The 144,179-nt window shown below is 30.4% G+C and overlaps 3 protein-coding genes across 5 annotated transcripts in view; all 3 read right to left on the bottom strand.

Moving 5' to 3' along the window:
• LOC148282978 (uncharacterized) overlaps window positions 1-2,667 on the bottom strand; it is a 19,174-nt gene extending 16,507 nt beyond the window's left edge. The window contains exon 1 of the mRNA XM_088224237.1: window positions 2,304-2,667. Coding sequence (XP_088080363.1) covers window positions 2,304-2,566 — 263 coding nt within the window. The 5' untranslated portion in view covers window positions 2,567-2,667. The remainder of the gene's footprint in view (window positions 1-2,303) is intronic.
• A 33,494-nt stretch (window positions 2,668-36,161) lies between these two features.
• Window positions 36,162-97,880, bottom strand: LOC148282977 (uncharacterized). Of its 3 annotated transcripts, XM_088224234.1 has the most exons (3): window positions 96,808-97,874; window positions 45,502-45,882; window positions 36,162-37,381 (listed from the first exon to the last, which is right to left on the bottom strand). In XM_088224234.1, exons 1-3 carry the CDS (start codon window positions 97,394-97,396, stop codon window positions 37,164-37,166), a joined length of 1,188 nt encoding a protein of 395 aa, XP_088080360.1. In that variant the 5' UTR covers window positions 97,397-97,874; the 3' UTR covers window positions 36,162-37,163. The 3 variants fall into 3 exon arrangements, with proteins under 3 accessions (XP_088080360.1, XP_088080362.1, XP_088080361.1); XM_088224236.1 differs by lacking the exons at window positions 36,162-37,381; window positions 45,502-45,882 and adding an exon at window positions 72,754-73,790 and having other exon boundaries at window positions 96,808-97,880; XM_088224235.1 differs by lacking the exons at window positions 36,162-37,381; window positions 45,502-45,882 and adding an exon at window positions 81,204-81,587 and having other exon boundaries at window positions 96,808-97,880.
• A 19,600-nt stretch (window positions 97,881-117,480) lies between these two features.
• Window positions 117,481-133,535, bottom strand: Osi12 (DUF1676 domain-containing protein Osi12). The gene is made up of 3 exons (XM_088224262.1): window positions 132,798-133,535; window positions 132,140-132,267; window positions 117,481-120,313 (listed from the first exon to the last, which is right to left on the bottom strand). The coding sequence occupies exons 1-3, from the start codon at window positions 133,228-133,230 to the stop codon at window positions 120,134-120,136; spliced, it is 741 nt and encodes a 246-aa protein (XP_088080388.1). The 5' UTR covers window positions 133,231-133,535; the 3' UTR covers window positions 117,481-120,133.
• Window positions 133,536-144,179: the final 10,644 nt, after the last annotated feature.

The following is a 144,179-nucleotide window of genomic DNA, read 5'->3' as shown; positions in this document are numbered from 1 at the left end:
ACATTACCCGTAAAAAAACAAAACGTTTAATAAATTAATAGTAAAGAGAATGTTGACATTTAAAAAAATAATTAAATACGATATTTAATTTTGTAGATAAATTAATCTTATTGGATAAAAAAAAGTTTTTAACTGATGTTATTGATACGTCTTAATAATTTATTGTAACTAAACGTGGTTTGACTTTGTGATACGGATGCTTCAATCAAATCATCACGGTGAAAGTTATCAATTAATTATAAAATCATCGTCGTCATATTGAACAATAATTGCATCATCATATGTAATACAAAAATGTAGGTTACAGAAAATGTATATTTTAAAACGATGAAAGTTAAAGATATTATTTAATTGACGTTTAAAAGGCTAAATAACTTATTCCTTGAGTAAATTAAAGGTATTATACGATGGTTTAGACATGTAAAGCGAATGGACAGCGAAAAAACGATACCAATTTTGATAGATACAGAAATCGAGAAAGATAAACAAAGACATGACAGAACAAAATCCAATAAATATTATGCGTTATCAAAAGTGGTCTGTTTTTTTCTAATTTAAAAATGAGCAACAAAAGAGTGATAAGATGGCAGTGGTTATACGTTTTGTGAAAGAAAATTTTCTGTCTTACAAGATGTTGTGTTTGCTTTTACGTTAAATGCAATATTTTATTTTAATACAAGCCTTTAAAATGGAATGTCCATTAAACCAAAGTGAGGATTTTTGACATTTCTTTCTGTTCGCGTTCAATCAAGGAAACAAAGGAGATAACAAATTAGTCATTCGAATTGATTTAAATTGAATTTTTAAATGACGCATAACTCTTACCATTTTGTTTTACTTATGGTGCTTATTTTAATTAAAAAAAAAAAACGGAAACAACGAATGTTAACACATAATACTTGAAGATGGAGATGTTAGATTCAAAACCCACTCTACCCCAACTTGATTTCCATTTTTTAATAGTGAGTTATTTACAACTTGTTGAAACTGGCCATCAGGTAAATTATAAAAACGCTAATATTTTTTTTTTTTTTAAAAAGACAGAATAATCGGTTCAAGGAGAGAAAGCAAGGTCTATATACAAAGATAGAGTGATGTATTATTCTAATATCACTGCCTCTGAAATGGGATGATCGTTTTGTTCGTTTTTTGTTTTAAAATTTTTGTATGAAAAATGCATAAAACTTTTTTTTGTGTTGGCTAAGAAACATGTCATGTAAAACTATAGAGTTTGTGGAGTAAGTAACACATAAAAAAAATCTAATTAAAAATCAGTTCAATTTGTGATATAAATCTGTTGATTTTATGAACAAAATAAGGTTTTTGATGTAAACGCCAAAATCACGTTGGATATTTATGGGTGTCGGCTCAAACGACGCAACCCTCATTCTAGAAAAAAATGTAAAAATGGTGGCGTGAAAGTCACTTTTTATTGTCGGTGTTATTTTTCGTCAGCATTTTTAATTTCAATATATTTGATTCAATTAATGTATTTATATCGAAACAAAGTATTTTAAAAGGATAAATTTTATCATTTTTTAAACTAACGTTTTTGCTTTTACTCTACAATTAAAGAGCTGATACATTTTTTACAACAAAAGTATACAAAGATGTAAGTAATCGGACGGTCAAATTATCCCGTGAATAAAATTATTTATAACTGCGAATCTATAGTCAACAACATAATATGTGTAATGTTCTAAATTAACCAAATGTTAAAATTATATTGTCTAAATAATGAAATGAGATAATATATTAATATATGTTAATGCATAGGCAGAACTTTGCTACAGTGTAATAAAGACACTACTTTAAACTAACAATTAATTAAAAGTATGAATAGTGTTTGTCCTGATTTTCATATTTCTTTTTTAAAATAAAATAAAAAAATACTTATGTGTATGAAAATAACTTTAATGGTTTACTAATTTATTATTGATTTTTTTATTGAATTCTCAATGAAGGTGTCATTTGATCATTAAACTTAAATGTTTAACATATTAAGTGCTCCTTTTATTTAAATGTTTTTATGTAGAGAGTCTTAATTGTGAAAAATATTAATACGTGCTAATACAATATTATTTAACATAATAGAAAGTAAAATAAAAACAATACCAGTCTCCATAAATGATTATTTTGTCATCGGGTGCCATTAGCGGGGATTAATAAAAATGAAAACAGTACAGACATAATATTGTGTGCAAGGTTTTGATTCTTTAAAAATGAAAAACCTATTAAAAAACCACAAAAAAAAATTTCAATAAAATTTGGATTGTTATTTATAAAACATTAAATTCACTAACCTTTCAAAATGCACTCCAGAGAACAAGTTGATTTCCTGCATCCTCGCTGCTCTGTTGACGGCGGAAACTCCTTTAACAGTGAGACAAGACACCATGTCGTCCTTGGCTCCTGCACACGACGTCAACATCCTCGCGAACCTCTCCCAGGGAGCCTGAGGAAGGATCTCATTTGTCTCCAGGTTCTGGTCCAACTCGTTGCCGCTGGGTGCCGCGAAGCTCGAGGCTAAGCACAAGAGCAGGATAGCTCCGGATTTGATAAACATTTTCAAGGAGAGAGGTCCTGCTGACTTGGGGCGTGATAAGCGAATGATGCCTCTGGAAGCCAGACACCCTTTTTATATTTGGTGTGACATGCGGCGGACACCTAGAGACGGAGTAAGTAAACTAAGATACGGACATCTTACGCATTGCTGCAGTGGTCGACTACAAATGGCTCTGGTGACAGTTTAAGTAATCAGTATTTTTTTTTTTATATTGCATGTCGCAAGAGTAAAATAAGGAATCGGTTACTCGATTTAGAGTCTTTATATTAAATGGATGGAAAAAAAGTCATTAAAATGATATTATAATTATATTTTAATATAAGTTACCTTTCACTGTATTTCTTTAGTTTTTTTTTTTAAACCAACTTAACTTCTAAACACAGTTCTAAATTTTATCACTTTAAATTGTATTTTTTAAAATTTATGTTGTTTATATACTCATCTTCTTTTTTTATACTAACTTTACTTCTAAACACTGTTCTATCTTTTGTTGCTTTATATTGTATTTTTTAAATTTAATGTTGTTTAAATACTCATATTTTTTATAACTTTCATGTATGTAAAAGCCTTATGGGCGTGAAAAATTAATAAAATAAATAAATAAAGTGAAAATACTTGGTACACTTCCGATTATTTATTCGACCAATTGGCGCTTTCACCCTCTTGTGGGCATCTTCAGACTAGTAAATATTAAAAACCACAAATATCATTTATATAAAACTAAAAATTATCTTAAGTGTACGTAACAATGCATAATATTTTAATGAAACAGAGTGGGAAAACATTATTTAAAACATGTTTTGACAGTGTACTAGAAATAATTAATAATCTTATATAAATTAATGTATATTTGTATTTTTTTCAATCAATCAGATACTATAGGTAGATTTAAAGCGTTTTTGTGTTTTTTTACTTGAATTGTTATTTTGTAGACATTAACATATTCCTTTTCAACCAGAATTAATTTTAAGAAGGTAAATCTCTGCCAACTAGCTACACAAAGTTGATAGGAAGGATTTTTGTATTTATTGGTAATATTTATTTTATATTTATCTTTTGTCCGTGCTCACATATATTCCAATGGAAAATATATATTGTAATGTTATAATGAAACGTTAACCATTATAAAAGATACTGTCACTCACTTGTTCATAATTTTCATCTCTAATTTAATTTTAAAAAGTGGAAAAGAAAAAAAAAACTACTCCACTTCGTGATCAAACGGTCAGCATGTTTGCCTATAACGCAACAAGTCTGAGGCTCAATTTCCAGCAAGATTGATATGGAATACTTATTTTTACAAATTAATTTCAAAAATAAACGTAAAGTTGTATATTTTTGAAAGCGGTTACTTCAAGGATTCTGTTCATTTTATCATTAAAAAAAATTAAATCGATCTAGGCTTAGTTTGAATTATTATTTAATTTACCTCCATAAAAATAAAATCAGTATTGGCATAACACGACTTTACAAAGAAAACATCAAATAGAAGCATTTTTTAAATTATGAGGAAACGATTCTTTTTTTAAATAAGTTTTTATAAAAAAAGGATGAAAATGCAAAATTATCGAATTTAGATTTTTTTTTAAATTATTTTATAAATTAAGTATTTAAAGTTTTTAAGATACTCTTTAAATGGCGCATCAATACAGCGCCCTATCCGGATAGATAAATGATGAAAGGAACCCAAAGTTCTTTATAGAACTGTGTTGAATTATATATATATATATTACTCTAGGTTGAGAAAGCTGTGTCATCTATTCTGCTCTTTTAGAGACATTCTGGATATTGACACTCTCAGAAGTGTGTACTTTGCTCTGTTTAAATCTACGGCAACATATGGATTAGTTGGCTGGGGGGGTTGTGCGGCATCCATTTTCAAGCCGCTCATAATTTCACAGAAATTATTATTGAGAATAATGTTCCAGCGCCCTCCAACATACCCGTCAGAACAGCTATTCCAATACATGAAGGTGCTGGAAATGAGACAACTGTACCTAAAAGAAGCACTAACACACTTCTGGTCAAAAAATAAGGAGAAGTCTTAGCAGAATGTTCTTACGAGGTTTTTCTAGAGCATGAATTATGTCAAACCCAAAACCCGTATGATTTTTGCTCAGAGACATCTTTCATTTATCGCACCGAGAGTATTCAATATTTTGGAAGAACGTATTAAGCTCTCAAGGACAAAAAATATTTTCAAGAAAGGAGTTAAGAACTGGATTTTCCTTAGTGGGAGGGATTTAAGTAGGAAACTCCTTGATGATTTTCCAAATGCTTGAGTTTACTTTTTACCATATTGATGTGCCATATATACGTTTTTAAAAATAATTTTTAAAAATAATTTTTTATGTTTTTAATCATTTATTTGTGGTGATATAATCATGTGTCTGTGTCATATAATTGCTCGTCCCATCTTAACACAGGACTTTTAGTCCCATGGAGTTGGGACTTATTGTCTCAAATAATGTACAATAACCTTACGTATGTAAATAAATAAATATTTTGCTATGCATAATGTCAAAATTGTAAAAAGTAATCGTATCCATTTTGTTATGATAGGCCTCAACTGTAAAATAACTTTAAAAAAAACCAACACAATACGTCATTAACATATTATAACAGAGATGAAGAACATTTAAGAGAAGGTAATAAAGAAGTCAAGGCATCTACAGGGCTTATGACCTGTCAGTGGCAGGTTTAAGTGGCCACTTTACACACCGTGTAACATTCACCATTCTGCCTATATTTGAACATCTACATATATTCCTTCAATTCTTTCATCTGTTGATGTTTGTGAAGTTAAAGAACTGAAACCTTTGTTTATGCGGGTGAGATTCATTTAATTGAATTATTTCACCTACATACTAGGCAACGCCTGAAAATGTTATTTTTTCAATTTCCATACTTCTTCATGGACCAAGTAATTTATCAACAATATTTTGAGTCTGTCCAAGGTAATATAGAAGTCTAGGCATCTACAGGGCTTATGACCTGTCAATGGCTTCTCTTAATCTTAACCTTCTCTTAAATTTTCTTCATCTCTGTAATAATATGTTAATATAAACAGCTCCCTAGAAAGTTGAATCCAGTCATTGTCTAAAAAAAATTGGACAAACTCAAAATATTGTTGACAATACGTCATCATAAAATAAATTAACATTCATCGTAGACAAATTGTTGGCGATCTCTCTGTGTGTTTTAATGTATGCGGTCAAAAAATCGTGTATCCGTCTTAGTCAGCTGAGAGGTGGTTTGGTGTTTTGTGAAGAAAGTTTCTTGGTGATAATTATTATTATTAAATGATTGTTGTGGCCGACGGAGGAAGGCATTTTCTTCACGTGTTGTTGATTCTGTTTCGCACTTACACTTATGACATTAGGGGTTACACATCCGGAACCTCGCGCCGGAAGTCATTCGAATTTCTGAGGAAATTTAAGAAAAGGTGTCAAGTATGAGATAAATACCTTGACGAACAAAATAATGAAGTTTCTAGGGATACTAAATTGATTAATTTATTAAATACTTTATACATATAAATATACAATTAACTAGCGGACCCGACAGACGTTATCCTGCCCGAACGTTGGCTTGCCTGCTTTAGCTTGGAAATAGACTTTTCATTGATATGTAGGTACCCAGTTACTTGTTTATGATTGAATTCCAAAATTAAAAATTATGAATATTTAAATATTGAATTTAAGAAAGAACCCATCTAGGAGCCTTCTACCAAAACATGATAACATCGGCCAAAAACCAGTAACATAATTTACAATAAACATAAAAACAACACAAACAGAAAGGAATAACAATATGGATGCTTACAATAGCCAACAAAAATATTTACACATTAATAACATCAAATAAATTGTAATAATAGTTCCAAAACATAAAATAATCATTTTTTAAAATACAGAATTGTTTTTGCAAATGTCTAACTTTGCTCTTTTTACAAAAGGGGCGCAATAGTGCGCCTCTATATATTATATAGATTTGGGATTGCAATTTTCAAAAATGTATTAAATATCAGATAGTATAATTTTAGTATTACTTAAAATCCAGTTTAAAGAAATGAATAGGAAGAGATTTTACGGAATTTAAAGAAAGAATCTGACCGGAATACATACATAAAAAGCGAATGCTGTTTATAAACATTCAAAAACAAATTTTTTTAAAATACAAAAAAACAACATCCCGCCATTTTTTTTGTGTGTGCATTCTTGTCGAATGCAACCCTGGTAGGTCGATGAAAAAAAAATGTTTCCTTTTTTTATTTATTTAAAGAACACGCGCAGCGCAAAGACCTACATTTCGCTGAAAACAGCACCTAAATCTATTCAGTTGTTTAGAAGCAGTTTAGTGATATCACACGTACAGAAGAAGATATACACATAAGGGCGGGCATATTGCAATTTCTTCCTACCTACCCAAACCGTTCAGTTTGAGAAAATTACAAGTACATGGACATATTCTAGGTAATTATGCAGTCTTGTAATTTCATAAAAAAATGTAAAGCAAAAATTAACTAACAATTTAAACTGCCCTATGAAGAGAAGAAAAGAGAAGGGTTGCAAAGGAAAGAAGAAAGGGAAAGGAACAACTCAAAGATTTAGATGGTGACATTTCAATCTTGATTTAACTGTAAATAAAGAAAGGGCGTCTCTAACATTAGTGGTGGTAGATTATTTTACAATCAAGCAGCTAATACTGTGAAAGATGAAGCAAGAAGGTTAGAGCGGTGAAAGGGTATTCAAAGGGGTTTGTCTTTACGAGAGCGAAGAGATAGTCCAAGTTGTGATGGCAGTCCCAGTTATACATCTGAGATTTTATACATATTGGTGTATTTTAAATTTTAAATAAGGGGCATATCTTAATTTGTCGCAACTGAAAGGGAAAACATTTTTCAGAAGGGTATACGAGGGTCTAGGAATTTTAAGAGCTTATGACCTGTCATTGGATGTTTTAAGTGGCTACCTTACACACAGTGTAGTATTGGAAGTTTAAACAGAATGGTGAATGTTCTGTAAGTGGCAAGACTCTTATATTCTCTTTTCAAAAAGGTTTTTTCTCTCTGTTGCAACAAATTTAAACCTTCGTGGTGTAGTGGTAAAGACGCTTGACTCACGCTCGGAAGGCTCCGGGTTCAATTTTCGGTGAGAACTCTCATAGATAATGCGATTTTTCTCAAGCCGGTGTGTTATGTGCTGTAATTCACCAATGTCATTGGGCTCTCCTGGCCTGTTTTGGTCCAAAATAAAAAAAAATAAAAATACATCTGAATAACTCCTTAGAATCGGTTCGGTGAATAACTCCTTAGAGCATCAATAATTTCAGATATGTTATATCTAATATTTCTCTTATGGAAAAATCAAAGGAAACATAAGTTCGGATTCACGTAAACTTATATTCATTTTCAAAACTACTATTTTATTAGGTGTAAACATAAGTTGTGTCCGTTTTATTCCAAATTAAAAAAATGAGCACTTAAAGTAGAACTGAGTAATAAACGTTATATGGCATTTGAAAGAAAGTTTTTCGCAGTACAAGATGTTGTGTTTACTTTTACATTACACGTATTATTTTATTTTATCTCGAGTCTTTAAAAGGAGATGTCAAGTAAGCATTTTTGACACCTTGTTTTGTTTGTGTTTAATCGTAGAAACAAAACTGCCGAAGCCATTTGCTATATTTGCTAAGTGGACGATGAAGATGCTATGAATTATTGACTAATTTGTTGTATTTTTTTTTTCTGGTGTCCTCTTCGCTCCGGAAAAAAAATGAACACAATTTGTAATATTACATACTTGTCGAATAACTGGCTAAGCCTTTATTTTAGCTGTATGTCAGCTGGTGGAAAGAGAATAAATGGAAGAAAGTCATAAAAAGTATACCCCATGTGTCAGAACTAAATCAAGTTATAATAGTATTTCATAGTTTCAACTGTCTTCATAATGGTATTGTCATATTATTTAACCGTGAAAAAATTGGTGAAGTTAATGAATTTGAGTATTTGGGTGTTATTATTGATATTTTTTTATAAATGGGATAAACATATGACTAAATTATGTAAAAAAATTAAAGACAGTTATGGGCAGCATGTTTAGAATAAAATATTTTCTTCCAATAAAAAAAAAAGACTTATTTATCAATCATAAGCAGAATCAATTATTAGGTATGGTATTATCAGTTGGGACCTTTCTTGTAAAACCGACATTAAAAAAATTCAATCTTTACAAAGCTCGGCTCTTAAATCAATTAACAGATCAGCTCGAGTTGATAAAGAAGAGGTACCCGAACTTTTTAAAAAACAAGGGTGCCTGTCCGTATATGCTCTTCTCTGGCTCGAATTTGGTACTAGATATTGATTTGATAGTAACCACCAGAAAAGGTATAAACAAACAGATAATACAAGGCTAGCACAACGTAAAGGCTTGTCAGTACTGAGGTTTATAAACAAGTATGGCCAAAGATCAATTCATTATTCAATTACTAAAATTTTCAAAAAGATTCCTTAACAGATCTTAAAAGAAAATGTTGACAAAACTTTTAAGAAAAAAATAATTTAATGGCTAAAATGTAACAAGGCTTTATATTGAATATTATTTTATTGTAACAGTCATCTATTTAAATGTTTGTAAATAAATTTTGTGCAAAAAATACGCATGTTTCTAGTTTTAAATAATGTTTATATTACTTTTTAAATTTATAAAACATTTTTCTTTGTAAAGGAAAAATAAGAAACCTGCTGACAAGCCGGTTTTGCGGTTTAGTGGATTTCATTATTTTTCTTTTTAAATTATCTGTTTATGTTTACCTTCTTAAATAAAAATAAATACAAAAAAAAACACGCAGAGCAATTGAGAAATTGAACCGAACAGTAGACTGAACAGATAATGTAACTGGAAGTGAGATGCAGAAGAATAAATTAGGATTTACACGATGTTCATGTAGTGATTAGTCGTAAGGACTTGTCAAGAGAGGTAACATTATACATGATAGATTTAGTAAAGGCAATAAAAGGTATCAATGATAGCAGGACACCAAATGCTGAACACTCTTCAGATGGATTGGAAGGTCTGTTGACGAATGACAATAGTCCGTCTTCTCCTGACGAGTTTTCTGTGGGTTCCTCGTTACTAGAACCAATTCGGAGAAGCTCCTAAAACATACCAGTAGCTCAATCATAAATAACTATCGACGTGCTAAGCATTTGAGCGATCACAATGAACAATATTGAATACGCTTTATTTATCGCAGTCATAAGTCAAGTCTGTGTAATTTTTAAGTCAACGCTTGTGTTGGTTTGTTTTTTGTTTTCCTCGTAAATAAATACAGTTTTCTGGCGAAAAATCGGCGTTTACTATAAAAAATTATACAATATTTTACATTTGCAAAATAGTAAAGAGTATCTGATACAAAAAAGTGAAAATTAAATTACAATTACTATGGCGACTGCTTTTCTTGACATATGGCTTGCCAACCGCTAAATGCAATGAATAGTATTATAAAAAATAAATAAAAATAGCAGTTTTGGAATATTTTCCATATTTACACCGGTGAAATTCAAATATGTGATTGCGTAGCAGGATTATACGCCGCGAAACGTAAATATTCTGACATTCAATATTAGGTGTTCACAGATGTTCCATTGTGATCGCGATTAAGATAAACAACCATGGTGAGAAATTGTTATCACGTCGCCTATTAGCACGTTGACAGTTATTTGTGATTGAGCTACAGAAACATCCCACCCGTTCCTGACATATTGAAAACATATTATGAACTAAATAAAGTTTTTATTTGAAGTAAATTATAAGAATATAATCTTATAAAAATATAAAAAGCACGGTAAAAAATAATGCAATTTCAAAAAAAAAAAAAAGTTTTTTTTCTTTCTCGCAACTGGTGAGATCGAACGCGCGACGTCAGTTTCACAGTCAGCCGTTTAACCAACTGCACCAAGGTGCCTAATTATTAATATCTTAAGAATTATGTTTGTTATCAAACATTTCTATATACTTAATTAAATAGTTGTATTTAACCTATTACCAACTTATCTATGTCTACTGGTTACGAGACATACCCGTGTCTTAGTAATAACACCAATGAAGCTAACAAGTAATTTGATATATATTATAGTTAGATTCGCATGTAATTAGTTTCCTCATGAAGAAACTGGTACGTCTCGAAACCGGTAGACATAGACAAGAGTTTCATTAAAAATGCAGGTAAAGTTGACAAAGGCATTTTTCGGAGTTCCCTTAAGTGACCTCAAAATCAAATAACTAAAGAAAGTAACTAAAACAGGTTAACTCATCCTAATCAATGCCCAATCTTTAAGACGAGAGTCTAAATAATAAACAACGTCATAATATTATCCGACACAATTTTCTTTATTTAAAAACATTCTGTAATGCACACATATCGATGATCCCTATTAACAATGTCGGTTCTCCAAAATGACTTATGAGTTTTGCAGTTTAAAGTTAGTTTTACCAACACTGTTGCATACACAAAGTTATTACTACCGACAATATTAGCCTAGAAACTGACTCAAAAGAATCGTGTACCATGTAACTTCTTAATGTGATTATATTTATATAAATAAGTGAAAATTGGCAAAAATGTAAATCCAAAATTGTTAATAGGGAACATCGATATGCAAATATTAAAATTTGAATGGAATATTTGTATGTGTGTCTATGTGTGTATGTATTCATATATCATATTTGTATGTGTATATGTGTATGCATCTGGATGCTAGGGTGTTTGTTTCTAAATAGCAGTTTAGAGAAACGTTGATAAAACATCTGATACACGCAAGTACTGAAACAGTTTCACATCAAATAAATTAAACTGTTACTTGCAACGAAAAAAAAGCAGGATACGTGAAACTGTTTCTATACTAACAGTTTAGAGCAGTATGGGTATATCCAGATCATAGGGGTGTGGAGGGGTGGGGCGGTGAATTTCATATTTTTTTCTCTATCAACAGTTTTCATATTAAACCAAAAAAAAATATTCTTGCGTCTCTCTTTTTTTAATAATTAAATTATGTCAAAAGTCTGAATTATTAGCGTGCGTACATGAGAAGATGTACGCAAGTAGGAGCGAGTTTTGTATGCAAATACAGAGAAATATAGCGTTTAATCCTTTCTGCCAACCCCTATACGGAAACGACGTGATGATTTATTGTGCGTGTTGTTAGAATTATTTTATTTATCATAAATTTGATATTGACTGTAGTTTTGTTAGTCTCCATATAACACGGGTCAGCCCGTTTTACGAGTAAGATGGATAGATGAAAAAAGCAACAAAAAGCTTTACTCAACGACTAGTTTCTTAAATATTGACCTAGAAAGCTATCCAAGTGAGCTTAGAGAGGTCTAAAAGCTCACGGTACCTTAAATCTTGTTTATATTTAATCGACTATCATCCACGTCTGTAAATTACCCGTCTAACCGGTCTTAGGATCGTACTTACATAAGTAAAGGCAATTTATGTTACGTAATAACATACAATTTATTACAATCATTGTTAAGGTGAACATTTTATGTGATATCATAATGCTTAAGTGATAGTGATGCATTTGAGTGTATGCCATAATGACTTAATTGCAGTTTTAAAGGCCTAGATGGTGTCTAAAACATAATTGTTAACATTTTTTGTTGAGGATATAAGGCCTCAATTTTAAATGAAAATTTTTAAGAAACAATAATTAAAAATGTTTTTTTTTTTTTTATTTTTTTTAATTATTTTACATATTTATTACAGCAATATATAAGTAATTATTTATACAACAAATTAATTCAGTAGTAAAAGTAAGCATACATATTTTTTATTTTTGCTGTTGGTTCATCTAAACTGCCTAACTAGGGATAGCTACCCCGTTCTAAGGCAGTAAATTATGTATTTTATAATGATATTTAAAAGTATTTACAGTTTTATCATAACGTGTGCTTTTTCAGTCTTAAAGGTAAACAATGAATATCCAGAGAAAACATAAATAATACCAAAATCTCTATATCCTAAGTCCCAAGTCATTACTAGTAAAACAAGCAACCAGCTTACGTCCTTCTACATCGGACAACAAATTCTCTGACTCCCTCCGACCAATATGGATTAAGAATGCAGTCAACACCTTCCTCAGCCTGGCAATCCCACCACATTTCCACGAAACTGGGATAAGGTTATATACCCTCGGGCCTATATAATATTGCTGCTTTTGAGCTAAAAAAGTATTAACTCCTCTCTGTAGAATCAGATCCTTATTGGAGTGTCTAGTATTATGAACATGACAAACCCTTGCGTATTTTTCCCTGTTGAGATGTGTGACCGCTACTGACCTCAATATATACTGTTGACGAATATCCAGCACTTGAAATTCTTTGAAGAGCGAATCACTCGGGAATTTATGTAAATTATTGAATTTTTATGTTTGACTTATTTGTTTAATTCAAAAGTTCATTTTAAAAGTGATTATTTCAGGCAATAGCAACCTTTCCTAGGTCTGGGGGCAAATTATCACTCTTTCTCCGAGTCAAGGGCCGGACCAAATTATGAAACATAATACAGTAGACACTTATTTTATATAATTTATGAAAGATGGTGGACTTCTATAATTGAGGATATGTCAAAAGAGTGTTAGCAATCCTTTTTACAAATTGTTTGTATTTTATGTATCCTTGTTGAACTTCCAAATAAAATAAATAATAAAGTAACACTAAATTCAATAAAACACCTTGCTACATCTTACTTATATTTTTATTTATATAATAAACCACATAATATTAATATTATTTATTTATTGATTTGACGGACTTATGCAATCCATCCTTAGGATGGAAAATATAAATTCATATAATAAATACAGGTATTTATAAAATAAAATACAACTAAATAAAATTAAAGCTAGGACTAAAACAATAAATATTTCTACCTCAAGACAAGATCCGGTCTATTTAAGTGATTTTTTTGATTTATAAAGGCTCACACCAAAAAAGTCCATATCTTGTCTCGAGTTTACAATACGACACAATCGGGACATTGGTGCATGCAAACCATAGTTTGTACTGTATTGATCAAGGAACAGCACATTATTATTTTGCAACCGGCGGATTGGAACATTGAATGCCACTTGTTCCAATAACGATGGTATACCAATTAAGCCATTCAGTAAATTAAACATAAATATAGAGTCAATGTTATTTCTACGTTTTTAGAGACTGATATAAAATGTACTGATTACAATATTTAGGGGAAGATTGGCTTTGTACTTGAATTACGAGACTATCAATATTGGCGTTCATATTGCTTAAGGATGATCGCATAGAGTTTCCGAGATTTTCATATGTTATCCTGGTTCAAATTGATGATTTATTTTAATTCATTCTCCAGTGCTTTTCTCAATTAAATTCTTCCTGCAACCGGGATCGCATCATCCACCCATCTTTTTTGGGGTCCCTACTGGTATTTTGTTTTCCCACGGGCTCCATTTTAGAACTTTTCATCCATCTCTCATTTCCCTGTTTTGCAACATGGCCCGTCCGTTGTCATTTTAATTTAACGATACGGTCAGCTATGTCGGTGATCTTTATTTGGCGTCTGGTCTCTTCATTTTTAATTTTTTACTCAGACTAATTGCTAACAATCGCCGTTCCATAGACCGCTGTGAGTATTTTAATATACATATTGTGTCGGCAATTCATGTCATCAATTCAATGTTACCACCGGGAGGATACGTGTGTAGGGTTAGGTCGTTGAAGGTGTTAAGCTCCTACCCCTGTTAGAGATTGACAGAAGACACGATGTTGCTGTTTAATGCGTATTTATTACATAGCGCATAAATAATGAATTATGTCGCGCGAATGTTACGGCGATGAGGTGCTGAAGTAACTACACTTAAACTACATGCTCTAACTTAGTGACTGCGTTGAGCTGACTCTTTGGAATGGCTGGGTTGACTGAACTGACTGACTGACTGGGCGTTACCACGCCTTGTGGTCTCTTTACAGGCCACGTTCTTTTGTTCTTCACGTTTCCATGGTAAGAATGATGTTAATGCATAGCAGATCTTTGCTATCATCGTTATGTGCAATACTGTTAGACTTGCAAACTATGTTGAATTCGATTCAATAGAAAACGCTGACTTGCTTCACAGGTCGTCACACTAATTTTCAGGTAAAATTGTTTAACACGTGTGCGTGTCATCGATCATGGACTATAATCTCCACACATGTGTCGAAGACTTTTCTTTTTAAGTTTATCAGAACTTCCTATTGAGAAGGCGTAAAAAGGAATTTGCTTGTTGGTATCATTAGTGTCTTACAAAGAGACAGGAGACAGGCACATCTTTAAATCTGTGTAAATACAATAAGTAAAAAAATGGTATAAACAAATATTTAACGACATTATTTAAAAAAAAAATACATTTCAGATTGGTTTGGAGCAAAGATCTGCATTTCTTCTATCACTCTGTTCTGTCCTGTGTGGCCGTCTTTAGGTCTTTAAATTCCCTGCAGTTTATGACTTTGCATAAACCCTCGAGGTTTTCTCGGTAAGGGCGCTCCTTGCAGTTTGTTCCCTCAGACATCCCCTCTATTCCATCACGTAGGAAATCCTCATGATACACTATGTGTTATCCATCTAGCACGGCTTTCGGAGGTGGTTTAAGCAGGCGTCTTTTTTTCTGCCTTTTAAGCTTGATTTAGGCTTTGGTAATTTTTATTTCGTTTGGCAATGGTATTTAAAAGAGATTGAAAAAAAAATTCAATCAGACATTTTCGCAATATTGTAATTCACCTTTTGCTGGTTTTAAGAATAAGGATAATTTTTATCAATATTTTATCAAAACCGACTATTAAACAAACATCTCTAGTGGCTTTAGTTCCAAATTGATACAGGGTTCTCAGGAATGGTAAGAAAATGCATTAACCAGTAGATGCATTATGTGTAAGCAAATATCTACTTTATTTTTTTGAATTTTTAAAAATCGAGTAGAGATAAATTCGCCTCATTGTGAAGTGAATGACGCGTTAATTTACCATTCTGCAGGTCCTGGGCTTGATTCCTGGCAGTGCAAAGTGTTTTTGAAGGATACTTAAATCGCAGAATTTCATTTTCATTTTCATGAACTGGTACCTGAAGCGTAAGACTAACCATCTTACCTTTGAGATGATATAAATTAGCTGCGTTTGATTTACCAGTGAAGTGCCCTATGCATCACTAAGTGCCTGCGGAAAGAAAAAAAAATGATGATTTGAAAAAAAAAAATTGAATCGGGTTGTGGTCCCGTGGCTAGTGTTGCGGACTCACGGGCAAAAGACCCGAGGTTCAAACAACTCTTCTCGAACTTGATTTCCATTTTCTAATAGTGAGTTATTTACAACTCGTTGAAAATGGCCACGAATATTGAAATATTTGTGTAAATTATAAGAACGCTAATCTTTCTTTTTCCTTAATTTAAAAAAAAAAAAAATGATCACGACGATGTAATCGTCGATCGTTCGGATCTGGTTCATTTTCTAACAGATAAATATATAATATGTAACTATAAACACGGGTACGAAACAGATAGAAATTATCATTGAATTACAATATAACCTAATAAAAAAGAGATATTAATCGAATAATTCGGTAAAATTTTTTTTTGAAACCACTGAGGTATTTTGAATCAAAATAAATTTAAAATGGTTTAATTTATTGCGGTTAACATAATTTGAAACGAAATTGAAACCCTCCTGTGGTTTTACCTAATACAGCATTTAACTATTGTGTGGCTGGGATCTCACACTATTCTACAAAGGATATATCTCTCTTATTTTTTAAAATTATAAAATTTTATTTTTCGTGAACTTCAAACGGGCATTTTCACACCGATTTCGGAAAGTAAAACTTGTATAAATATACAAGAATTGAATGTAAAAACTATTTATCCTTGCTACTTGCTATGCGAAAAATGAACGTGACGCCTATACAGAAATAAATCTGTATTAGAGAGAGCACAAAGATACAACCCATAACAAGGAAGACAGAGACGCTGTTCTGTGCCTGGCGTTTGTGTGAAAGAGATTCAATCGGTTATTGGTAGTAAGCGGGGGTACAGGCGTGTAAGATAACCGGCGTATTTATGACTATGATTATGATGACAAAATAAAACAAACATTACTTATGTATAACATCGACTACCATTTTTGTACTAGCAAAATCGTTTTTTTTGTACTGTTTTTAAACAAATATTTAATTTTCTCGCAAACGTCTTTAATTAAAATATTTACGTTTAACTATTTTGTCAGGAGGAATTGCCATTCGACAATAAGCCCACCATCATATAAATATGTATGCGCGGAATGTTTAATTAATTAAATAAAACCAGAGGATTTTTACTAACAATATTTTGTCCTAATTGTTTTTGTCTTAAATTGAAATGTCGTAATTTTTTTTTGATAAAATTAGTATAAATTTAAATTTTTTTTGTACATATACCAATATAATAAATAAAAACGTTTCTATCTCTCTAATAAAGTAAAAACTCGTGTTTGGAGAGGAAGTTTGTTTTATATTATTTTTTATTTTTATATGTTTATTTAATATAAATATATATCGTTATGTTTTATTTACATTTCATTTTTTCTTTACAGAACACATTTCTAAAAGTTGGTTATTATATTCTAAAATAAACACTTTTTTCCACTGTCTGAAATTCAGGATATTTCACGTGTTTTTCAAATTTTAAAAAGACATTAATTTGCTAGACATTTTATTATATTTTTCCTTGAAAAGGATTGATTTCAATATGAGTTATTATTTTTAACAGATATGAAGATTTTGATATTATTTAAGTAGAGCATTTGCAGAGCTTAAGATCAGTCATCTCATACCTGAGAGTAGCCATCGAGTTAAAGGCGCACGTTAAGGCTTCTAGTTTTATTTTACATACCGAACGGTCTTTTTTCAAATCGCCCGGATAAAGACGCGGCAAAATTTATAACAGGTAGTTTTCTTTTATTTATAAAATTGTTTAACGGGTTTCGCGTTAATCAAAATTTAAACGGAATACTTTCGCGTCTGCAAAATCAACTCACTTGATGACGAATTGGTCGGTAAACAAAAAGAAATTTCTCCACATATCTCTCACGTATGTATGCATAATCTATTGAGATCTGTTTACCTATGTACTGATGTACTTGCATATCCAAGTTTGTTCAACTCTACAAGGTGGTTAGTAAACATGTTAAAATAATAATGAAAATACGAATTTAGTATAATTCCAATTTTATTTATTATTTTTTACTAATAACTGGGTTTTGTCGTGACATATCATCATATTGGTCCCGAAACCCGGTCACTGCTAAAAATTACAAATAAAAATGGAAAAGGGTCAAAGCACTAATAAATGACCGTGTAAGGTTCAGCTTCTAGTGAAATCCACATTAAAGGTATAGTGTACAAAATAAAAGAAAACAATAAAAAACACATGAATTTTTCTAAGTACTTTGATTTTTTTATTGAAATACGAGTATTACAATTATAATTAATATTACCCTAAAAAATAGCAGAATCACCAGTGAATGACCACAACAACCCCAGTAAAAATAATACTGAGATTTAGTTACATTATAACATTATAAAACACCGTAACACATTAGAATATGGATATATTCAAAAAATTCCAAAAGAAATGGCATCAAATAAAACACTTACCACACCTTTCCTTATAAAAACACTATCAATCTCAGAACAATAACGGGAAGACGCACTTTTACCTTTTAACAACTCACAGTTCAAAACTGATAGATTGTTTCTTACCAAAAGATGTGTCCGTCTACTGCTTTTGTCATAGTTTCTAGTGTTAAAAGTTTTTTGACCGGACACATTATGCAATTTTTATCATATTGTGTTTTATTCACCAATGGTCATTTACTGGTGCTTTGACCCTAGAACTAATTACGTATTTTCATTATTTTAATTAAAATGCAGTTCCACCAAGAAATGTCAAAAACTCACAATACAACGTAATAATGAAATAATAGGATAATCAAGACAGACAGAACCGAAGGACATGAATGCCAATATGCATGAATGTGGAAGAAGCTAGGAATGTATGTTAGGATAGACGTGTGTAGCGGTCCGTTCTCTTGGCCTACCTCTACGGGGAAATGGCATGATGGTAGTAGTAGTAATAGTAATAGTAAGATAATCAAGTACTTAAAATAAATATCACAAGATCATCATCATCATCATTCCCTTTCCGCACCTAATGGTGCATAGGGCATTGCATTGGTACACCAATCGCAGTGTATCATGATATATTTTGTTACATGATGGTAAAATGATCAGTCTTCGCTACAGGTCCAGGGACTATGAAATCTTCTAGTGTGATAACACCCTTTTAAATGAATATTTCATATGAACCATGTCGGTAATCGAACCCGAGATCTCTTGCATGGTAGACAAATGCTCTGACCATTACACAACGAGGCCGTTTTTACAAGTTTTACTCCATTTTGTATTTTGAAAAAAATGTTTTAAAAAAAAATATTAGGATTTTTTTTAAAGCTAACCACAAGGATTTTTTCTTTAAAATTTCGCGGTCTGGCCCTGAAAAATCATGTATATAAATATTTATGTACATATATTTTTTTTCTGATCCAATTTAATATTGATGGTGATATACTCAATGTGTGATGTTTATTGAATTGTTTATAAGTAAAGTAAATAAATAAATGAAAAAAATAAATTATTTTAAAAATATGCCATGGGCCACGCAGGTTGACGTTTCTTACCCCTTACAAATATCAAATATTTAACATACATATAAAGTTGGACATATTGCCTTAAGACAATTAATAACTACTTACCCAAAACGTTTAGTTTGAGAAAATGCCAAGTACATGGACATATTCTAGAATCTTATAATTTAATACAAAATTTGAAACAAAAAAAACAAAATTATGAAATGGATTCTCTCGTGACTAGAACAAATAAATAGTCTATGTTATGATAGAGGTTGAAAAAGTTCTCTCAAATAATTTTCAAATGTCCTGAGAATAGTTTTTTGTTCCAAGTAACGGTTTTATTTACTCTTCTGAAACTGTTTCATCAGTTGCTTACCAAATTGTTTTTCCACACTGCCACGCTGCTCTTAACAGTTATTTATAATTCACGAATCAGTTTAATTTTTGAAACGGTAGCTGTTACAGCTACCCCTTTTAAATAACCGAAAAACAGCCCCATCTGTATCACATTATCTTCCATGCAAAAAAAATGATCCATATAACTTTAAATGTAGTGCCAATGGAGTTTTTTATGAAACACTGGGCGTGGAAAGCGAAATTATAAAAATGGTTTAAAAATAAAATAGAGACTATGATTTATCAAATACATATATTTACATTAACGTTTCCCATTACGTAAAAGAAATAAACAATTCTTGTGTACATAATGGGGAGTGACGTCTTACAATAGTTTATTTTATTTTAATTATTAATTTTTTTCGGATAATATAAATAAATTTCAAAAAAGAAATAAACGATGTTTTCAATCAGTGTTACATAAAGAAGAATTAAAGATGTAATTTTTCACTTTTTTCTTAAATATATTGTATTCCTGACTGTATTTTTTATTATCTTTGTTCATTTTATTTAAAAAAAGTATTCCTCTGTAGGTATAATGATGTTGTGTAGTAGTTGTTTTTAATTTAGGAATTAAGATATTACCACCTGTTCTAGGTCGCGTATTTACGTTTTGTGACCTAGAAATACTAATATTTATTTTATATTTATGTATTCGAAGCAAACAACTCTTTTAAAATGGTAATTTTATATCTAAAACCTTTGTTTTTTTTTTTTAATAATTGAACAGTGGGAAAAGTAGACGGTTTTTTCAAAATAACTTTTAAAATTATTTTTTGTATTTTTTCAACCGGTAAAATATTTGTTTTAAAAGCACCACCCCATCCAATTATTCTGTACTGCAAAATGGATTGGGCGAATGCAAAGTAAATTGATTTCAATTTTTCGATGGTTTATATATTCCTTAATCTAATAAATACATCTATAAGTTTTCTTATTCTATTTAAAATATTATTTATTTGCTTCTTCAATTTAATATTTTTATTAATGATAATGCCTAAATATTTAATGCTTTTTTTTCAGTGATTTGAAGGCGATTATCATTAAAAAAACCAACATCCTTCATTGCATTTTGTTGTGTGGATACAAATATTTATACGAGGTATAACTTTTTCATTCAATGTAAAAGTGATGTAATATGTTTTTTCAATATTCAAAGACAAAATATTGTCATCGAACCGTTCTTTTAATTTATTAATAAAGTTTGAGAAGATAAATAGAGTTTGTGTTGACCCTGTTTTATTTCAATACACGTGGGTAACAATACAATTCGCGCATTCCTTTCCTATAATTCACACTTTACTGTTGATTAGTTAGGCACTCAATAAAAAGAGAAAATTTATTTATATGTGGGTACCAAGTTAAATCAGAATATAATATGTAAGTTACAAAAATAAGTTCAAGTAACAATGTAGCAAAAAACACGCTAGAAAATATTCATTGTAACATGACTAATTGATATGTGGGCGAAAAAAAACGAGGTTTGGAAAAAAAGCTCGCAAACGTAGACCCACAGTGTTATTTGTGTTTTATATGTAAGAGTGGGTATACGTCAATGGATAAGTCTCATGTTTCAGTTACCAGTTCAGGGACAATGAAATATTTCAAAAACATCAACGACAAAAACAAACCATCACGCCGTCTCCCCGTAGGGATAGGCAGAGAGGAAGGAACCCCAAATCACTCTGTCTTTGCATACAGACCTCGTTACCTCTACATCTATACACCTTCTTATGCACGCACGCCGATTATTCCTACACTTGACATGTCCATTTTTAAGTATTTGATGGACTTGATCGTGCCTAGTCTTTCTCGGTCTTCCTCGTTTTCTGCATCCATCAACATTCACATTATACACCCTTTTAGCCGTTCTTTCGCTGTCCATTTGCTCTACATGTCCGAACCAACGCAGCGCGTTTTTCTTGATTCTGTCGATAATGCAAGTCTCAGCCTTACACAGTTCACGGATCTCGACATTTGTGCACCTATCATACATTGTTTTACCACACATTCACCTGAGGGATCGCATTTCGACAACATTTAAACTATTTACATAATTATTTTCCCGATTCCATACTTCGCTCCTATACATTAGAGTTGGCATTAGAACTCCATTGTGAACTGCTAGTTTTGCCTCCTGCGATAAACATTTGTTTGCAAAAGTAGATTTCAGTGCACCGTTTACCCTGTTCCCGGCACTCACCCTTCTTTTAATGTCTTTCTCAGTCTTTCCACCTCTAGTAAACATACTTTGCTGATACGCAAATTCTTCTACCTTATTCAGAATATCGTCGTTCACTTTAATCTCACATTTAGTTATATTTTCATCCCTTTCAAAAACCATCACTTTCGATTTATCAAAATTCATAAGCAAATCGCTTTTCTTGCATACATTGTAAACTTTTGTCACCAAGAATTGCAGGTTTTCTTTTCCGCTAGCAAGAAGCACGGCATCATCAGCATACAGAAAACAGTTATCAGTTATACCACTCATTTTTGCTCCCATTCCTAAATCTTTCAGTTCTTTCATACAGTTATCGATGTATATGTTGAACAACCATGGTGACCTTACATATCCCTGTTTGACTCCTTAAGGAATGTTAAACCAAGATGTAAATGACCCATTCACCTTCACACATGCTGTGCAGTCCTTGTACAGTGATGCAATAGCCTTTGTCAGGCTACCATCCACTCCATACTCCGATGATACCTTCCACAATGTCTCTTTGTCCACTCTATCTAATGCCTCTTGTAGATCGATAAATGCGCAGAAAAATTTCTGGTGTGCAGCTAGAAAATTTTAAGAAATATTTCAATTATTGGAAAAAAAACACATTTAAGACAATCTTCACGTTTACTTCACGAAAATTTTAGATTGAAAAAAAAACATCCCTTTATTTGTTTATTTAATAAACATACGGCCTAGGCCAATTGTTATAGTTATATTATAAAAAAACGTGAATAAAAACCGAATAAAAATTACATAAAACTATGTATCAAAGACAAATCAGGGCAATAAAAATGGTATACAATATATTTAAAAACACGATCAACATATAAAACGTCAAGCTAACCCATGCCAATCCATTTTTACTCTACTCTGTGTTAATTGTTAAGAGATCTACGAAGAGCCAGAAGATCTATCCCAAAGAATTCTAAGTTGTGTTATGAATTGACTAATTTGGATGTTTTGGACACGGGGGAATAAAAACAACAGTTGCTTGTTGATTTGGTGTTTATTTTGTAGAACTCCATATTTAAACTTATAATATTAGAAATCAAACACTGATTTGAGTCTACTGAACATTTTATTTTAATTTTACAAATATAAAAAATATAAAAACAAAAATTTCGTGACAATTGTTTCGCTTTGTTAGGGCATTTTCAATGTCAACCGTCAATGTCAATGTCAACCATTCATTTGAAAATGCCCTAACAAGGCGAAAAAATTGTCACGAAATTTTTGGTTTTATATTTTTTATATTTGTAAAAATAAAACAAAGTGTTCAGTAGACTCAAATAAGTGTTTGATTTCTAATACAACAGTTGCTCTTAAAATATTTAATAAATAACAGAATTTGACATCTGGTAACTGGTTGGGAACATGAAAAAATTTCGATTACAATAGTGATGAAACATCACTTATAGCGTTTTGAAAATGTATATAAGGTCCATCTCAGTTCTACGTTTCTCCAATGAAGATAGATTCAGAGATTGCTCTATTTCACAAAAGGAATAATTACTCCTTTGCAAATTTATAACGGAACAAAGACATACAGTTACTGAAAATACGTAGAGAATATATCATAATATTGCAAGACCAGTCACCCTTTCTAATGGTTCACAGCATGCAATGTGTTACAAATAATAATACATAAAAAAATAAAAATGAAGTACAAAGTTTTAGAAATAAAAATTATACAAAAGAAAATTGATGAAAAAATCAATAAAAAGTCTAGCGAAAAGCGACATAATTATTTTTTATTAATTGGGCTTAATTTAACTTTTAACACGGATATAAAATTAAAATAAAATAAATAAAAAAACATTGTTTTTACCCCCTTTTTTTTCACCGAACGGTTTCAGAGCAAACAAAATTCTTCGTCGATTTAAGTAACTAATTAATTATTTCCCATTTCATGTTATCCATGTTTACTAAATAATAAGAGTTAATAAATCTTTTTTTTTATTAAGTTTTTTTTTCCTGAAAAGGGTGGTAATTTGAGATGAATACTTTTGAAACTAGACTGGAGTGGACTGAAGAAATATTGTTTATTTGGTAATTAATTATTTTTTCTTATTACTGGTTGAAAACCAAGTTGTTTATTTTTTTTTTCTTATAACGAATAACCACAAAGTAAAATAAATTCAAATTCAAATATTCAAATATAAAATAAAATAAAAATATTTTTTTATTTTATTTAAGAAAGTTTAGGGACACGTTTTATTTTTCTATCTTGATATTTTTCGGCGTCCTTTGTAAAAGTTTAATTAAAAAGGCATTATTTTATATCAATTTATAACATTTATTTTAGTTTTAATAAGAACCTAGCTGTGTAATTATATTAAGAGTAAAAATAAAACTAAATAAATAAATGAGAAAAACATTAAAATTAGAGATAGACGAAGGCGGATAAATGATCGTTAATGTTACGTACTAGGTAGAAAATTAGTAGGAGAATATCTGAATCTTAATTAATAATTTAAGTAACTGTAGATTAACAAAGATCATGTATCAGAATTTCGCTACTATTGTATGGAAATTCAGAAGTATGGTGACACAAATAACTTAGATAGATGCAATTAAATATGCGGCATCATTATCCTAAAAGTAGAATAAACTAAAAGTTATTTTTAATTCTGCGATATTTATTTATTTTATTTTATTTGGGAAATCAACAGTTCTACATACATATTTTTAGTAAACAAACAGATATAGTGTATAAACTCAGAACTAATAACAAATTTCCACATAGTAAGCAAAGTTAGTAAAGAAAATATATTACATATCAAATAAATACATACAATTTATACATATAAAAAATGTTATTTTCATGTACTCAATAATCAAAGATTTTTTAAATATTTATTTTAAGAACATTAAGTTACTGTAAATTGGGCGGGATAAGGACAAGAATGCTTGAAGAGAGGATAAGGAGGGGAGGGGAGATGTACATATTTATTATTATAATGTCTACTAAGTTACATAATACATTTTTAGTGTAAATTTTAAACCTGACAGAGTGATGTTTGTGTAATCTTTATTTAATTTATCCTGCCGGTAAAACATCTTTTTGAAGAGATATTGAGTGTAGGTCACTTGTTTTCCAAAATCATCACATCATCTTCATCGTCATTACCTTTCTGAACCTAATGGTGCATAGGGCAATTCATAAGTACACCAATTGCAGTGAATATATTAACATTTTATTAGATATAAGTAAGATGATCAGTTTTACGCTTCAGGTACCAGTCCAGGGACTGTGAAATATTATATTGTAAAAACAGTTATTGATAAAATTACTTTGGAGAAGAACATTCAATTGCAGAGAACGTTATTCCAATGTTCCAACCACAAAACGATTGTTAATGAACCGGGTTGTGGTCCCGTGGCTATTGTCGCTGGTTCACGGATCAGTGGTCCAAGGTCGCCCCCGCTCTACCACAACTTGGTTACCATTTTTTAATCATCATCATTCCCTTTCGGCACCTAATGATACATAGGGCACTGCGTTGGTACATCAATCGCAGCGTATCTTGATCATTTTTGTTACATGAAGATAAGAAAATCAGTCTTTCGTGTCAGTTGCCGGTCCAGGGACTATGAAATAATATTCTAGTGTAAAATACCCTTTTAAATGAATGTTTAATATCAGTCATGTCAGGAATCGCACCCAAGACCTCTTGCATGGCAGGCTAACGCGCTGACCATTACAGATATATATATCAAGTCTTGCGTCCTATGTAGATTAGTGTGACACGACATCACATCACATGTGAAGTCAAAGAATCTCACTCGCATAAATAAAGGTATCAGCTCTTAACTTCATAAATGCATCATTATTATCTTATCTCTTACTGAAATTAATTTATCATATATTTTTGTGTACCGTATATTATATTATTTTCACATATATACTTACTGTTAACTAATTTTCATTATTTGTTTTTAACAATAATTTGTTGATACTCGTACCATTTTTTTATACTTATTAGTATATAAAAATGTATTAATTTTTTGTTTGAATTCTTGACAAGTTATTTACAATTTGCTTTTTAATTCAATTAGTTTTCTTATATCCATTTTTTTTTCTTCTTTTTTACTATGTAAAGTGTTACTTTTTATTTTGCATGGCAGTATGCTTCTTATTGTTTCTACATGTATACAAAAAAGCGTTGTTTATCTTTTAAATTTTTACGCACTATGTTTGTACTTACCTGTATATTTTTTGTAAATGCCCCTTGGGCGTATTGTAAAATTAAATAAATGAATAAATAAAATAAAAATAAATAAATAAACATCAACAGATGAAAGAATTGAAGAAATATAGATGTTCAAATAAAGGCAGAATGGTTAATATTACACAGTAAGTAAAGTGGCCACTTAAACCAGCCATTGACAGGTCATAAGCCCTGTAGATGCCTAGACTTCTATATTACTTTCTCTTAAATGTTCTTCATCTCTGTTGTAATATGTTAACATTACTATTTATTACAATATTTAGGTTGTCCAAATGTTTGTGGACAAAAAACTGGATTACAGGGCTTATTACTTGTCATCGGCTGGTTTAAGTGGCCATTTTACACACTGTGTAACATTCACAATTTTGCCTATGTTTGAACATCCATATTTCTTCCATATACTTCTACATTCCCTTATTTAAGGTATTCTTTATCCCTGTTGTCATTTGTGACTACTATTTATGTTAATTTTATGGATTTAAAGTAAACATTTCTTTTGAGAGAAGGATTTTACATCGAAAATCATAATTTTTAAAAGTAATGATTCGTATACTTGATTTTCGGCTTTAATTAATTCATAATGGTTACATAAACGTCACTATCGTCCTAAAATAATGCTTAGTGCTAAAATGTATCCGGTTTGTATGTACAATGTTCAAGAAAACACTTTCCAACATCACGGATGCAATGAGTAATCAATTTATAAACGCATAAATATATTTTCCTTTCATTTGAATTACGCAACATATTAATAAACATGTCATTTAAATATAGATATGTTATCAAAATCAATTATGTTATAAGAAAATAATTCAAACGCCCCAAACTGTAGAATTTGTGTCAAACGAGGTCTCATTTGCATACAGGCAAAATAAATGTCAAATAAAAATGGTTATCACGTGGTACAGAAATCTTATAAAGATGATTTATCTTTAGGAGATGAAATTTGTGGTCAAACATCTTAACTAATGTTAGCAATGCATCCCCTATAACTCTGCATGTAATTTGTGTTTTTTTCCTATTCATAAATGCTATATATGCTACGGTGATGGTAAAGGCGAAAGTGCATTTTATAATTTGCATGTGTAGTGAGTGTCCTGACGAAGAGACGATAACGTCTCGAAACCGGTACACATAAAAAGTAGGTAAGTGGTTATATACTAATACTTACAAACATCCGATGGTGTATAGGGTACTACAGTACATCAATGATGAAGCGTATTTCGATGTAAAAGTATCAAATAACAACGAAGATGAAGGATATTTTATTTTGTTTATTTTATTTTATTTTATTTGGGAAATCAACAGTTCTACATACATATTTTTAGTAAACAAACAGATATAGTGTATAAACTCAGAACTAATAACAGATTTACACATAGTATACAAAGTTAGTAAAGAAAATATATTACATATCAAATAAATACATACAATTTATACATATAAAAATGTTATTTTCATGTACTCAATAATGAAAGATTTTTTATATTTATTTTAAGAACATTAAGTTACTGTAAATTGGGCGGGATAAGGACAAGAATGCTTGAAGAGAGGATAAGGAGGGGAGGGGAGATGTAAATATTTATTAATTTAATGTCTACTAAGTTACATAATACATTTTTTATAGAAGGATATCGAGAAGTACAGGCATCAACAGTGCTTATGATCTGCCTTTCACTGGTTTACGTGGCCACTTTATGCACCGTGTAACATTTAAATCTTTGTCTATGGTTGAGTAAGCGTATTTTTTCATTTCTTAAACATGTTGATTTTTAGTGAAGTAAAAGATTTGAAACCTATATTGATGTGAAGAGATATTTCTGTTTGAATCATTTCATATTCAAGGCAACGCCTGAAAACAATTTTCAAATTTGTATACTTCTTTGACCGGTTTGTTATGTTACAATATTTTTAGCTTGCCCAAATTTTTATAGACAAAATACTGGATTTTACCCCTCAGGGAGTTATTAAGGTTAACAAATTTTAATTTAAGTTAATAACAACTGGCCAGGAGGCCTAATTATAGTGGTGAAATACAATACAGAGTGCCCAAGCTTGGAAAAAATCACATTTATTTTCGTTTTCACCGGGAATCGAATCTAGAACCTTCCGTTGGTAGTTCAAGCGTACAAAACACATAATTTTCCGTGCGGCATCAATCATAAAGCCTCTTATTATTTCACACAAATGATTGCTTAGGATTATATAAGCTTCTCAAAAAAAAATACGATAAATATATATTTTTAAAATTGCAAGAGTGTTTCTAATAAATAAATGTTTTTAAAGCAATATTTAGAATATACAATTGAATAAATTAAAATGTTTTAAATGAAAATAACGTTAGCAATAAACATTCTAATCCATATAATGTTTTTGTTTAATTTTTGTAAAATTGTTTTTTTTTACTCTTCTTATTACGGTATTTACTATTTGTTTTTGGTCAGACTGTAAGAAACTGCTAGTGGTAATAAATCCACTTTTTCCGCCGACCTTTGCTTTATTCAGGAAAAAAAATGCATTTATCACATTGTATATATTTTGTTTAATAATTATTGATTATTATTTTGTTGCCCTCGAACATATCCATTAAAACAGTTATTTCATTGCATGAAGGTGCTGGATGTGAGGCAATTTTACCAAAATGCAATGCGACTGATCTTCAATCAGCTCTTTTAAATTACGGAGCCGTTTTGTACTTTGGCTCGCTAATATGTATTCCGGCTTAAATGACAATCCACCTGACAGATAGATGAACTTTAACTATTGTTAACATTTTTCGAAAACGTTTCTTATCATGACTTTCACTAAAATTGTATCGAATTTCACATACCGACTTGACAATAAAGGTGCAAGTATGGATGATTGAATAACCTTAATACTGACGCAAATATTTATTCAGTTCATCAGTAAAAGTACAAATTTACCCGACGTGCGTGCGTTTTACACAAGTCAAGAAGCGTGGAGAGATATGATTTTCTACTATCACACAGTAATAATATTGATTGTTTTCTTATAATTTATGACATGACCACTTTTTCATCGTAAAAGTTTCTTTTTGCTATAAATTTTCAAACGATTTCGATTTTTGTTATTGTCATATGGTAAAAAGATAAAAAATACACACGCACCAAAAATACACGAAAAATGCATTAAATTTTGATCTAGTTGCACCAAAAAGAGGAAACATGAAAAAGTATAAAGTTAAATAACTGATGTGTTTTTGTAAAAATGGGGTGTTTTCTCTTACTTTTTTTATGCAACTTATTTTGTCTATTTTGATTAAATAACAATTAAAAAAATTTCGAACGTTTTTTGGTTAAAACTGTCTCATATTAAAATTTCTGTTTATTTTACTTGTACTATGTTGAGTTTATTGTTAAGTGGTTACTTGTTTTAAGCAAATAATAAAATTGTATTTGGTTTAGGTTTCAATACGTATGTGAACAAACAAAAAAAAATGACTTGGAAAAAAATCAATTTTGGTGATCGAAAAGTGCATTTAATAAAAACAGAAGAAAATAAGAAAGAGTTTGCATGTTTTAAGAGGAAATATAAAATTTGTGATGTTTATTGACTGGTACAAACTTCAACAGAAATGAAGAGAATTTCGAAAAATATAATGAAGTTTTTTTTATTTTTTTAAAAGAAATATACTCGTTCTTATGATTTACCCAAATATTTAATTTGAGTGCCAATTTCAACGAGTTGTAAATAACTTACAATTAGACAGTGGGAATCGAGTTGAGGTTGAATGGGATTCGAACCACAGACCTTTAGTCCGAAAGTCCGAGACACTAGCCACAAGACCACAACCGGATACATTCGTACATAGCATAAAACCTACCATTGGCTAGTTAAAGTGATCACTTTATTTATGTTAAATCTTTACGTACAAAAATCAATGTTTTGGCGGACTTATCGCAGAAAGCAATATCTTCAAGCCAACCAAAAAAAGACAGATGAAAAGAAGAGTTGGTAAATTTTTTTTTAGTAAAAAATATATCTAAAGATACATATATGAATAAACCTAATAAATTGAAAACAACAGATGTTTTTTCAATGGGAGATAAAGTATGCACATATTAACCTTATAAAAAATACGTTAAAAAATACAATTTAGAATGAGGAATGTGGAATGTGGAATCAGGTAATGAGTTTGGAAGTAGACAGAAGTTGGAACCAGGAAATAAATTTGTGACTAAACTTAATGTAACATTTAAACTTCTCTGTGTTCATTTTTGTTTCAGCTTTTTTACTTTAAAAAAATGAACAATATCTAAAGCGTTTTAAATTACTTTTCTCTTTTTTTGTTTTATAGAGTCTTTATTCAATAAAATATACACATTATTACAATATTAATACATTATAAAGAAAACAAAGTATTAAGATATATTTTGTCCCGATAAACTATTCAATAATAGTTTGTCATCGGGTGCTCAGACATTAGTTTTAATTAATAATCAAATAAGAAGAGTACAGACATAATACTGTATACGTATAAAATAATAAACATAAAAATAGTTTAAGGATTTTAATTTTATTTTAAGTAAAAAAATGGAGTAAAATAATGAAATTAAAATTAAAGAATAGAAATAAAAAAATATAATAGACACATTCATAAATAGTGTGTGCTCTTAAATGTAATTAAAATAAGATAAAAAATAAATTAAACAAAGTAAAGTAAATCGAGAATTTCAATTCATATCTACAGAAAAAAAAATAAAAAGAAAATTAAAAGTACATATTAAAATTAAGATCTAAAAAATGTAAATGAAATAAGAAAGTAATAAAAGAAAAGAAAACGTTAACCCAAGAAAATAACAAAAATTGTATTCAATGAGGGATAAAAAAAATAATAAAAAAAATAAAAAAAAATAATAATAAATAAAAAAAATAAAAAAATGTTTTACATAAATAATAAATCAATATAGGAATAATAATTTCTTTGTCAAGTAATTTTAAGCGAGCCAAAGATATGTTATAAACCCTGAAAATGCCAAGTTTTCCATATTTCACTCTCAAAACAATTATTTGTTTCTGTTGTTGGTTAAACTGATTTAAAAGTTATACGGAGCTCGATTTGGTTCCTTTCGATAAACATTTTGACATTTATCATTTCTGATAAAATAATATTCATTTTCATCTTTATATATATATATAATTCCTCTGTACGTGTGATGTCACCAAATTCCTCCTAAACGGCTTAACCGATTTACGTGCGGTTTTCAGAAAAAATATAGATTTTTGCGATGTGCGTGTTTCGTAGATATTTAATATTCAATCTTAAATGTAAAAAATAAGTGAAGAGCATAAATGTTTTATTCATCGATCTACCAGGGTTGCATTCGAGGAGAATGCATTTACAAAAAAATTGAAAGATCTTGTTTTTTTGTTTTTAAAAAGTTTGTTTGTAAATGTTCACAAACAGCATTTGTTTTTTGTGGATCTCAATCCGATTCTTTCCTTAAGTTCCTTACAATTTTACCCATTTATTTCATTTACTAGATCTTCGGTAATACCAAAATAATATTAAATTCTATTCATTTTTAAAAATCGTATTCCTACACAAGTACACCTCTCTGTTGTGAGAAGACCGGGGCTTGACGTTTTCGAAAAGAATGCCATATTTGAAAAAATATTTTTTTTATGTTTTGGGATTCAACCATTAACAAGTAAGTACTTACTTAAATTAAATATTTGAATATTAACAATCTTTAGTTTTGGAATTTAATCGCAAACAAGTACCCAAGTACCTACTTATCAATGGAAAATCTTTTTCCAAGGCAAGCCAACGTTCGGGCAGGACAACGTCTGTCGGGTCAGCTAGTTTTGTATAAAATACAAGAATGTTCCAAGATTGAAAAGTTAATATTTTTCTTATCAATCCAAGTATTTATTTTTTTATTTTGTTATAGGGTCTTAACATTTTTGCAAGAGAGTTAAAATGTGCCATATTAATAGTAAAAAATTAAGGTAAAAATCTCAGGCGCCTACAGGAAACGTTCATGACACCTTTTCAACACAAAACTCGGAATCAACATTATTGTGAATAATATTGTACAAGTTCATCATATATGCAATTTGTCTCCTTTTTCTAACTTTTCAACTTTAAAATACTTTCAGCGCTCTTCATAATATTGATGCATTCTGCCCATATTACACTTAAATGACAAAGAAAATATATTTTTTTCGGTATCGTTTCAATTATATTTTTATAAATCACATAATAGGGTGACCAAACAATACATCTGAGTTCAAAATTGCTTCTTATATTTTTTATTTAATAACATATCTTCGTACTTAGGAATTTCTCGATAGTACCAACAGTTCTTTTATTAATTTGAAGTACCTACAAAAATAACGTTAAAATTAAAATAAAATTTACCATAGAAAATAATAAGAAAAATAAAATGTTATTATTGCTAACGTCAATGCAATATGTGTGAAATTCGATACTTAAATGCAAAAAAATAAAACAACTATTGACAGGTTTTACTGCATCTTAATCATGATCAAGACTAATATCTTCATTACAAAATTGAATGTATAGTTACTCATACATAATCAGTAAGGATAATATTTGATTACAGTCCTTTACAACAACGAACTAGAAACTTTTTTTCTGAGATATATTTATTAAGATTAATTTATTTATTTAACAAATCTTCAAGATGGACTGTTTGCAGCAATGTTCTGCATTTTCTCTGCAACTCTGGTCTTTTTAAAAATGTTTTTTTATAAAGGAATTGCTTTATTATTTACCTTGCTTATAATATACAAGGTTTATATATAAAAAGGTGGATTTTTCTGCAATTAAATTTCTTTAAATTTATCTAAACTGTTAGGATAAGGAGGGATATACTAATGTGGACCAATCGGGAACTTCTCAGCATTTGCTCATGTGGAGAGGAAACCACTTCAAACTCTTCAAGCCGGCCTGTTGGCAGTAGGCAACAGGCCTTCTGTTCCACCAGAGGAGTGTTGCAACTCTGGTCTGTTCTGTGTTGTCCTCTTTAGCTTTTTATATGACCAGCAGTTCAAGGCCTCGAATAAATCTTTAAGGTATTCTAGTGAGGGCACAATTCAACATAAAAGGGTTTGAACTAAACGATTTTAACAAATTTTTTAAACGATTATTGAAGGCATAATTTAACTTGGAATTAAAAAGTATACCACGAAATATGTGTTATTTAAAATGATTGTATTTCCTTTTTATAACAGAATGATAAGTTTTTATATTATCTCTTAAAAGGCTGTGATACAAAATTCTTTACAAGTGGTGATGTAAAATTGTATTACCACAAACAAAAGAAAGAATATTCTGAAATTCAGATATTTGAAAAAAAATAAAAAAGGCTCACTGTTAAATAATTCATTTCCTATAATTTATTGAAAATATAATATAATTTAGATAAATTGCAAATCATAAATGCACGTCAGTCATTATCAACTAGCGTGCAAATTTGCCTGCCCCCAATGACGAACGTCTTCTTTTCTTTTTGTCTATTTCACACAAACACCGGACACAGAACTGCGTCTCTATTTTCCTTGTTGTAAGTTCTATACTCGTGCTCTTTCATACACAAGAAAACAGATTTATTGTGACATTGACATCACTTTCATTCCAATAATTGAACGCTGTTATGCAGAAAACAGCCAGCCATAGAAAAGTGAAATTGAAATAATATCACCTTTGTGAAAAGAGTGAATAATCAAATCTACACAACAAATCGAAAAATGCCGTTTTGATGGTTGTACATTTTTTTTATATAAAAGCGGTCTGGCTGTTTTTAGCAGAATGTAGAATTAAGCTTACTGCCAAATAATATATTAATTATATTTCTATATATGAAATATATATTTTATTTTATTGCTTATTATGTACAAGGCTTATATTAACTGCAAAAGGTATGTTCCTTCTAATTTCTCTGAGTATAGTGTGAGGATCCGGTGGATTAATCGTCTGTGGCCTTGTTAAAAAACTTCGTGTTGGCTTTAAGAAGACAAAACTACAGAAAACTAATTCAGGAGATGTCGGACTTTTGACAGGCATCATCAAACCTTCCGTTCCGCTTTGAGCGCGTTCGGCATTTTGTGTCCAATTTTGATTTATTTCAACAATCACCTTTGCTTTTTTAACCATATATGATATTACTTCATGCGATAAGTCCTTTTGACTTATTACTGTTACGATATCTTCTAGGTCCTCATCTAGACTTCTGCATCGCGCCTTTAGCTGCATTCGCTCTAAACTGAAAATAGAAAAATGCATCAACAAATGAGGGCCATCTTGCGGTGTCTCGTCATCACATGGACAGCTTTTGATTTCTGAGAGCTTAAAACGGTGAAAATAGCTCAACAAACCTCCGTGGCCTGTAAGGATTTAAGTCAGTTCGTAGCCAACTTGCTGCGTTTTCCTGAAATCAAAGGCATGAAAGATTGTTGGAAAAAATATTTTAGTATGACACCCGATAACATCAATATTTTATTTTTATCAACATTGCTTTCTGCAAAATTACGTTAAATTATTCTTAGCATTATGAGGATAAATACTTTTTTCATTTGAATCCAGTACATTTATACAAATTTTACTTTCCAAATCCGATGTGAATAAGTTCAATTCCATTAAAATATGACTAAAATTACATCTCAAGCGAGTAAGAGAGATATATCATCAGATATATCAAGTCTTGTTTCGTATGTCACGTCGTAGCCACACAAGAGATAATTCCGATTTTTGGTTTATTTCACCTTGTTTAAATTATTTGTTTTTTTTTTACTGAACTACTTTGCTTTTAAGTTTAGTCTAAATTTCACGAGGCATAATATGCAGGTCGGAAAGTAATTAAAGTTTAGTTACATTAAACATTTAAGTATAGTTTTTATCAGAAATACCTACCGTAAATTGATTTTACGTAATTTTTATTTACATCATACATTTTGTATAATTTAATTTAGTACGTACTATTATTAGGCATATGATTAATTGGTCATATTCCTTAAATTTCTTACTTTAGTATTGAGTGAGTTTCTAGAAAACATATCTCAATTATCATTTCAATTATGCTTTAATATATATATTATTTTTCTGTTGATTTTAATGATACTCTTAATTTGTTTTTTTTAATACTACTATATTTTACTATTATTTTGTTGATTTTAATGATACCACTATTTTGTTTATTTGATTATGTGTGATTCTTAATTTGTATAATTTATATTTTAAAAATTATTTCTGATTATCTTTTTTGCATTGTATTCTTTGGAATTTGATTATTTATAACATTTACCTTTTTTTCTAGATTCTTATTCTATGTCATTTTAATTTGATCTAATTAATTTTACTATCTATTTTTATTGTTATTCATTGTGGCTTGACACGGTCATAGCCTTAAAAGCCTTAAAAAGTTCATAAATATTTAAACTAGTGTAATTTTGAATGACTAAATAAATAAATAAAATCAATAAATAAATAAATTATTTTAGTGATGTAATTTATAAGAGCGGCCATAGAAAATGTCAAAATCGTTTGATTTGAAAATATTTTTTCTGTCACTCTCCCGAAAATACCTCCTGACTGATCGTGGTTAACTAAAATCGACGTTTTTTGTCCCGTTTTCCGCATCTCAAAATTGTACCAATTTTCTTTTTTTTTAGAAACAGTATCAGAATGAATTGTCTCTGTCGGGACTTTTTAAATTTTTTAAAATCGTATTTGAATAACGTGCGTCCGAAGACGGCAGATAAAACGGAGCGCTTCCATGAGTTTTTGGATGGGCTAACTTATCAAAAAAGCTTAACAATAGATCCACATCGACTATAAATATCTGTAGCTTGTAAAAAAATCGCTGCTCTAGTACAAAATACGGAAATTCGTTTGAATGTAGAAAAGTCAGACCGCGCTTTCTCTTAAGAGGTGCCATTTTTAATACCACCCCCTTCTACATCCATACTTAAACTTCAAAGCCCATATATTTAATACTTAAAAAAAAACAAAACCATTTCATAAATTTATGTACATTTAATTACAATAATGTTATTTTTTATGTGTAATGTATTTTTTTTAGAGAGTTGTACAGATACAATTTGAACATTTAGGTTAACCTTAACTAATAAACAATATATTTACAAAAACAATTTGAAGAACAAAACATTGTTATAAAATCTATAAGCTTTCCGATGAAACTCTATCTACCTATCATAAGTGAATTCTAAATAATTGGTCATTTATATTATAATAATTCTTGTCCTCTCCTCTACTTCATCTCCCAATTCTAAAGCTTGTTCCAGAGCACATAAAGTGAAAATGACTCTTGTATTATTGATGTATTTTTTTGTTTTAATATTTTAAAAAAAAACTATGGTAAAAAATATGCGGCAAATACCTTAAACACTTTGAGTACCGGCCGAATACACATAGAATTTACCCTGTGCCCGGCCCATTTTTGTGAAATTTCATGATTTGTGAAGTGTTTCTTAAAGTGTCATATTATGAAAATACTGGGTTAAATCAATTCAAACTTCCCATTCTTATTTGAAACAATTAAATAAAATAAAAATATCTGATAGTTTTCTAACATTGGCCTTAAGGGAGAGCCACATTGCGCATTGTAATGTTCGCACATATACAGGGTCTCACTTCTTTTTTTGTGCTTTGGAGCCGTGTTAACACGTGATTATTATAACAATGCGTTGTGTCTCGGTCGCGTGTTTTCGCTTGGTTTACCAGCAGCGAAAAAATACTAACAAAAGTCAGTAGATATCAATAAAATGCGCCTTTTTAGACAGCTGGTAAACCGCGTGAAAACACAGGACCGGGACACAACGCGTGGTTATATAATCACGTGTTTACTCGGTTCCGGGATACAAAATGTTATAATACTTGAGTTATTTAATTAAAATCGTTCTATAGGGAATTCGAATCCCCCCCTTTGGTCCGGCTAGGTTAAACTGAATAAATTAAGTTTCATCGTGTCAAATTTAAAAAATATATTTTAGAAATTTCAATAATGTCCTCTGTAGGGGTGAAATGTCTTGTGTCTTCGAGGCTTTACTTCGATATAATTATCGTGTTCGTGATGATGAAAAGTTTCATGTAAAGGAACAGGAATGATCTCTACAGTAGTTCCAGATTTTTTTCCTTCGGATCTCGGATGCTCCCACATCTTCGTCAGCCCAAGGATAAACACCATTGTAGTGGCGAACAGACCCAAGATGAATCCTAAAAATGAAAAACAGTTTTAAATCTTGAAAATCACAAACACTATGTCCTCAATTTTTTTAATTGTTGACTCTTGTGAAGGAAAAGAGCTGAAATCTCGATGGAGATAGAAAACGCCGAGATAATAGCGAAAGTTACACAGTGTCCAAAGAAGTCAAGTAGACTAATATATTAGATATTGAAAAATTAATATCAATTTACTTTGCATAACAATGTTTGAGTATATCCAAATGGTTGCAGACTGGCTGGATTTCCTCCCTAGGGAGTTATTCATATTTTTATTTATTGCAACATATAGGGAAAACATTTTTGAGAAGGGAATATGGAAGTCTATATGAATAACTTCTCAAGATCCAGCCAGTCTTCAAGCATTTGGACATACTCAAACATTGTTAATTTAACTACCTGGTAAAAGAAAAAGTAAAATTGGAAAATTGTTTTCAGGCGTTGCCTAGTAGGGGATTTGGTTCAGCCGGATGGATCTCACCCGCATAATAAAGGTTTCAGCTCGTTTACTTCGCAAAAGTCAACAGATGGAAGAGTTGAGAAAATGTGGATGTTTAAACATGGGCAGAATAGTAAATGTTACACAGTGTGCAAAATAGCCACTTAAACCAGCCAATGACAGCACTTTAAATGGCTAGACTTCCATATTCCCGAATGTAACAAGAACCACGAACCTTTGATTCATGAATCCGAGACACTAGCCACAGGATCACAACTTGACTCACATATAAAAATATTATCGACGAATAAAATTTATTAACATAAATAAATTATGTAATGCATTTAAGTACCTTGATAACGTATCCTTGTGGTATAACAGTCATTTTTAAGCAAATGGTGATACAAAGTTATCCATAATTATTTTAACTATGTTAAATCATGTTGAGTATTTTTTAATATAATCTTTTTATATTTTATTTAAAATAAATAAATAAACAAAATCAACGATGACATCTATGAATCAAAGTTATAAGCGTTCCAAAAGTGGTTTGAGTCTTAATTTAATTGTGGTGAGAAAGTGTGAAATTCCGCTAGGCGTCTCTGTAATCACAAAAAGGAGTAATAGGCACTTAAAATTGATACCCATCCCAAACAATCAATTTTTTTTAAAGGAATGAATACCGAGTAAAATAATGCTGGATCAGAATCCAACAAAGTTGAGAATAAACGTGAATAAAAAAAAACTTTATTTTCAGTAAGAACGTTTTTGTCAATTTTATAAATAGTAAAGTTATCCAAACAGAGAGTTTCTCATTTAATTAATTATTTAGATATTTTCAATGAGGAAAATCAGTGTTTTTTTCAATTTATCAATAGACTATCAAAATAGGAAAAAAATCAATACTTATTTTTTCAACATTTTTTTAAGATTGTACAAATTTTTGTAGACAAGGACACAAACATCAACGGATGAAAGTATTGAAAGAATATAAATGTTCAAATATGGGCAGAATGGTGAATGTTACACTGTGTGTAATGTGCCCACTTAAACCAATCAATGACAGGTCATAAGCGTAGATGCCTAGACTTCTACATTGCCTTCTATAAAGTGTTCTTCATCTCTGTTTTAAAACGTTAATTTATTATTTTATTTTTGTAATTTTGAAATGACTTGTTTGCATAACAACTTTTTTTTTAGAGTTCTGCAGACTGGTGAGGCTTCTCGGAAACCGGAAATCTATTGTAACACTCTATCATTGGTTGATTGAAAATAACTTGTGACGTAGTTCGAAGCAGTTCATTTTTTTTATTTACATTTTCGAGAAACTTCGCCGTATAATGCGTATGCTCCCATTAAACATAAAAAAAAATAAAAAATTATCTGTCTCAAGAGAAAGAAGAAAGTCTGCTGAGAATCTGGCTTTTAGAACGTGGTTTTTCATATTGGAATTTTTTTTGGTTTTTCTTTTTAATTTGGTTAATTTTTAAATTTTATTTTTATTTTCCATGTACCTACATATTTTCTTTTTTTTTCCAAAGTTATAAGAGTTTTTATATGTTTATAGAATAAATATAAGATTAGGTAAATATACATGATGTTCTTTAAACCCTGTCACATCCGAAACCACGATGATCGGTATGAGCAAGACATATTGACACATCAAAATAATTTTTAGAACGACTAAAATCTCTAAAAAATAATATATCGAAAAAAAACAAACGGTTGCTTACTTCTTCAGGGGAAAAACGAGAGGTGGGGGGGGGGGAGTCTAAATCGCACGGCCGCGCCCCCTCGCTTCTCCCCTGCAGAAGTAAGCAACCATTAGTTTTTTTTTAATATTTCATTTTTTTTAATTTTCTTCTTTTTTCAATATGCTAATATGTCTTCTTGCCTTTACTGATCATCGTGGATGTGAAAGGGTTTAAAGAACATTCTGTTTATTAGAACTTAACTATAAGCACCTGCTGACGAACTGCATTTTATGCTACTCAGTAGGACTTGATATGTTAATTTTTGTATGCTTTTGATAAATAAACAAAAAAATAAAAAAATGTTCTAATTTTTACTGCGTGTAAGAAAACGTTTTTTTTATCGAATTTCTCTTACCAAGTTTCTAATTAGTGGACTTATGCATTATTCTTTGCCTAATCTTATTCTAATCAAATATTAAAAATATTTGTTTTTAAAATTAGGTAAGACTAAATACTAAATGAAATAACATTACATACGTAATTAAAATAATTATGTTGACTACGTCCGCATCAAGTGGTTAATCTGCTTTGCGTTGCAGATATTGTTTAGTTTATTTGCTTACTTTGCCTGAGGTGTCAGGTTCGATTCCCGGTAGGGTCGACAAAATATGTATGTTTATAGTTGTTTTCTACAGTGGTATTTTTAAGTCTCTGGACAGGATCTAAAGCGTGAGACTTATCATTTTACCTTCGTATATCAAATGATCAAGATATTCTGCTTTGGATAAATAATGCTGTACACAATGAGCTACTGGGTATAGAATAAAGAAATTATGTTAACAGGTTTGTCACATCAAACATAATTAATATTTAGATAGTTGAAAAACAATAGAGAAAAATCGTATTACATAATATCTACATAACTGAATGTTAATAAATATTTATATTTAACCACTTACCGACTTTTTAATGTCTACAGATTTCAAGACCTACCCATCTGTTCATCAGGACACTAATTAAACTAACATGCAGATCCCCTATACACCTTCACCACAGTTGTTGAACACAAATATAAATCTAACGTGCTGATTTGTAAACACACGTTTTGAGTAGGTTTTTTTTAATTATTTTATTTGTTTATTTTTCCATACATATATTATTTACATACAAATATAATTACAAAAAACACTTAAGAAAAATACATCTTTAAATTAAGCTATAACATAAATTGAAAAAAAAGACACCACAAAGACTTCAGCGTCCGAGCGTGGGCCATTCCTTTTTTAATTATTAAATAGTTTAAAGCACATATATATGATATGATATGACCATGAAAATAAAAGAAAAGAAAAATAAAAGAAAAGAAAAGAATAATTAAAGAAAAACCAAATTAACATATGCTGAAATTACGAAAATTTGATTCATTTGCAGTATGCATTTTTTTTTCTTAATAATGTGTCTATCTGCTCCTTCCATGCTAATCCAAAACCTTAAACCTACTTTAAACTGGTCCAGTGATTTAATGTTTTGTAATTTTATGGTTAGAAGATTGAGATTGAGTTTTAAATGCACCATTTTCATTTTTTTTACATATATTTATTTATAATTTTTCTTGCAAAAACTGTAGTGAAGAAAGAGACGGATAAGTCAATAAACCGGTAAACACAGAAACGTTTAGCGATATGTCACAGAATTCATGGGAGGGGTCAGGAAGGGGAGGAGCTTAATATTATAAACCTAATTTTAGTGCATGTTCGGACATGGTGGTGTTTGCATCCTCTTTAACTCTGCATGTAAGTAATTTATGTATCTAAAAAAAATACTATGTACACTACGGTGACGGTAAAGGTGATAGTGTATTATATTATTTGCATGTTGGTGTAGTAAGTGTCCCGACGAAGAGACGGGTACGTCTCGAAACCGGTAGACATAAAAATATGGTAAGTGGTTAAATACTAACATTTACTTACATACATTAAAATGTTTGACCACAAAGCTTTGAATATTATTAATTCATATTTTAAATTTACCATGCCGGAAATCGATCCCAGGACCTCAAGCGTAGTAGGAAAATACATTTATCCATATAATACTAGTTGGATTAATTTCCATTCTATTTTGCTTTTCATATTTTTTTTCAGAGATACTACTGGGTAAAAACACGCGGTAGAAAATATCGTGGGTGTACTGGCAAAAAACGTTAACTTGAAAATCAAATTAAATTTAATATCACTTTAGTTTTTAAAATAAGTAAGGTTAAGTCGTACACCGAGTAATTTGTTAAGGTTAAAAGCTTTAGATAACTTAATATTTCTCCTCCTTTCCTTTTTCCTCTTTCCTCTTTCCTCTTTTTTCCTTTTTCCCATTGAGTAATAGTTTCGATTTAAGGTAATTTATAAACAAATACGTTTATTTCTATTTTTATATATCTTTAAATTTTTAATCTTTTTTTTCTATTGAATATGTTCTGTTACTTGAATTATAAAAATAAAACTTTTATTTTATTGGTTGGTTGGAAGAAATTGCCATTTGGCAATAAGCCCGCCAATGTACAAATAATCATTATGTACAAAAAGTTAAATAAATAAATAAAAAAAAAAAAAATATTTAATTTATATAAAATTGTGAAACGGAAAAATTAAAAACATGCTCTTAAATGAGCACTTAACATCTTACTACATATAAATAAGATGTAAAAGAGTAAAATTGGAACAAAACTTAAATGCTTGAATTCTCAAAACAGGGAAGTTTTTTGCCAGTATGCCCACAATATTTATGTGTGTTATATTATAAGATTTAAAATGAATACACTGTAACCTCTTTTTACACGAGGGATACATTTAATAAATAAAAACAACATGTAAACAAAGAATTCTCAAAAAAATTCTCTGCTGGATAGTTTTTTTTTATAAAATCCATTGAAGATTAAATAAAAAAAGGAAATTCTTTACTATTTATAGGAACATTTGAGTTCGTAAGTGAAAATTCTTGATGGAAGTTCATTGTTATTTATTGCAGAAAGAGAAGACGAGTGATACTTTAATCCACAAATTTAGAATACCCAGTGACCGGTTTCACTGTGGATATTCCAAATCTGTGGATCAAAATATCACAGGTCTTTCATTTCCACAATAAATTACTATTTATGGTACCTTAATTTTTTCCACAATTCGATTCTTAGTATTGCTTACCACTAAGATGACAATATGTTTTTTATCTTAAACATATAGATGTTCTTCCACGTCTCAGAAATAAAATTTAATGTATGTAAACCACAAGTTTACGGATCAATTCATTTTCATCAAAGTGATTTTCATGTTTATGTAGTAATGGTAACACTTTTTGGTTTTTAAAGCTTTATTCTTCATCAGTTTTAAATCACGTTTCGAATTTATGAAAACCTAAACTGAATTCATAAAAAGTAATGATTCGTTTTACGATCGACAACAAAACAATTTAAATGTTTTATTTTTCCAATACTTTTTTCCGTGTCGTGGTTAAATGACACCTATCTGATTCAATAAAAAAATATACATTTTATAAAAAAAAAAAACTATTTTATTAACATATTTTAAAAGGGAAAGATAACGTTTTGGAGAAAGAAATATAAAAGTTCAGGAATTTACAGAATATTTCTCCTGTTTTTGACTTGTTTAAGCGGCCACTTTACACTTTAAATACTGTCTAACATTTATTATTTTAACATACTACAACCGAGATGAAGAACATTGTACAGAAGGTTATATAGAAATCTAGGCATCTACAGGGCTTAAAACCTATAATTGGCTGGTATAAGTGGCCATTTTACACACTGTTTAAAATTCACAATTCTGTCTCATATTTGAACATCTATATTCCTTAAATTCTTTCGTCTGTTGATTTTTTTGAAATGAAAGAGCTGAAACCTTTATTTATGCGGATGAGATTCATCTAATTGAATTATCTCACCTACGTACTAGGCAACGGCTAAAAATCTTATTTTTCAATTTCTATACGTCTTCATGGACCAGGTGGATTTATCAACAATATTTGGAGTTTGTCAAAATTTTTGTAGACAAGGACTGGATTCAACTTCCCGAGGAGCTATTAATACTAACATACTACAACAGAGATGAATAACATTCTAGATAAGGTAATATAGAAGTTTAGGCATCTACAGGGATTATGACCTGTCATAGGCTGGTTTAAGTGACCATTTACACACTGTGTAGAATTCATCATTTTGCCTATATTTGAAGATCTATGTTCTGTCTATGATCTATGATCTATTTATCATTTTTTCTATTCTATTATTAAAATGGAACAAAAAAGATTAGGAAATGAAATGTATTTATTTATTTAATTCAAATAAACGTTCGGAGGGATTTTAAAAGTATTGTGCATAGATAAAATATATAAAGTAAGAAATAAAATATGGCATTTGGTACATAAAAATAGATACATATTTATTCATATAAATAGTAAGAATATAAAGATGATATGAAAAATAAAAATTTTGTAAAACATTTCAATTATTCAATATACCGTGTAAGAAAAACTTAAAAATAAAAGTGTTGCCATACTAATACACAATTGTAGAAAATAAAATTATAAACAAATTATTATTCATATTTAAAGCATTAATTTTGTGATCAGACATTTTAACAAACGATATTAAATGTTTGTACAGAACAACTTACCAACTTTTCTGTCTACAATAAAAATACAGGAGTTAAAATTTTACATACAAATGATAAAAGTTTAAAATTAAATAATATGGACATATTTCACATTAGGAAAAATTTAAAAAACAGTGTTATAAATAATCAAACAAACTTTCAAAATGGTCCTTCAAACGATGTTCTACTGTAATGGTCACTCTTAACCTATCAAGCTCATCCCATCCTTCCATCCCCTCTTCCTTTTTTCAACTATTTCTCAAACATTAAATATTTTCATAATTTAATCAGTGCATATTTGTCCTAATCAGTGCAGGTGCTTATTGAAATGCATTTTATTTTGGTTTTATATTATTGTGAAACGACTACTGTGAAGGTGTATATAGGGTTTATTGGTGGCCTGACGAAGAGACGGGTACCTTTCAAAACCGGTATAAATGGAAAAGTCGATAAGTGGTTATTTACAAAAAAAATATAACATTTATTACTAACAAATTATTTACATTATTTGAAATATTTCCTTTTTTTTTAAGATTGAAAATTATTAAACGAAAATCTGGAAAATAACTAAATCAACTGTTTGCGCTTCGGATGTTGAGTCAGAATAAAAAAATAAACGTGCTTTATAATTCAGTTACAATAGATTTAAAATAATTCTAATACCTACTGTTTTTGTTTAATTAAAAAAGCTGGTATAATATAATTATGCATGAGGATAGCATCGAAGCTCCTACCCAGTTAGATATGACAGATGAAAACTATGGTATGTTTCGATGGGTGTTTGTTACAAGTTGAATAAACAGATTGACAATGAGAGTAACCATATGAAAGTTTTATGTTAGTAACTGTGTGAGTACTTAACTATCTGACTACATGGTGGAATCGACGGTATCAACTGACATATTTAACTACATATTGTAACTGACTGAGAGAGTTACTATTTAAATATTGTTTAGTGCAATCTTGAAGTCGTGTACTTTTTTCGTGTTTCTCAGCGATTTTATATCCGCTCATATTAGTTATTTGTTATAAGTAATTTGAATGTGTTGACAATTTATTGTTTGCATACAGGAAATGTTCGTATCGTCCTGAAGTCCCACAGTACTAGAACATAGTAACAAAAAGAGAGTGGTTCATCAGAAGGATTTGAAAATTCAAAATCAAAAAAATTATGGATGAAACACTAAATTAGACGATAATTATTGGACTGAATTGAAAAAACTAACCAATATATGTTACGGAAGACCTAAACTTTCGTGCATTTATTGTGTATGCAGGACAGGCTGGCAAAAATAAGCAAAACAAATTAAATAAAATCCTTACCTTTGACAGATATCATGGTGAGTGCCTTTAAAGCTAATGGAAGTATTAAAGCTTTGACCGTCAGTAATCCTACTATCATGGGATATATATATTTCTTATATTTTTTATATTTATGTCCATGGCCATGTTTATGCTTTTTGTATTTGCATTTGCCACCAAATATGTGACCATATTCTAGTCCGTGTTTGTGTCCATGTTTTTTATGGATTTTTTTATGCCCGTGCTTATGTAAGCCGTTGTCATGGTCTACATAAACACTTTCCAAATATTCGTTGCTATCGCCATCCCAATTTTCGTCATTTTGGAATTCCCACTGGTCACCGTCTTCTCCATCTTGATCGTATTGTTTTAATTTTTGATTACTGATGATTTCGTTTCCATCTGCAAAAAAGCGTCGATTCAAATATGAAGTACCAAGTCATTGAAATGGTCAAAAGCTTTAAATACCTGGGACATAACGGAAAATGAAAACTTTAAAAATAGCTGGGAGTGTGGCTAAGATTCACTGGCGCTGCATTCAACAATGTAATGGCTGTCTAGAGATCAATTGTTATTCTGTAAAAACTTAATACCGTCTTTATAGTGTATGCATAGTACTGTTCTTATAGTTTCTAAATTGATTTATTATTTACGTAAAACTCAGTATTTTTATCTATCATTGAGTACATTTTTATTTTTACTTTTTAACATTTTCTTTTCTTTCTTTCTTATTTCATTTACATATTAAGACCTTTAATTAATAGGTATTTTTTATTTTTTTTTAAATGTATTTTTTATTTAATTATTTTTTTTCCGGTAGATATGAATTGATATTTTTTATTTACTTTGTGTTTTTTTTTTAAATTGTGTTTTGGTTACCATTTATGAGCACCCACTAATTATGCATGTATATACATATATATTCTAATATATAAACTTTATTCAAGAAAATTGCTATTATTTAATTTTAATTATTTAATTTTTCTCAATTTTTGTACTTTAAAAACAAAATTAAACCATTTTATATAGTTTTATTGAGTTTTTTTATATTCTATCTTTTACTGAGATTATATTTTACCAAATACGTTTTATTTTTCAAAGCATCATAAACTTAATAATGTATGTTAATTATTTTATATGTTAACAAAATTTGTCTATTCTCTTTCATTTGATTCGTAATTAAAACTTATGTCTGAGCACCCGACGACAAACTATTATTTAATAGTTTATCTGGACAAAAAAACATGATTGGTACTTTGTTTTCTTTTTATAATGTATTAATATTGTAATAATATGTATTTTATTGAATTAAGACTCTTTACCAAACTGTAGATTGCATCAGGCTCTACTTTGGTGCAGCTGAATTTGTTTTACTAGTATCGAAGGGCAAGCTGTTCCTCTGTTTTGTAATACATATGGCTAAAGGACACTACAGTAAAATAAACCTAAAATATGTAACATGTTACCAAACAATATTAAGAACAGTGAGTTAAATACAGGAGTACGACGTGTGCTTAAATTAAAGATGATGATAAAGAGTTTTTTATTATAAAACTAGCCGCTTTTTTGAGATTTTGTATAGTCCTAGCTCCCATAAGAAACAATTAATCAAAAAAGTGATCAAAATCACGCTGATAGAAAATATCTTTGTTGTGTAAAAAAATCTCTGCTCCATTCTCATAATCCAGAAAGAAAATACAGAAATACGTTTGTATAAAGAAAAGTCAAAATATTGCACACATTTTAAATCAACCTTAAAAAACACATGATGACTAACCAGTAGCTCAATTACAAGTAAATATCGACGTGCTTAATAACATGCTTAGAATTTGAGCGATCACAATGAACATGCTTAAGTTATCACAGCCATAAGTCAACGCGTTTGTTATCTCTAAGTCAACGCTCGTGTCGGTTAGTTTTTGGGCTTCGTCGTAAATAAATACAGTTCACTCGAAATTGTTGTCACGTCGCTTATTAGCACGTCGATAGTTATAATTATTATTGTGGATAATTTTTAAATCCCCTCAAGGGCGCTTTACAATATCCCAACACGTCTTGCAGCTACGTAGCGCATTGGCGGTTGGGATTCAAGTTCCTCATTTTTTTGCCAACCGTATCGCCTCCGCTTGATGACAGTTGTCACCAGAGTTTGCTTCGTTAGTTCTCTTATTACTTCATTCCGCGCAAAGTCAAACTCCTGCACACCCAATATTCTTCTGAGACACCCATTCTCAAAGCTCAGTATTTTTCTGTTTTGGTCTTAGTGAGGTGCCACAATTTGCATCCATTGAGGAGAATAGGTGTTATGGAGGCATTATGTAGGCGACATTTGGTTTTTACTGAGTAAATATCCAATCTCCAGACAGCCTTCATACTGTTGAATGTGGCACCTGCTATTTCTTGCACTCCCAGTTCTTTTTGTAAGCTGCCATTTTCCGTAACATGTACTCCCGGGTATTTGAAACTCTCAACCTTCTCGATGACTTGGTTTGACAGAGTAAGGGGATTTTGGGCATCAAGGCATGAAGTGTTACACAGTACACGTTTAACATATCGTGGGATAATTACTACAACTGGGTAACGTCAAAATCACAGTTCTTTCGTTAACCATTAAAAACACATTTTTGTGTCCTCCAACATGAATGCAAAAAAAGACAAGTCGTGCGTTCAAATCATCATAATATTATAAAAGTAAATATAAAACAAATTTCGTTTTTACCTATTTTGTTCTCTACTGACCGGTTTCAGAACAACACAAGTTTTTTTTTATCAAGGTATACTTTACATTACTATTCATTAGAATTGTATCCTGTTTTACTTTTTTACGGTGATTTCTTAATATCCTCATATATTTTCTATAAATATGTAATGATTTTTTTATATTTTCTATTTTTATTTTTCTTCCTCTTCCTAATTCATTTTTATATTTGCTTCTTTTTTTTGTGTAAAATGCATTTCTGTCTTCATATTTAAAAATGCACTTCTGTTCTTTCCACTTTTATACTAATATGTAAAGATGTGATTTTTTGATATTTTTCTTTATCTTCTAAAAATCATTTATATATTTTTTGCTACTTCTTTGTAAAGTTCATGTCTGTTTTTATTTGTATATATAAATGTTAAACATGTAAAAGCCTAAAAAGCGTTTAAATGAATACATTACAGTAATACATCCGTATGTAGGCTTTACATCCATATGTAGGCTTTGTAGCCAACAAGTCTTTTTTTATGTTGGTTTAAAGATAGGAAGCCTGAAGTGAAATGGATACGATCTTTAAAACTAGACAGGAGTGGACAAAAAAAAGTTTATTTGGTTATTAATTATTTTTTCCTGATTGTGAATTCAACAATTTTTTAGTATGTCCAAATGTTTGCAGACTGGCTGGATTCCCTCCCTACGGAGTTATTTAGATCTAAATCTGTTGCAACAGATAGGCAAAATATTTTTGAGAACGGAATATGGATGCCCAGGCATTAGACATACTCAAAACATTGTTTAACTAACTAGCAAAGAAAAAGAATAAAAAATGGTTTTCAGACGTTGCCTAGTAGGTGAATTACTTAAGCTGGATGAATCTAACCCACATGATAAATGTTTCAGCTGCTTTTCTTTACAAGAGTTGAGGAAATGTGGATGTTTAAACAAAGGCAGAATGGTGAATGTTACACAGTTTGTGTAAAGTAGTCCACTTAAACCAGCCCATGTGAGCCTTGTAGCTAGGCTTCCATTCCTCTTCTCAGAAATGTTTTCCCATTGGAGCAAATTTAGATTAAAATAACTCCTTGCGGAGAAAATCCAGCCAGTCTGTAAACATTTATGTATACTCAAAACATTGTTTGACAAAACATTTCATTAAAAATTATTTAATATCTATATATGTGTTTTAATTTTTTTCTCGTGTTTTAGATTTATTTAGATAGAAAGATTATCATGAATTTAACAATTTTTTTTATTTGTTTTAACAAAGCCAAAATATATATTTTTTTAAAATATCGTATTATAATCGCTATGATTTTTTAAAGATCTACATTTCTGAAATAATTCCGCGTCTGACGTCATAGGTTCTTCGCCGTCAGTTCTCCCGATTGGTTTGTTTACGATAAATAAACCGGAAATACTTCACAGCTCTCATCTCATTGGTTGGTGCACATGAACCAGCGATGTCGTTCAAAGTGCGTTTTTATTAAAATATTTTTTATTATTTTATTCGTATATTTTCACGAAACTTTGCAGTACAATTTAATGCTCTAATTTTTACTACGCCCAAAAAAACATTTTTTTTATCCAATTTCCCGTAGTTCTGAAGTTCTTCATTCTTTGATCCACAGTTTAGTAAACTTTGATATGTTAGTCGGTTAACACGTGCGCTTTTCGCTATCTGTTCAAATGTTACTAATAATGTTTAACTACTATGTTTGTATGAGAGCGAATTATGGACTTGGAAAAGCAGAGATGAAAGTAAGTTGAATGCTGTCGAAATGCGAGCTCTCGGGCAAATGTTAGGTAAATCTATGTTCAATAGATAAACAAATGTCGAGATTCGTACATTATGTAAAGCTGAAAGCATTATCGATTAAACCAAGAAAGAATCTCTGCGAATAGATAGCAGAAAAATGGCCAAAAGTTTTATGTTGCGAATGTTGATGGATTAATAAATAGTGGAAAACTTAGAAAGATTTAGAATGACCAAAAAAATTTTATTGAATGTAAATCAACAATAGGACAGGAACACGCCAGTATTTATATATTTACTAGCTGACCCACAAACGCTGTCCTGCCCGAACGTTGGCTCGCCTGCTATTACCTTGGAAAAATACTTTTCATTGATAAGTAGGTACCTAGGTACTTGTTTATGAATAAATTTCAACACCAAAAATTATTAATATTCGACATGGAAATTAAGTAGGTACCGAGATAATTGTTTATGGTTGAATGCCAAAACATAAAATAATTCATTTTCAACTATGTAATTATTTTTGCAAATGTCAAACTCGGCTTTTTTCACCAACAAGGGTGCATTTCCATTTATGAATGCGATTTTCAAGAATGTATTTAATGTTGAGTTAATATTGTTTTAGTTTTACCAAAAATCCAGTTAAACAAAACAAATGGGAAGAAATTAAAAGGAATGTAAGGAAAGATTCTGATTGGGATACCTAAAAAGCGAATATTGTTTGTAAACATTCAAAAACAAACTTCTTTTAAACACAAAAAAACAAGATCCTTCAATTTTTTTTATTGTATGATCGTCAAATGCAACCCTGGTGGGTCAATTGAAAAAATAATAATGCTTCTATCTTGGTTTTTACAGATTCGATTGAAAATTTATAAATCTATGAACATACGGAGCGCAAAGTCCTACGTTTTGCTGAAAACCGCACGTATATCTAGGAGAGAGTTAGGAAAAGTTCTGTAACATCACACGTACAGATGAATTTTATATATAAAGATAACGTCAAGTCAACATAAAACATAAGTACTTTGGCGGACTCATTGCTAAAAGAAATATCTTCCAGTCAACTAAAATCCATATTAAAAGATAAAGAATGTGAAATTAGATAGCGAGTTTGGAAGGAGAAAAAAAGAGGAACGAAGGAAAGAAAAGGGATATAAACGTTTATTTAAAAAAAACAATAAAATTGGGAATTCTGGATACTGAGGAAATAAAGTAATGTTTCAGGTGTTTCTTGAAGGTGGCTAGAGAAGGTGCATTTTTTATATGAAGAGGTAGCTCATTTCAAAGTCTGGCTAGCACCTTGAATGAAAAAGGAATATATGAAAAATAATGTGCTATGTCGAGGAATGGAAAACGTTCTCTCCTGAGAAGAGCGAAGTTAAAAATATATTTTCTTAAACCCCTAAACATTATAACCTAAATTTTAAAGACTCGATAAATAATTATAATTTAAGCCTCTCTTCTTCAAATAAATTATCTAGAAACTAGGTCACAATACATCACATATCTTATAATGTATTTTCGATTAAGCATACCCACGCAAAGGCCATGCCTATGTGGGATTTTTTGTTTGATTTAATACAGTAATATTGAAAATGAAATGTACTTCCCGTTATGTTAGCAACATAATGAAAATAAATATTTAAAAAAATAAAATAGTATCCACTCTGATACCTACTATAATCTAATCTAATTCGTTTTCTTAGAATCTATATCCTTAGCGTAAAACATTGGACAAATGTCGACAGATTTAGTTTTTAAGTTATGTATCATACGTGTTAATTGGTAAGATTAAAAATATTAAGCGTTTTATTATTGATTGAAAAAGCATTCTCTTCGCAACATTTCATGATGAATTATAATAAAATAAAATCTTCGTTATGAGTGATACACTTTAAATGAAACAATTATAAAATCGGGAGAGCATTCTCCAAAATTATTTAGCGTTAGTTTATTTTAAGACTTGACTAAGGAGCATCCATGTTTTGAAACCGGCTGTCGTATTAAATTTATTTTGATGATTTTACACAAAATAAATATGTCAACAATATATATATATTTTTTTTCTTATTTAACTTTTTGTACATAATGTTATTTGTACATTGGCGGGCTTATTGCCAAATGGCAATTTCTTCCAACCAACCAATAAAATAAAAGTTGTATTTTTATAATTCAAGTTACAGAACATATTCGATAGAAAAAAAAAAGATTAAAAAGTTAAAAATATATAAAAATAGAAATAAACGTATTTGTTTATAAATTACCTTAAATCAAAACTATTACTCAATAGGAAAAAGGAAAAAAGAGGAAAGAGGGAAAAGGAAAGGAGGAGAGATTAAGGAAAAGAAATGAGATGTTTCTTCAGACAGATATTTTGAGTTTGTTCAAATTTTTGTAGATAAGGAATGAACTCAACTCCCTGGGGAGCGGTTAATATGAACATATTACAACAAAGATGAAATACATATTAGAGTTAGTAATATGAATTCTAGGCATCTATATGGCTTATGACCTGTCATTGGCTGGTTGAAGTGGCCGCTTTACATATCAATCCATTTGTAGCTCAATCACAAATAACTATCGACGTGCTAATAAGCGACGTGATAACAATTTCTCACCATGGTTGTTTATCGTATTCGCGGTAACAATGCAACATACGTGAACACCTAATGACAAAATATTTACGTTGCGCGACGTATAATCATGCTGAATTTCACCGGTGTAAATATGGAAAATATTCTAAAACTGCTATTTTTATTTATTAATTATTTATCACGCTATTTATTGGATTTAGCCGGCGGTTGGCGAGCCAAATGCCAAGAAAAGCAGTCGTCATAGTAATTGTAATTTAATTTTCACTTATTGGTATTAGGTACTCCTTACTTTTATGCAAATGCAGTACATTGTATTATTTTTTATAGTAAACGCCGATTTTTGCCAATAAACTGTGTTTATATATATTATTAATTAGTCTTTATAAATTGGTTATGTTTTTTATGAATATTTTTGTTTATTATGCTAATTATAATTAGCTTATTTGGTTTAATTACGTTTTTTTTTATTGTTCTTATTTTATTAATTTTTTAAAACTTTGTTAAATATATTTCATAACTTTGTTAAATATTATTATCTTAGGCATGTTTCACATTTTTGTAAAATGTTTCCCTTGGCACGGAACATCCCAGTGAGGGAACATTATTCTGCTTAAAAAAAAGAATACAAACATTGAAAAAGTATAAATAAATAAAATAAAAAAATATACGAGAAAAACAAAAAATAAACCGACACACGTGTTAACTTATAATTGCGATAACTTAAGCATGTTCATTATTGTTCATTGTGATTGCTAAAATGCTTAGCATGTTTTTAAGCATGTCGATAGTTATTTATGATTGAGCTACTGGTCCATTTAAGAAGCATAGAAATTAAAAAAAATTTTTTTTCAGGTTTAGCCTAGTATGTAGGTGAAATAATTCAATTAGATGAATCTCACCCGCATAAATAAAGGTTTCAGCTATTTAACTTCACAAACAACAAACAAGGTTTATTGGTTGGTTTAAATGGCCACTAAAAATCAACATATGAAAGAATTGACGGAATAAAGATGTTCAAATATGGGCAAAATGGTGAATGTTACTCAGTGTGTAAAGTGACCACTGAAACCAGCCAATGACAGGTCATATATATATGTTTGGATAATTTATATAGTGCCATTTTTGTGAAAATCACCTCAAGGGCGCTGTACAATAAATAAATATCCGCGCACATCTTGCAGCTACAGAGCGCATGGGCGGTTGGGATTATGATTTATAACAATTATGATATATAAAAGCAAGATAACATCACGTCTTGCAGCTACAAAGCGCATGGACAGTAAGAAGTCTAGCCCCTATTTAAATTTTTATTTTATTTTATTTGACAATAAAGTTTAGAGCTTTAGTGATATATTAAAGAACAAAATAAAAAAACAAATTTTAAAAAATAGAAGCTAGATAACAACAAGTCTTGCAGTTACTGAGTGCATGGACGGTTGAAGTTCTAGACTCCATTTACTAAATTTAGATATTTGATAGTTGATAACATTTACATAATATGATTTATATATTATGATAGCTAACATCACATAACGTCTTGCAGCTACAAAGCGCATCGGCGAGTGGAATTTAAGCAACATAAGAGTGATTAAAAAAAGTTAAAATAAAAAAAACCCTTATAATAATACAACGAGCATAGAACTGGTAAGTATGGCAATTAAGTTAACATGTAACAGCACAAAAAACTAAACAAGCCTTGTAGATGCCTAGGCTTTTATGTTACCCCCTCTTAAATGTTCTTCATCTCTGTTGTAATATGTAATTATATTCTAAAACTAAAATTTTACTAAAACTTACCACCCTTAGGTTTGTTTTTGGAAATATCCTTAACTAATAACTTCGTCACGATATTTGCACTAGTCGTATTTTTCACTGTATTGTTTCTCAAAAATACATTAACACTAAATTCGTCTTTCACTTTCAGTTTTGAATCATTGAAAAAACCCCGAAATTTTGGAAAATCAACACTGCCTGAAGGTTCGTTGTAAAGATTTTGATTGATCCACGTTACACTCATTTTAACTTTGACAAATAATTCAGACGATGAGTTTAATTGATCGGAGATACTTTCGGTGTTTGAACATGTTTGAAGTTTGAATCCGTTGTTTTGATTCTAAGTGTGTTGTTGATTGTATGGAAACTCGTTTTCAAATGTATAATGTGTCTTGTGTTAAATGGTTATATACCAAGTCTGGTTAGCTCGGGCCAAGTGGCGAATTGTTGCGTGAAATATGGTGAAGATTTATTTCAATGATTGCCATAATTGGAGGTCGTGAGTTGAAATTTTCAGACTTGCGCGGTTTACGGAGACTGAAGCTATTATTGACACCGTTGTTCGAAACTCAATGTCTCTTTGTACACGCACTGATATAAAATGCATCGCAGGGGTTACTAACTTTAAATACGTATGTACGCACTATTTTTATAACGTTTATTATAAGTATAATATATTAAACATGAATAATTTACTATACTTCCAGTTTTTTCTCAATAATTCTCATTTGGGAAGGTACATAAAAATAAAACATTTTTGTCATAATACATTATCAGTCAATACAACTCAAAACAGTAAGAAAACATAATACAGAGTATTTATAGAAATACACTTCTTATTCTTCTACTTCTTCAGCCGTATTCTCTCCACTGCTGGATAAAGGCCTCTTACAAAAGTCTCCATTCCTTCCTTTCACCCGTTTTCATCATCCACGTTTTATTGACAATAGAAGCAATGTCGTCAACCGAACACTTTTTTTCTGTGCCCATGGTCTCCATTTTATTATTCGAGGTGTCGACGTGCTATCATTTTGTTTGGCAAGTGTCCTGCTCACTCCCATTTCAATTTCTGATATCCACAACTCCGGTTCAGCGCCTTATTTCTTCATTCCTTACTTTGTCTCTTAGACATACACCAAGCATCTGCCTTTCCAAGGATCGTTGCATGCATTTTGATTTCTGACTATTTTTTTGTGTTACAGACATGGTTTCTAGTCCGTATATTGTCACCGGCAATATGCACGATTTTTATGCTTGTCTTTTTAAGCAGAAATACACTATTCAAAGATAATAAATTTATAATAATCACTATCAAAAAGATTCAAGTAATATTTTTGAATCACTACACGATGAACTATTTATTTCCGAGTTTTTTAGTTCATCCGGCAGTTTGTCAAATTGGGAAATACCATTTTTTTACACTTTTAAAGTAATAAAGGTCTATAAAATATTGTCAAGTAAAAAAAATATTTTTTTTAGTTCTGACAAAGAAATGGGTACGTCTCGAAACCAGTAGACATAAAACGTCGGTCTTAAATACACATATTTGTTAACATTCATTCAACATTTTGACCACAAAGTTAATACTTTGAACATAAATAATACATGTTTGTAAACCTACATATCGGTCTGTTATACCATAAACGCTTGAATTTTAAATCAAATATCACTGACATATTACAACAAAGGTGAAGTCTAGGCATTAACAAGGCTTAAAACCTGTCATTGGCTGGTTTAAGAGGCCACTTTACGCACTGTGTAAAATGAATTATTTTGCCAGTTTAAGAGGGTAAAATCTACTAATTTGCACACACTCAGAATATTTTTTTGCGTTGCACAGCCGCCAAAGGAAGCTTTAAAATTATTAATGCTATTTGCCACATTTTAACCATAAACATTTCAAAAATAGAACTTTTCTTCGACAAATTGTTAAAAAATAAGAAAGTCCAGCCTTCTTACAAAAATCAATATATTTTTTTGAGGCGTAGGACCTTAAGCCCTCGGTTTTTACTGTAACCTCACTTGCGACCGCTCTGAGGGTTACGACCCACAGGTTGAAAAGTACTGCACTATAATATTTTGTAGTCCCAGGACTGGAACTTTAAGACTAAAACTGATCATCTAATCTTCATGCATCAAAAAATATAAGGATACGCTGCAGTTTGTGCACCAATGCAGTGAATGTAGTGCGCTATGGATCATTAGGTCCGGTTTTTTATATTTATTTATTTTATTTATAAATCATGTAACACAAAGTATTTTAAAAGTATAATACGTTGAATTACATTCCTAGGAGTTACAACAACTCAGTTTGGGACATAAATGATATTATCATTTAGAAAATAACACATATTGAGAACAACAAAGAAACAAAGCAAATTTAGCAACTTAACTAAATATAGCACAACAATATACGCCAAAAACCTTTTCTTACACAAGCATAAAGCAAGCACAAGAATAAATATATATATAAAAAGCGCTTTTAAGAATAAATAAAAAGTAGTAAATCTACTAAGGGAGATAAGGTCGTTAACATCACATATCATGCAGATGATGCTGCCATAGTGATGATGAGAACATATCCATCTCAGTTAGTAAGCATCTGGATGCCTAAGAAATGTCGTATAGTATATCGTTTATAGAGAATACAACTGAAGGCGCGATGCAGAAGTCAAAATGAGGATTTGCACTATGTACATATGGTGATTAGTCATAAGGACTTTTCAAGAGACGTAATATTATACATGATAGATAAAGTAAAGACAGTAAAATGTATCGCTGATAGCCGGACACTAAATGCCGAACACTCTCCAAGTGGATTGAAAGGTCTGCTGACGAATGATAATAGTTTCCTTTATCCTGACGAGTTTTCTGTGGTTTCCTAGTCACTAGAGCAAATGCGGAGACGCTTCTTAAACAGCCCACAGCCGAAACATCTCACCCAATCCTTACATATTACTATTGTTACTTTAAAATTATCTTATTTTAAATTACAATATTTGAATTTGTCCAAATGTTCATAGACAAAAGACTGGATTTCACCCCCTTGGGGGTCATTAAGAGTAACAAATTACAACAGGGATGGAGAATACCTTAAATAAGGGAATATGGAAGTTAAGGCATTTACAGGGCTTATGACCTGTCATTGACTGGTTCAAGTGGCCACTTTACACACTGAGTAACATTCACCATTTTGCCTATGTTTGAGCATCCATATTTCTTCAATTCTTCCATCTGTTGATTTTATTCATTATTCATCTGTTGAATGTTACACAGTGTGTAAAATGGCCACATAAACCAGCCAACGACAGGTCATAAGCCCTGTAAATGCCTTAACTTCCATATTCCCTTATTCAAGGTATTCTCCATCCCTGTTGTAATTTGTTAATCTTATTTTAAATATTGGCTCCGGTGAAGATTTCCTCCATTTTCAATAATATTTACGCCAGTAATTATTAAAGAAATAATGTAAATCGTTGTTAAGTTGCAAGTCATAAAATAAACTTCAAGAGTTTGAAACAGAGATACGACGTTTTTATTTACGCAAAATTATATATGAAGTCCACATTTTAACACGCCCCTACTGGATTTTCTTTATAATATTAACTCTTGTGTGGCTGTGATGTCACACATAGGACACAAGACTTGAAATATCTCTCTTATTTTTTTAAAATGATAAATTCGTATTTTTTTTAATCTTCAAATTGACATGTTCACACCCAATTAGGTAAGTAAAATTTGTATAACTATGCTAAATGTTAATACAAAAAATATTTATTCTTGATACGCGAAGAATGAATGTCAACTAATTCAGCAACACATCTACACAGATACCTCATAACAAGAAAGACATAGACGCTGTGTTGTCTATAACAGATTCAACCTTCAGTCGGTTGATGTCAGTGGATGGGGGACGCACGCGCGTATAATGGGTGTCGTATTTGTGATTTTTAATTTATTTTGCTATAACAGGGCTAAATTATATGTTAATTTGCATAAATTATGGATAGAGAAGTATTAAACAGTATGACTCCTTTTTTTTCAAATGTCTGAAGTTTAAAATATTCTGTCTTTTGATAGTAGTAACACAATGTAATATCACCGCGCGCAAAGGAATTATTTACCACAATTTTTTATGAGTAAAAACATTTTTTTAGAGAAACTTTACGAAAATATCAAGTGAATTAAGAAAGTTTAGTTTTTAAATGATGTACTCTCTTTATTTTTTTAGCATATAGATTTCATAAATGCTTAATTGAATTTTTAAGATAAATTATAGGACTTAATAAAATTAATGATTTTGTATAGAATACACGTTTAAAGATTCATAGTCGCAATTAATTGTCTAAAACCGGTTAATTTCATTTAATAATATCTAATTGCCAATTGTGTTTTTGTCTCAAATCAATAATAATGGACCGAAAAATTAAAAAAAAAAGGTTTTATGGATATACTCGTACATATTTTTTAAAGTCTAACTGTTAGCCCATTTGCTTTCCATGCTTAGTGTCCTGATTTAATTCCCAATACGGACGGTATAAAATAATTATTTGAAAGGAGTTAAATGAATTTATGTCGTATTGTCTAACTCGCTCCTAAAATTTTGTGTGTAGTGTAATGTTAAGGTACAAAAGTTATAATTATATAATATATAATACTGTAAAAAGTACCTCATAGTCAATAAAAAATAATATAAGTGGGGTTGGATTTCTTAGGCAAAGTAAAGTAATTCTGTTTTAATATTAATTCATTTTTTCTCTTTTTTCCGAAAGAGTGAATTTTTTTAGGAAGAAAAGTAATTTATGACTCTTATCAACTCTTAAGCTATTTTTATGTAAAAAAATACGCTCATCGGTCACCCCGTTCCGACGTGAAAGAAACACAAACAGACCGACAAAGACACTTTCGCTTTCATAACAATAGAATCAATTTTTGTTTAGGATGATTTTTTTTGATAAATTAAAACAAGTGAAAGGAGAAACGCGAACTAATCATTTTACGCACATACTGGTTATTTCATATTATGGCAAAAAAGTCAAAGTTCACAATTATTTCGGAACATTTCCGATAACTATTAGAAAGTTTTTGATGTCAGACTGATTTATGCATATAAAATATTTCAAGCATAAAAGTAAAAACATCTATTCAAAATTATGCCTCGTTTTTTAATGGTCAACGCGTTTTTCATGCGAGAGGCCTCATATTTGATTTGTAACATGGTTGATAGATAACATAGATGTATTTAAAAACTGTTTTCAGTCCGAAATATTTCTTGGTCCTTTGATTGGCACATGAGGCGTAAGATTGATTATCTTTAATTTGTTTTACAAAAAACTATCTAATATTTTGGCGAGTACAATTGTTTGTATACTGCAATATTTCAATCTCATTTGATGAATTTATTATATAAATAAAACACGAGTGATACTTTGATCCACAAATTTGGAATATCCAGTGACCGGTTTCATCGCTTTCGCGACATCTTTGAGACTGGTATCTTTATTAAAAAGTTAAATGTATTTATACAGAACAGAGGTAAGGATACATAATTCAAAGTTATATGTAAGTAAATTAAATAAAGTTATTTTTATCTTAAGGATCATTATCAACAAATTTTCTATGGGTTAACGTTAGTTAGAATGGATATAATGCTTTTTTAATGAGTTTAAGTATTTTATTTTATTTTTGGTGTCTCATTCTTCGTGAGTGTGGTTTTGTAAATAATGATTTCTGAAAAACAAAGGGTAAAAAGTCATTAGTAAAATTATATTACAATGGGTAAAGTAATGGAGAATGCACATGTGTTATCTGTTTATTAAGTAATTCTACGTCGGGTTTATTTTTTAATCTATTAATTTCGAGAATTTCTAATTTGTCAAGTTTATGGCCTTTGGGTGCAATATGAATTATTTTTACATTATTTTTTAATTTGAAGGAATGTTTGTTTCCTATTAAATGATTGGCAAAATTTGAATTACCTTTATTATTAGACCATGATTGTATGTGATCTTTTATGCGTGTTTTGCAGGCTCTACCCGTTTGGCCTACGTAGCATGTATTCATTCATTCATTTGATGAAGCGAATAATTGATCATCTTACCTTTGTTTTCGAAAAAAATCTTCGTAATATTTTAGCGGGTTCACTATCAACCTACGGGTACTTTACTCAACCACTAACTCGACTTTAATACTCGTATCAATATCAAATTCCGTTTCCAGGCAAAATTTCCATGAAACCTTATAATAATAATATTAGGCTAATTTGTATAGCGTTATTTTTGAAAAAAATCACCTCAAAGGCGCTTTACAATTGTATACTTAAACTTACATTCGAACTCAGCTTAAATGACATACTATATATCTTATTTAAAATTGAAGGTATGATAAACTAAAGAAGTGAGTTTTTGTGTTGATCTAAACTGGCTGGTTGTTGATGATTCGTAAGTTTAAAGGCAATTGGTTCCAGGCAGAGGGGCCGGCAACGGCAAAAGCATGATCTCAGAATCTATTTATTTTTATATATTTACACTTTATATACAAATATAATTTATATAAATATAAGGGCAGGTATATTGCCTTAAATTATTTTTTTGCTACCTACTTAAACGATTCAGTTTGAAAAAATGACAAGTACATGAAAATATTGAATCTTACCATTTGATACAAAATTAAAAACAAAGATTAACAAAATAAAAATATACCAAAAATTAACACTAAACTATGAAAAGAGAAGAGGGGATGCGAATGAAAGAAGAAAGATAAAGAAACAACTCTTAAATTTAGATTGTGGCATTTTATTCTTGACTTAAATGTAAATAAAGAAGGGGCGTCTCTAACATTTGTGGATAGAATCGACAAGTTTTCCTCTGCCGGAATCCATTGCTGACTTATGAGTAGATTTTCTTTGACATGTATTTTCCCCAAAACAAAGGTTTGATAGGTATTTTGGAGCCATTTCATTAAGGTATTTAAGATGAAGAGACTTAAGTGTACTGAGTTGGGATGAATAACACTAGTCAACATGGTTTTTGTCTGACGAGTACTAATAGGTACATTAAATGCAGTTTTTTATCCAGTTTTTAAATATGTATTCAAAGTTTCTCTACCACCCACATAATTTCATAAAAGCCATGGAAAGTATTCCTGGTTTCATGCACCTCAAACAGAAGTTTCCAAAAACGGTTTCCTGAATCGGATTGTGGTCCCGTGGCTAGTGACACGGACTCACGGATCAGAGGTCCAAGGTTCGCATCTTATTTATACATATATCACTAATATCTTATTTATAATTATTATTATTTCTTAATTCTACAACATGTCAAAAATCTTTAAATTAAAAAAAAAAATGTACCACTCGTTTCAGGACCAGGCCGCGAAACGTCAGAGGAATATTTCTTATGGTAAACTATAAAAAAAAGAAAATTAGCGATATTGCGTTCTATATTCTCTGCCTACCCCATGGAGAAAGGACGTGATTATTTATTTGTTTATGTGTTTCAAAAAAAGGACAATTCTAAATCTCTTATATGAGAATTAATTTTATATGAATAATTACTGTCGGTACATATTTGGACGTTTGTGAGTAGTTTCGGCCATATTGAAGTAATGAATTTTAAAACATTACTCCTGGGGATCAGTTTTGCGTAGAGCTGTCGTGTAAAATTTCTTTATAAACTTAAAAATAATAATTATGAGAGCAAGTAAGTTATTTTTAAAAATATTTTAGTTGTTTGGTTTAAATGCTGTTTTTTTTAAATTTATTTTTGTTAATATATTGTATCGAAAAAATAACAACTTTTTTATTTCGCAATTCCCTGATGGTATAAATTCGTACCGCTATTTTCTTGTAGCATAAAAGATACGTAAGAGTTTTTAAGTTATAAATAACATACAAAAAATACATATTCAAAAGCTATGTTCTATATTTAGAAATCAAAGGGTAAAATGATATTATACGTCTACTCTCGATTCGAACCCCGCACCTTAAGTATCGTGGGCAAGTGTGTCAACCACTACACAACGAGGTGGAGGTTTCTTCACTCAATTTCCTTTTTCAGGATTTAAGCCTGAGAGGATCGATCAAGTTGAAAACGCTCGTCCAGGATTCTCGTTCTATTTCACACACATAACTGTATCCTTTATCAAAAAAATATCTCTGTTTTTAGAAACGGGATGTTTTTTATTTTCCATCATCATGTTTTTTTCAGCAATATTTGATTAACAAATTGCAGCAGGGATGAAGAATACCCTTAAGAAGGTAATTAGAAAGTCTAAGCATTAACAGGGCTTATGACCTGTCATTGGCTAGTTAAAGTGGTCACTTTACACACTGTGTAACATTCACCGTTTAATCTATGTTTGGTTATTCGTATTTCTTCGATTCTTCCATTTGTTGATTTAAGTGAAGTTAAAGAGCTGAAACTTTTATTGTTGCGAAGAGATTTATCTGACTGAATTACTTCACATACTAGGCAATGCCTGAAAACAATTTTCCAATTTTTATCAATAAATAGAAGAATTAAAAAAATATGAATGTTCAAACATAGGCAAAATGCTGAATGTTACACAGTGTGTAAAGTGGCTACTTAAAGCAGCCAATGACAGGTCATGAGCCCTGTAAATGCCTAGACTTATATATTACCTTCTTTAAGGTATTCTCCATCCCTGTTGTAATTTGTTGTAATATTAATAAAAAAGTGCTATATACACATACCATACTTAAATTGTAATAATTTTTATTTAATAAAATAACATATTATTTATTTGTTTATTTATATTGTTCATTAACGCCCAAAAGGCATTTACAAAAAATAAAAATGAATTACATGCTAACATACTAAATAATAAACAGAATATACAGAAAAAATATGTGAAATTAGTTAGAAAAAATACGATAAAAAGTTTTACAAAGTAAAACAAAAAAAAACAATAATAACAAAGGTTTGCAAGAAAAAACAGTAAGCATATAAACAAAAAATGCAAAGATATAACCTTATGAAATAAATTATGTAAGGCAAACAATAAATAAAGTGTTACGGTAAGCAAGAAAGACATTTTTAAGTTAAATTAATAAACAAGCAAGCGTATATTATCACGAAAAAATAAGAAATAAAAATACGTATCTATGAAATGCGTATTTGCCAATACTACAGTGCAATTTGATATAATGGTAAAAAATAAAAAAACAAGTATAAGGGAATAAAAATAAACAAGTAAGTATTTTTTTTAATTTATGAAATTGAATTGTCAATAATGGTTTTACGAGCAGCTACAAATAAACTTGATTATGTACAATGTAACTACTTTCCCAAATATAATTCTACATATGTAGGTGCGTTTAACTGTAAACAACATATTTCAATAATAAATTATTAAATGGCAACATTATTTGTGCGTGACATTATTTGAAAAAACCCGTTTAACCATGTTTGTATTGTTTTGTAGTCGTTGTAATAATATATGATTTTCCTTTATAGTTATTCGCCATACAATAAATGTGTGTGTGTAACGATGATTTCATATTAAAAGCCTATGATTTATAATGCCCAAATAAATATCAGCTTGTTTTCTATTTTAAAATAATCTCTAATAAAACTCAACAATATTCTGAATTCGTTTAATGCCTTGTAGACAAGGTCAGAATATTCCCCCTAGGGATAGGAATAGGATAGGAATAAACGATGTCATTTGTCAATAGCCGAGTTACTCTTTCAAAGTTTCCAATTTCATAGATCGCGAATTCAATTCTACTATTTTCACTTTTCAACTGTGATTTTATTTAATTTTTTCACTATTTTTTAATCAATCTCTTTATACGTCTTCTAACAGTAGAACTGACATTGACTTAATATGCATTTTAAAAATACTTAATGCTAGAGGGGATGTCGCATCTCTGTTGCAATATTTTTTTTTCATTTTCCCAACCAGATCACCAGAAGTTTAAATCTGCTGTTTATCATACCTTCTAAGAGCAACATTTGTTTACGCCCTTTATGACCAGTATGTGTAGATAAGTCAATTCATCATACTAGTTAGAAATGTTTGGAAAAGATCTTCCGGCTTTTTGTAGATCTTTTTGTCACTAAAACAGTGTAGGATGAAGATGGATTAGCATAGTTTAGTTCGAAGTTGATCGTGATTATGATTATATTGTATCTCTTCAATCTGTGCCTCATGTCTGAGGATGGTGATTACGCCTGACTCCAGGCATGGGTCGTCTGTGGACAGTCTTCCTCCATCTGGAACGGTCTTGTGCTCTTCTAAAGGCATTCGTCCGTTATGATTCTGATAACTCAGTGACTGTGCCGCTCCATCTTGTCGGTTGACGTCCACGCGACTTTGTCCCTTCGACACTTCCCAGGAGAACAGTTTTATTCAAACTATCAGAGTCTCCCCTGGAAATATGCCCAAAGAACTGCAGGATTCTTTTCTCGTACATGAATATCAGTCTTTCTCCTATGTCTATAAATTGTATACTATTATTTTATTGCCCTTGTTTGTCTTAGCTACATAGTTTTATATTCTTTTTGTTCAGTTTCTAAGACACACGTTTTTTCATGTAGATGTTTTAATTAGTTTAGGCCGTTTATGTATATAACGAATAAATAAATGTGTTGGAGAAATTATATAGAAAGCCATTGTTGGATTTTATTATTCATCCTCAAGACCATATCGTAAACACGAATGGTAGCAAAAACTGTATTTAATTGTATCACATTTAGCCGATGTCCATTTCAGTAATTTTATAAATCAACAGATTAAAAATTTGCCAAAATTTGGATTTTTAACATAAGCAAAATGGTACTTATTGTTTATAGTACTCATTTCCTTTCATTTCAAGGGACCTCAAATATTGTATGTGAACGTACTAATTACTATACTAAGTGGCTGACTTATCCACAACCGATTTCTCCTTTCAGGATTTTTACCGGAGAGTAGCCATCGAGTCAAAAACGCTTGACCAGAATTCTGGTTCTATTTTATACAGTTAACAGTATTCGCCACCAATTGTAAAAACAGGTGAAACAATGTATACTCAACACAAGGCCTCATAGAGTAAGGGATTATTAATTATTTTTTTCGAACATATATTTTGTATGAACAAATAAATAAAAAATAATAATTTAAAAAATCATTACAAAACAATTGTTTGATTTATTTTAATACATATCTCCACAAGAAAAATCAGTTTATTTAGGGTGCCAAATACATATAGCCATGGTTGCATACATTTTTTTTCTCAGTACAAATTTTGGCCCGTAATTTTTTTTATTAGCTGGAAGTTATTACTTTTAGCAATAAGCCCCTCAAAGTGCACTTGTTCTAGTACTTGAAGTTTGAAATAAATAAATAATAATAATAACACTTGTTTTAAAATACAATAGTTTTGCACTGATTGTGACCGTGGTCAGCGATATGACATCGTTAACTAATGATACTTGGTTTTTCATAGAATATCAAGAGAACCCTTCAACTGGAACCAAATAATTGAGAGGTCATTATTAGGTTTTATTGCCCGTGACTAATAAGAAGGCGTACCTCAAACAAATTTTTATTATTATGCTATAATAAAGTATTACACGAAAAGTTAAATTTTGAATTTAGCCGATTATAAGTTCAGTTTTTTGTTGTAAATAACTCACTATTAGAAAATGGAAGTCAAGTTGTCGTAGACCAAGTCTGGGAGGACCTCTGATTTGCGAGTCCGCGATACTACATATAAAATTCTAAGTTTTTTTATACACGTATCTAAACCCTTTAAAAATGATCTAACAATAAAAAATCTTTATTATAGCTATGTAAGGACCCATCTTGAATTTGCGTCTATCATTTGGAATCCACAATACATTACTTATACTGACAGGCTGGAGAAAGTACAACACAAATTTTTAAAACATTTGAATTTCCGATGCTCTCTTATATTTACAAATTGTGACTTATCTGCACGTTTTCACAAACTTATTAACCTCGAAAAAAGGAGAACATTAATGGATCTCACTTTCCTCTACAAAATTATTAAGTCCAACTGATTCTTCCCAGCTCCTAAATAAAATTCAAATTAACTGTCCATCACGTGCCCTACGAAATCACCCAACCTTTCGAATACCTAGCGTCAATACGAACTATAGTCAGAATTCGTTTTTACCTAGATCGTGTTCCACTTTTAACAGCTTTTTTAACCATATAGATATCTATCATACAGGATTACAATTATTAAAAAATAGTATATTGAAAGCTTTTGAATAAAACTCCCGTTGATCCATTTTTCTCTTACATTACTTCACATTACATACATTAATATTGTTAATTTTATTCTAATTTTTCTACTGAAATTTGTATTACTGTGAAAATCGCTTTACTGAAATTTCATCAACTACCTTTGCTTTAAAATCTTCTCCTTAATTTGTTTTTTCAAATTTTAAATGTTACTTGCTATACCTGTTATTGCTTCTTTTTTTTCTGCTGCATTGACATGTTTTTATACTTTTAAACTACTTTTAATTATTTTTATTGTATATGTATATAAAATCAATAAATTGAAGATGTTTTTTAAATTGACATAAATTAATTTTATTATTTAAAGATTCTTCTCATCGTTTCTTTGAATCCCTTAAAATATGTATGTGTATATTTAGGTTTTTCTTTTTAAAAAAATGTTATTTTTTTATTTCATTTTTACATCTAAGCATGTTTTTCATTCTTTATTTTAATTCTTACTTTTAATAACTTTTACATTTTTTTTTCATTTTTTTATTTTAATTTTAATTTTTAAACAACTTTTTTTTAGGTATATTTTCCTTATTTTTTTTGTACTTTAATAAATAACTTGACATATAATTACTTTATAATATGGAAACTTTACTGGTTTATTAGAGTTAAGTATAACTGTGTAAAATATAAAACTATGTAACTGAACTGTATGTTTCGTAAATATTTTTTTTATTTTTTTTTAAACTTGCTACGAGAACATAATCCAGTTCAAGAGCGGTTAGTATCGGTATTAAAAAAACAAATACAATCATCACTATTACCATTTTTCAATTCCAGTGATAGGTAACCTACGTCAGGGTATCAGAGGTGACACGCCTAGACATTTTGGTCGACACGCATCGTTTACGAGGATCTACCTTAAAAGAGCTCTTCTTTTTTATACCACATTTTATCGGCCCTGCGGGCCTCAATTTATTGGCCCTGCGGTACTCAGTTTATCGGTATTTCGGGCCTCGGTTCATTAGGATTTCAGGCACCGCGAAATATAGTCCCTTTAGGCCTAACTATTTTTTTTTTGTTGTTCACAGCAATCTAAATGTAATTAAATATAGAATCTGTCTCTTAGAATAATTCTACCAAAATTTAACAACAATGTTTTGAGTTTGTTCAAACTTTTGTAGACAAAAACTGGATTCAGACCCCGAGGTAGTTGTTTATGTCAACATATTACAACAGAGATAGAGAACATTTAAGAGACGTATTCAGGCGTTGCCTAGTATGTGAGTGAAATAATTAAATCAGATGAATTTAAAATACATCAATAAAGGTTTCAGCTCTTTAACTACACAAACACCAAGAGATGGAATAATTGAAGAAATATAAATGTTTACATATCGGCAGAATGGCGAATGTTACACAGTGTGTAAAGTGGCCACTTAAACCGGCCAATGAGTCATAAGCCCTGTAGATGCCTGGGGTTCTATATTCTATTCTCTAAAATATCCTCCATCTCTGTTGTAATATGTTAAAATTTACTAACCTGCTTTTCTTCCATTCTTTTACTAGCTTATTATATAAGTACTTGATATTTTTGTCTTTTTTCATAATTTATTTTTGTATTATATATTTAGTAGTCACTGTAATTTGGCAAATTATTTTATAATTTTAATTGTTTCTCCATAAACCATATCTCAATAATCATTTCAATCATGCTTTTGTATTATTTTCTATCGATTTCCATGATTATTTTATTTTGATCACATGATTATGTATTTAACTAAATTTATAAATTTTAAATAATTATTGATTGATTTGGTGTTTATTTTATAGAACTCTATATTTAAACTTATAATATTAGAAATCAAACACTGATTTGAGTCTACTGAACACTTCATTTTATTTATACAAATATAAAAATAAAAACTTCGTGACAATTGTTTCGCCTTGTTAGGACATTTTCCATTCGTTTGAAAATGCCCTAACAAGGCGAAACAATTGTCACGAAGTTTTTATTTTTATATTTGTAAAAATAAAATAAAGTGTTCAGTTCTCTCAAATCAGTGTTTGATTTCTAATATTATAAGTTTTAATATTTATATCTGAATATTTCTTTATGTCATCTTCTTTGGAATATTATTATTTATTATTTAAAAAAAAAAAAAAAATTAAAAAAAAAAAATTTCATTTATTTAACTACTTTTTTTTTGTTAATTATTCTAGCTTAACACGGAAACATCCTAAGTCGTAATAAGTTTATGAATATGTAAACGAGTGTAATTTTGAAAAAAAATGAATAAATGAAAAAAATACGTCAAAAATCACATAACATTTATAAATAAAATACATTAAATTATTTCCCATAAAGTTTGATTAGTAAACAGTTATCATTGTTTTTTTTTTAAAAGGAATAACCGGCTAAGCCTCTATTTTAAAGGCTAGTTGAAGGTCGAAAAGAAAGGATATGAAACGAATTTATGAATAATACACCACAACACCCAGACCAATTGAGAAATAATCTTTCATAGTTTTTTCTCCCAACTGGCGGAAATCAAACCCGCGACGCCCGTTTCACAGTTGACCGTCTAACCAACTGCGCCACGGACTTTGTAATTTAAAATAAAAGTGGCGAATTACTTCACAGAACACCCAGGCTTGAGAAAAATCACATTTATTTTTTGCGTTTTCACCGGGAATCGAACCCGGAACCTTCCGTATGTCAGTCATGGGTCTTGACCACTACACCGCGGAAGCCGCCTTATGAAAAAAAATTTTTTTTTTAACTACTCTCCTAAATATTTCGTTTTCCTGGATGCTGTCCTGATGCTATTTAAAATTTAGGAATAATCGGATATATTATGTGGTCCTTATACATTTGGAGTAAACAAACATATTCATGTCTATGTATTTTATTATATGACGTATAATGCAGTCTGTAGTACTAACTATGCACAGCACTCTTTCTTCTATCGTTCTTAATCAAACTAAAATGCTTTTTTTTATCTATTGATATATTCAACATGTCCCTAAATTTATTTAAAAATAAACTAAAACTCATTCTTTTTTACTGCGATACGCTCCCACTTGTTACTTAATGATGCTTACGCTTACACACATGAACACTTACTCCCACAAAAATACACACCTCTACACACCTTATCATACAAATACACACAAACACACCCTTTTGCTGTACCACAATTTAATATTTATGATTTTTATTTAGAAACTTTGCTGGTCTGTCTTAACCGTATCTTTTTTATGTTATTATATCGTTGTCAACTGTTTGTCGCTGTAAAATAAATAAATACGAAAAATGTACTAAAGAATTAAAAAAAAGAACACTCGTACGTTTATCGACAAATAAAATCCTTGGCATATATTAATTTGTATGTGATTCATATGGATTTGTAGAAGTAATGATGTAAAAAAAATAACAGTGCACAATAATTCAAAGAAAACAAATAAAAAAATTACCTTCAGACATTCATTAATTAAATTAATTAATATTCTTTTTTCGTATTTTTGCATTATTTTTTACTCAATAAAACACTTATTAATTTACAAAATTCTTTCTTTTATTTATAAATATATTTAACATTTAACAACAGGTACATATGAAAATAAAAACAATTGTAAAACATGTCATGAGCTTAAAATAATATTTACAAATTTAAAAGCATTCATTTATGGTTTTAAAATGGTTGACAACTGAAGACCTAATGGCAAGATCACGCTTTCAAAATATTTATTTTGTAATATTATTGTTCTTTTCATAAGAAACTGATTAGATTTTAAAACTGTAGTATGTATAACGTATTGATCACAAAGGCATCGAGATTTTCCTGCTATGTTGAGCTTTTAATTAATTTTCGTTGGATACAGAGTGCATAAATTAGTTCAAAATAAATTAAGTTTTGTCAAAAATGTTATTAGGTATTTTTTTTTAAATTTATTTATTTGTCAACATTACAATACATTTTTCAGTAATAAACATTAAAAATTAAATGATTTAAATCCTACAAAAACATTTATTGCGACTTGTTTGTGAATATGGTCTAAACTATAAAAAAATACAATGAATTGGACCAATACTTAAAGTAATGCTTCGTAGTCTCCCCACTTTCTCTCCCTCAGGAGAGACATGTCTCAACATTGTTTCAATGTATTAAGGTACTGGACATTAGACAATTTTTTTAAAAAGAGTCACGGACACATTTCTGGTCAGCGGTTTCAAAAAGAGATCCCAGCAGAATTCTCGTACGAGGTTTTCCTGTAATTTCAATAATTGAATATCAAAACATGTACGACTTTTGCGCAAAAAAATGTCTCTTTTGTCCTCAAGGGTGTTCAACATCCTGGATGAACATATTAAGTTGTTCAAAACGAAAGCCTGTTACAGGAAGATTTTAAAAACCACAGATACGCTGTTCTGTGGCTAGTGTTTGTATGAATCAGATTTAGTCGGTTACTGACAGTGATGGGGGACGCACGCATGTAAGATGATTGGCGTATTTAGGATTTCTCTCTAATTAATAATGCTCTATAATTTTTGTTTATTTTTATAAATTATGCAAAATATTTTTTTAAACTGTGTCTATTTTTTTTTTAACGTGGAGTTAAGAGAAGTTTTAAAATTATTACTATTAAATTGATGTAATACGATGCAAAGCCTCAGTAATTTTCGGACTGGCCCAATTTTAAGTTCTTTCCATGAGATTTTCAACTATTCAGTAAGCAAATAAATAAATAAATAATCGTCTCATACTTAAATTAATCATAAAAAATACTTTCATAACACTCATTTCATTCTCTCATTTCAATTGAAAGAATGAAATGACTCATTTCAATTGAAAAGACGTTTCGACAATCTCCAATCAAATTTTTGGTATGTAGCTTATTCCCAGAACTTAAATTTCAAAATAATCAAAGTGGTGAAACATTTGTTTAACCACCTCCCAACTTTTCTGTCTACAAGTTTCAAGACGTACCCGTCTCTTCATTAGGACACTAATTACACTCAAATGCCCATTCCGGTATTAAACGTCAACATAATTGTTGCATAAAAATACATTGATAGCTATATTCATAGCCCATTACACAAATTCATACCTCTCCCGTTGAAACTATCCTGTTTTTCAAACTATTGTTCCCATAAGATTTTACATTTTAAAATTAAAATCAGTAGCATAATCACAAATAACTATCGACGTGCTAATAAGCGACGTGATAACAATTTCTCACTATGGTTGTGTATCGTATTCGCGATCACAGAGGAACATCCATGAACATCTAATATTAAATGTCAAAATATTTACGTTTCGCAAAGTATAATCCTGCTGCGCAATCACATATTTAATTTTTACCGGTGTAAATATAACGAAAATTTAAAAACGGCTATTTTGATTTATTTATCATGCTTTTCATTGCATTTAGCCAACGGTTGGCAACCCAAATGCCAAGAAAAGCAGTCGCCAAAGTAATTATAATTTTCTTTTCACTTTTTTGTGTAAGATACTTTTGACTATTCTGCAAATGCAATATATTGAATTATTTTTTATAGTAAACTCTATTTTTTCGCCAGTGAACTGTTTATTTACGAGGAAAACAAAATCAAACCGAAACGAGCGTTGACTTATGACTGCGATAACTTAAGCACGTTCATTATTGTTCATTGTGATTGCTCAAATCCTTAGCATGTTTTTAAGCACGTCGATAGTTATTTATGCTTGAGCTACAAGGCACGTTCGTGTAAGTTTCCAATTCTTCTAACCTTCTAATCACCGGTTTTTTCATTTTTGTAAATATAATTAGTGCCCTGATAGGTACGTACTAAACATTTTATTAAATGTTCGATAACAAAGGAAATTTACTTTACGGAAAGGTTTACTTGCCAACTAAATAAAATCAAATGTGCTTTTTTAATTTGTTGCAACAGAGAGGGAAACATTTTGTCTAGACACTTACAGGGCTTATGAGCTGTCATTGGCCGGTTTAAATAGCTACTTTACTCACTGTGTGGCATTCAACATTATGCGAATGATTAAACATTCGCATTTCCTTTACTCTTCCACCTGTTGACTTTAGTAAAGTAAAGGAGCTGAAACCTTTATCATTTGGGAAAGATTCACCCGGTTGAACCAATTTACCCACTAGGCAACGCCTGAAAACAATTTTCCAATTTTTGTACTTCTTATACAAGTTCGTTCAATATTTCTAAATTATTTAAATGAAACACACTATAAGGACACTAATCAATTCTGTATTACCCAAAATCAGGTTGGTATTTTCATGGAGCTAAACTTATACTGGAATTAAAAAAATATTTACAATAATAACTAAGAGCAAAAAAAAGTTTTTTTTCCCTGTTATAAATACTTAAATTAAAAAATAAGTTTCACAATAAGTAAAATCGCTGATGCCATTTTATTATTATTGGGAATATATATGAATAAACAAACAGCAAGACTTTTAATAAGAAAAAAAATAATTAACCCATAAATTGTAAGAAGAGTGTGAAATTTAGCAGGCCAAAATGCAGTACCCTGAGGTATGCCAAAATATTTTTTTCATTGAATTTGAGATTAACTTTTTTGTTTAGTCATACATTGTTGTTTTTGTTTTTTTTTTACTTTTCGAAAAATGTTTGCAATTTCAATACATAATTTTAAGGTTTATTTTAACGTCAATTGTCTCAGATACAAACCCTACAGAATTTTTTCGCATGTTGGTTGGAAATGTGGGATCAACAATTAGTATTCAGATGTTAATCTTAACATATAAGTAAAAATTCAAACCCCTGTTTATTTGCGTTTCAATAGAATTGTAAAACATTTAAACATGTATTTAAATCAGTGAAGAACTTTGATGGAAAACAAAAAGCAATTTGTAATAGAGTATGAATCAAATATCAGACTTCTGATCTGAAGTCTGCAACACTACAATAGAGCACAACCTAATTCGACTTCTATTGCAATAAACGTTTTTTTCTGAGTTTATTTTTTATTCGTTAGTGCTATAACTGTAGCAAAAAGAGCAAAAAAGAATCCAGCTAGTCCAGTTGATCCTACGAGCAAAACTAAAGTCCCCATCAAAACAGGTACCAGGGTAAAGAATTTGAGTTTATAGGCTAGAAGAAGAGGCAGCATGTATTTCTTCAATTTCTTCTTAACGTGGCCTTTCTTTCTTCCGTCTTTTGCAAATTCGTCTGAAGCCTCTTCCAGCATCTTCATGTAAGCTGGAAGAATTGGCTCGAGGGATGTTGATGAAGAAGAGTTATCTGGAAGACAACATTATTAAAATAACTATGATATCCTATTCGTTAATTAAAAATTTGTTATTTTATTTAAATATTGGTATTAATTTGATTGTGTTATTTGAAGAATCACGGATACTTTAGATGTTTTCTGTAATGAAGTCAAATAACAGGTTTTACTTTGAATACTTTCTCATTAAACTGATGGGTGTGTATTTTTGTTAGAGCAAGTGGCCACCTTTGACTTCAATAAATATTGCTCACTGACATCTAGCAATGCAAATTACTTTTAAAAATAATTACTTTTATATCTTTAGGGATTTTAAGATAGTTCTAATGAATGATTTTTATGCTTTTTATGCTGCTGGGTTAAACTATGTCTCGGTACAACCACCCTAAACAATTATACTGTCCGTTATGAGAGGATTTGCTTAGTTAACTTTATTACCTAGGCATTCACAGGACTTACAACCAGTCTTTGACTGTTTCAAAATTACACTCTGCGTAACGTTCGCCATTCTGCTTATGTTTAATCGTCAACATTTTTCAATTCTTCCAAATGTGGATTTTTTAATTTAGACCAATACAAAACATTGTTGGGACGATAGTAAACAGTTGAGATTTGACCAGCAATTAAATCTGGAATCCCTACAAAAAAGCTGGTGCTAATGCCATTGTTCCCGATATTACAGTTATAATTACTGTCTGGGTTAGTGATACAAAATATATATTTTTTTATATAAGGCAGTTAAGGAACTAAAAGTTACTAAAATTTTTTTTTTTTTTTGTGTACCTTCTGAATACATATTGTACGTTACAACACTATAATTAAGTAGAAAGATAGCTAAACTTGATGTATCACATTTATTAGGCAGATTTAGTTATTTATATCACTGTATTCATTTCAATGAGATCAATAATCTGGCAAAATATGGTATGTCTTAGTTAAATACTCGCTATGTCACTTTATAATATGTCTATTTTTCTATTTCCAAAGATTGCAAATTGAGATATGTCACTAAACAACTAACTTGACATGTCAATAGACGTAATACATTATTATTTGGAAACGGAGTAATGGTTGAATATTTATGACACGTTCAACACATCTTATTTTGCCGATATTGTTTTTAATGTCAAAATATGATACGTCAATTATGTATTTAATGTTTTGCCGTAATTGTTTTTGATGGCAATATATGATATGTCCAACATACGAGATATTGTTTTGTCAACCATTACTCTATGTCTAAAGATGGTATGTCATTGTCTGTTAAAAGATAGCTAAATATGTTACGTCAAGCCTATCTTGTTTTTACGTCTTTATTCTAGATAACTAAATTTGGTATGTCAGGGAATTCCGGAAAAAAATAACTTTTTCAGCATTTTGTGTCAACACGCAATGGTGAAAAAAAAACCCAGAGGAAAAAATGTTCGATGCATCTACTGACACTAGGAAAAGGTTTGTGAGTTAAAATTTTCACTTTTCAAAGCCTATCAGACTTTGATATGGCTTTCTTTCAATATCTAAAAAAAGTGACATTTATCATACTTGGCCATCTTTCCACTAAATTTTTACACAGTGAATTTTGTCTCGGGTTCAATTCTTGATATTTATTTTAAACAATGTTTTAAAACTAGAATATTATGCATACAGTTCATATACATAGAAGAGCGGACATATTGCCATAAATCAATTTCTTCCGATGTATCTACCGAAATCGTTGAATTTGAGAAAACACGTAGTATGCGAGCATATTATATTGTAGGTGTATTAGAATATAACCCAAAGATTTTTTTTTTTTTTTAACAAAATAAACTAAATATCTACAAAATACTATGAGAAAAGGAGGGGGTAAAAGTGGTAAGAAAGTAGGGAGGAGTATGGATAACTCAAGTATTCAGATCGTAATATTTCAGTCGTGCTTTAAATGTGAATAATGAAGTGGGGGGCGTCTCTGATTTAAGTTGGTAGATTTTTATCGAGCAGCTACTACTGTGAAAGAGAAAGTGAAAAAAATAGAGCGGCGAATGGATTTTGAAAGGGTTCTTTCGTTACAAGAATGAATATATAGCCTATGAATTATTCCAAATATTGTGAAAAGGTGATAAAATGCTAATGTTTCTTCTATAGCTGATACTGAGCCAGGGTAGTTGAGTGAGGTATTTGGTAACGTGTTCAAATTCGCGACAATTTAAGATATAACCTATACAAAACCTTCAGCAATTGTTCCAACTTATCAAGAAGTTCAGAATAAGCATCTGGGTAACATACATCTGCATAATCGAGGAGTGAAAGAAGTATGCTCTGGACAATGCTTGTTCAGCATTGATTAGAAAGAAATTCTGTAATCTTTTATGTGAGTGCAAACTGCTTTAAAGTTTGAGACTAACTCCATCCACTGAATCGTGCCACCCAAAATACTTATGTATGATAAAATCAAAGAATTTTTTTTTCTTTAAGTCATAAATGGAATATTCGTGTCATTTATTTTGAAAAGAGAGAGTGTGAAAAATCCACTTTAGAATGCATTTTTGTACCACCAACAGGATTTATGAGACGTCCAATTTTTTTTTTCTATGAAGAGCTATGCTCGAGTGACATTACTTAATGTGCCCTTCGGGTTGAAAATGGCTCAAACAGGGGAGGTTTAGGTTGTTGGAAAGGGAAAATAAAAGTGGACAAAGAACCCTCCCTTGTCACACACCTGCGGTAAGATCAATCCAATTAAAAAGAATATCTGACATTTTAACGCTTTGCCGATAGTTCCCTTTCTGTCAGCAATTTGGCATCCATGCTAGGTGGTAGTTTTATTTTTTTTATTGTTGACGTACGGAAAATGCATAATTTATCTTATGCACTGTATTTATGACGATAATGGGTCAGGCGAAAGTGGATATTGGTTTTCGGGTGAGTCTCATATATTTGTTTGACATATTTACAAATTCAATATATTGTTTAAGGTGCAACTGTCCATAAAACTCATGGTGCTTACAATAATTTGTTGAATTGGTATATGGATTTTCTTGATACGGTATTTGATATTCAAATTTATTGATTTCTTGAATGGATGTTTCAAAGTAGATGAGGTGGAAAATTCAAAAACAACATTTGATAAAAGAGTGAATAAAAATACAAGTGTTTTAAATGTGTTTATTGTACATGTTAAAAATATTAAGTAGGTACCTATTAAATAAATCTAATTTATTATGACACTTAAGAAATAAGTTATTATAATACGAAAATAAATACACGATGGTGAATGTATAAAAAAACAAAATTACATGATTAAAACTAAAAATAAATATTAAAAATTAAAATAACAACATAAGGGTAAATTATTTAACAATTCACGGGCCTTACTTATTTACCGGGTATAAAATTACTTTAATAAGGTAAGAGAATCATCCTTATTCTACTATTACAATAAGGATGTTATTGCTATCCGTATTCTACCCTATGCCTAGGCATAACTTTATACCAAGTTTATAAGTAAGGCCCTTTCTAAAACTATTTAAAATAGATATTTCAACCCGTAGCTTGAGGATCTTTTCATATAAAATACATATTAATTATATTGTTTATTTACAGGTAGAAAATGTTATGTAATTTAATTTTGAGGTAATTGATTAACATCTTTCAAGAAACAATATTTAAGTAATGACCAAAACATTAAAAATATTACAATACACATGTGCAGTTTTGTGAGCAAAAATATTTAAAATATTTTTGAATATTTAATTATTAAAAAGGAAAAAAAGTGTTGGTAGAAGTAAATAAAGTCATTTTTTTATGGTATTTAAAAATAGATTTAAAATCTCATCAAATAATATGTAATTCACACAGACTTTCGAGTGAATCAGAGCATGTCAGTAGACATGAGACATTCTTAAGTATTTTCAAATATTTTTTTATTTATTTATTTATTGTATTTTCACCTGATCATAAGCTTATTACATATCGTTTACTTACGAACCTTATTAGTCAAGTTATGTTGCAATTTAAGTAGGGTAGTGACAAATATTTTTTTCCGTTATTTCTGAGTTATTTTTTAATCTATTATTTGAGTTTTGTATGATGTTTATATTTCTAATAATGATTTGAAAAAACTTTTGAAATTTATTGCATCAAGAGGGTAAAACATTTTTAAGGGAGATTTTTTCTGTTCTTTATGTTCAGGCGGATAAATAATACAGTTCTGTCGGTAAAATAGAACCACAACCCTAAACAAGTGTTTGAGAGTATTTGGCTGCTCTCAGGGTAAAATTCTAAGGAAGTGGAGTGGAGTGAAGTATGCCTCGTGTACGGTGATTGACGCTTTCGCCTACTTTTCTTGAAGTCCTTGGTTTGATACATTGCTCTTAAAGGATTTTCGCACTACATAATTAGATTGTTCCTGGTTACGTTATACTGATCACCTTCTCTTCATTTAACAGATGATCAAAATAAGCTGTATTTGATTGGGTGCGGAAAGGGAGGTGATGACGATAAAGGAGAGAATAGAAAAACCTAAGTTTTCACAAGGCCTATTAACCTATTAGTGATATGTTTAAGTGATCACTTAACGTACTGTGTAACATTCACTATTTCTCTACATATGTTTGAGCACCTATTTTTCTCAACTTTTCCACGTGTTTCGTAAAGAAAAAAAGCTGAAACTTTTATTTATATGGGTGAGATCTATGTGGTTTGATTATTCTATTTTGAGGTCCTAAATTTTGTCCAATTTTAGATAATCTAACAACATTCTTAATGTGTGGTTGCGTTGTTACACTTTGATCATCGTCTCATATCAGATTAAAAATGTGAAAAAATTATCATAAAATTTAGAACATATTGTAATTTTGATACATTTTTTTCACTCAGTTTCTGCATCTAAATACTATAATAAAATCGTACAAATACCGCTATCATATTTGTAAAGACGGCCTAGATTCTGAAGGGAATCTAATTATTTGTCTTAATTATTGAGAATCAATTATATTTCTGATTCAGAACCTACGCCCAATTGTGCTCAGTATTGGGGGCGTAACAGCTTTTTTATTGTGCGTCACCACAGAAAATAATTTTGAATCAGTTGAGTGTAATTGAAGTAAAAAAATCTATGTTTTTTTTTTGTTTAGAATTGTATTCGGATTTTTTTTGCACCACAACAGGCCAGTAGGTAATTTACGGAATACCTTGGTTTGAAAAAAAACACATTTTTTAATTTTTGTGTTCTCACTGGGAATCGAACCCGGAACCTTCTGTGTGTGAGTCAAGCGTCTTGACTACGGAGGCCGCTATTTTTGACATCTGTTCTCTAATTCCCGGAATCTGGTTATAATAATGAAAATGAGACTTTAAAAAAATATAGAAAGGATGGGTGCCATAGTAACTGGACAATCTAAATCTTTTTTTTTTTTTTAAATCTCAAATATAAATAAATCTCGTATTTTATATATACATTTCATCATTCTGTCGGTCCAAGCGCATAAAGAATACAGTTCGTGAACTTGAATTCAGGACGGGTGCTTTTGATTCAATGGTAACTGTCAAGTAAAAATACTGAAGAAAAAAATCATGTGGAGATAAATCCGCCTTACATTGTAGTGGTTATCACGTTCGTCTACCATGCAACATGAGATATTGATAAAAATGTGGTTTACACTGCATCATTTTATGTTCGTGGACTGGCGCTTGAAGGGTGAGGCTGATCACTTTTCCTTCACGTAAGAAATTATCGATATACGCTTCATTTAATTAACTAACACAGTGGCTTGTCCACCATCGTGTGCGGACGGAGTATGTTGACTCTACCAATGCAGTGTCTTATGTACCATCAGGTGCAGATTAGGGTTTAATGATGATATTGATGATCATATTTATAATATTTTAATTTCTTCATTTACAGTCACCGCGTTTGCATACCATGCAAGATGTCTCAGGTTCGATCCTCGAAAGCTTTGACATAAAATATTGATTTAAAAGGGTGTTTTTTAATTAAATATTTAAAGTCGTCAGTGCAGTGCTCTTTGCACCATTAGGTGCATTTAGGGAAAAAAAATGTTGCTGTTGAAAAACAGCCCGAAAGAGCTCTCCGTTATCTGGTAACCTTAGCATATTTGTGCTGAAATAAGATAATCCAGAAGTACATCATTTGCATTGGATTGAGGAAAAAAGCGAAGTTAATTTTTCACTGACTGATATTCAATTGATTGGACATGATCAGTTCGCTAAAATGATAACAAAACTTTTTAAAAGCCTTAAAATTATTTTTGGAAGCCACCAGATCTGTATATTTAATCTGTATATCTATCCGTGGACCTATAACGAGGCCACATAAGACCATAGAATGTGTTCAGAAGGTTTATATCCGCTGCAGCACGAAGAAGAATCAACAATATCAAAAACTAATGTTTTTTTATTAAATTTACGATAATCTATTAAAAACCGCGTAGTCCTGTGATCATTTATAATTCAAGGATATTTTGAGTACTTACGGATTGAATAAAAAAAAAAGAAATATGACTCTCCCAGAAGGAACGATCGCATCGCGGTTGCCAAGCATCAAGAAGAGCATTATAAGACTTTTTTTTACCGATTGAGACATTCTTTCAGTTGGGAGTAGACGAACGACGCCAGTAACGGAATAACGCTTTGTTTGAAGACGGAATTAAGTGCATCGTCGCTGGACCTCCAAGTCCGTTAAGACCGGGAGTGCATCCGTCGAGCATGTCTTATATGCTCTAGCAAGAGCCAGGAGAGGTTGCCTTTGTCCATAACTCGCCTAAAATATCGCAACTCACATCGGTGTGTCCAACAGCCAGCTGCATAGCTCACGAAGCTTAAAAAAATGGTTAGGTTTAATCATACTTAATTAACTGTTTATATTTCAAAGCGTCAATACGTCGATTGTTTATAATGCCTGTCCGCGAGTGAGTTTCATCCAAAAACTTCTTAGAAATAGGGAAATATCACATACTACAAACACCAACAAAAATATATCAAATGGATTTAGAATGATACATTGTATTTTCAAAATCAATATAAATATTGTGGAGAAATGTTTTTAAATATAAATTTAAAAAAGTTTTTTTTTAAAGTACGTCACAAGAAAAACGCGACATGTTTGGCCTTGATAGTTGTAACGTCAAGATTTGTGACAATGTTCTAAATAGACCTGAATGGTCCGGAACAAATAAACATGAATTGTGACGTATTAAGGGCATGGCCAATGAAATGACCGTTTTTGCGGGAATTTAAAATTACAAATTTCAAAATATTTTTTATGCTACTAAGTGACAAATTTTATTTTACTGGACAGTATTTTATAGACCTGTACTGCTTTAAAATGTAAAAAAAGTTATGTTTCCCTATTTTATAAAAAATTGTAAATTAAATGTTTTATTTTTTAAATAAGGTGATCGTTAATAGCAAATAAAATAATATGCATGGTAGTTTATTTGTTTTTCTTTTGTTTAGTATTTTGCAGTGGATGTTTTTGTAAAGATGGATATTTTAAATCTAATGTGCTTGGGTTAGAGATGTCCCTTTGAGTCCCATCACTGCGGCGAACAATGCGAAGAAAAATCCTGCCAATCCTGTGGAGCCGGCTAGCAAAACTAGCCCACCCATCATAAGGGGAACAAGTGTAAAGAATTTCAGTTTGTATGCGATGAGTAGTGGCAACATGAATCGTCTGTATTTTTTTCTGATGAGTGGCCTCCTTCTTCTCCTCTCGACTGTAATCTCCTTGGAAGATTTTGTGATAGATGTTGTAGTGTTTCTGTTTGGTGTGAGTGCTCTGTCAGAGAATGCCTTTTGAAGAGATAGTAGTTCTGAAATTAGAAGATAGAGATACAAAGATAAGAAAAGATGAGTACATAAAGGTGATGACGTTTGACTTATATGGTGAAACAAGTTTAACAGTGCATACACGAATAAATTTTAAAAATGTACAAAGATTGATTGAAATTACTTAAATTAATAAATAAATATCTGCCCTTAACGTAAGCTATGGTTTTTTTTCCTCGGATGTATTAAACAAATAAAAGCCTAAAAAAATAGAATATTTAATTAATTAAGCTTTGTTAAGGTAATGAGAAATAATTGTTCAAACAGACAACTTTTTTACAAATAAATTGACTGTTTTATAACATGTTGTAATATTTCCCTTTTAATGGTTTCGACTATAAAAGATCTTGGCATTACTTTAGATAGTAAACTCTCCTAGCGTAAACACATTGATAATATTGTAAAGAAATATCTCAAGCTTCTCGGTTTTATCAATAGAATGACGAAGAACTTAAAAAATATTAATACCATCAAAACTCTTTATTGCTCACTAGTTCGACCCCATCTTGAATACGCTTCTTCTATTTGGTCTCCATTCTACAGAATTCATATTGACCATATCTTGTCTGTCTAACACCGTTTTCTAAGAAAAGTAGCAAGATTGCTCGGATTACAAAGGAGTAATTATTTCTTTTTGAAATTGAGCAATCTCTTGCAACCTGTCTTCATTGATCAAACGTAGAACTGAGAGAGACCTTATTTATATTTGCAAAATACTTAATGCTATAAGTGATGTCCCATCTCTGTTGATTTTTATGTTCCAAATCATGTCACCAGAAGTCAAAATCTGCTATTTATTAAATCTTCTAAAAGCCACTTTTGTTTTTTATGCCCCAATGTCCAGAATGTGTAGATTAGTCAATTCGTCACACGATTTAGAATTCTTTGGGATACATCTTTTGGCCTTTCGTAGATCTCTTCGCGACTAAAACAGTGCGAGATGAAGTTGGATTGGCATGCTTTAGCTCGAAGTCGTATGTCTTTCATTTTTATGAATATATTGAATTCCATTACTGTATTGCCCTTGTTTGTCTTTGCTACATAGTTTTATGTTTTTTTTGTTCGGTTTCAAGTATTTATATTTCTTCATGTAACTGTTGTAAAATCGGCTTAGGCCGTTTATATAATAAATAAAAAAAAAAAAATTTAATAAAATTCTAGAGTGCTTTTTCTAAAATTATTACACGACTTTATTTCAAAACGTTTACAACTCGAGGCAAGTTATAAATGGTTAGTTTGTAATCCCTAAATATAAATAGAATTAATAACATTTTTTTCCTATTTTAAGTTCTGCAAATGAGAAAGTTATTTAGGGGTTTGACAATTAAATGTAGTTTCTTCAAATTTAATATCAATAAATGTATTAAATTTCATACCACAAAGTGAAAAATATTTTTTTTGTTAGTAAAATATAAGCTTCATGCAATTAGTGTTGTTAAAAATTTGTCATTTGTGCACAAAAACTTGTATTTCCGAAACCGGTTAGTACTATTTCGTTGTTTGACAACTACAGTTTAAACTAGAATAAAGGGAAATTCGTTTACACACGTACAGATTATCTGTAATGTTTATAAAAATTAGGTTCCGTATGTTTGTTGCCGCAAATTTCAGAAAGTAATCAATGAATTGAGTGAATTTTTTTAGAGATCATTGCATATTAGCCGAAGAGTGATTTTTTTTTCGGAAGTTCCAACGGAAACAGAGCATTCTTTGCATTTTAAATTTACTCATAATTTCTTAAAGTTAACAAGTACTGAATGACAGTTCTACACAGTGCTGTCATTCAATCAAGTTTAGCCAAAGTAATAAAACTTTTTTTTCCCAACAATTTAATCAAGGTGACTGGAACTGAACCCGTCATAGCAAATTTGCACATAGATGAACTTATTTGCTAATTGTTGGATGTTACTTTCCCCTACTAAAGTTTTACAGTTCATAAGATATGTTAATTTTTATACTTAACTGAGATTATTCCAAAATTTGACCTTTAAGCATTCAGAACTCAATTTTTAAAATTATTTTAGTAGTTTTATTTATTATTTGTTGATAGTCATAAACATTTGTGATTAAAATACGTCGGAACTTCCCTCAAACTAGGGCTAAAAATAAGATATAACGCCTTAAAAAAAAAAACTTTAAAATGAACTTTTAAATCATACATATAAATAAGCTCATTGCAGCTCAAAAAATAGTAGGTAGTAGAATAAATAAAAAGGCAAAAAAACAAAGAGCTTTTAAATGAATTTTTATTACGTAATTAAAAATTAAAAGTTCGCGTTTCAAATACAAATTTTAAACTTAATTGTATTTACGGCCCTACATTTTTCGCAAAAATTCTTCATAAATTCTTGTGCACTATTAAAATGTTAATTCTCATATTGAATCTCAATTACGGAATATAGCGCGAATTAATTGATTTTAAATTAGAAATATAATTAAATAAGCTTGCGAGCACGCAATGTGAGAAACACTCTAAGTGTTTTGTGCCGCTTCGCTGGTTGTATCAATAAACTGTCTTCTACAAATATGGCGAATGAAATTTAGATTTTTTATTTTATTTACATTAATAAACATTTTTACACTTTTAACATTTTAGTTATTTAAAAAAATAATTATTACAGTTACTGAAATCCCATCTAGCCACTTTCTGTGGCTTATTGGTGAATGATGATAGAAGATCTAATAGCGGTCAGAGAAATTGCATCACTTTATATTTGGAGTCATTTTAGAAATAGCATCAAGTAAAAATCACACATCAGGGTACGTGTTCTGATGGGATGTTTAAATTTATCTTTAATTTTATCTACAAAGTAAAATGAAGTTTTCTGCATGAAAAATAGAATATGCGTACAATTACAATTAGGAGCTTCACAGTCGTCAAAAACAGCGAAATCATATATATATATATATTACAATGCCCGAGTTTTCAGAGGCAGTTTTCTTTCGTATGCACATATTGTTAAGAAAATATTGCAAAAACCTCAAAATGATACGATATTAAAACTGTTTTCATCCCATCGATAAAAAACAGAGATTTCCTAAAATCAGCTAAAGAAACTGGTGGTATTAACAAATTTAATTCTAATAGCTGCCCACAGGAGTATATCGGGCAGACAGAGAAAATACAATGAGAGCAAAAGAGGAAATGAGTGCATGCAGCTTCGAATACTTTAAAAAATCCGATTTTTCCGGATACGAACAGAGTGTAATTTTGGTTTCAAGATTCGTCATCTTAGACACACCAAAGAGTCACCAAATTAGATTCACCGAAGAAGGAATAGAGATTAAAAAGCGTCTCAACAGCATTAACAGAGATGATGGAATGCGATTTCAATAATCATGGTGCCAGTAATAAAATAATTACTGAAAAGCGTAAACTTAGATACGGTTAAGATTTCAAATAAATTATCTGCACGTTACGATGACTGTGACACGGTACACATTTCAAGAAGATAAGTTTACATAAATACTCAAGTGCATCCACTAACAGTGATGAGAAAATAAATCCGACCAAAAAGGCTGTAGGTACCCAATAACGCCGAAAAAAATGATTTGTATTTGATAAAATACATTAGATAAAATACATCGGAGCTATGATAAGTTATCTATATAGGTTTAAATTAAGGAATAATGACTATTGTCCATGCGATGATATTCACAGAGTATCGAACATCTGTTATTTCAGTGCCCATTTTTCAATTTGCAACGCCATAATCTTGAAGCAGAATGCAGGAAAGATGGAATATCCTTAACAAATATCCACACTGTAGTTTAAGAAGAAGAAGAAATAAGAAGAAGACATTAAATATAATACAGGGCAGCAAGAAGTGAATCAAACTGGATGAGGTAACAAGATGGACACTGAAAAGATGAGGATAAAGTTGATGGTAAAAATGGGTGATAGGAAGAAATGGAGACGTGTTGAAAGATGCCTTTATGTGGAGAGAATAAGGTTGAAGAAGAAGACATAAAAAAATATATTAAGTTCAATACAGGGCAGCAAAAAGTGAATCAAACTGGATGATGTGACAAAATTAACACTAGACACTTGAATATTAAACTGACCGAACGATGTTATCACGCCCTGTGGTCCTTTCATAAGTCGTGTTTCTGTCGTCTTATGGCGGAGATGAAGTTGATACACTTCAAAGCGTTGCACCGGATTTATCATTTGATTTCGTTATTAACAGTAAGCTTCTTATGTGTAATATAATGATCTTGCACAGTGTAATAAATAAAAATGTTTGGTTGCTTTCTTGGGCAGCCACTTTAGATTTCTGGTGAAATAATTATTTGACGTGTGTCTGTGCCATTGATCTATGAACGTTCTACATACAAATTTAGTTGTGGTTAAAAACACTTCAACATTTTATTAGTTTTTGACCAGGTGGCTTAATCAATATTTATCTCTCAGGAGAGTTATTAAAAAATCGTAAACTTATCAGAAACGATAAAGGAGAACCATTTTGAGAATGAGACGTGGAAGTTTCATTAGTAACAAAGCTTATAATCTGAAAATTAAAGTTTTTTTTCTATTCCAGTTGCGACAGGAATAATAATAAAATCAACGAGCCTATTGAGTTACGAATTGAACTCGTGATCTTCGGACAATGAACTAGCGTGCAAACCATGTAGCTTGCTTGACATTTCATTAACGTTGCGCTTTTGTTTTGCAAAAGTAATTATTCAAAAATAGTAATAAACGAGAGAGAATAATAATTATTCGCGTTTATAAAAAAACACACCTTTAACATAGGCACACGCAATGTTAGGATTAAAAATAAAGTATGGAGATGGCACTGCTTTACTCTGCATTTGTTTTTGTTATTTTATTTTCGACGATTATTTGTTATTTCAAATCCAAGAATAAAAATACGATAAAAATTACTCTCTCGCAAATATGCCGAACTAAAATCGACAAAACAGACTTTCTCGTTGTTCCGTTTTCCGCACTTCAAAACTGAACCGATTTCGTTGTTTTTTTTTAATAAAGAGAAAGTTCTACGATCATGATGATAAAAATATAAACATTATTTTCCCACTAGCCAGACCGCTCAAAAGGGTTTCTATGCCTGAATTCCAAGTTACCTTTTCAAAGGGATTCTCTTTTTCTGTTTGATATTTTCTCTCAAGCACATTACTCGAGATACTTGAACAAATTTATTACGAGTTTTACTCCAACAAAAAAATATATTGATGATTTATTCATTTATAATAACTTCAAGAAATTGACACTATTTAATTCCATTGATTCTACGCTTGAAAAAAATGACCAATTTAAAATAAGACAAAAGAAAATTCGTTGTAACCACATAATTACAAATTATTTTCGGGTTAAAAGAAGAACTTCAGTGCGGTCAGATAATCACAGTAATAATCAAATCTGTAGGACACATCTTAGGTGTAGCGTCTAATTCAAACAGTAAAAAAAACAAATTATATTTTATTATAATTTTAATCAAATCATTTCAGTTTTCTTTTCCAGCTTTCTCCTTTTGAACTTAATTGGAACAAAAATCATTTCCCTTTAGTTTCTAAGTTGGTCATTTATTGAAGACATAATATTTTATTAAATTACCTACATTTATTTATGTTTACTGCTCGGTACAAGAAAAGGCATTGGTCAGAGATATTACGGTTACTTTGAGAGGCAAAATTGAGACAAGTTGTGGGTTGTAGCCCCGTGATAATGTCGTGGACTCCGAATCATCAGGTCCAAAGTTTGAACCCCACTCTACTGCGGCTTGATCCAAGTTTACAACTATTTATTTAAAAGAACTGTAGTTTTTGACGTTTTTAAAAAAGTAATGGTTAAACTAACTTAATAAAAAAAGATTTAGGTAAAACATTCTCAAATGTGACGGATTAAAAAAATTTTTTAAACTTTTTGTAAATAATGTTAATTGTACATTGGCGGGCTTATTGCCAAATGGCAATTTCATCCAATCAACCAATAAAAATAATTGTTGAATTTTTAAAATTCAAGTTATAAAACATACTAACAATATATTTATTTTTTTTTCCTTCTCTTTGTTGTATTTTCATTGATAACCTTACATATAATTATTATACAATATGAAAACCTCACTGGTCTATTAGAGTTAAGTCTGATTGTGTAAAATATAAAACTATGTAACTGTACTGTATGTTTCCCGAATAAAACAAAATAAAATACTCAATAGAAAATAAAAATAAAAAAACAAAGAAAAAAATAAACGAAAAATTAATGGATTTTTTTAATATTTTACCTTAAATCAATTCAATTGTTCAAAAGAAAAAAGGAAAAAAGAGAAAATAAGAAAGGGAAAGAGATTAAGGAAGAGAAAGATGATGTTTTTTCGGAAGTGATTTAAACAGAGATACTGTAGTAACATCTTTGATGGTGTATGAGAGATGATTCCACAGTCGAGCCGCATGGACACTCAAAACATCACTGAATTAACTAACTGATACAAAAAGAAGTATTGTAATTGGAAAATTGTTTTCAGGCGTTGCCTAGTAGGTAAATTGGTTCAGCCAGATGAATTTCACCCACATGATAAAGATTTTAGCTTTTTTGTTTCAAAAAATGCAACAGATGAAAGAGTTGAGGAAATTTGGATGTTAAAACAAAGGTAGAATGGTGAATGTTACACAGCGTGTAAAGTGGCTACTGATACCAGCCAATGACAGGTCATCAGCCCTGTAAATGGCTGGACTTCCATATTTTGTTCTAGAAAATGTTTTCCCCCTCTGTTTAGACAAATTAAAATCTGAATAACTCATACTTAAAGCATTGTTTTATACTTACATAAATTATTTATATTTTTTAATCAAACTCTTCTTTATATCTAAATAGAAAGCAAAAGAAAAAATAATGTTTGTATCCTGTTACAGTAATCTTAATAATAACTAGTGATGATAATAAATGGAAAAGAATTTGGCTTGTAAATATAATATCCACAAATGTATCAAAACGTTAGCCAAATAATGTCGTACTTGCACTTTATACAAATAACAATATCGATACATTATTGCTTGATAAAAAATATGAAATAAATTCATTTAATAATTTAGGTGTTTACCAAATAGAATGCAATTCGTGTCCTTCAGTAAACGTTGGAAGAACATCAAGAAATTTTGATATTTATTTATGTTAAAAAAACACACGAAGTGTCCTCACAATAACAATTTCTCCGAATTCCCAAATCACCTGAACAATTTTGATCATGACTAATACGGGAGTTAAAATTTTACAAACAAATATGAAAAGGTTCAAATGAAATAATGTGGAAATATTTCACGATACGAAAGCTTTAAAAAGTAACGTTCATTTGATCAATAATCACACAACCTTTCAATTAAGTCCATTTTAGGATTAACATTGTAATGGTTACCATATACTTATGAAATTCACGCCCCTCCTTTCATCCCTTATTTCTTTTTTCAATTATTTCTCCTACAACATCAAACATTTTTATAACCTTACCAGTGCATGTAAGGGTTGCCTACTAAAATGCATGGCATGTTATTTTATATTTTTGTGCAAAAAACTATGTAGTAAAGTGTATAGTGGGTTTTACGTGCTGGTTCAATTGGTATCCTGACTAAGAGACAGGAACGTTTCGAAACCGGTAGATATCGAAAAGTCGGTAAGTGGTTATATCCTACAGGGAAGAAGATATTGTGTGGTACACTGATGGCTACAAGAAAGATGGATAAACAGGTGCTGGGATACACGGAGTTTGACCCGCGAAAATGTTCTCTATTAGCCTAGGGCTCTATCCCACTGTCTTCCAAATAGAACTCTATGCTATCTATGCCTGCGTACGTAAAAACCTGGGCAGACCATACAAAAACAAAATAATAGATATTTTTGAATTTATATACCGTCAGGCTGCTCTTAAAGCACTGAACTCTGTCGAGATTTCAAAATTAATGTCTACGGGCGCTTAATTGTGTCGGTGAGTGTAACAGTGTGACATTAATTTGAGTACCTGGACACTCAAACATCGACGGTAATGAGGCAACTGAGTAATTGGCAAGGCTGGGAGTTGAGACAGCCCCAATAAGCCCTAAGCCCTTATGTGGGTTGCCCAAATGTGTTCCTCGTAATGTGCGTAGGTCGTGGGCCATGACGCAGAGCGTTTTGCTCTGGAAAGAAGTACCTGGTGAGCACCATGCGAAGGAACTGATAAAAGGGTACTTGCAAAGGTTTACCTTAGACGTTATTAAGTTCAGCCGAAATCAATTGAGGGTTATCACTTGAGCTCTTACAGGGCACCGCAGATTGAACAAACACTCTGCTAAAATGAACCTTACCCAAACTTCTAGATGTAGGTTCTGCAGTGCAGTTGAAGAAACACCTAAACACATTATATGTGAATGTGATTCTTAACATCATTAAAGGAGCCTCATCATCGGGGCACCAGTGATTAAACCTGAGGATGTTAAAGAGGTCGCCCCTTACCTAATAGCCCGATACTTTACGGGTCTGGGTTTGGAGGGGGAGAACTTTTCACGGAGACATATTTTTACATATTTTTTTTTTTTTTTTTTTGCACCACAACAGGCCGGAAGGCCTAATTACAGTGGTGAATTACTTCACAGAGCACCCAGGCTTGAGAAAAATCACATTTTAATTTTTGTGTTCTCACCGGGAATCGAACCCGGAACCTTCCGTGTGTGAGTCAAGCGTCTTGACCACTACACCACGGAGCCCGTCACAATAGATCTTCACAGGCCACAGTGATGTCAAAAGCTCGAATAGTACTGATGTTCACCTCTTAAAATAAGAATAAAAACGAATAAAAACGTCCTACTAAGACATTATCAATTTATTATTAATTTTAATATGGGTTGCGTAGTTATTGAACATTAGATTTGTCATTACATCTAAGTCACTTGGACTGATTTGTTTATGGAAAAAATGCACCTTATGAAATTGAAAATAAATTACATCCTATCCGTAGCCTAGAATTATTCTAATTTGAAACAAAATTTTGTTTGAAGATAATGATTTTCGAAATTGGCCAGCGTATTAGACCGAAAAACTAGCTAATTGAGCCAAGATAAATTATAATGTTCAGCAAATTAGATCAGAATACAGAGAAACAGATTATGTATGTGTTAGGAGAATTCTACAAAACGTTTTCGATAAAAGATAACCAATGATTAATAACTTATTTTTTTGTGCGGCAATTATCTAAATTAAATTCATCATGCTCTGATTAGCTCAGATATATTTTTTTGAATGCGTAAAACTTATTTGTGCAAATCAAAGCTAATCAATGCGAAAAAGAAAATAAATGAAAAGTTAACGTTTATTGCAACTAAGAGGAAAAACTTTAATGAGAAGGAAGTATGAAAGCAAATATGCCCATTGCAAAAGAAGTGAATTCGTTTTCTGTAAACTGTAAGTTTTTAAATCATTTTTCGCTGGTTCGTTATGTACAAAATATCCATGTTAATTAAAATTATCCAAACAGCTTAGGACAGTCTTGAAAAGGGAACACAAAAGCATATTCTTATGTGTGTTTTAATAATAATAATAATAATAAATTTTAATTAATTTTGTTTGTTATATTTATTAAAAATAAAAATTCGTTTACTTTCTTAAAACGGGGAAGCAATCTCTAGTTAGGCAGTTTTGTACGTAAAAAAAAAGAAAAAATATCGAAAATTTTGTGCATTTTAATTTATTGTTATTTTTTTACTAAAATAAATAAAACAACTTTGTTTTTAACCACTAATTTAACAAAGTTGTTTTATTTATTTTATTATAATGAATAACCACAAAGTTAGTGCTTCAAATATAAATGTTATTTTTTTAGTTTATTTCATCGCATCATCATCATCGTTCTCTTTCCGCACCTAATGGTGCACAGGACACTGCATTGGTACACCAATCGCAGCGTATCTTGATAGTTTTTGTTACATGAAGGTAAGATGATAAGTCGTACGCTTAAGGTACCAGTCCAGGGACTATGAAATATTCTAGTGTGAAAACACCCATTTAAATAAATATTTTACATCAACCATGTCGGGAATCGAACCCGAGACCTCTTGCATGGCAGGCTAACGCGCTTACCATTACAACACGAGGCCGACAGTTTAGTTTATTTACGTATTAGGTATATACGCCCAGACGGCTTTTACATGACAGGTAGATAGTAAAAATTCAAGCGTTTCATGGTATAGCAAGTCAATATGTATTATAAAAAATGTAACTAATAAAATGACATGGTTTTTTTTTTTTTTTTTAAAGTATTGAATTATATTACGCTTTACATAATTAAAGATAAAAACAGTTTGAGGCAAAAAAATAAAGTATATTGAAGGTATTGTTTAAGTGTAGGTAAGTTAAATACAAAAAGTCAAAGTGATTTTTACAGCATTTGAATGATGTAATTTATTTCGATTTTATCGCTGTAAGCATTTTAATCTAAGAGCTGACAGTAGAAATTGAAACATATCAATTTCTTAACGCTCGTTTTCGAGCCGGCTTGATCTGATGATTGAAGAATTTCTTCAGTTAGTTTACTTCAACTGTAATGTGCTCGTGTGTTGTAATGGCTAAGACATTTGACTCACGCACGGAAGGTTTCGGGTTCGATTTCCGATGAGAACACATAAATAAAATCCGTTTATTCTCAACCCTAGGTTTTTTGTGCTGTAATTTATCGCTGTAGTTGGCATCCTGGCTAAAAAATAAAACGAGGCACTAAAAGGAGTTGTGGCTTGACACTATAAAAATTATATTTGGTAACATTTTTTTTAAATAACCATTTGCGTTCGTATGATTAACCAAAATTTTTCAATTCTGAAACCATTTTCTTTTAGTTGTATATAACCACGTTAAAAAAATGGGAATCAAGTTATGGAAGGGTAAGATTCCAATCTCGGACTTCCTGCTCTGAAGTCCGCATCACTACCCGTGGGACCGCAATCCGTCTCCGGCTTTGGCTGGTGTAAATGGTCACCTTACACACGGTAACTTCTGCCTGTATTTGAAAATGTACATTTTCTTCAAACTGTTGACGTTTGTGAGGTAAAAGAGCTAGATTATCTATTGATGTCAGTGAGATTAATTTAACTGGTTTGAAACAGTGTGTAAAGTGCTGACTTAAACCATTCAATGGCAGGTCATAAGCCTTGTAATTGCCTAGATTTCCATATTCCTTTCTCACAATTTTTTTTTCTTTCTGTCGAAATAAAATTTTTATTCTTAGAAGCGAAATTAAGCCATGTTTATAAAAAATAGATATATTCATAATAAGAAATATTTTTTTAATGTTTATTTTGTAACTTTTCAAAAAGAGATATTTATTTTACTATAAACCTGCTCATATTAATAATACCATATAAAAAAAATTGTGATTTTTGGTAGTTAAATCAAAAAAGTTGTTTGTGTGAAACCACTATTACAAAATTATTTTAAAAAATCATGTTTATCGTCAAACGAATTTCGACCTGACCACAAAATACTTCCTACGCTTACCTCCATAAAACAGCTAATAGGTTTTAGGGTTAATGTTAATATACTAAACGGATTACAACAGAGATGAGGAGCATTTTGAAGAAAGAAATTCTAGGTAAATATGGTCCTTATAACGTGCCATAAGATGGTTAAGTGGCAAATTTACCCTCTGTATAACAAAAACTATTTAACCTGTGTTTGAAATTACATATTTTTATATACTGTACATATCTGTTTATTTTTTCATTATTTGTACGATTTTGGAAATTGATCTTTCGATGGTTTTCAAAGCAATTTTTCAAAGTTACATAATAATGAGCATAATTGATGTCAATATTTTTAAAAATACCATTGTGAAATCAAATTACATTACTAAATTTTATATAAGTTAACACAGTTGATGCTACCATTTGGGTGAATGTAATATGATCATGAAAAAGAAAGACAATAGCCGACATAAGTCCTTCAGCTTGTTTGATATAATTTACAAAACTCAGAGTTGATGGGTCAATGAAGTCTGTTAAGTTTAATTCAATTAAAATCGAGGTTTATAAAATTTATTTTAAGCAGTAACGTCTTTATATTTGTTGCAACAGAAGGGTTTTTTTTAAAGAGGTTAAAACATTTACAGGGCTTATAGCCTGTAAATAAATGGTTTGAGTGGCCACTTTTTTTGGTTTTTCCTTTCTGTTGCAACAAATTTAGACGTGAAAAACTCGCAGCCTGTCCACAAATAATTTTACATACTCATACTCCTAAATATTTAAAAAAACAAATGTTTTTTGAGTATAAGGGAAGCCAATAGAAATACCCAGGGTCTTTGAAACTGGTTTCAGATACGTGGAGGAAGAGAGCAAAGGATGAAATCAGGCGACAGTGTTAATCTGAGTCAGATTTAATTGATAAGATTGAGAAAGGGTCTCTGAGATAATTTGATTATGTAGAACGAATGGATTACAAAAAAAATGTTAAAACAGGTATATATTGCGAGAATGAATAGTAACGTGGGACCTAAAAGACCGAGAAAGACGTGGCATGATCAAATAAACCAAAATCTTAAGTCTGGTCATGTCAAAAGCAGTCAGAAAAAAAGGGCATGTATGACAAGATGTATGAATGTGGAGCAAGCTAGAAATGTATGCTAGAATAGACGTGTTTGGTGGTCCGTCCTCTCTGCCTACCCCTACGAGGAAATAGCGTGATGGTCGTAGAGGTAGTAAAGGGAGTTTTTTTTCTGTTACCACGACTATGCAATGGGTATCGCAAATCCATCTAACTTCTTGACTGTAGATTCTGCCTCTTTTGGGTTTCCCTGCGATTGCCTTTAGTACTTTCATCTCTGACTTTTTTATTTAGTTTTTCGTATTTTTTATTTTCTCTCTATCTATCCTCGCCTCTGTTGTATACACCATGATTTGGTCTGACACAAGTTTTGCATATCCGAATTATGTATCCAATAATCATGTGTTCATTGTACTATACGACATTTCTTAGGCATCCAAATGTTCACTAACTGAGATGGATACGATTTCATTATCACTATGGCAGCATCATCTGCATAGCATCTGATGTTAATGACCTTATTTCTGTTAGTAGATTCAATACTTTTTTAATTCTTAAAAGCGTTTTTTTATATATGTTTTTATTCCGCTTGTGTAAAAAAGGTTTTAGGCGCATATATTGTTGTTGTATTTTTAGTTTTAAAGGTGTTAAACTTGCTTTGTTTCTTTGTTGTTCTCAATATGTGTTATTTTCTTAATGGTAATATTATTTATGTCCCGAATTGTGTTGTAACTCCTGGGAATGTAAATTAACGTATTATACTTGTAAAATACTTTGTGTTATATTATGTATAAAGAAAAAAAAAAAATGACAGGTCAATGCCCAGAATTCAATGTTTAATTCTTCGAAAACTCCCCAGCCCTGTTGTTTTAATACGTTATTCTTAATGACTTTTAAGGAAGTTAAATCCTGCCTTGATTTTAAACATTCGGACAAACACAAAACATTGGTGTATATGTATACTTGTTTTTTTATAAAATACTAGTAGCTTAAGCAATCAAAGTTCTTGTTATTTGATGAGTATACATGTGTGTTTATACAATGCATACTTAATTAAGTGGCGATTATGAATGAAAGTGAACTTAATTAGCGTGTTAAAATATGTTGTTTACGTTTAATAAACCTGTTATAGTGTGATGAAGCTTTTACGATGTCTCGATAACTTAATTTTATCGCATGCTACATTAAACTGAATGACATGTTTTATGTTCAAACTAAATGAATTAACGATACAGGTTAATATTTCAATACTGTGAATTTTTATGTTTATGTTTGAACCAATGTTTCAAAAGCTTTAGTTTAACAAGAACTGAAGTGAATAGGAAAATTTAGTAAATAACAAGCAGAATAAATATATGTTACATTAGTGTTATGCTTGATATATTTAATTATTTTAAATTCAGAAATTCCGAACAAGGAGCAGGACAGTAACTTACTATGATATGAGCCCATTGCAGGCAAAGCGACCTGACTGACAAAATAGAAAAAAAAATGTATTCCAAATTTGACTTTGTGAGATTTTGACAATTTTTATTTACTAAACTGTTTTTTTACGTACAAAAATATTTTGCGTTATGCTAACAGAAATATAATACAAGCAAAAAGTTAACAATAAGTCAGTTAGTTTACTTCACATGCAATGGACCTTAATCACGTTATTATATAAATAAATAAAAAAATGAATTACGGAATATTTAAGGATAAATTAAAGAAAAGCTTCTTGACATAATTAACATTACTGTATTTTGAAAAAAGAGATGTATGTTTAATATGTGCCTGTGTGTATAAATTTTGTGATCTTATTTAATATTTTTTGGTGTTATATTTTCTCAATTTTTAAAATTGATTAATTTTTTATTTATTTTATTATTTTGTTTTGCATTTTTTGTTTTATTTTTATGTTATTTTGTAAACTTGCCAAACTAAAGTGCCATTTTTTTTTTGGCAAGTTCTACCTGAAGTATAAAGTTTATATTTGAAGCACTAACTTTGTGGTTATTCGTTATAATAAAATAAATAAAACAACTTTCTTTTTAACCACTAATTTTCATTTTTTACCGACCGGTTTCAAAGCAAACAAGCTTCTTTGTCAAGGTTTACGTAACTAATGAATCGATTCCTTTTTATTTTATTTCTATAATGCTCACTAAATACTACACGTGGACCCAATAAATCAAGTGTTTTTTTTCCTTTTTCCTTACACGGGTGGTAATCTGATATCATTATTTTGATATGATTTATTGGGTTCACGTGTAGTATTTAGTGAACATAATAGAAATAAAATAAAAAGGAATCGATTTATTAGTTACGTAAACCTTGACAGCTTGTTTGCTTTGAAACCGGTCGGTGAAAAATAAAAATTAGTGCTTAAAAACAAAGTTGTTTTATTTATTTTATCAACCTTAAGTGTTTAATTTTATTACTGACTGTATTGTTTATTTATGCTAATAAAGGTTTTTTATTTAAAAAAATATATATATACGTTAATGATGAGAGTTTGGTTGAACTCATGAATTATTGTAGATGTTTTTGTATGAGTTTAATAAACATATGAAGACAAATGGTTTTACTAAAAAAACGAATGAAATATTGTAAATTAATGTTACTTATGTACTAGAACGTTGGTTAGTGTTTGTTTGTTTGTTAAATAAGTGTTAAAATATTTTTGAGTTTTATGTGCATACCTGATTTTTTTTTCGAAGAACGAGTTGTAGGCATCTCATCAAGATCCAAGGATTTGGCATTGGTTCTTCTTTTAATATCGTTATGTAAGCTTCTTGCGACTGGTAGGAATTCTGATTTTCGTCCAAGATTCAATATCCCATCTTCAAGGGGGAATTTTCTAGGGCTGAAGTCATTATCCTTATAAACCGTGTCATTTATATGACTCAAATTATTACGTTTAGTTAAGTAATCAAATTTTGTCTTCAAAATACTTGCAGAATCAATAGGCAAAGTATTTCGAATGGAGTGGTTATCGGTTTCTTGGTTTGATTTCAATATAGGGTAATTTTGAGATTTAGCGATCCAAGGCGATTCAGCGTCAATCGGCGATCCTCTTGATTTCGTATTAATTTGTGAATGGGCACTAAAATTGGGTGTTATTACACTGTCGATACTTCTCGCGTTTATCCTTTCGTTATTTCTGCTCAAGTTCCACAGTCGCGCGAGGGTATTGGCATTGTTTGATCCTTGCGCGGTGCAAGGACTCAAAAAGCTCAACGAAACGAAGGCGACCAAAAATTCAAAGTTCAAACACTTTATCCGCTTCATTTTCGCAGAAGATAAAACAAACGCGTCGAGTTGTTAGTCTAATACCTGTCGCACTGCGGAGAAAAGAATGCCATTTATCAATCACTCGCGTGTACTTTCTCGTTTACACGTGATAAATCAAAACATAGTACGGTGCTCCCTCCTATGCAATCGAATTAGAACTGAAAAAGTAACTAGATCGATATCTTTTTATATAGAAACGGTAGCCGAATCACTATCAATTACTGCGACATGAATTTTGGCATATGGGGGTACACACCGGAACGAATATGAATAAAAACAAGCATCCTTCGGTTTTCGAACGGAGCCGAAGACTGTTTGATACACTCGAGTAATAGCGTTCCGTGGTGGTGTATTATACTTATTCTATAATACACATCGAGGCCGATATTTTATTGCTGTTCTCGATGGAATAACATGTAATTTAAGTTAGCGGAACTGCAGAGCCCGGTGATCTAAGGCTCTCTATGGACTGGAGTTATCTGAAGTGGTTTGAACAATTGCAGAGGTGTTTATTCGGATTTTACGCTCCAGTGGCCGTCACTGGGCACGGGGAATATTAAAATTTGATCAAGATACCGTTTGGTGTCTACCACTGCTACCGCGGTTAAACAAAGGACGACTAATAGCAATTATTATACAGATTGCACGCGTACAGGATGAATCCCCTGATAAAATTATCTTTCTGTTGCATTGCGACTCCAAACACTGTCCCGAAAAATTAGGCAGTGACTGACAATTTATTTGATCTCAATTTTTATTACTTCATTAGTATCAAACGAATTCATTTTAACGCTTAGAAATTTTAAAGTTTGGAAATCAAAAACTTTTACGGTTTACATAATTGTTTACCTTTTACTTTATTCTTACACATTTCCTCAATTCTTCCGTCTGTTGACTTTTGTGAAGTAAAAGAGCTGAAACATTTATCACGTAGGCATTAGGTGAGATTTATTTATTTTATATATTTATTTAAGTACTTTGGCGGACTCGGAAAAAACAAACAAACAAAAACAGTCAAAAGTAGAGTTGAATGAAAATTTGTACTAAAAATAGAAAATATGTATCTAAAAGACACATACATAAAAGAAACCTAATTAATATAAAATAAAAGCGAAGATTTACCCAGCTGAATCAATTTACCTACTAGGCAACGCCTGAAAACGATTTTTCAATTTTTATACTTCTTTTTGTACCATTTAGTTTGATCAACAATGTTTTGAGTATGTCAAAATGTTTGCAGATATGCCAAATTTTTTCCTTAGGGAGTTATCAACGTTGTCTAGTAGGTAAATTGGTTCATCTGTATAAATTTAATCCACATGCTAAACGTTTTAGCTCTTTTACTTCAGAAATATAGATGCTTAAAAAAAGGCAGAATGGAAAAGTTTACAGTATGTAAAGTGGTCATTTAAATCAGTCAATGACTAGTCATAAGCCTAGTAAATACCTAGGCGTCCATATTCCCTTCTTAAAATGACAGACAATTTAAATGGACAAAACACATAGACGAACTCACTAAAGTAATGGCATCACTACATAGCCTCTGCTACAAAATTAAAGATTTTATACCAAGAAAGGAAAAAATTATGATGTACAAAACCTATGTCAAAAGTAAATTGAGTTACATGATCACCTTTTGGGGAACTGGTAACAAGACAGACATAACAAAAATACAAAGACAACAAAATAAATTTTTTAAACTAACATACAACCTACCCTACCTGACCTCTACGACTGAACTGTACAAAAAAACACACCAGTTTGACATAAACTATTTGACTAAAATTGAGACCTTAAAAATTGTGCACAAAATAACACTGGGAAACATACAAGACGACGACATAATATTAGTCAAAAATGCTGACATACACAAATATAACACCAGACAACAACAACACTATCATATTGAAAAAGCAAAGACAAACACAGGACAGTCAAAAATACTACATAATGGACTTACACACCGCAACGACCTACCTTACTACTTGAAAATTTTTACTAGAGACAAATTTAAAATCAATCTGAAAAAGCACTGATGACTGAACTAACTAGACTAGACGAGACATAAAATGACTAGACAATATTAAATTTCTATATAACCCTAACGGGTTTTTTAAAATTGTAAATAAATAAATTTAAAAAAAAAGTCCAGCCTGTCTACAAACATTTGGACATACATTAAAATTGTTGATGACACTTGTCTTTATAAAAAGATTCGGGCAAGGGGTGGGCAATTTCAATGACCCATGAGTCTTCGACACAACTACTAGACCACAAACTGGTTTCAATCTGCAATCTACGGAGTTTCTCTAAGATATTTTTGCTACCTGTTAACCTAGCTTGCAATAGTTTGGCCTAGAAGTAGCATAACGAGGTATTTTTTCTGGTTAATGATCCTGAATATATTCGGGGCATTAGTTTTTATGTTCCCAATAATGGCCTAATAAAACATCTGCCAAAAATATTTTGATCAAAATGTCCTAATGTCTGTAAACGAGTGAGTTATTGTGGTTGAAATTTTTTGTAACACAGAGGAAAAGCGTTTTTTAAACGGGAAGGAAGTTTTTTTCAACTTTTTTATTTATTAGATATTTTATTTGCATTTGACAATAGGTATAAGCAACAAATACATAGAAAAAGTATAACATAAAATCAAACTAAAAAATCACGAAGGCATGGCCTGTGTGTGGGTAAAATTTTATTTTCAATTTAAATGTACGAGGTTTTCCCAGAGCACGAATTATGTCATACTCAAAACCTGTGGGATTTTTGCTCACAGACATCTCTCATTTATCGCACCGAGAGTATTCAATATTTTAGAAAGGCGTATTAAGCTCTCAAAGACAAAAACTATTTTCAAGAGATGAGATAAGGGCTGGATTTTTCTTAGTGGGAGGAATTTAAGTAGGAAACTCCTTGAATATTTTCCGAATGTTTGAGTGTACTGTTTACCATATTGATGTGCCATATATATGCTTTTTCCAAATTATTTTTTGTGTTTCTGATTCTGTATTTGTGGTGATATACTCATGTGTCTGTGTCAACTAATTGCTCGTCCCATCTCAACACAAGACTTTTAGTCCCATGGAGTTGGGACTTATGTCTCAAATAATGTGTAATAAACTACATGTATGTAAATAGATAAATAGAATAAATAAATAAATGAAGGCTACTGCAAGAATGCAATAGATATGAAAAAATATTTAATAAGGGTTAAATATTAGAACACATTTTTTTGTAAATAAAAATGAGAAAATTATTGTAAAGATACATGAGTATGCTATTCATTTAAAAACGAAGATACTTCAAATGGTTTTTTTTTACCTAAAATTTCAGCAAAAAAAATTATCAAAACAAATTCAAATAATTAATATCCATCATTTTGTCATTTAAAAATACATTTAACTGTATTGGAGCCATAAAAAAAAGTAGCTTCCCCCAGTCTAGATTTACAATAAGGGACCTTTGGCTAGATCTATATTTTTTTTAGGAAGTAAATGTTGGCGAATAAAAACATATTTTAGATATTGCTAGAAATCAATTTCTATTAGCTTCAAAAGTTCAGCTTCCTGAAATAATTAGGCAGAAGTCTATGCATTTATTTAATTAGGATAATAAACATAGCGCCATTCTTTTGGAAATCAATTCGAGAGCCTTACAATAAGCAACCCGACACGCTCTGCAGCTACAGAGCGCATTGGCGATTGAGATTCTCGATCCCCATTTCCATTAAGCTCAAATTTAAATAATCATATAAGAGCTAGATTACAAAACGTCTTGCAGCTGCATAGCGCACAGATATTTAGAAATCTAGCTCTCATTTACGCTGCACAAAAAAACAACGAGTGAAAATTGTTTTTAATTAAAAAATAATCGTTTACAAATAAAATCTAGATCCTGCAGCTACAGAGCGAAAAGGTAGTTAAAAATCAAGGTATTGTCTGGTTAAAGTGGTCACTTTACACACTTTGCGTTTTTATATAATTCTTTTTATGAAAACAATACTTTTTAATAATTTGTTGAAATTCATAATTTGAAATAATTACAAACATTTTATACAATTTGGAAAATTGTATAGGTATTTAAAAATTTAACTGCGTTCATATATCGAATTGATCAGCGGACGCAAAAACACTACTTCTTATTTTTAGTGGTGGGGGTCAGTGCTATGCAAGCTCCTGACGTCACTGGGACCTGTGAAGATCTATTGTGACGGGAAAACACACCCTCACATACACTCTTTTAAACACGCAATTTTTATTTTCACACATATAAACTCACCCTCTCGTATATTAAATCACACATCTATTATCACATATAAATAAAATATTATTCATAATGCTTAGCGGATACATTAAATAGATAATACTTAACAATTAAAGTGGAGTTAAAGGTTAAAAAAATGGACAGTGAAAGTAGGTAAAATTAAAATGAATTTTGACATTGTGATTTTTTTTACAATTTTAAATCAATAACGGTCTACGGAATACCATAGAGTAAAAAACAATTTTTTGTTCCTAGAAGCATAAAAAATATGTTAAAATTAAAAATTTTAAATTGTCCCACTTTTTTTCAAATATTATTTATTTATCTTTATTTATTCATGTCAATATATTTATAACAAAAAAAAATAATCCAACGTTGAGTTGGGACATAGATAGAAAGTAGAAGCGTGCATATTATTAAAGAATACTAAAAAGTAAAAATTACTATACAAACATAAATATCAATAAAAATCAGGACAACACATTAAATAGAACTATAAATAAAAATATGCAATTTCTTGCAGCAGTCTCCTACAATGGTCTCTTCCCTTAGAAAAAATCCATTCTTGTACACATCTCCTGAAAATAGTTTACGTTTTGGATAACTTAATACTAAGATCCTCATAAATCCAAGCTTCTTCCACATTCGTCTCGTCATACATGCCCTTCTGTTGTGTCTGCTTCTGATATGAACAGATTGAGGATTTTGGTTTATCTGATCATTCCACGTCTTTTTTTAGAATTTAATAACTAAATATCTAAAATCATTTCAAAGCCTAGTTGGTTATAACAACAGTTTAAATTAGATGAGCCCTAAATGCCCAATAAAAGATTAGTTTTATGGCGTTGTAAAACCATGAAGACAACTCAATAATTTGATAGAATAATGATCTCAATTGAAAATTTGGTTGTGTCATTAGGCCAATATTTGGAGCAGAAATTCCATAAAATAGTTATAGTCCACTTAGGTTTAATTTTGCTTGAAAGACAGGTTAAAAAATACATTACGTAGAGAATTATTATTATTAACAAGCATAATTAAATATATTAATTAGTTGAATAAAATATGAATACTTGATTTTCTGTTGCAGAAAACAAAAGTCTATTTTGCAATATGTATTTTTTATGCTTTATCTATGTCTGGGCGTTAACAGTTTTCAGTGGAAAATAGAACCAGAATCATTGAAGTGTGGTTTTGACTCGTTGGCTATTCTCAGGTAAAAATGCAGAAAAAGAAAATCGAGTAAAGATAAGTCCGTCCGTCTTGTAGCGTAGTAGTTCGTGCATTCGCCTATCATGGTCAACTCTTAAAAGACTGTGGTAAATAATTCCATTGCGTGCGGTGATGTAACATCGTGTTAATACAAGCAAAAGACGGAATATTCTAAAATTTTGACATTAGAAAAAAGACATGGAGACGTATTGTCAAATAATTCCTCTTCTCTGTAGCACAAAAAACTTAAAATCATTAATACGCCGGTCATTTTAAATGCGTGTACCTCCGCTCACTGCCAGTAACCGACGGAATCTCTTTCAGACAAACACTGGCCACAGAACAGTGGCTCCGTCTTCCTTGTATTCTGTCTCTTCCTTCCTTATACAGATTTATTATTGTATTGGCATCACATTTACTCTTCGCATAGTAAGTATAAATATTATTTGTATTAAAGTCCTGCATATATACACAAATCCTGCATATTAACTATTCAAATCCGGTGTGAAAATGTATACTTGAAAATTATAAAAAATGCAAATTCATTCGAGAGATATATGAAATCTTGTATCGTATGTAGACTTGTGTCACATCACAGCCACACAAGAGTAAACGTCCCGGGTTCGATTCCTGAGAAGGTCGACATCATTGATTAAAAAAGTGGTTAACAACTGCAATATTTCATGTTCTAGAACTAGCACTTAAATATTGTTTACACGTGAACAATATTATATATATGACAACATTGCCTTGTCCCAGCTCCGTAAACAGCCTCGACCACGCAGGACAGAACGCAGGATAATACGAACATTCGGCCGCAGTTCACACGTGAGCGCTGCAAAAATGAATACACGACGGCGTTTATGAGAAGCAAATTAACGAAAAATATTTTTTATTTTATTTCAAGATACTACTCCTCTCGGAAAATGTCTCGGAACAATGTCCTGTCTGACACATTGCTGTTTACTCTTAGACAATAGTTTTGGGACAGAACAATGTTGAATTGCTCATGTTTAAATACCATTTTAAACAAGCAAAAAATAATGATTTATTGCAGTGTTGACTCACGTTTAAAACCACAGATATATAAAATCACGTATTATTTTTTCAGTATTTAAAATTAAAACTTCACGTCTACCTTGCAGATAATGAAACCGAGGACTTTAGAATGATAAACTGGTAGTAAAATAAAACATAATCTTTACGTTAATGAGTAAACTTATAAACAAAAATGTATCATCATTAAACATTCATTTTTTCGCACTCATTGGTGCATAGAAAACTGCACTGGTAAACAAAATGCAGCGTATGTCAACCATCTGTTAAATGTAGGTCAGGTGATCAGTCCAACGCTTTACATGAGAGTCTAGAGACCATGAAAAATTTTAGTTTCAAAAACCTATAAAATTAATGTTTCACGTCCACCCTGCCAGGTATCAAACCCAGGACCTCAAGAATAAAAGGTTAACGTGCCAATTACTATGCAACGAGGCGGACTTATCTCCGCTCGATTTCCTTATTCAAGAATTTACCTTAGAGTAGCTATCGACTAGAAAACATCTGTCCATAGTTTCCATTCCCTATTCAACTAGACACTAAAAGAAAAGACAAAAAATATGTAGAGGAAAATTAAGAATTCGGCTAAGTTTTAATTAATTTAATGCGGATTGTAAATAAAAGTTAGAAGTTAATGAAAAAAAAAATGGTCTTAAAAATAGTAGTCTTAGGTTCTGGTTACATTTTAAATACAAATACTCAATACAAAAATATACAGTGGAAATCGACACACCTCTGTTAAGGTGTTTACCTTCGCTCTACCAGATATTAAATGCGGGAACAATGCGGATGTTTGGTTCTTTCTTTATTCGGCTGTGTATCAGGATTTTTGGATATTGGATGCGGTGATGAAAATAATGTTTTAACTTTAACTTTATCGATAACTATATATAGATAGCGGTAGCAATATTATATTTAGTTAATTTTTCATCCGGATCACAGAAGAGATTCATTTGTTTTTCAGGAAAATACAGCTGTCAGTTTTAGGTTTAAATATGGAATTTTAAAATTGTTAAAATGCGGTAGGTACTGCCAGAATGCTCAGGTTCCTATTTTTCAACCAAAAATATAACTGGCAGTAAATATTCACGCGAAATCTATTATAATTATTTTATATTAAAATTATAATTTGTTTAAAAGAAACAACTTATTTAGATTGATTGAAGATAAATAAGTTTATAAATACGAGATTGGGAGTAAAAGATAAAACAAAAAGTGAATCAAAATTGAAATAACGGTTTTCTTAGTAACAAAAAGAAAAGATTACATATTTATGATAGTGAAACTTTGCAATTCTAAACTGTGAAATTTATCTATGATTACCGTGATTAATTTACTGTAATTGATATGTTTAGATATGTTTTTATTAAGAAAGAGTGTGAAAGATCTACTAAATTGCGGTAAAGTACTGACTACATTTTGTAACTACAATTACAAAGAGAGTTATTACTAAAGCTATCTGATTTTTTCTCAGAATTGATGCTTATTCCACTTATAATAAATGTATGTTAAATACATTTGAAGAATTAAAATTTGATTATTGGAAATAAAGCATGAAAATTCAGTTGTTTTCACTTTAATAATTGAAAAAGTGAAATTTAATATCATAATAGGTACTGCTATTAAAAACATGTTGATGGCCAAATTTTAACACGCTGTGGTCGATTTGTATTTTTCACTGTGACATAATATTATTTTACCTTTTGTAAAGTATATTTAAAATAGTAGCTTGATTTTAAAAGGGTGGTATTTGGGTACAGGTGTGACATATTTTAACAATATTTTGAATATTATGACCAAATCGGGTTGATGAGTGCATCAGGCCAAATTTACTCGTCTTAAAATGTGATATTATTTTAAGTGTTACTTTATCAGATAAATATAATATTATAAGTAAAATTATTTCTTAATTGGTTACGGCACAGAGGGAATATGGACGTTTAAGCATTGACAGGGCTTATGGAGTGTCATTGGCTGATTTGAGTGGCCACTTTACACACTTTGTAACATTCACTAATATGCCTATGTGTTTTATTTGTTATTTATAAATAACAAATAAAAATACAATATTACAACTAAATACAATTTTTCACATTAATAAAATACGTAAATTTACATAAACGTTTCCCATTGCGTAAAAGAAAAAAACAATTCTTGTGTACATAATAGGGAGTGACGTCTTACAATAGTTTATTTTATTTTAATTAATAATATTTTTAGGATATCATAAATTAAGTACAACAAAAAAACAAACAAACAAACCATCACGCTGTTTCCCCGTAAGGGTAGGCAGAGAGGATAGAACGCCACAACACTCTATATTTGCATACAGATCTCGCTTCCTCTACATTCATACATCTTCTCATGCACGCGCGCCGATTATTCCGTACGAAATTAAGTACAAACAAGATAAAAACGATGTTTTCAATCAGTGTTTCATGAAGAAGAAATAAAGATGTAATTTTTCACTTCTTTCTTAAATGTATTGTATTCCTGGCTGTACTTTTTATTATCTTTGTTCATTTCATTAAAGAAAAATATTCCTCAGTAAGTATAATGATGTTGTGCAGTAATTGTTTTTAATTTAGGAATTAAGATATTACCACCTGTTCTAGGTCGCGTACTTTCGTTTTGTTAACTAGAAATACTATTATTTATGTTATCTTTATGTATTTGAAGCAAACAATTCTTTTTATATAGCAATTTTATATCTAAAACCTTAATTTCTTAAATGATTGAACAGTGGGAAAAGTAAACGGTTTTTTCAAAATAACGTTTATAATTAATTTTTGTATTTTCCAACCGGTAAAATATTTGTTTTAAAAGCAACACCCCATCCGATTATTATTCCGTACTATAATATGGATCGGGCAAATGCAAAGTAAATAGATTTTTATTTTTGTTAAAACATTTACATTTCCTCAACGCTTCCTTCTGTTGAAGTAAACGAACTGAAACATTTATTTATGTAGGTGAAATTCATCTGACTGAATTATTTCACCTACTAAACAACGGCTGGAAGCAGTTTTTGAAATTATTATTTTTTTGTATACCAGTTAGTTAAACATTGTTTTGAGTGTGTCCAAATGTTTGTAGACAGGCTGGATCTTCTCCCTGGGGAGATATTAAGATCTTAATTTCTTGCAACAAAGAGGAAAAACGTTTTTGAGAAGGAAAAAAGGATATTTACGCATTTACAGGGCTTATGACCTGTCATTGGCTGGTTTAAGTGACCACTATACATACTCTGTAAGATTTATAATTCAGTCTATGATTAAACATCAACATTTCGTTAACTGTTCCATTTGTTGACTTTTTTAAAGTTAAAGAGTTAAAACCTTTATTGATGTGGGTGAGATTCATCTGGCTGAATTATTTCACATAGTAAGCAGTGCCTGAAACCAGTTTGTAATTTTTTTTATGCCAGTTAGTTTAATCAACAATGTTTTGAATATGTCCAGGAGGCAATCCAGCTTGTCTACAAATATTTTGAAATACTCAAAATATTTTCTACAAAATTATTTCGTTTAATATGTAATAAGGGTCTGATTCAAAATTACGTGAAATATTTTACTCACGGGACACCTGACACATTATTTCGAATAAAAAAAATAGTTTAACAAAGCTGTTTTATTTATTTTTTGTAATGAATAACCACAAAGTTTTTGCTTCAAATATAAAATTTGTATTTATAAAAAAATGTAAAAAAAATACATTCTTATATTGTAAAGTAATAAATAAAGACCAAACCCGCTATTTCACATAAGTTTCAATAAGGAGATTGCGAGTTTTAGAAATAGGCGACTCAAAACGGAAAGGCTGACCCTAATAAGAAAAAAAAGTTTAAAAAAAACCTCACATGTTACAACAGAGATGAAGAATATTTAAGAGAAGGTTATATAGAAGTCTAGGCATCTACAGGGATTATGACCTGTCATTGGTTGGTTTAAGTGGCCACTTTACACACTGTGTAATATTCACCATTCTGCCCACATTTGAACATGTGTATTCCTTCAACTCTTTCTACTGTTGATGTTCGTGAAGTAAATGAGCTGAAACCTTTATTTATGCGGGTGAGATTCATCTAATTGAATTATTTTGTAGATGCCAAGACTTCTATTTTACCTTCTCTAAAATGTTCTTCATCTCTGTTGTAATACGTTAGTATTAGCGGATCCCTAGGAAGTTAAATCCCGTTCTTGTTTACGAAAATTTGGACAAACTCAAAATATTGTTGAACTAAAAACCTATTTAGAAACATTTTAGTATTAATTTTGTATTGCCGAAATCTTACTAAAAAGTATTTTTTGAACTAAATGTGTTAGAATCGCTTAAAAGTTTTTTCGGAACGTCTTAGTGCAAAAAACGAAAATATTATAACGTTTCTGTAAATATAAGTAAGCAACTGTTATTAAAGATTAACAAAAGTAAAAGCTTGAAGAAAAAAGAGAAAGGAGAGCTTTCATTACATTTTGTAATGACTTTTCCTACTTATATGGCAAATTAGTTGATATTCAAAACGCGATATGTATTATAATTATTTTCATTCACGAATAAAAGTGAAAATGTTTTTTTAACTTGAAAACTTCAATGAGAAACGAGCAGTGCTAAATTTTAAAAAAAAATGTTTGTGTCTAGGGGCCATATTGCCAAACAGTATTGGCATAGACACCTTTAGTCTGTGCCCTACCACTTTGTGATCTTTAAAATGTATCATGCCTAAAAGTAAACTACATACTCCTACAAATGCAAAACGATATATTTTGGTGTACACTGGTAGTTTACCTTAAAAAAAAAAATACATATTTAATTACATTTTTTTAAAATATTTTAATTTTGGGGACCATTGGAGTCCGGGACACTAGCTACGAAACTATGACCCGATTATATATCGCGTGTATGCAAAACAATCTATGTGTTAAATTGTATTGGTGATAAAATATATATTTTTTTAATGTGAATATTTAATCTCCTTTATTTATTTATACTTTTATATTGTTTGTATTACTTTTTTATACAGAATAATGTTCCCTCACTGGAGTGTTCCGTGCCAAGGGAAACTTGCCTTAAATTCGTTATTCAACAAGTTAAATATAGAAATACTAAAAAAAAAAACGTAATTTTTCCAATTAACCTTATTATCATTAACATAAAAAACAATTTAAATTAAACGCACAAAGATGCTAAGGCTACCAGATTTCAGAGAGCTCTTTTGGGCAGCTTTTCTCGTTTGACAATGAGCAAACTTTCCGTGTTTGTGGGTACCGCCAAGGAGACTTATGTCCTCAGATGCGGTGTGCGGTGTTAGTGGGCAAGCTGTACACACCTATACTCCTCTATGCCTAGAGATTTCAATTTAAATTTCAATTCAATTCATTTATTTGAAATAATACATACAGTACTAACTAAAATTTAAGAAGTACATATTATAAAAAGACAAAGAATACCTAATAGGACTCTAGTCAAAATAATAGGAGAATGCTGCTTTGGAAAAACTCCTTTGGGTACGTGGAACAGATCAACATCTAGAGCGATGCTGTTCAGCATAGCGGTAGCCCTTCCAACAGGCATAACTATGGGAAGTTTGGTTCTGCATGTCGTATTATGAAACAATTTATGCTGACGCTGTCTTAGGTAATTACCAGGAACAAACAAACCAATGCTCATTACATTCTCAGGATTATCGACCATACCACGCAACAATCGATAAAAATGTGCAGTCAAATACACATTCCTTCTAGTTTCTAAACTGTTGTAGCCAAGCATACCCTGGAGATACTCGGTCGGATAGAGCCAAGGGTAACACCCGCATTCTCTCATGTATAGATATCCCAGAAACTTCTTTTGTATTTTTTCTATCAAAAGAGAGTAATTCGGTTTATGTGCCCTCTAAATCATTGAGCCACTCTCGAGTCTACTTCACACCAAAGAGTTGTAAAGAGGTCTCAGTAGGCGGGGATTTTCAAAAACCATGGCAGTACGCAGAACAAATCCTAATATCCTCAATGCATAAGCACTGATTGCCTATATGTGTTCATGAAATGTAAGGGTGCTCACAAATTTAACGTCCAGATCCTTAACATTCGATTTTTGTATCAGATTCTGGTAATTCATTTTGTAGCGAAAAAATTGGGTTTATTAATTCGGACGTGACCGAACACATGGAAACATTAAACCTAAGTTGGTTTCACCTTTTCCATTCAGGTATGTTAGGTATATCCGCTTGAAGAAGATGAAAATCATCAAAAGTTGACACCTTTGAAAAGGGGTTTGCCCATATTTTGATACATATTTTGATTTCAATAAACATATCAATAAAACTATTAACATATTTATTTAAATAAATTTTATATATTTATGTAAATAAAGGTTTCAGCTCTTTAACTTCAAAAATGTGTATATCCCACTTTGTTGTATTTTGCCATGTGTACTTTTTTGTTCTTTTCCCACCTTTCAAATAATAAAAGCTTAATCCCAATTTCGGTCCCAAAACTTCCAAAAATAAACTCTTTAGCAAAACAGTTGTAAATATTTATGTTTTCTGTCTCCGGTTAAAGTACTTATTTAATCTTATCTCCAAAATATATTCAGAATAGTATAAAAACTGTTAACGTTGTGAATAATTCACCAGTCTTGAAGATGCCTACTTAGGCGAAAGCACTCGTTGGTCAAAATAATAAAAAGTAAAACTAAGCCAAGAAGTTTCATTGATAAGTTTATTAATAATTTTATCATAAGCATCAATTGGCAAATACGCATTTCATACATACATATTTTTATTTCTTTTTTTTTCTGTGATAATATATGCTTGCTTGTTTATTGATTTAACTTAAAAATATCTTTCTTGCTTACCGTAACACTTTATTTATTGTTTGCTTTACAGAACTTATTTCATAAACTTGTATCTTTGCATTTTTTGTTTATATGCTTACTGTTTTTTCCTGCATATCTTTGTTATTATTGTTTTTTTTTTTACTTCGTAAAACTTTTTATTATATCCTTTTTAACTAATTTCTCATATTTTTTCTGTATATTCTGCGTTTATTATTTAGTATGTTAGCTTGTATTTCATTTTTATTTTTTGTAAGTGCCTTTTGGGCGGTAATGAACAAAATAAACAAATAGCCGTGTTAGAAAATGGAAAACCAATTATGGTAAAGCGGAGTTCAAACTTTGGACCTCCAGATTTGGAGTTTCCAATGCTACCCACAGGATCACTACTTTCGCAATTAGCAAAAAATTACTGGATATAATTTAATAAACTTTTAACTCTTTGGAATTCAAGATTAAAATATATTTTGACATAGATCGAAAATGTCTTGATACATAGAATAGATTAATTAAAAAATGATTTCACTGAAACGATGCCTTTTTGGCTTTCTCTCATAACTAGGTAACACAAATAATCTGTTTGCTTTGAAAAAATGACTGTGGTCTTATTATATTATTTTAAGTATAAGTTTGCGACTTCAGTGCAAATTTTTTGCTCTGAATAATAATATTATTCTAATATTCTACAAAAAAGATACCATTGCACCGGAACGACGATATTTAACGTAATTACAAATTAAATTTCATGGTTGCTAATTTCTAATAACATGCGTCAAGAAACACACGAATTATTCACAAAGCAATTTGTTTTAAATGTGAAAATTACTCATCATATTAAATTTAATGTTTGAGATACTATAATTGCAAGCAAGGTGGTCTTCGACAATTAATTAATTAATTTATTCATTTATTTATACTTTAACATTGTTTGTATTCTTTTTATTTATTTATTTTATTTATTTGGATAACCAACAGCTATAATTATCTCATATGTATGTAACAAAACAAATAACAAATAAGCAAATTACAGGAATTCATAAGTAGCATCACAGTAAGTAAAAAAAATTCTCGAACGTAAAATGAATAGTACTTAAATGTAAATTCAAAATAAAAGAAAAAATACTACGAATTATTTTGAAAGCAAACGCCGTACGTCATTAGGATTATTTGCAAATAAATAAATGTTAAATTATTTATTTATTACATTAAAATTATTTCAAGTTCGCCAAAAATATGAATTTTGCCTGTAATTAGATGAAACAAGAGGTATGTGAAAAAGAGGGTTATTTTTTAAAACTTTGGAAGGAACATTGGTAGAAAATTTGCATAGTAGTTCAGGACAGTCAATAATAGAGATTAATGATGATGATTTTTATACAGATTAATGTTCCCTCACTGGGGTGTCCCGTGCCGAGGGAAACATTTTACAAAATGTGAAACATGCCTAAGATTAGCTATTTAACAAAGTTAACAAAATATTAACAACAAAAAACGTAATTAAACCAAATAACTTAATTATAATCAACATAATCAACAATAAAAAACAAAAATATTAATAAAAATCATAAACAATTTACATAGACTAATTAATAAAATTCATAAACAGTTCATAAATTTTACATATTTGGCTTGATCCACTCATCGATCCGTGCGCAGCCCACCTCCACTATCCATTTCTCAATAACAATTGTATATTTTGAGAACTTACTAATTGTCCTTATGGATAATGGAAGTATATTGTACATTTTGACCGAGTAGTAGGTCAATCCTCTTTGACCAAAGGTTGTATTTATTATTTTATTTTTTTGCAGCATCAGGGTGGAGTATCTAGTAACTCTTGTATTTGTAACGGAAGGTAGAGAATAATATTTACGTGCGTATAGTAACAAAGTTTTTACATAAAGTTGTTTTATAGATTAATTAAAAGCAACTTGCGTCGGCGATCGCAAACAGTAACAGACTTGAAAATTCGATTTTTTGGCCCTTAAAAAATTGAGTTTTTCTTCTGATGTTTTTTCTTGGAACTGCATTTTAGTTATCACAATAGAAATAGGTATATATTTTTTTAAAATTGCCCCAACTAAAAAAAATAAGCAATTAGGTAACACATTTTTATTCCCCATTATTGTATCCACTAAAATACAAACAGTAACACTATTACTTTTCTTCTTCTTTTCCACATCCACTCCTAAGTGAAGCATGTGGACATCACCAGTTGTCTCCAGGAGACCCTATCGCCAGCCAGCACTCTTGCTTCTTCCCATGTCAATCCAGCGCCACTTAACTCCGCCGAATAAAGTCTAAAGATCGTCATTGACGGCCTTCCAGGACGGCGTGATCCCGCAGGTTTAAAGAAGAGGCAACTAGGGTTTAGGTTCTCCTGAGGCATGCGCAGCACGTGTCTAAGCCAGGTCCATCGCCGCATTCTCAACACGATTGTTATAGGAGGCTGCTGCGTCCGTTCTCGGACTTCAATGTTACTTATAAAATTGAACCACCTTATACCTAATATTCTTCTCAAGCACTAACTCTCAAAACTCAGAAATTTGGTGTTTTGAGGATATAGGAAAACTGGCATTGTACAAGAATTGAATGATCGGCATTTTGTTTTGACCGAGTATAGACTAGAGTTCCAGACAACACGCATCATGTTACAAATTGCTCCAGCAATTCCTAGGCGGGTTGCAAGCTCTTTATGCATGCTTCCATTCTCAGTTATGAGTACTCCCAAGTATTTAAAGCTGTCAACTTTATCAATCCTCTGTCTATTATTAAAGAGAGGCTGATCAGAGTCAGGACAGGATTTGTTGCACATAATTTGAGTCTTTTTTGTATTAATATTAAGACCCAGATGAGTTGAGTTTTCCTGCAGTGTGTCAACGATATCCTGAAAATCACCAACAGACTTTTCAAAAAGGACTGCATCATCTGCATATTCCAAGTCACACAACTTAAGGGGGGAGTTCACTTCTATACCTCGATCAGGTGGTATTGATTTGCATACGATAAAATCCATCAGTATGATGAATAAGAACACTATTACTACTCGATATGAATTAACTGCCTTAATTACCCCCAGGCCCGGGGACATGGCTGTCAGAGGAACTACCAACCAGCGCCAGCAGCTTCTGTTTTACTCCACCCGCCAGGCCTCAGGTAATTGAAATCTTAGAAAACTAGAAATTTCTCTTTATCAATAATACATAGTGAATGAAAAACAAAGTGTTATTTTTGTCAAAAGTGCTGTAATTAATTTTCACAGCACATAAACAATAAATTATTGAATATTTTATATAAACGAACTCCCAATTTCATCTCATCCATTCTTACATTACTCTTGTCGTCTTGTTATCAAAAATGACGTTTTTACTTAGCGCGTAGTGAGAAAGCTTCCATAACATTCTGAGACACACTATAATATCCTGAAAGTAGGAAATACGACTGGAAAGTACCTATGATTAATCATATAATTCTAATTATTGTATGATTAATCAAAATTGTTTTGAAAAATAAGAATCCACCATTAAAACATTAAAACTCATCATCATCATCAAATCTCAATCCGGCATTGGAAAAATGCAGTGTATCTCAATTATGTGTAACAGGAAATTGTTGTGATCGATCAATCTTAGATTTCAGGTGCCAACCCAGGAAAAAAACCACGTTATGAACAAACGATTTTTTTGAACTTATTTATAAAAAAAAACCCCATATACAGTAAAACTAAAATTGTCCGAGCTCTAACTATCCAAATTGCTGTTTATCCGAATCACTTTCAGAATTTTGTTGGATTTTTCTGTCGGGGTTACCTACCCTTGCTGGTGGGTTCTGGTGTCGCCAAAAACTCACCTTTCATCCTCTCGTTCTGTGATCACACCGTTATGAGTGTGATCCCATTACTCGGGGTTCGCGAAGTGGATGCTTACAAGTTGGACTAGTCAGTAGTGTTACCGGTGGAATGCAACTGGGTATTTGCAGCATTTAATAGAATCACACCCTCCAGCAAGACGTGACTCTCTGCGACCCTACAACGTCGGAGGGCCCTGATAAGGCACCACAAGAAGAATCAATTAGAGTGAGTGATTTTGTGAACGAATATCATTGTATTGTAGGGTTTTCTTTGTTTACAATGTGTAAGTGCTTTGAATTAATTTAACATCGGCTTAGCGCTTGTGTATCTGTTTTTTTTTTCTGAAGATTATTTTTGGAGCTTCGTTTGGTTATATGTTAAATTTGTTTCAAATTTGTCGTGGTTTGACAGATAATGTGCTGTTGCGGTGGTCGGTGAGTAGAATCCTTATAATTTTGTTCTCTGCAATCTATTTTTAACCTGAGTGTGATGTAATATAAATTTCAAGTGTACATTAGAGTAGGCTGATGATGTATAAAGTTTTTTATTTTTTTAGACACCAAAGTGAAAGAGATCTAAAAGGTTGCATTTGGGATCACATTAAACGTAAAAATTATTTAAAAAAACATTCCATACTTCTTTTAGCCTTCAACTGAGGTTTGAAGTTGAAAACTTCATGAACATTTTGTTAATTATTGATAAAATTTTTTTTTTTTAGTAAATATATAATGTTATCACAAACTTGAACACGTTTTAAAACTACAGAAATGCAAAAAGTTTACACACCGCGGAACTGATTCCGTTGAGCGCCTGGCTAATATTGACAAAAACAAAGGCTCATTTAAACAATGCCACCCATTTATTTCAAAACAAAGTGCAACTTACGCCCTTAAGTGTTTATTTCATCATCATCCTTCTCTTTCCGCACCTAATGGTGCATAAGGAACTTCATTGGTTCACCAATCGCAGCCTATCTTGATCATTTTTGTTACATGAAGGTAAGATGATCAGTCTTACGCTTCAGGTACCAGTCCAGGGACTATGAAATATTCTAGTGAGAAAACACTTTTTTAAACAAATATTTCACATCAACCACGCCGAGAATCGAACCCGTAGCCTCTTGCATGACAGGCTAACGTGCTGACCATTACACCACGAGGCCGACAAAAGTGTTTATTTAGTAAAGTTTGATGTGCATTATAAAATTTTATTGGACTGATTTTCTTACTTAAATACGAAAGCCGGTTTTGCTCAAAAACGAGTTTTTCGAAAACTTCAAGCTCTGGTTGAGGACCAAAAGTATTATCAAATATTTTTTTTTTATATTTTTTGCATTCCGAGTAATCCGAAATGCAACTTTTTAGACCCCTTTCATTTCTTAATTTGGTAAAAAAAAAATTTGGCCCACCCTAGTGTACATACATGTATTTAATATAGAAATGTTCATAATTAGCAAAAACTTTAATGATTATTAGATATAAATTAATATTACGATATTCATGTATGTTTGTACTATTTCAAGACAAAAAAAGAATGAAAAAAAAAAATATTTTAAAGATAAAAAAATTAATATCAAATTGCCCCTTCAAGAAATCGCCCTAGGACCTAAGGTTATGTGATTATAATATATCGTTTCAGGTGCCAGTTGAACAACAATTAAATATTACTACTGAAGAACTAAACTTTTAAAGGTAAAACAAAAAAAATGGCTTCGCCCTGTCAGGAATGGAACCATGGACATAAAACATCTTAAGCGAGAGCGCCAATCACTACGCTACGAAGCGGACTTATCTATACTTAAATTATTTTTTCGGGGATTTTGCTTAGGAGTCAACGGGTCGAAAGCATTCGTCCAGGATTTTGGTTTTATTCAGTGTCCGGCTTGCTGAAGAATACAGTTCTATTTAAAAAAATAATCAAAACTAATATTGACACTTAGAACGTGCCATGCATATGGGTCAGTGGAAAAGCTACATTCACAAGAATATTTATTATCTCGTATATTTTTGGAAAACATTCAAATTTTTTAGACATTTTTAATTTGAACTTGTTTTTTGTTGGAAATTACTAAATTGAGATATTTTTTTTTTTGTGTATAAAATATCGATTTCTCGTGGTGTAATGGTATGCGCGTTTGCCTGCCATGCGAGAGGTCTCGGGTTCGATTCCTGACATGGTTGATATGAAATATTGATTTTAAAGGTTGTTCTCATACCAAAATAATTTAAAGTCCCTGGACTGGTACTTGAAGCGTAAAACTGATCATCCTATCTTCTTGTAAAAAAAAATTTCGAGATACGCTGCGATTGGTGTACCAATGCAGTGCCCTAGGCACCGATAGGTACGGAAAGGGAATGATGATTAATATGTTGGTAGAACGTTTGGTTTTCCAAATAAAATAAAATGAAATAAACAAAATAAAAACATAAAAAAAATAAGATAAAAAAAATATGCATAAAATAATAATAATTAATAAAATGAAATTTAAAAAATTAAACAAAAAAAAAACTAAAAAAAAAAAAAATGAAATGAAATGCAATAAATGAAATAAGATGAAATAAAATGAAGAAAAATAAAATAAAATAAAAAAAACGAAATACATTGAAAACTTTTTTGTTACATAAATATATATATATTTTTTTTGTTAAATTTAAATAAATAATTAAGTATTTTAAATAGAAACTAAACCCGAAACGAATACATATTTAAAATAAATACTTCACGTTTATTTCTTTATTTTATTCAAAATTATAGCTAAAGGTACATAAAGAGATCTAGGACAGCAACAATTTAAAGCCTATAGAGAATAATAAATATTTAAGTACGATGGATAATTTTTCAAAAGGTAAGAAAAAATAAAACACACTTAATTATTATTTTTTTATTTAAAACGTTCATATAAATTAGTCATAATAAATAACAGTATTTAATTAACAAACAATTAAAAGGTAAAAAAATAAATAGCATAACAACTGAACCCGCTCTTTTCCGTACTTTCAATAAATATGTTCTTTCATACCCTTTCTTTAAATATACATTTAAATAATACTACATGGCTTTAGACTTTAAATAAATTATAAAAAATGAAACGTGTATTTTTCATGACGTTATAAAATAAAAATAAACAATAAATTAACTAAAAATAAACTTAGTGACAAGATTGCACTTCGAACGTTCAATAACACAAAATAAAATAAACAAGTAAATAAATTAAACAAAATCAGTCAACATGTTCATGGCCAAGTTAACAAAAACAAAAAAAAAAAATCTTGTAAAAAACAAAATGTTAATGTAATAAAATAATAATGAAATTATGTGCATATATAGTAATTAAGAAATATGAACAATAAATGTAAATATAAATGCCCGATTATTGCTTTAGTATTTTGATAAATATTTATCAAACAATTATTTAAAATTGAATATCTATGTTAGTCTAAAAATAAAAGATTTATTATTTCTATAAAAACACAGAAAATGTAAAAATTAAAATGGTAACAAAAAACTTTTAACGTTAAAAAAGTAACTGCTTTGAACATTTATGTTACGAAAGATATTGGTATCTACGTGGTATCTCCGAAAGTGGTAAAAACATTAAAATAAATATATTTATATAAATATACGGTTACAAGATTGAGTTTTGTTTTACTACAATAGCACTGATAAACCTATTCATATAAGTTTACTATAAGCAATAAAGTGTATAAGTTTAAAAGAAAAAGATTTTGCTTTAAGTAAGTTTGTTATGGGCATCCTTTGGGTTTATGTAGTAAAATAACACATACAAATAATACAAAAATTTTAAAAGTTTTATCAACAATTAAAATTTATTTGATGTATCCAGCTTAGATAATATAAAAAGATACTTTTTTGCCATTCATTTATCAAGTATCAAATTCAATATCTGAGAAAAAAAATCGAATGAAAATAAATTTATTGTAGTCTGTGACGTCATGTGTAATTAATTGATATTAAATAAATGATTTTTTTTACGAAATTTCAGAATCCTTGTAGGGTAAAGTATACAGTTGTCGGTGCTTTAAGAGATGATCAATTGTTTGGGTAAGTATTTAATTAGATGCGTTTGTGATATTTGTTAAAAAAAAACTTTTTTAAATTAAAAAACTGTTCTAACAATTTGCTTGAACATATTTTTAATGCTCGAAAGACAATTTCTGTAGAAAATAAGGAAAAATATTATTATCCAATCGATAAGCTAACTGAATGCATTATTTTGTTTAAATATATTTGGCACCATGCCCAAATGCTAAATTTAAACTAAAGTGGTAAAATAATTTAATTTTTAACAGTTGACATCAAATATTTATTTAAATAAGTACTAACAAGATTCCAAATTCTGATTTAGAAGATCGCGACCAAAAACTTTGCCTCGTTCCTTACGAAAAACACGACAAACACCATCGGATTCTATATTGCCACTGCAGCAGGCAATCAAAGTCTTTGTCATACAATTATGCTGTACTCTGGTATCAAAAAAGTGTTTTTATCAGTAAAATAACTGCATAAAACAAAAGACGTCAAGCAATCTAATGTTTTACATTAAAATTAAAGAGTAAGGATTATTCCTTACTCTCTAATTTCACTGGAACTACCCAGTCATCTGGGTAGTTCCGGTGAATTGTACACTTAACTCTATATGTTGCGTTTAATGATATAACGACCAACCAGTAATATCCGCTTTTCCACTGTCAACGAAAAATTTTATCGTAGCTAGCCGCGTGCATTTAAAAATATTTTTTCTACAAGCAAAATTTTGAATTATGACCCTAAAATCAGCCTAGCCAAAACGGTAGTGACTTTAAGACGTGGCGTTCGCGTATGGGCAAAAGCTACATTTAAAAAAATGCAATATGGCTAAAACATGTCCTGCTACAAGCAGAACGATTTTATTTAGTCATACAAACCACACTATAAAGCAAGTCCTGCTGGTTGGGTCCGTTTCCTCCGGGGTATTCTTTTGAAAGCGCTTCCCAGAAGGACATGGTGTTAGAGAGTCTTTAATTTAGAATTCGTTAAATGGTTCATTTCACCGCCTATTTTGTCGAACAAAAATGATGCTGTAACACCGTTTAACATATCTGGACTGTTTGTAATTCGGTAACCAATGTAATAATATTATTACAAATGTGATTATGCGTCGTAAATAAATACAAAAGTGAAGAGAATTTTAACCTTATATCAGAAAAAAAAATAGTCCATATTCAACAAATAATATAGTTTCGAAAATTTTTTAAAAAAATAACAAAAAATAAATTAATAGAACACGATGAAAAAACATTTTAAAATTGTAACAGAGTTAATTTTCAATCAAAAACGTATCGCAAATCTCGACCTTGTACCTGTGTAATCTAAAAGTCAGTGTCCCATGAAGACGATTTTAAATTCACACAAAAAATAACAAAACTAAAAAAAATAATGTAACCAGCTAAAGTTTCGCACACGACTTTCAATCTTACATACAATTACAATTAGGTGTGTTTTTAATTATGCCCGCGTTTCTACTTGGGCAGGTACGAGCTGTAGGCAAGTTTTTGGGCATCAGCTTGGGCGATGCTTCTTCTGTCCCAACCGCCAGATCCGCCGCCTCCTCCAGAACTCCAGCCATGAGACTCATGGTGCTGGTTCTTCTGGGAGATCAGTTTCTTGATGGCTATGATACCAGAAAGCAGCAGGGCGATCTGAAAAGAAATACATATTTGAAGCATTAACTTTGTGGCCATTCACTACAAAATTGAAATATGAGCACTTTGTTTTTAACCACTGAATACTGATTTAATTACCGACCGGTTTTAAAGCTACACAAGCTTCCTTACCAAGGTACAATTAAGTGATGAATATATTCCTATTTTTTAATTTTATCATTGTTGGAGGAAAAAGTAAAGTGTTTATGTCAAGTAGTATTTTGTATTTGAATTGTGGACTTAGGGGCGACGCCGACGGGTGTTTAAATTCAATTATTTGCACTTCTAAAATAAGACAGAAGTGGACCATAGGAACACTTTGATTTTTTAATTATAAAAAATTTCGAAACCTTTTATTTATGTGAGGACCATTATTACTAATAATTTTATCAATTAGAGTTTTTTTAATTCAGAATATCTAAAATGAAAACCTTCATTAGAACATAAATGTTTTTTGTTCTTCATTACCATCATCATCACTTTCTTTTTGCACCTAATGGTGCATAAGGCACTGCATTGGTATACCAATCGCAAGATATTTTGATTCTTTTTGCTACACGAAGGTCAGATAATCAGTCATACGGTTGGTTCAGGTACCAGTTTAGGGACTATGAAATGAAAAAAGTCTAGCGTAAAAACCCCCTTTTAAAAAAATACTTAGAGTCAACCATATAAGAAATCGAGCCCAAGACCTCTTGAATGGTAGGGAAACGCGTTGATGACTACACCACGACTTAAATAAAAATAAAACACCAATATAAATAAAATTATTATAAGTGATATTGACATTTGATTTTTATATGAAATTGAATCAAAAGTTTCAAAATAAATTTTAATGAAAAAGCCACTTTAACTCAGAAAACTTGCGGAAAAATTACACGAATTTAAAAATGGGTTATAAATTTAAATTGGTAATTCTACCAATTTGTGGTTTCGGCTAACAGAGCTATTTGAATTAAGTTTTCTTTGTTTAACCTGATTGTTTAACTCAATTCTAATCACGTAGTAGACCAACAACAATTGATGGATTTTTTAATCAAATAATTTGTAATCAGATAACGACCTACTTAGTTAACTTTTAAGAGCATAATAATAATTTTTACATACTTAAAATGTGTTAAATGTAAACAATACTCTTACCTGGTGTATAGAATAATATATTACTAGATAATAAAATAATAACATAATAAATAAAAAAATAACCATAGATTCCAATAAAATAAAAGTTAAACGCTTTCAAGAGTATTTTAAAATTATTTGATAAAACCTATTTGCTTTTTTTTCACAAAACGTTGATTTTTTTAGAAATTTAAAAAACCTTTTTTTTTTATTCGCGAGTTGAATATTTTTTGCAGTCTTTTAGCAAAAGCTGTCGATGTTATAAAATGACCTAATGAGCGTTGATAACTCGCAACATAATTTGTGAATGATGTCCACACAGGTATCTGGGGTGATTTTTTTATCAATTTTTTTTCCTTTCACAAAAGTTTTTCCAAAATGAATATTGGTTCTGTAATTGATTTAAAAATGATATTTACTTTGCTTTATTGGTTCGTTTTTAAAAATGACTTGGTTGGTAAGGGTTTCCGCAATTTGTTGAATTTTTTACCCTTCCATACTACTTTTTAAAACTTTTTTTTTTTTTTTTTTTTCTATTTTACGACATTCAAATACATGTTCTACGCAGAGATGGCATTTATTATAATTTAGATTGTAATAATATGCATAAATGTCAAATAAAAATGTAATTTTTTTTTTCATGTCCTTTCATGTATTTTCAAACATTCATTTACTTTCTTTTGACTTTTTTTCTAGTTTTCGTATATTTTTATGAATAAATATTGTAATTTTTTTTGTAATTTTAAAAATACATTTTTTCTCTTATACTGAGTATAATTTGTAAGTTTTTGGTCAGTGTATTTATGATTAAAAATATGCATACCTGTCCTTTTTTTAAAAATCTTTAAATTAAAAAAATCGTTACTCGTACTTTTTAATTTTTATAAACCTATTGGTGATTTATTTTTAACACAATATGTAAGCATCTACATATAAACTATTTATCCTTTTTTTTCTCGTTTATCTACAGTATATTATTTGAAATATTCATTTCTAAATAACACGTACTTTTTATAAAGTAAAAGGCACCACGTGCTGATTAATAAATTCAACTTTAATTTAACTTTCAATCATAAATGTTTTAAGCTAAAATTAATAAAATATTTGTCGGGATTAGAGAGGAGGATACTTACGTCTAAATAAGACATTTACAATGCAATATGTTATTGGCTGGATAAAAAAATACATTTTTACACTGTGAATTTTTTCCTGGTTAAAAATTATTCACCTATCAATGCTAGTTTACCTAAACATCCATTTTATCAGTTCCTGCTGATTAATCCATTAAATTTCAACTCTCTTTTTCCGGTGGGTTGCAATGAAATACGAATCTTGATGATATTATAATTCTTTAAAGTTCAACAAAATAATTATCGTCGCAATCAATAATTTTGTAGGAATTTCACTTTCAATTCAATTGCAGTAATGACCTTAATCTCAAAGAAATCTCAAATCATCAAATGATTATATCAAAGTACTAATAAATGTACCTTATCCGACCATGTTCGTGATCGGAGAAAGCTACGTAGTCAGCTAGGGTCATCAAGCATAATAGATACGGTTTGACAGCGTGGGACCTTTAGTCATTTATTCCAATATTGCCTGGAGCTTTAAAGAGTCTGATCGTGAACTTTATAACCCCTGGCAATGAAATTCGCCTTTATTTTATCAAATTCATAGACGAGAAAAGAAAGAATAATTAATGATGGGTTATCTAAAGGCGAAAGGTCAATTGTACCTGGGCAATAAATTTATGCGCAACATATAAATAAATATTCCTCATATCGTTCTTACAGGCATTTCTAAAATTTGGTAGTGTACTAAGGTTTAAAATGGTGTCAAATATTTTGGGGTCGAATTTGATACCTAAGCGCGGAGTTGTTTATGGGTCTCGGAATTTTTAACGTTTTGATATGCTTGTCAATTTATAATGAGTTTTTAATTATGATTAATCGCTAAACTTTATCGAATATAATTGATAGTAAGCGAAAAATATTGTAACGGTATTCGAGATTAAATAAAACGTAAGAAACTTAGAAATATAGTAAATCATTGCATTATTGTCATATGGTTGGTCTTGTGGTGCAATGGTCAGCGCGTTTGTCTACCATGCAAGAGGTCTCGGGTTCGTTTCCCGACGTGGTTGACATGAAAAACTTATTGAAAAGGTGTTTTTACACAAGAAAATTTCATAGTCCCTGGACTGGTATCTGAAACGTAAGGCTGATTATCTTACCTTCATGGAACAAAAATGATCATGACACACTACGATTGGTGTACCAATGCAGAGCCCTATGCGCCATTAGGTGCGGAAAGGGAATGATGATGATGATTGCTTTTGATATTTATGTATTATTGGGAAAAAAGACGAAACACACTGTCAGTAAATAAATCAAATACAAAATTGACAAAAAGAGTACTTTTAATATACTTATTGGCTTGGTGTTTACTGTGTAAAACTACATAGAACAATTTTAATACATAAATCAAACAACGATTCGAGTCTATCAAAACAGTAGCACAAACAATACAAAAACAAATAATCGGACAATTGTCTAAAAACCGGTAGACGTAAAAAAACCGGTAAGTGGTTATATATTTTCTAACATTAAATAATTGTTTTTGTATTTCAAAATAACATAAAGTGTTTAGTAAACTTAAATCAATGGTTGATTCTAATATTAGTTTAAATGCATGTTAAGATTGGTTTTTAGCAAGGAAATAATTATGAAATAAATTGTTTTAAATACATAAAAATAAAACTGGTAAAATGACGACTTTCAACAACCTATGAATGGACATTTGTGCTTGGTAAATGATAATTTTTAAGCTTTTACGAACAAAAACAACGTTTAAATCGCCCTTTTAAGATACTTTCAGTTGTTTTTTTTATCAGATTTCGTTCATACGATTTTATCAAACATTTTTATTTGGCTGTTTTCAACCAGTTGAATATAACTCACTATTTAAAAGTAGGAATCGAGTTGTGAAAGAGCGGAGGTGAGAATCTCAGGCCTTTGATCTATGAGTGCTCGCTAGGACGACACTTGCTAGCGTGAAAAAAAATTCAGGATGTTTTTTAAGTAAATAAAATGATTTTTTATTTTTAATAATATATTTTGATCACTACGTTCTCTTTCAAAATGCAATTTATGGGGTCATTATTAGTTTATTGTGAAATAAATTTATTAAAAAAAAAAGCAACTCTATAACGGTGAGATTTTACCAACGTGATAAAGGTTTGAGCTCTTTAACTTCACAAAAGTTAACAGATGGAAGAGTTGAAGAAATGTGGATGTTGATTAAACACAGATATAATGGTACATGTAACAAAATGTGTAATGTGGCCACTTGAACCAGCCAATGACTGAACGCAACTTTACTGGTTCAGTATCAGGCATAGAAGAAACATTCACATTCTATCACTTCTTCACATATTTTAAATAATCCCACTTCGCTTGTTTATCTGAGAGAGCTCATCCAACCTCTTTCACAACACGGACTATCTCTTCGTTCTATTAACGAGAGAACCCTTTAAATACACTGTCATGGCTCTAATTTTCTTGCCTCCTCTTTCACAGTAGTAGCCGCTCGACTGTGGAATAATCTACCCACTAATGTTAGAGACGCCCATTCTTTATTTACATTTAAGTCAAGATTAAAATGTCACTATCTAAATATTTAAATTGTTCCTTTATCCCTTTTCTTTCATTCTTATCCCTTCTCTTCTCTTCATAGTAAAGTGTTGCATTTTTTATATATAAATTTTTATTTTGTTAATCTTTGTTTTTCATTTTTGTATAAAATTGTAAGATTCAATGTGTCCATGTATTTATAATTTTTTCAAACTGAACGGTTTGGGTAGGTAGGAAGAAATTGCCTTAAGGCAATATGCCCGCCCTTATATGTATTTATATATTGTATATCTATATAAAGTGTCAAATAAAAAAATGACAGATCATAAGCCCTGTAAATGCCTAGACTTAAGCTACCTGCATTGCTTTAAGCTCTCAGAGATCGACAGCTGCCCATGCGACAATGAAACTCCTCAAGATGTCCCTCACCTGTTGATGCATTGCCCCTTTTTCAGCTTTCAAAGACAACAGCTGGAGGCGCGGTGCAGAGGCCTGGGTGAAGATCTAAGCGACATCCCATCGGTGATAGGTAATAAAGAACTCACACGAGAGGTAGTATCATACATGATAAATAAAGCGCAGGAAATTGGTATAATAAACCAAAGTAGGGAACAAAATGCCGAACACTCCTCTAGTGGAACGGAAGGCCTGTTGACTTCTGCCAACAGGCCGGCTTCTCTTGAAGAGTTTAAAGTGGTTTCCTCTCCACGTAAGCAAATGCTGAGAAGTTCCTGATTAGCCCACATTAATATATCCCTCCTGATCCCAATAGTTTAGATAAATTTTAAAATATTTAATTGCAGAAAAATCCACTTTTTGAAATATAAACCTTGTATATTATAAGCAAGGTAAATAATAAAGCAACTCCCATATAAAAAATAAAAAAATAAAAAAAATGCCTAGACTTCCATCTTGCCTTCTCAAAAATGTTTTCCTCTCTGTTGTAACAAATCGAGAATTCTATGTGTATTACAAAATAAACTTTGTAAGCAATCAAGTGCATTATAGCTTATTTAAATAAATAAAATCAGATAATATGAACAAAGCAGATTACAAAATTAAATGAAAAAAACCTTTTTAGCAAACTTTACCACACCAAATGACACCGTTGAAAGTTTTACTGATAAAAAATGGTACCTGCGCAATGAGACAAAGCATTGTTGTAAATATTAAAACAAAAATACTCATCTAAAAATATGTGCCATCTGCTATGTAGGCAAGTCAGACATGCGATGGTTTATTTTGTTCACAAGTATTGTGTTAATATGTGGCTTGGAGTTATAACAGTAGTGAGAACAAATTTGTATTTTTTCTCATAAAATAATTGCTTTGCCCGGCGTTTTTCTTTGACGCACTATTACGCATAAATCGTAAAGAAATTCCGTTAATTTAAAACGAGTAATCCGTTCCCGTTGATTAATAAAATTACAAATGCCGGCGAAAGGCATTGTGGTATATTAATTATTAATAATGCTAAATAATTTATTAACAGTTCAGTGAACAAGATTTGTATGTTAGTAGAATTGTTACGAGGGATATTACCGTAAGCTTCTTTATAATAAAATTGGAACAAATTCTAGATAAATTTATTTAATACAAAAAATTATAATTTTTCTAATTTAAACGTACGTATTTTTAAACTCACTTTTATTTACGAAAAGCTACCAATAAAATGAAATACATATTAAAATGTGTAAAAATGTATGACAATTTAACCATACTAAAAACATATTAATTTTCAGACAAATATTAAAAAATAATAACAATTCTGTAGTTTCGGTTGCGAGATGGCAAAAAAGCATATCAGTAGTTATCTTAATTGTGTAGGACAAGCAAATAATTCATTTTTTGACCTAGCTTAAAGTGTAAAAAGAACAGACGAACTCCGTATTTAAGATTAACATATTACAACAGAGATGAACAACATTTAAGAAAAGGTAATATAGAAGTCTAGGCGTCCACACGGCTTATGACCAGTCAATGGCTGGTTTAAGTGGCCACTTTACACACTGTGTAACATTCACCAATCTGCCTATATTTGAACATCTATATTCCTTAAATTCTTTCATCTGTTGATGTTTGTGAAGTTAAAGAGCTGAAACCTTTATTTTTGCGGGTGAGATTCATCTAATTAAATTATTTCACCTACATACTAGGCAACAGCTCCTCAGGGAGTTAAATCCAGTTCTTGTCTACTAAATTTGGGGAAACTCAAAATATTGTCCGCATTTAAGGCTGTTTTGAATTAAGCTTAAGAGAAATATCATATTGTCTTATGAAAAAGCATAAAATTTTAGCATTTTTATTGTTAAAATATAAAATGCGTAATAAACATTTACTTGTCTATTTGACTGTTTAATACTTTTACCGTAATACGGTATAATTAGCTTAATATTAATTCAGTTATGTTTTTAAGTATTAATAATAATGCATATTGTAATTGAGATTTGTTTTCAGATCTATTATGATCCGCAGTAATAAACAAAACATCAACTTTAAATAAAAAAGATACCTTATTTTCAAATTAGAAAATATAATTTTATTAGAAAGAAATTATTTAAACTTCTCACACATAGTGTAACTTTATATTTTCAATTCTATCTGGTGATTTTAGGCCTTTTAAAAATTCAAATCGCACATCCATAAGCAGGATTTAATTAATGTTAATAAAGTGAAATCAAACCCACGAAAATCGTGTAATTACACCTAGTTACCTACATATGTAAGGCTTACAATCGACGAAAATAAAACAATTGAGTCGTGGATCTGTAAATTTGTTTCCTACTTTAGAAGGATTTTGTGGATGTTAATACAATTTCTATCAAACTTGTATTGTAATAAGTAAGTTTAAATATGCATGCATTAAATTGTGCTAAGTTTTCTTGCCATGAAAACGAGTATTTTAATTTAACGATATTTAATCGTGACAAAGAATTGTTTGAATAAAATAAAAAATACGTACATGAATTAAAAGGGTATTTGACCTATAATTTAATTGATACTCGTAAGCGTGGATACTCTACACACTTAAATATTTACTATTTTACTAATGATTGAACATCTATATCAACGTAAATTACAGTTTTCTAAGCACCTTTATGGAGCCTAAGACACAACATTATAGCACTTATTGTAAATTGCTTAATTTTATATGATCTTATTTATTGTTTTAGAAGAATGATCAAATGAATACATCATACTTTATCAATATAGATTTTCAATGCATAAAATATTTTTATTTAGTATTACATTTAAAACGTGCAGTGAATTGAACTCGATAACCTTTTTAGTAGCTTAATAAATTAATCACGTCACTCCTTAGTGAACGTAATAAACTTTTTCAATTAAAATGCATTTAATCTTGACAAATAACAAAAATGTGGTATAAATTTATAAAGTACCTTAAATACAAAACCGGTATTTCTTATGTATCTACCCTCACTGCCTCCACCTTCCATGGAATCATTTCTCTACAATACCGCAGAGTGTGTGCGGACCAACTACTGCTTTACAAAATTGTGACAGGAATGGTTGACTGTACAGAGCTGCTTGTTTTAATAACAATACATGTGCCAGCCAGGATTTGTAGACGGTACCACCTGTTTCATGTACCAACAAGTAAGACATCGTATGTTAAAAATGCTTTTTTTCGTAGGACTTTTTCAATGTACAATACAAAATTTAAAAATATAGATTATACAAACATCACTCTGTCAGATTTAAAATTTAAACTAAAAATGTATTATGTAACTTAGTAGACATTATAATAATAAATATATACATCTCCCCCCCCCCCCCCCTCCTTATCCTCTCTTCAAGCATTTTTGTCCTTTTTTGTCCTTATCCCGCCCAATTTACAGTAACTTAATGTTCTTAAAATTAATATTTAAAAAATCTTTGATTATTGAGTACTTGAAAATAACATTTTTATATGTATAAATTGTTTGTATTTATTTGATATGTAATATATATTCTTTACTAACTTTGTATACTATGTGGAAATCTGTTATTGGTTCTGAGTTTATACACTATATCTGTTTGTTTACTAAAAATATGTATGTAGAACTGTTGATTTCCCTAATAAAATAAGAAATAAGAAATAAAAACTTAATCTCTACAAATAAATTAATGGGTCACCTGCTAACGTTTGTTAAGGGTTTGACCAACACCTTCTATTTACCTCTTATTCCTTCTCTGAAAATCTGTAGTCTGGACGTACAATACAAAACACGTTGTGTTAGTAAATGGCGTATTTAAGGTATCTCTTTAGATTAAAAATATTTTGAGTTAATCAACAACATTTTTACTGTATTCTAACAATAACTCGAAAACATGATAAAAGAAGTTAATATAGCATCCCTGAAAAAAGGCTTGAAAATGAATGCTTCGAAAACTAAAGTAATGAGTGATGAAAACCAAACATGTAACATCTTAGTAAATGGACAAATCATTGAAAAGGTTGACATATACCTAGGACACGAAATAAACCTCGGGAAATATTATCAATAGGTCAAAATAGAAAGAAGGCGAGGTTTAGCATGGGCCGTCTTTGGTAAGCTCTCATATATCCTAAAATCTCCGAAGTATTTACATTATTTAAAGAAGAAACTTTTTGATGCTTGTGTTCTCCCTGTACTGACATATGGCTGTGAAACTTTTGTGTTCACGAAAAAAAATTTACACAAATTATCAGTGACACAGAGAGCCATGTAAAAGAGAATGCTGGGAATTTCGTTGAGAGACAGAAAAACCATTACATGGATTAGAGCGAGAACAAAGGTCACCAATGTGGTTCATAGGGCTGCCAACCAGAAATGGAGCTGGGCTGGTCATATAGCCAGAATCACAGACTCTAGATGGACCAAAAAAATCCTGGAATAGCGACCCAGAACGGGTAGAAGAAGTGTCGGCAGGCCTCGGACAAGGGGGTCTGATGACATAAGACGAGTAGCAGGAAGTGGTTGGATGCGGTTGGCTCAGGATAGGGAAATATGGAGACTAAAGGGGGAGGCCTATGTTCAACATTGGACAAGAGGCTGATGATGATGATGATGATGATTCTAACAATTGAAGAGAAAGCTGGACTTAAATCTTTAACTCAGACCTAATAATTTCATGTGACTAATAAAAAAAGTGTATGTAAGAAAATAAATATTACCAACGAATTATACGACCTACAACAGGTGGTAATATCTTAATTCCCAAATTAAAAACAACTACAGACAAACATCACTATACTCATAGAGGAATATTTTTCTTTAATAAAATGAACAAAGAAAATAAATAGTGTAGTCAGAAATACAATATATTTAAAAAGAAGTGAAAAATTACGTTGAGAATTAATTTTTGTGTAGCACTGATTAAAAACACCGTTCATATATATTTTTGTTATTTATATATTATTTAAGAAAATATATAATTTAAAATAAAATAAACAAACTATTGTAAGACGCCACTCCTCATTATGAACACAAGAATTGATTTTTTTTCTTTTACGTAATGGGAAACATTAATGTAAATAAATATATTTAATAAATATACAAATCGTATTAAATAGTAATTGTGTATATTAATATTAAGTGTTCTTGAAATAATGTTATTTTACCACAAACACAAATACTCTTTTTTTTTGTCTGTTAAGATCCATATTAGTTTCATGTCGCTAACGCGAATCTGCGTGCCAAAAAACTATTCATTTTTGTCTAAGGCAAAATCTCAGACACTTCGTCATCTTTTGTTACGGTTCTAACATATTTGAGAAGATATATTTTTGTCATAAAAGTGCTAAAAGGTGTTTATTAGGATAATTTAAAAACGCAAAGCTGACAATGTACTACGACCACGCTAACGAAAGTAATTCGAAGCTTTTCACGCTAACAAAAGGTCTTTTTGTTTCGTCCATTATTTAGTAGATCTCTATATTAGTTTTTGAACTAAAGCTTTACAAATTCAAAGAAAGTCAAGTGGGTTAATATAAATACACCTTTTTTTCTATTCATGATTCGAACAAACGAAATGTACTTTATGTTATGATCAGCTATTGAAGTGATTGATTTTGAAATGCCGACCTAAATTTGAAGGTTTTGAAGTGAAAAAAAGTACTTTTCCTTAGGTATTGACTGTAACTTAAATACACTTATATTAATTTCCAATAATCACTTTCTTCAAATAAATAATGAGTCAACTTAAAATAACTTAGTTTAAAATCTATTAAATTAAATAAAAGCATTTTTTTTTTGTTTAAATTATTTAAATGAGATACAAAAAACAGCTAATTAGAATTATATTTTTATTGAAACGTCAAAATGTTCAAAGGTTGAAAAGACAATAGTCATTTACCGAGTGTAGTTTTTTCTGTATGTATTAATTTCAAATGATTAACGTACCTATGTACTTGAATGCATTAAATAAATTAAATTAAAAAACGCGGATTATTTCATCACAAGATATAAATAAAATAAAACGATATTTCTTTTGCTATTACAAAAGTTAATCATGCCTTTAAGGGCAAAATAACAACAGTAAATGTATTTTTTTTTTTTATAAATTCCATTTTTTCTTTATTTTGTATAATTTAGGATTGAAAAGATCTCTATTTTTAAAGCAATTGATGGAAACTTCATGTTATTTAATTAAAAAAATACTTAAAATAACAAATTAATAATTGTGTTCATATATAATGAACATGCATGTTGTAAATATGTTTTTTTTCAGTTATATTCAATTCACAGTTGAATCAAACACTTATTACGTTAATCAAGTAATGCGTCATGATATCTTCTAATCTATTCATTTTAAAGTAATTTCAATTGTTTTTTTTATTATTCATTATATTTAGAAATTGAATTATTATCTGAGACCTGAGGTCCTGAGACCAACAATATGAGTATGTAAAGGACATAAATGGAGGGAGTTTCTATGTTATTTTATAGAGGAGACATAATAAATATAAAATCCTTTAAATTTTTGTTGTCAATAAATTTGTGCTAAAGCTATTTTTTATATCAAATGAGTTCTTTATTTACCAAACTCTTTAGGTTTCGAAATAATAATTATTATTTTGTTTTACCTTAGCTGTGATGAGAGCCTTTCCTGCTAACATGAAGAGACCAGCAATCGCAATGGGAACCATGGCAGCCATCTTCATGGCAAATCCCATGCCCATCATTCCCATCATCTTCTTCATCTTTCCACGACCTACAAAAAAGTGCAAAAATATATTAATCGTTTAAAAAAAAGAAAACAGAAGCCGAAATTAATTTAATATATATGTATGAACACGTGTAATATATATTGTTAAAAAAAATAATAATTGACTGATACAAAGACAAATGGTGTTCTTAAACAAAATTAAACATCTTATTTAACATTAAGGATATTTTTACAATGATTATTTAATAGCATGTTTTTCAGTAATTTTATAAAATTATAAAACTGTACTAATAGTATCGTTTTTTTTTGTATTCTTTTCTATTCTTAAATAACCCCACACTTTTTTTACACTTCTGTGAGAAACTAAAATTAAAAGAAATTTAATTTTAATATACTTTACAAAAACAATACTAATAAATTTCTTTTAGAACCATAGAAAAACACACAATGACATAACACGATAAATACTCATTAAAAAAAAATATGACTTTAATTGAAAACTTTTAACCGAAAACTGGTAAGAATCAAAAAACATTTACACGAAATGAAAACGATAATTATTATTTATTTCTAACCTTCTTCCAAGCCACGTCCTAGCTGTTCAGAATCCATTTTAGGGAAGTTCACTTGAATGGTTCTTGAGTTGAAGAAGGCGATGATCCTGTTCATCAGCATGCTACTTAAGGCTTCGTCCCTCTCTTCAAGTCCCCTTGGCAATGAGCTTTCAAGTTCATTATCAGTCACAGCCTTCACATCCATTTCCGATGTCTTAACGACATATAAACCTTCTCCGATCGGAAGCTTTCCGATTTTAGAAAGTCTGTCGATAAAATTGATAGCCTTCTTTTTGAGGCATGGTGTAAATCCTCCGACAGATTTATTGCACTCGTCGTAAGCTCTCAATACCGTTCTGAATCCTGCAGCGGTACTGTCTTCTGCTACTTCGCCGGAAACAGCAATCAGCATGAAAGCTAAGCACGTTGCTCTTACAAACATTTTTCTGTACATTTTTCAGGTCCTGAAATCGGGTGGGGAATTCGCGCGTCGATGCCTTTTTCCGGGGAAGCGTCCGTATAACTGCGAGCGATGACCACGAGTGTTTTTGTTTTAGCGGAAGTTGGTACACTGATATTGGATTAACTTTCACAGGAGGCTCTATTAGAGGGTGACCGTTGGAGCGAGACTTGAACAAGACTGTCGGCGGTAGTGGTTCGGGGGAATATTTATACTTAAGCGTAGTCGATTTGAGGTTTGGCGAAATAAGATGTAGGCTTTGTAACCGTTTGCTGCATGTATGATGAGAGAGTAGAAAAGCGATAGACCCGTGAGAGATGTAAGATGCAGCCGACCTTTTTGTAAGGTAGGTCAATTGCGTTTGTTTATACTTGAACCATTATCTATTCTAGCGTCTGTGCGTGTTCTTTTGACACGCCATTTATATAAAATTTTGGAATTAAAATGGAGATCATTAGTCAAGATAATCAATTGAATATTTCTTTCTAAAAGTGAAAACAAAATACAAAAAATAAATCAAAGTAAGTATATAACAAAGTAAATAGCGCAGAAAAAAATGTATCAAAGTACTACATAAGGTCAGTTTATAAATCTAATTACTAAGCAAAAACAAAAAACAATTTAATTCATGGTAAATTCTGCATGTTTTTTTTATTTCATATTATTTATATTATTGAGTTTTTCTACTAAAATTTCTTAGTGGAGCTGCATTTTTATTTTATTTTGGATACATTATGTATACGGTTTAAGCCAATTGCAATAGTTATATTCGGAAAAGTATATTCAAGAATCTGAACAAAAATAACATAAAACTAACAAGAGGGACACAATAATGGTATTTAATGTTATTTAAAAACACGATCAAAGAAATAAAGTTGTTTGAGGAAATGCCAGAAAACATTTAAAAAATGAGAAAAGTGTAACCATATTTAAAATGTAAAGAGTGTATTTAAAAAAATACAAGGTAAGGTATAGTATAAGTAGTAAATATACAAAAGTAAATACAAGTTCAAATAAAAAAGAACAGTGAAAATATTACAAAATTGGACCAAAATTGTACAATAGTGATAAATAATGTTAGAATAAGTATAGATGTAAATATTTTATTAGGCTATGTTTATCATGGACTTAAACAAAATAAGTAAAAAAAAAAAAAATAACTGGTAGTTAAAAATATGCATTGCTTTAAGAATGAAAAAATAATTTTGTCAGGGAACTTTCTTGCAAATATTGGTACCAATTTGTTGGTAATACAATATATGACAGCTTGACTAATACGCACGACACACCGTATCTGAGAACATTTTTACTATTCTTCATGTCTACAATATATGAAAAAGTTCTTAGAGAGGGAAAAAAAATGAGAAGGAATAAAGAAGTATAGACATTTACACGGCTTATGACCCATCGGCTGTTCTTTTTATTATTTTTATTTTTATTTGTTTGTATTTTATATTAGGTAAACATAATATATAAACAAAAAAAACTATTACATAAACACAAACAAAGATCCCACAAAGGCATAGCCTGGGCGTGGGTAAACATTTATTTTTAATTTAAATAAAGCGACTGGAAGAATATTATAGATATTTAAATATTAAAAATAAGTGCTTATACAAGAACACAATGTTTTGTCAGTAAAAATGTGAAGAAGTGGGATTAAAAAAATAAGCTATTTAAATCTGCTTTTTTATTCATGATTTAAACAAAAATTTAAACATAAAAAATCAATATAATTCATGTCTATTAGATTGTCCTTACGAAATGCATTGAATAGTTTGATAAGTACAATGAAAAATGAGTGTATTTGCCAGAGTTTGGATTTATAAAAGGGGTTTTTCAAATCAACTATTCAATCTTTGAAAATATCTTGTAATTTTTTTAAGAAATAAAGGTTGGAGCATAAAAAAATATTTTAGACATTGCTGGCAATAGATTTTTTCGCAGATTCAAACACACTGTGTAACATTCACAATTCCGCCTATGTTTACGCATTCTTCGTTCACTTTCATTCATTGTTGACTTTCGTGAATAAAAGTGCTAAAACGTTTATTATGTGGGTGAGATTCATCCGGCTCAACAAATTTACCTACTAGGCAACGCTTGAAAACAATGAAGATGTTTTATTTTCCAGCTGCAATAAATTTAGATCTGAAGGAATCCCTTGGGAGGAAATTCAGCCTGTTTACAGATATTTGAGCATTTTTAACGCATTTTTGAAAAATTGCTCAAAAATTGAGCGAGAAAAATTTTCTGTAATCTGATAGTTAGCCTTGGTACATATTTGCCGATTTGAAGAGTATATTATAATTTTACTGGAATAAGAAAAAAAAAAAAATTATTTTTCGCTGATTGCAATTCGATCGATTGACATGATCAAAACCTTTACTTTTTTTGGAAGCCACTATAAATGAAGCTCTTTGAACGAATGAATTATTTTATCGGCAATTTTTTTCTTATGTACATCCAGTAAAAATATTGCTATTTACCCATTGGTATCACAGTATGTGACAGTTCGAAAATCAAAGGTTTTCTTTTGTCTGTTTCCGTTGTGACGCTATGACCCTTAAAGGTGAGAGAGGAAAGCTAAGAGAATACCCGTATTAGGGTTGACAAAATGTTTCAGCAACATTTTCGAAATACAAAAAAGTTTTGAAGTATGCGTTGCCCGATTTAAAAAGCGATTTGCATTTTAATCAGCCAGTAAAACATAAATTAATATTATTTAAAATAAGCCATTTTTTTAGATTAATTAATTTTTGGTTTGTGTCCATAAAGATTAAAAATACTTTTTTTACATTAATAAACACACATATTTTTTTGTTTACGCTTCCACTACAACTACAACGGTAAATATGTAAAGTAGGATTTTTACGTTAGTGTAATTCGTGTCCTGACGAAGAGACAAGTAAGTCTTGAAATCGTTAGATATATAAAAGTCGGTAAGTGATTTTAACAAATATTTACTAACATTTTTAAAAAATGTTAACTAAAAAGTTAATTTGACTAAATATCTGATATACCTCGCAAACTGTCCTATGTAATGCAAATTATTCATACAATCAATTAGAACAACTTTGGCTAAGAGGCATTTTTTTTAGTAGTTTCAAGGATCTAATCTTTCCCTCACTAAGCATCCAAAAATCATACATGATCCGAACAGGGGAACCAAACGACCCCAGCGCCTACTTGTTTATGGCATCAGGAGAATAAAACGTTGGAAGTGTTTATGACCGTGCAATAATTTATTCATACGCATATTCGCGTACACATATTTTACTCATTCGTATATTTTATTTATTTTTGTTAGTTTGCCGAATCCTTATGTGAATAAAGTAAAGTTGACCAAATCGGTCTACGGGGGATTTGAATCCCCCCCTTCGGTCCGAGTTTGCAAAAATAATTTTAAAAACTTGCAAAAATAATTTTATATTTGAAAATGAATTATTTTTAGTTTTGGAATTTGATCATAAACAAGTACCTAGAAACCTGCTTATCAATGAAAAGTCTTTTTCCAAGGTATTAACAGGCAAGCCGTTCTGGCAGGACAACAATGTCGGGTCCGCTAGTATTCAATATAATTAATCATAATAATAATAAATGGATTTTGTAATTGGAAGTGAAGCCGCGTTGTACATTTAAAATGAATACGTATGTACAAGTATATATGTAAACATGTGATACATGTGACTAAACACAAACTTTTCAGCGAGTTGGGACATGTTGACAAACATGAGTTGTTTATGATTATGTCATTATAAGCTGTGTCTCAGTACTTTATATATGTATGTATTGTAAAAAAAAATAAGCATTTACACACTTCGGGTCGAACAATTAAAATAGATCTTTGCAAAATGTTCGTACGAGTTTTTCCCAGATCAAGAATTATGTCATACCCAAAATCAGTACAACTTTTTCTCAGAGGCGTCTTTCCTTTATAGCACAGATAGCGTTCAATGTTTTAAAATTATCAAGGACAAAAACCATTTTCAAGAAAGGAGTAAAGGGCTGGATTTTCCTAAGTAGAAGGGATTTTATAGGGAAACTCCTTGATGATGGATATTATCCTTGGCTCTACCCGAACAAGTTTTTCCAGGGTATGTTTACCTACTACAGTTTAGAGACTAGAAAAAATGTGTATTTAACGACAATTTTTTATCGATTGTTGAGCGGTATGATCAATAATTCTGAGATTATGATGAGCATTGGTTTGTATGTCAGACAGCGTCAGCATAGCTTGTTTAATATTCCGATATACAGGACCAACATGCCAATGTCTAAGGTTATGCCTGTTAGAAGGGCTATTGCTATGCTGGACAACATCGCTCTGGGTTTTGATCTGTTCCATGTATCCAAAGGAGTCTTCCGGAACAGGGTTCTCCAACTATTTTAATAATTTTTTTATCTTTTTATAATGTGAACTATTCAATTTTAGTTTGTTATGTATGTATTATTTAAAATAAATAAATTTAATTAAATTTAATTATTTTTAGTTTGAGTTTACCGTTTACAATATTGATTTTTTTATCTTTGTATTTTTAGTTCACAAACAGTAAAAGATATCACAATATAAAAACAAATTATAAAATAAAAAATAATAACACTAAACATCCTTCACCAATTATATATGAACACCAATAGTCACAAAAGAAAAATTAAAAATTTTATATAGACCAAAATTTAGTTTTCCTTATATGTTATTAAAGCAGTTTATTAGAATTTAGATAAGATTCATTTTAATAAAATTCAATTTGAGATAGATGTAATTTATACCATCGAATATAATTTTACTAGATTATTAATAAAGACTATTAATAACTATATATAATAGTCACAATATAATAAAAAAACAATATTCTTATGAACTGCGTATTCTTAGGCAATTTTGCAATATATTTGTTTGTTTTTTTTCATTATTACTATTGTGTTTCTGATCCCATATAATATTTGTGATGATATAATCATATGTCTGTGTCAACTATTTGCTCGCTGAGGACTTTTAGTATTCTGAACTTATGTCTCAAATAATGTGTAATAAACTGCCTTTACGTAAATAAATGGATCAATAAATAAATTATATTGTTATAAACTAAAATACATGGAGAGTATCGTGTTAGGACCTCTAGCCGCGTCCGCAAATCCAAGCTGCTACGGCTTATGGTCGATAATCATAAGAAATGATCATGAATGCTGGGAATTCTCGTGCTGGATTTGCGGCATAGAGGTCCTAACACGATACTCTCCATTGAGTCAGTACAAGTCTTCTCTCCGAAGTGGATATAATATGTTTACTCTGTAAATGAAGCTTTTTGATACATAACCGTATTAAAAAAAAAAACATTTTTACAAAAATAAAATTTAACAGCTAACAATTCACATACTTATGGATTTAAAAAAATATATTTTCAATTCGTAATTTATCGCCAACTAGACAATAGTCTATTCTACTGCCAGGAAATTGTGAATTTGCCGCTTTGCAATAGTCATCATCATTCCATGTCCGCTCCCTACTTGGAGCATATTGTGTCCACGAAGATCCTCCAGGTATCTCTGTCAGCTGCCAGCTCCTGTGCATCCTCCCAAGTCAGGTTCGCGTCCCGTAGTTCTGACATGAACTGCCGACAAACAGTCAGCAGTGAACGTCCAGGACGTCGAGAACTTGATGCTTTGTATATTAGATAAGCGTGGTTAAAGCTCTCAGGAGGCATCTGCAGTACATGGCCAAGCTAACCGTATCGCTTCCGCTTGGTGACAGTTGTCACCGGAGTTTGCTGCGTCCGTTTTCTTATTACTTCATTCCATAGAGGAGAATAGGTGTTATGCAGGCGTTGTATAGGCGGAATTTGGTTTTCACTGAATAAATATTCGATCTCCAGACAGCCTTCATACTGTTGAATGTGGCGCCTGCTATTCCTAGCCGCCTTGCAATGAAGCTTGGATTAGCATGGAAGCATGGCACATTGGAAAAATGGCACATTTAAGAAAACAATTTAAATTAAAAATAAATGCAAACTGATACTAGCCACAGGATTACAACCCGATTCTCTTTTCTTTTCTTTTCATGGTTATGTCATACCATATATATGTGCTATAAACTTTTTAATAATTAAAAAAAGAATGACCCACGCTCAGACGCTGTAGTCTTTGTGGGCATTTTTTCCAATTCATGCTAAAGCTTAATTTTAAGATGTATTTTTGTTTTTTATTATATTTCTATGTAAATAATATATGTATAGAAAAATAAACAAATAAAAAAAAATATTTCAAAAAACCACAGTAATAATAAAGGGTATACAAAAAAAAGATTTTGACTCGATTGCTGTTAGAGAATATAAATCAACGTCAAAATCTAGTGGTTGGCGCATTTGTTTCCCATGCTTACGTCACGGGTTTGATTTTTGGGAAGGTCGACAGGTTTTTTGAACTGCAGTGTAAGTAAGACTGATCAAGATACGTCACATTTGGAGTACCAATGTCTTATACACTTACTATTGACAAAAATATTCATTTATGATTTTAATTGGGTTTCCTCGAAAGAAGTCTGATCATCATAAAATTTGACAACACCTAACCTGATTTATTTGCTTACTAAATTATTGCTACTGGCATGACCATTGAAAGGTTGGTACGGATCGAGAAAGATAAAACTGCTGTTTACGTGAAAGATAACTATCGGGCAATTATCAAAGGTATTGAAATAGGTAGTAAATACACGAGAATCTCCATAAAAATACGATTTTCCTAAATACTCTTTAAAAACCATTTTAAATTTGAATAATTTCACAGATAATGATAGAGTAATTGAAATAATATGAATTTTATTGAATGCAAGATTCACCTTCAAAAAGAAAGTAATAATTACATATTTTTTATTTTATTTTCTTTTATTAAGGAAACATCCAGTACAGTTACAGAGTTTAATATTTTACACAATTAGATTTAATTCTAATGGATCAGTGAAGTTTCCATATTATAAAGCAATTATATGTAAGGTTAATTATGAAAGTATAAAAAAGAGAAGGAAAAAGAATAACTTAAATAAGAGTTGTTTAAAGATTAAAATTTAAGTGAAAAAAAGATATTTTTAAGTTTGTAGTTTGTAGTGAGTATTTACAAATGGAAATAATATTAAAAATGAAGAAAATTTGTAGGAGTAATTAAAAATTTGGAATTGAAATAAAGAATGAAAAATATGCTCAGATGTAAAAATAAAATAAAATAGTAAAAAAGAAAAAAAGGAAAAACATAAATACACACATATTTATTTTAAGGGATTCAAAGAAACGATGAGAAGAATCTTTAAGTGAAATATAAGACAGTAAATTTAAGTCAATTAAAAAAACATCTTCATAATTAATGACACATTATAGTAAGAGCAGCAATATATTGATTTTATTTACATATATAATATAAGTAGTTAAAAGTAGTTTAAAAGCATAAAAACATGCCAATGCAGCATAGAAATAAATAAAAATAAAGAAAGAATAATAAGTATAGCAGTAATCTTTAAAATTTGAAAAAGCAATACAAGTAGAAGATTTTAAACCAAGAGAAGTCGATACAATTTCATTAAAGTGATTTTAGTAGTAATACAAATTTCAAAAGAGAAATTTGATTTATAATAATAATATTAACTCTTTAAAGACTGTGGTAAATAATCCTTTTGCGAGCGGTGATGTAACATCGTGTTACCACTAGTAAAAGACGGTATATTCTAAAGTTCAGACATTTGAAAAAAAATAAAAACATGGAGACATACTGCTTAATAATTCCTTTTCCATAATTTATGCGAATAAACATATAATTAAGCCCTGTTTTAGCAAAATTAATTTAACATCACAAATACGCCGCTTATGTTACGCGCGTGCGTCCCCCATCATTGTCATCAACCGACTGAAGACTAAATCTGTTCTAGACGACACCCGCCGCAGAAAAGCGTTTCTATCTTCCTTGATATGACTTATATCTTCGTGCTCTCTCTTGTATAAGGTATCTGTATAGATGTGTTGCTGAATTAGCGGACATTCATTCTTTGCGTAGAAAGGATAAAAAAAAATTGTATTAACATTTAGCATAGTTATACAAATGTTACTTTCCAAATCGAGTGTGAAAATGTCCATTTAAGGATTTAAAAAAATATGAATTCACAATTTTTTAAAATAAGAGAGACATATCAAGTCTTGTGTCCTTTGTCGACTAGTGTGACATCACAGCCACACAAGAGTTAATGTATGTAATTTGAACATAGAGAACAAAATAATTTGTGCACTGTGTTTATCACTCATGCACGATAAATATACCCTTATTAATATACTTACTATATTTAAGATATATATTTAACTATAAATATTCAAAGGTAATTAAACAAATATCCATATGCAACTCACCCGTTCTTTTGATGTGGCTGGCATTTTTTTAAAAAAATTGCGCTTACTTAATTAATATCTCGACAAATGCAATTAATATTAAAAAAAAAATTTTTTGCAATCTTCAAGTTTACCTGGACAAATAAGAAAAAAAAAAATATGTTTTCAGGTATATCATATAATTTTTAATGAAATATTTTGTCCGTCAGGATCTCCGAAAATGACAAAATGTACCATGAGGAAAATATATCCAACATTCATTTTAAAGAAAGATATTTATTCTTAAGATCACTATGCAAGGCAAACACAATTTAAATAATAACTGTACATATACATAGTGTAGCGAGAGATTTTTATGAAAAATATATGAAGATTAATAAACGTAGAACTTTATATAGTTAGTACACAAATAATTTATATTCTTATGTATTACATGACTTTTTATTGGTTTTATATCATATATTATACTCATAGAATTAAGAATAGTCCAGAAACCGCATGCGCACATCAAACAGAAGCCGACTTAACTACTCATAAATAAGTAGGTTTACGTTTTGACCCATTAGTTTCTTTGTAGACGTCGCTCAGTACGCAACTCTTGAATTGAATTCAACTATGCCGTGTTGTGTCCTTTAAAAGTGTAGAAATACCGCTAGGATCTTAAAAAAACAGGATGGTATCACATTTCATGTGTAATTAGCAAACAAATGTGTATGTAGCAAATGCATTACATAAAAATGTTTTTTCCATCAGTCAGATTGTCGAAGAAACAAAATGGAAATTTCATTGGTGTTGCCAGGGTAGTCAATTTATTTACCCTACTTTGCCTGAAAACAATTTTCCAATCTTTATACTTCTTTAACGGGTGAGTTATTTCAACAATGTTTTAATTATGTTCAAATGCAGGTTTCAATCTTTCAGATTTGAATTTGTTGCAACAGCCAATGACAGGTCATAAGCCAAGTAAATGCCTAGACTTCCATATTCCCTTCTCGAAAATGTTTTCTCTCTGCAAATGACTCCCTAGAGAGGAAATCCAGCCTGTCTGCAAACATTTGGACATACTCAAAACTTCAAAATCCTTTACATAGAGTGACCGTTGGATCTCAAAGTCACAAGAGTAGCAGTTTTTTGCTGAAACTAATCAACAGACCTAAACGAAGAGAAACACGAATTAAATACGTATAATAATGATACATAGCTCACCAAAAGAAATACTGGCAACTCAAAAATTCATTCTTATAGAGAAGCAGTTTCACCCGCCATTGGTATAATATCATTTATTCGCAAAAACAGATTTGAAGCTCGCAAGAAAACATTTAGTTTCATTATTACTTAAAACATACATTAATTTTTACCTAATTCAGATTCTGAATTTGTCCATTCTGTTTACCTGGTCATTTCTAAATCTTCTTCTTACTCTGTTCCATGGCACAAATTCAGCGCCACATGACCATTTTATTTCTTCATTGTAGATTCGTTCTCCTAGCGTTTTTCCTGTGATTTTCCTCAAAGTTTTCATGTTTGAGATGATTATTTTTCCAGGTTATTCATACGTAGAAATCAATTATTATTAAAATGCAAAATTCTATTACCTACATACGATTATTTTATTATTCATAGGTGTATTTTCATATTCGTTTTTTACGGAAATGAATCGCTTTCTATTAATTTAAAATTAAGGAAAAACGTATTATCAAAACCGGATAATTTAACGATTATTAAATAATTGGTAACATTACGTGCAAAATTATTAATAAAAAGCAATGAAAATACACATGGTAGGTATATTAAGAGAAAGCGCCATAAAAAATTGCAAGTGGAATAACATATCTTTTTGGCTTCCTATCTAAATATGAATTAGTTTTGTGTCGTAATTTTGCGATGTTTTTTTAAGGTTTTTACTACATTTGTGGCTTTTTTGATGTAATGGCTAAGTAAAAGGTTCCGGGTTCGTTTCAAGGTGAAAAGACAAAAATTAAATGTGACTTTTCTCAAGCCGTTCGTGTTAGAATTCACCAATTGACACTCCTGGCCGATAATTTTAAAATGTATATTTAGTTATTTTAATGAATAACATTACAAAAACAACATACGAGTATTTAAGCATTTTTATCGGGACAGCATATCGAACCAGAAACCTTTGATCAAGTGTTTGATATTATTATATTATAATTAAAAGACATATTACACTGTAAATACTATATTTTTGTCAAATGTGTAAGACATTAAAAATTTATCTCCCGCTTGACTTTTAACTTTTACATTCATCTACTTCCTGTGTATCTTATGAATGATTGTTAGTTGTGATTTTTTTATTAATATTCTATGTATTGTATGGTAGTTGAGAGAGAAGGGAAGAAGGTAGAGTTGGAACTATACCATGTCTTCTCCTTTTTATGAAGACACTTTTTATTTAATTTTTATGATAATTCTTTTTTTAGAATTAAATTTTTTTCGCTCGCTTTCTGTATTCAGATTAAATTAATTTTAAATCTGTAATTGGTCTTACTTTTAAAAATTGTTTTCAAGAACCTTGATTTTGTTGAAAAGACTATGATTTCCATAATAAATAAA

The sequence above is a fragment of the Micrasema longulum genome, unplaced genomic scaffold, assembly GCF_059751315.1.
Source record: "Micrasema longulum isolate JH-2025_06_02 unplaced genomic scaffold, ASM5975131v1 h1tg000274l, whole genome shotgun sequence".
NCBI lineage: Eukaryota > Metazoa > Arthropoda > Insecta > Trichoptera > Brachycentridae > Micrasema > Micrasema longulum.
This window is presented reverse-complemented; position numbering and strand designations above follow the sequence as displayed.

Coding starts and splice junctions, on each gene's coding strand:
- Osi12 (XM_088224262.1), bottom strand. CDS start 133,230: ATGTACAGAAAAATGTTTGTAAGAGCAACGTGCTTAGCTTTCATGCTG. Junction 132,268..132,797: donor AGGACGTGGCTTGGAAGAAG/GTTAGAAATAAA, acceptor ACTTTTTTGTAG/GTCGTGGAAAGATGAAGAAG. Junction 120,314..132,139: donor AGGCTCTCATCACAGCTAAG/GTAAAACAAAAT, acceptor ATTTCTTTTCAG/ATCGCCCTGCTGCTTTCTGG.
- LOC148282977 (XM_088224234.1), bottom strand. CDS start 97,396: ATGAAGCGGATAAAGTGTTTGAACTTTGAATTTTTGGTCGCCTTCGTT. Junction 45,883..96,807: donor TTCTTCGAAAAAAAAATCAG/GTATGCACATAA, acceptor GCTTTTTTGCAG/ATGGAAACGAAATCATCAGT. Junction 37,382..45,501: donor CACCATGATATCTGTCAAAG/GTAAGGATTTTA, acceptor TTTCATTTTTAG/GATTCATCTTGGGTCTGTTC.